The sequence below is a fragment of the Bombina bombina genome, chromosome 1 (assembly GCF_027579735.1).
Source record: "Bombina bombina isolate aBomBom1 chromosome 1, aBomBom1.pri, whole genome shotgun sequence".
Taxonomy (NCBI): Eukaryota; Metazoa; Chordata; class Amphibia; order Anura; family Bombinatoridae; genus Bombina; species Bombina bombina.
This window is the reverse complement of record NC_069499.1, coordinates 1,432,074,886-1,432,219,064: the sequence shown is the minus strand read 5'-3', so window position 1 is coordinate 1,432,219,064 and position 144,179 is coordinate 1,432,074,886. Positions and strand designations below refer to the sequence as shown.

At 38.8% G+C, this 144,179-nt stretch overlaps 1 protein-coding gene across 1 annotated transcript; it reads left to right on the top strand.

Annotated features, from left to right (window-relative positions):
• Positions 1–29,530: 29,530 nt before the first annotated feature.
• LOC128652556 (cathepsin K) lies at positions 29,531–133,668 on the top strand. The gene is made up of 8 exons (XM_053705486.1): positions 29,531–29,783; positions 77,863–77,992; positions 81,560–81,682; positions 85,693–85,848; positions 97,600–97,818; positions 101,082–101,247; positions 127,856–127,961; positions 132,440–133,668. Exons 2-8 carry the CDS (start codon positions 77,867–77,869, stop codon positions 132,537–132,539), a joined length of 996 nt encoding a protein of 331 aa, XP_053561461.1. The 5' UTR covers positions 29,531–29,783; positions 77,863–77,866; the 3' UTR covers positions 132,540–133,668.
• The last annotated feature ends 10,511 nt before the right edge of the window (positions 133,669–144,179 follow it).

Sequence of the window (144,179 nt, the reverse complement as noted above, 5' to 3'; positions counted from 1 at the left end):
CAACTTTGCCGCCTGGCTTCCTCACTTTCTCTCTACAAATATACCAACCCTAATTCTTGGGGACTTCAACATTCCTATCTGCCCCTGCTGCCTCTAAACTTCTTTCACTCACATCCTCCTTTGGTCCCTCACAATCCACCCTATTCCCTACTCACCATGATGGACACTCCATCGACCTGGTATTTTCCTACCTCTGTTCTATATCTGACCTCACCTGTTGCCCTTTTCCCATTTCAGACCATACCCTGGTCACCTATAATATTAATGCAACAGCTAAACCCACTTCTCCATCCCGCCCCCGCACCTGTAGAAATCTACATGCTGTGGATCCGCTACAATTTTAAAAAATCATTCAAGATCTCCTCCCTCACACTTCCACTATAACCTGCCCTGATCTCACTACAGCCCACTATAACAAAACTCTCTCCTCCTCTCTTTAGACACACTTGCTCCTCCCCAGCTGCGCAAAACACCACGCCATCAGTTACAGCCCTAGTAAGCTCAGAAAACACGCTATTTGCAAAAATGCTCCCATACTGCATACTATCCAGAACAACATTCCAACACGAACCTGCAATATTCCATCAACAGGCCCAGTTACTCCCTCTGCATCTTACATCCAGCCACTAAGAATGAAGATTCTTCCTTATTATCTTCCTCACGCCTCACTACCTGCCCACTCAACTCTATCCCTTCCCATCTAATACCCTCTATATCTTCCACCCTCACTCCTCCTCTTACCCACATCTTCAACCTATCTCTCTCTACCGGCTCATTCCCATCTTCTTTCAAACACGCAAAAGTCACTCCCATACTCAAAAAACCCTCCCTCAACCCTAATTCTCCTGAAAGCTACCACCCCATATCACTGCTTCCACTAACATCAAAACTCCTTGAAAAACTAGTTTACAATTGCCTAACCCACTTCCTGTCCATCAACTCCTTGCTTGACCCCCTGCAATCCGGATTCTGCCCCAAACACTCAACTGAGACTGCCCTTACCAAGGTTACTAATGATCTTCTCTCTGCTAAAAATATTGGCCACTACTCTATACTCATCTTACATGACCTCTCAGCTGCCTTCGACACAGTTGACCGCCCCCTTCTCCTACAGACCCTTAGCTCTTTTGGCCTCTGTGACACTGCTCTTTCCTGGATTCCCTCCTATCTTTCTCACAGGTCCTTTTCTGTGACATTTGCGGACGACTCCTCCTCTCCAATGCCTCTGTCTGTTGAAGTACCTCAACTATCTGTTCTAGGTCCTCTACTCTTCTCCGTTTATACTTCTTCGCTGGGTAAACGTATCAACAGTTTTGGATTCAAATATCACCTCTATGCTGATGACACCCAGATCTACCTCTCCACCCCTGCTCTCTCTCCCTCTGTCCTTTCTTATGTCAGCAACTGCTTATCTGGTATTTCTTCCTGGATGGCCTCTCACCACCTAAAGTTTAACATGTCTACATTACACCACTACCACCAGCCTGAACCGTTGATACAAGGCAGGATGAATCCATGCTTTCATGTTTACAACAAATTCTGACCCTACCTTCTGAATGTTGCAACTGAAATCGAGACTCATCAGACCAGGCAACATTTTTCCAATCTTCTATTGTCCAATTTTGGTGAGCCTGTGCAAATTGTAGCCTCAATTTCCTGTTCTTAGCTGACAGAAGTGGCACTCGGTGTGGTCTTCTGCTGCTGTAGCCCATCTGCTTCAAGGTATGACGTGTTGTACGTTCAGAGATGGTATTCTGCATACCTTGGTTGTAACAAGTGGTTATTTGAGTTGGTTGCCTTTCTATCATGTCGAACCAGTTTTCCCATTCTCCTCTGAACTCTGACATCAAGAAGGCATTATCGTCCCCACAACTGCCACTTACTGGATATTTTCTCTTTTTTGGACCATTCTCTGTAAACCCTGGAGAAGGTTGTGCGTGAAAATCCTAGTAGAGTTTTTGAAATACTCAGACCAGCCCGTCTGGCACCAACAACCATGCCACATTCAAAGTCACTTAAATCCCCTTTCTTCCCCTTTCTTCCCCATTCTGATGCTCGGTTTGAACTTCAGCAAGTCGTCTTCACCACATCTAGATGCCTAAATGCATTGAGTTGCGGCCATGTGATTGGCTGATGAGCAATTTCTGTTACCAAGCAATTGAACAGGTGCACCTAATAAAGTGGCCGGTGAGTGTGTGTATATATATATATATATATATATATATATGTATATGTGTATATATATATATATATATATATATATATATATATATATATATATACACCCAGTATATATGATTTGTTTGTAACATATATCTATGTGAAGAACATTGGAATGTGAAATAGTTACAGTACATACACAGTTCAACACTTTAATAAATATGAATATTGCATACATTTGATGTTTCTTGTTTTCAGCTACTTGACTGCAAAGGGCTCCAATGCACACACACACATACACACACACACATATATATATATATATATATATACATTTATAGATATAGATAGATAGATATACATATGTATTTAGGTGTTTATATATATATATATATATATATATATATATATATATATATATATATGTAAACACATATACACACATATATATTTATAAATACATATTATATAATAATATTCCGCACACCAAAAATGATCCTCAATAGTAAAGGTTTGATAGTATCATATGCCTAAACAAGATTACTGTGTAAGAGGTGCCAAAGTAAGCCTCATTCTAACATGCATACAACACACTCACAACACCAAAAAGCACACATATATAACTTTCCCTAGTCGTCCCTAAGGTAAAAAACAAAGAGTTTAGCAAATGGTAACACCATTCCTCAGATTACGATCAATTGTCCGCACTTGATTAAAGTTGCAACAAAGTATAGTCCCCAGCTGATTAATACGTCTGGCTGTACGCTCTGTATCAAATACATTCCTCTCCTCCTGAACCTTGTAGTGCAAAGACTTATATATGTTTAAATGGGAGATATCTACTCCATAGCCCCAGTTCTGGGATATTCAATGTGTCCATACATATATTGCCTGTATAACAATGAAAACTGTATGTTAAGGCTCATATAAGTTTAAATGAGTACTTGCGGTTATGTCAGTTGCAATATTACACCCTCTCCTAAGAGCCTGAACTTTCCATTATAAGTGCTGCGGCTCATATAAGTGTAGATGGGTGCTCATATAATACTTGCAGTTATGCTCGCTTGTCAGCTGCAATAGTGTACTCCTTGAGCCTTAGATTGTCACCATTGTGTACCGTGAATGCTTATCCGTTACTGTAATCCTACGTATCAGCAAACCGTCTCACTATATGGTTCAGCTGTCTGTATCAGCTGTCTGGATTTTTAAAAAACCCCGACAGCAGGCAAATCAGACATGAGATGATGGCATCGGTAACACACTCCGAAGCGCATTTCGGGACTCCACCCTAAAAAATTAAAAGGCAACCTATATGATTAAATGGGAAATGGAAATCCAAACAGACTTGCCCTTAACTATATGGATTTCCACGATAAGGCTTAGATGGTCCATTTAACTTCCCTTACCCAACACATTAACCAATACCTTAATTACCATACTCCTAAAAACCTTGTTCCCCTTTAATACATGAAATAAACACGCAACACCATGATTTGCCAATAAAAAATGGAAAGGTCACTTTTATTTAAGCTGATTTTGCATTGTAGCCAAAATCAGTCAAGAGAGCCATAAATCAATTAATACCATTTCACAACCACAAATCAACATAATGCCCAAGCATTTCAACAGAACATGGGTCCACGTTTCCGGGGGGGATGACCACAAAACACCCCCCCATGGCGAGGCACAAGGAATTGCCCAAGAGAACCCGCTGCACAGTCTGCCCAGTAGCTAGACCACCGGATCACGGCCCCAAGCCGAATGTGCAGCGGGATCCTCCCGCGTCCTTGATGCCCCGCCCACGTGCCAGACCCGTTTTCACCGCCACCAAAAAGGGCTCCCTTTTCCGCCACCCAACCAAGTGACCTTTCCTCACCTTTCCGCTACCATCATCCTTATGTCCCCCAGCAACTGATCGTTTCCAACCTCGTTCAGGTGTACGTTTCCAACCTCGTTCAGGTGTACTCCATCGGCCCGAAACCGCTCTTCTCTTTTTTCTGCAATCCACAGATGCTCTAGCACCCTGCCTCCTATCTCCCTTACTATCTTCGCCGCTACCTGATTCACTCGCCTGCGAGACCTATATCCTGCCCTTTGCGTATCTGTGTTGTGCCAGTGAATCCTGTAGATTATATTGGACCAAATAACTTGCACCTGTGGCCACGCAACCTTTAACCAGCTGATTACCTCTTTTATGCCATCCTCTAATTCCTTTAAAGGGAATGCGCCTATATCGTTGCCTCCTAAGTGTATTATCAGCGTGTCTGGGGGGCCCCACCTTCTTCTCGCCTGCTGTATAGTCGCAACTAACTCACCCCAGCGCATGCCCCTTTTTTCTTAACCATCTTATGCTTGCTATCCTGTGCGCAAAACCTAAGTGCTCTCCTAAACCTGACGCCATTGCCCTTGCCCAATGCACGTACGAGTGGCTAACCACCCATACCCGAAATGCTCTGCCTGAAATGAAAAACAAATATTCATTAACCTCCAAACAAATCAACACAAAAACTTTTAACACCACCATACCTGCACGTATATGGCATACCTCTTCCCCCCCTCTCCTTCCATCTACCCAAATTCTTTATCTTTTCTTCAGAATACCCCTTCAAGGCCGCACTAGTTGCAGCCCTGATTCGAAAGGAATGTGGCATGAATCGCATGTGTCCCCACCACAGCTTCTCTGTAACCATTTCCAACACCCTTTTAAATTGATACACCGTTAAATTAGACCCGTCCATGTGTCTTAAAAAACAACCTTCCTTCCTCGTGCCTTACATTTAACATCTTTCATCCTTGCCACTGGGCATGGGCTGCCCCCAGTCTCCTTCATTGACACCCATACCCCTTTACCCTGCCTGTCTGTTTTCGATTTTCTTAACTGCACCATTATGTTACCCTCATATGCTTTTACATCATTTACCCTTAACCCGTGCTTTCTGTCCTTCCTACTTTTTGCTATCAACTCCCCTATCCTGAACGCCCCCCCATAATGCCATGCCTAATGCTGGTTAAACAATATAGCTTCCTCTATGTTTTTGCAAACCTCACCCAATATCATCACCATTCTTTCCAACCTATCCTCCGTAATCGGTTCCCTGTCATCTGACTTCTTAACCTCCCCTATTTGCCATCCTTTTAAAACCTTTCTGACTATGAATGATTTTGTTATATCCTCCCTGCCTCTTAATTTTGCAAAGAAGGATACGCCTGCTATCGCTATTCCGACCCGACCTTTTTTCCTGCCCCTCATTTTTTAAGACCAAAGCCTTTCCATGAACCTACTTCGCTCTCCCCCTGTCATGCAACCCTTAAACCGTAACCACTGCTTCCAATATGTTTCATATGCACTCCAAGTTCTCGGTGCCAAAGACTTTTCCACTATTTTTCTTATCCCTTCTATGCGCTCCCAATCTGCCAAAGAAAGATGGGGCAGCTTTCACGTTCCTTTTTTGCTGCGGGCTCTGCTCTCCTAAATGCCTCCCAATTAAATCTAGACAGGCCATCAGCTAATATTTTTATACCCTGGGATGTGCTTCGCTTTAAAACAAATATTTTTCTGCAGGCATTTTAGCACCAGGTATCGCAAATATTTTATTACTGGCATAGAGGATGCCGAAAGGTTATTAACTGCATCTACTACTTCCTGATTATCTGACCAAAAATGTAATACTTGTATTCGCTAGCAAATTGCCCCACAGCTCTACCGCTACCACTATGGGAAATAACTCTAGCAATGCCATGTTTTTAACCCAACCGTTCTTTTCCCAGTCCGCTGGCCATTTGCCCGCGCACCATCTACCCTGCAGGTATGCACCAAAACCCGCACTTCCAGCCGCATCTGTATAAAGCTCTAATTCGCCTGCCGCTGCTGCCTTAGGGAATATCCTAATCCCATTGAAGTCTGTTAAGAATGTATCCCAGACTTTCATATCTTCCTTCATCCCTCCTGTCAGCCTGACCATATGCTCAGGTTTTCTTACCCTGCTGTTCCCAACTCCAACCTTCTCTTGAATATTCTCCCTACTGGTATTACCCTGCACGCTAAATTAAGTAGGCCCAGCAACTTCTGCATTTCTCTCAATGCCACTTTCTTTCTCCCTAGCATTTCCCTTATCAATATCCGCGCCTTCTCTATCTTCTCTTCCAGAAGCTCGCATTTCTTCCCTCACCGTATCTATTGTTATGCCTAGAAAAGACAATCGCTGACTGGACCCCTCCGATTTTCCTGCCGCTACCGGGACTCCTAATTCCTCTAGCATATTGACTAGCAAATCCCTCAACATCGCGCATGCGCCGCCCTTTGCTTCACCCACTACCCTGAAGTCGCCCAAATAATGTACTATTCTATCCGAACCTGTCCTTGCTACTAACAACCAATGCAGGAATTAACTGAATTTCTCAAATATAGAACAAGATACCGAGCAGCCCATCGGCAAACATTTATCCACGTAAAACTTTTATTAAATCTACATCCCATTAGCTTAAGAACTGCTCGGATTTAATGGTAACAGCCTGAATGCGGATTCTATGTCTATTTTGCCATTAACGCGCCTCTCCCTGCTTCTTTTACCATCCTTACTGCCAAATTAAATGACTGATACTGTACTGACCCATCTGCCCTGTCAATCGCATCATTTACCGACCTCCCTTTTCGGACATGACAGATATTGTATCATACGAAATTTGCCTTTTTCTTTTTAGGTACCACTCCTAAAGGTGATATTACTAAACCTTGTAACGGTATTTCATCAAATGGTCCCGCCATCCTCCCTAATTTTATCTTTTTGTCCAATTTTTACTGCAGTAATTTACACCCATTACCCATATCGCACCGTTTCTCATTGTAAGCCCAGCATTCCTTCCGTTCTCCCTGGCTTCGCTGCTGTTAATGCTAATGGCCTCTGACCCACACTATCCGCTGGTTTTATTAGGGGCGTCCACATATCCAATATTTTTATGCCAAACTCTTTTCTTCCTTTCTCCCCTAACTGCAGGTTCCCTCTTCCAAACTCCCCATCATAATCCTTCCATCCAAACCCCCCGTAAGTTGTATAACACTCCGCTATCAGATGTATATACCTCAACATCCCTTTTACCTTTCCCGGATTTTCAGATAAAAAACGCTCGGCATATATCACCATCCCTTTAACCCATTCTGGAAATGATTGCTTCAGTTTCTTACCCTTCCCTTCGTGATTTCTAGATTTTAACGCCACCGCTTCCCTTGTAATCTCAAACACATCCACATACCTTCCTTTCTGCGCCTTCACTATGACTTTTGCTTTTAAATGCGTCATTAATGGCATTAGTTTTGTCCCTGTAAACTCATCATCCATGTCAAACTCTCCCTCACTACCACCCCCACCTACTGTGGATTCACTTTCAACCTCTTTTCCCTTGCTTTGCATAAATTTTCTTTACAAATTTTAAAAATCCTCCTGTTACCCTCCCCTTGCACCTTATTATCTTCTGAGTCCCATTCAGATGAACTGTCTGACCCCTTATCTATACAATACATGATTTTCTTACCTTGCTTCTGATGAGCCTTCTGCTCGCATTCCTTTTCCCTTCCACTTTTTCCGTTCCCTTCTCCTCCATTGCTTGCTCTCATATATTCACTATTCTTTCCGCCTTCGCCCTTTGCACAGTTTTTTGTGTTCCGCTCCAAATCCCTCTGAAAATCATTCAAATCATTATTAGTATATGCATTTGTGTTTGGCCCATCTCTTTTTGATCCTGCGCCCGCCCCCCTACCCCCATTTTGTACCTCTCATTCCCCCTTCCCTTTTCTACCCCTCCCCCCACCTCTACCCCTTGCTCCTCCTCCACCATAACATACGTATTGCCCTCCACGTCCCTTATTGTCCTAGGCCTGTTTCTTCCTGACTCCTCTACTCTGTATCTCTTCTGCAGCCTCCTGTCACCTTGCCCCCTGTTATACACATCCAACCGCCTCCCTTCCCCTTCATCCTCGCTCTCTGACCTCTCACTGTACCTCATATCTCCCTCCCAATCACTACCTTTCACTTCCCCTGGCTCCTTCCGATCTGACCTAACACTCTCCTCTTCTGTTCTCCTGCCTTCCCTTATGCCTGGCCCGCCGGGGCTCCGACACCTGCTCTCCTCATTCCACCCCTCCTCCCCCCTTTCCATCTCTAATCCCCTGCTGCGGCTTACTCTTTTTCCCTTTTCGTGATCCCCGCTATCTCTGCAGCTTATCTCTTGCTGCCATGGCTCCCCCCATGCCTGATTCCTAACTCCCTCCCTCCTAAGCGTGTCTCCGCTTACACCCCTGTCTCCCATCTGATAACTAATGTGGCCTCCCTGCTGCTCTGGCCGTAATCATTACTCACTCGGGCCCACCCTTTCCATTGCCCGCTGCGCACGCTCGCCGCCCGGATTACCAGGGCTTACTGTGACATGTTTCCTGCGCTCGCAGGCCCCCCCCCATTAGCCTCACCAGTGATCCAAGATGGCCGCCCAACTCTCATGGGAATTCCCGCGCGACCACGCCTTACCACTGCCTGATTACCCTCGGCCCCCTCACTACTGGCCCCATACTGCCGCTATCGGAACTTTTTGCTTTTGCCAACTGACCGCTACCACTAATTGCCTTGGCCGAGAGGATGCAAGGGGAAAACAAAATCGCGCCATGTTTAATAACTTTAACCTCAGCTGCTGCCGCTAGATACCTTGGGGGGGGGGGGCTTACTTGCACCATGTTTAACTTTAACCCCTTGGTCGCTGCCGCAGGATACCGGGGGGAATTTACTCGCGCCATTTTTATCTTTAACCCCTTGGCCGCTGCCACTAGATACCTGGGCCAGGGGAACGGGTGGGGTTGATAAGCTCCCTTGCCTCCTAAAGACTGCTTGCACATCTGAGCTAGCGTCTGATTCGCTGAACAGTGCAGGGTCACTACCGCTATCTAATTGCTCTCTGCTTACCTCCTCTGGAACCATGTCTGCCTCCCTGTTCCCAGCCCCCGCACCTACCTTGTCCATTCCGACCTTCCTAGCTGTCATCACCTGCTCCACCAGCCCCTCCACTTGCGAAAGGCCTGCTCTCCTCTCTTGCTCTGATCATCTCCATCCTTTCTTTTTCCAGCTTCTTCAATCTTCTGTGAGCCTGGAGCGCCCTTGTCTTCCACAGCGTGTCATCTCCGTTCAAGAATTTCTTTGGTATCCTGCGATCCCTTGTCGACATTGTTCCGGTCTGCAACTTAAACGTCCTCCTGCTGAAACAAGAAAAAGGTTAGTGTGGCTTACTTCCTGTTCCTACTCCTTTTAACACCTACCTCCTCTAGTGCCTCCTCTTTTTCCTAATCTAGCTTTTCCTTTGTCTCTATCCCTCCCTCCCCCTATTCCCCTACCTAACCTGTTTCCTGCTTCCCCCTCCTAACCCCCCCTATTAACCCTCTCATTTCCGTTGCAGGAGCCCCTAGCCTTAGGTGCGCTCCTGTCGCATTGCTGCTCCTTCCGCTCTTTATAAGAAGGGGCTCATTTTTTTAGTACAAATCTTCAGGAAAATTACTTAAAGATAGCATTCAAATGGTACCTTCACCCTACTAAATGACATACTACTGAACAAAACAAAGATAGTCTTTTTTTTTGTGGTTTTGGGGAACAGGGAACTTACATTCATATGTGGTGGACTTGTAATTATGTTCAACAGGAATGGCGGGAAGCATTTAAACTATTGAGCACCATTTTGTAAAAAGAAGCATACATGATCCTGAATTTCTCCATAATCTAAAATAAAATTGTGTTCTATTATGATTTTTGCTTTGGTTCAGTTGTGCTAGACAGAAGAGAAGAATATTTTGAGGTTTGGAAACCATGGATTATATATAAAGATTCAGAAAGCTGATGGGAGGGATGAATAATCGTTGCTTTACATTTTTTTTTTGGGGGGGAAAGACTTTGTTTAGGAACATCCTAAGTGCACCTCACATACGGCTAGATTACAAGTGTTGCGTTACAGCTTTAAAGGTTAAAAAAATGGCCATTCCAGCATAATGGCCAAGAACGCATATTACGAGTAGTGTTGGTATAGCTATACCGCAAGCGTTTTAGCCTGTAACGCAATGTCCATTCCGCACTCAAAAAAATAATGTTTTTGTGTGGGATTTTCATAGCGCCGGAATTACAGGTTGTGCGGTTCGGCTAAAAAGCTTGTGTTACAGCCTATACCGACACTAGCCATACCGTCATCTGAGAGCAGTAGTTATGGATTTTATGAAACAAAAAATGTTTCAAAAAACTCATAACTAAAGTGTTACAAAGTACACTAACACCCATAAACTACTTATTAACCCCTAATCCGCCCCTCCCCGACATCACTGACACTATAATAAAGCTATTAACCCCTAATCCGTCGCTCCCCAACATCGACAACACTATAATAAAGCTATTAACCCCTAATCCGCCGCTCCGCGACATCACTAACACTATAATAACATTATTAACCCCTAAACCTCCGGCCTCCCACATCGCCTCAACTAAATAAACCTATTAACCCCTTAACTGCCGGCCCCTCACATCGCCACTACTAAATAAATCTATTAACCCTTAAACCACCAGCCCCCCCACATCACAAAACACTAAATTAAACTATTAACCGCTAAACCTAACACCCCCCTAATTTAAAATTAAAATTACAATATAACTATCTTAAAATAAATAAAAACTTACCAGTGAAATAAAAATAAACCTAACATTAAACTATAAATTAACCTAACATTACTATTCTAATAAAATGCAAAAATACTACCAATGAAAAAATCTAAATTACAAATTTTAAAAAACGTAACACTATGAATTTTTTTTAAAAAAATCTAAGGAGCCCCCCAAAATAAAAACACCCCCTAGCCTACAATAAACTACCAATAGCCCTTAAAAGTGCCTTTTGTAGGGCATTGCCCTAAGTTAAGCAGCTCTTTTACCTATAAAAAAAAATACAAAGTCCCCCCAACAGTAAAACCCACCACCCAATCAACCCCCCAAAATAAAAAAACCTAAGTCTAAAAAAACCTAAGTTACCCATTGCCCCTAAAGGGGCATTTGTATGGGCATTGCCCTTAAAAGGGCATTCAGCTCTTTTTCACTGCTCTTAAAAGGGCATTCAGCTCTTTCACAAAAGCCCACGGTTCCTGAAGTCCAGACATCCATCTTCATCCAGGCAGCAAGAAGTCTTCATCCAGGCGGCGATCTCCATCTCGTGGACGTCTTCTATCTCCATCCCGGCGGCGTTTTGAACAGCCAATAGGATTTCAGAAGTGCTCATCCTATTGGCTTATTTGAATTTGAAGAATCAAATCAGCCAATAGGAATTCAAGGTACGCCATTTTGAAATGACTAACTTCCATTCAACTTCAGTATATGGCGGTGACCGTACGAAGAGGATGCTCCGCTCAGAATGGAATCAGCTTCCAGGATGGCTCCACGCCGCCGGGATGAAGATAGGAGACGTCCCCAAGATGGATGAAGGTGTCGCTGCCTGGATGAAGACTTCTCGCCACCTGGATGAAGATGGATGTCCGGACTTCAGGAACCGTGAGTAAATGTTATGGGGTTAGTGTTAGTTTTTTCTTCTTCATTTTTTTGGGTCAGTTTTATTTTTTAGATTAGGGCTTTGGGCTTTTGTAAAAGAGGTGAATGCCCTTTTAAGGGCAGTAAAAAAGAGCTGAATGCCCATACAAATACCCCTTATGGGGCAATGGGTAGCTTAGGGTGTTTTTTAGAGTTAGGTTTTTTATTTTGGGGGATTGGTTGAGTGGTGGTTTTTACTGTTGGGAGGACTTTGTTTTTTTTCAGGTAAAAGAGCTGTAAAAGAGCAATGCCCTACAAAAGGCCCCTTTTAAGGGCTATTGGTAGGTTTATTGTAGGCTAGGGGATGTTTTTATTTTGGGGGGGCTTTTTATTTTTATAGGGCTATTAGATTAGTTGTAATTGTTTTTATTTTTGATAATTTAGTTTATTATTTTTTGTAAGCTTAGTGTTTTTTTATTTTTCATAATTTAGTGTTTATTATTTTTTGTAATTTTAGATTTTTTTTATTTTTTTCGTAGTGTTAGGTTTTTTAAAATTTGTAATTTAGATTTTTTAATAGGTAGTATTTTTTTATTTTATTTTTAGTTTTGTTAGGTTAATTTATATTTTAATGTTAGGTTTATTTGTATTTCACAGGTAAGTTGTTATTTATTTAAATATAATTATACTGTAATTTTAATTTAAAGTTAGGGAGGGTGTTACGATTAGGGGTTAATAGTTTAATTTAGTGTTTTGCAATGTGGGGAGCCGGCAGTTTAGGGGTTAATAGTTTAATTTAGTGTTTTGCAATGTGGGGGCCGGCGGTTTAGGGGTTAATAGGTTTATTTAGTGGCGGCGATGTGGGAGGCCGGAGGTTTAGGGGTTAATAGGTTTATTTAGTGGTGGCAATGTCGGAGGCCTGAGGTTTAGGGGTTAATAGGTTTATTTAGTGGCAGCGATATGGGAGGCTGGAGGTTTAGGGGTTAAAAACTTTATTACAGTGGTGGCGATGTCGGGAAGCAGCGAATTAGGGTTAATAGCTTATATTAGTGTCGGCGATGTGGGGGAGCAGCGGAATAGGGGTTAATAACTTTATTATAGTGTCAGCGATGTCGGGGAGCGGTGGAATAAGGGTTAATAACTTTATTATAGTGTCAGTGATGTAGGGGAGCGGTGGAATAAGGGTTAATAACTTTATTATAGTGTCACAATGTCGAGGTGCGGCGGAATAGGGTTTAATAAGTTTTATTAGTGTTGGTGATGTCGTGAACGGCAGATTAGGGGTTAATAACTTTATTTAGGTGTTGGAGATGTTGGGGCGGCAGATTTAGTTTAGGCTAGGGGTTTATGATAGGGTGTTAGGTTTAAACGTAACTTTCTTTTCCCCATAGACATCAATAGGGTGGCGTTGCAGAGATTTTTAATTCCGCACTTCAGGTGTTCAGGGAAAGCGTGCACAAGCATGTGAAAGCAGCCCTTGGATTTTGTGCGGTATGGAGCTTAACGCCACCATATTGCATGCACAAGGAGGCTTTTCAGTAGCTCGTAATGGCAGCGCTATGGAGATTGAAATAAAGCAACTTTTTTGGCGTTAGTTTCGCACCCACTTTAGTGCAAAACTCATAATCTAGGTCAGGGCTTCTTAAACGTTTTCCAATCGTAACACCTTTTCGTGCGAGAAATTTTTACGAGACCCCGGGTATATAAAATAGGTATACAAATCAAACATTTACTTATAATAAATCATACTCATACTCCCCCCCTTCCATGCTCCCAGTACTTTCTCACCCTTACCTCCCTAGTCCTTTCTATTCCGGTACTCGCTGTTCCTTGGTATTCTCTGCTGCTTGCCACCCGCACTCTCTCTCAGTAAATACTCACATCTATACATTTATCTGCACCTGCAATGCCATGCAGCCCACTCTGGCAGCCAAAGGGTTAATGTTATGACACTGTCACCTTGTAGTGATGCCACCCTGTGCTGCAGCAGCCAATATAAACTGGTTTATAAGGTTCTGGGGCAGATTGTGTAACATGCTAGTGTGTACAGCTGAGCACAGGGAGTCATGGGCACACCCACCCGCATTATTTGCTGTACATGTCTATATACAGGGAGTGCAGAATTATTAGGCAAGTTGTATTTTTGAGGATTAATTTTATTATTGAACAACAACCATGTTCTCAATGAACCCAAAAAACTCATTAATATCAAAGCTGAATAGTTTTGGAAGTAGTTTTTAGTTTGTTTTTAGTTATAGCTATTTTAGGGGGATATCTGTGTGTGCAGGTGACTATTACTGTGCATAATTATTAGGCAACTTAACAAAAAACAAATATATACCCATTTCAATTATTTATTTTTACCAGTGAAACCAATATAACATCTCAACATTCACAAATATACATTTCTGACATCCAAAAACAAAACAAAAACAAATCAGTGACCAATATAGCCACCTTTCTTTGCAAGGACACTCAAAAGCCTGCCATCCATGGATTCTGTCAGTGTTTTGATCTGTTCACCATCAACATTGCGTGCAGCAGCAACCACAGCCTCCCAGACACTGTTCAGAGAGGTGTACTGTTTTCCCTCCTTGTAAATCTCACATTTGATGATGGACCACAGGTTCTCAATGGGGTTCAGATCAGGTGAACAAGGAGGCCATGTCATTAGATTTTCTTCTTTTATACCCTTTCTTGCCAGCCAAGCTGTGGAGTACTTGGACGCGTGTGATGGAGCATTGTCCTGCATGAAAATCATGTTTTTCTTGAAGGATGCAGACTTCTTCCTGTACCACTGCTTGAAGAAGGTGTCTTCCAGAAACTGGCAGTAGGACTGGGAGCTGAGCTTGACTCCATCCTCAACCCGAAAAGGCCCCACAAGCTCATCTTTGATGATACCAGCCCAAACCAGTACTCCACCTCCACCTTGCTGGCGTCTGATTCGGACTGGAGCTCTCTGCCCTTTACCAATCCAGCCACGGGCCCATCCATCTGGCCCATCAAGACTCACTCTCATTTCATCAGTCCATAAAACCTTAGAAAAATCAGTCTTGAGATATTTCTTGGCCCAGTCTTGACGTTTCAGCTTGTGTGTCTTGTTCAGTGGGGGTCGTCTTTCAGCCTTTCTTACCTTGGCCATGTCTCTGAGTATTGCACACCTTGTGCATTTGGGCACTCCAGTGGTGTTGCAGCTCTGAAATATGGCCAAACTGGTGGCAAGTGGCATCTTGGCAGCTGCACGCTTGACTTTTCTCAGTTCATGGGCAGTTATTTTGCGCCTTAGTTTTTCCACACGCTTCTTGCGACCCTGTTGACTATTTTGAATGAAACGCTTGATTGTTCGATGATCACGCTTCAGAAGCTTTGCAATTTTAAGAGTGCTGCATCCCTCTGCAAGATATCTCACTATTTTTGACTTTTCTGAGCCTGTCAAGTCCTTCTTTTGACCCATTTTGCCAAAGGAAAGGAAGTTGCCTAATAATTATGCACACCTGATATAGGGTGTTGATGTCATTAGACCACACCCCTTCTCATAACAGAGATGCACATCACCTAATATGCTTAATTGGTAGTAGGCTTTCGAGCCTATACAGCTTGGAGTAAGACAACATGCATAAAGAGGATGATGTGGTCAAAATACTCATTTGTCTAATAATTCTGCACTCCCTGTATAACACTGTGTAACAGGTATTATTGCAGCAGTAATAAGTGCAATCACCCGTGAGCTCCTCATGCCGGGCACAAATATGGAAAAGTTACCTTCCCGCCTATTACCTCACGAGCACGGCTTCTCCCGGAGGACAGACAAGCAGCAGCAGGCCTCACACCGTGCGATCTGCCTTCTGCTAGGCTCCATATTCCCCCCAGCACTCCTGGCACTGCCATGTCTGGCAGCTTGAAAACCCAAAAAGCTCCCAGATGGTAACCCGGGTAATGTCAATAGCAACATACTCATGCTTCCAACTGTGTGATGGAATAACTATAAATCCTGCTCTCGCTACACGCTGAAAATAACACTCACTGTGCTGCACATATGATCACTTCCTCCCAGAGGGAGTGCTGGGAGGAAACAGGCAGCCGGCCAGCGCTTGGAGTGTGTATCCTGTGCAATTCCCTTTAAGTTTTGATGTTTTTGCAATAACGTTTTGTATTATTATGTCAACTTTGTTATTATTTCTTATATGATTATTAAAACCTAATAAAGTTTCTTTAAAAAATATATATATATATTGGGCATCAGTTGCTATAGACGTTATAATGGAATTACCTCAATCTTCTGGCTACAATACCATTCTTAATGTCATTGACTAACTATCCAAGATGGGTCACTTTGTGCCTCTTCCACACCATCCATCAGCTGCAGAGACAGCCTCTGTATTCATCAAGGCCTGGTTTTCTAAAACAAACCTTGTCCTTCTAAGAAACTAGGAGCTTGATTTGTGGGACTTTCCTCCATCTTAACGCAGATAACCCGTTACATATTTATTTTAATTGCCTGCCTCCTACAAGATTTATCCAGTGTTCCATACATCTCTGCTTTAACCATTTGTGCCCAACTCTTACTCTCCCTACTCCTGGGCATTTCCTAATACTCCTAGGATTTCCTGATACTTCATTGAATTGATTTTGCCTTCCACACACTACAGGTTTCCAATGCCAGAGGATGCAAAGCAGCCCCAGAGTATCACCGAGCCGCCACCATGCTTAACTATAGGCAGAGTGTTCTTTTCAGCATATGCTTCATTCTTCTTCCTCCAGACATACTGCTGATCCATTGGGCTGAAAAGTTCTAGTTTTGTTTCATTGCTCCACAGAACAGAATCCCAAAGCTTCTATAGCTTATTTATATGATTTTGAGCATATTGGAGCTGACTTTTCTTGTGCTTTTGGGTCAGTAGTGGTGTATGTCTTGGAGTTCTGGTATGGAAACCTTTTGCATTTAGTACGCGCCTTACTGTGCAAACTGAAACCTCAGTGCCTGTTACCACCAAGTCTTGCTGCAGGTCTTTTGCAATAACTTGAGGGTTTTTCTCAATCTGCTCTCTCAGAAATCTGGTTGCAGACGTTTATAGCTTCCTTTTCCTGCCCTGTCCAGGTAGTGTAACCACTGTTCCTTTAATATTGAACCTGCGAACTATGCTTCCAGCAGTGTCTCTAGGAACATTCCATGTCTTCGCTATATTTTTGTATCATGTTCCTTGTTTGTAAAGGGCGATGATCTCTTCTCTTAACTTTTTGGACCATTCTTTTGACTTAGCCATATTTCTAACATGCAGTCAAACGTGACAACAAACCCCTAGCCAGTTCAGGTATTTCATGTGTTCTAGCTCAAGCACACCTGGTGCAACTAATGACGCTCTTGATTAATTGTATCAGGAATGCTTGAGACAACAGCTGTTTTGCATATTTGTGCTGTTGTGAGGGATTCTATTCAGGGGGTTGAATAATTTGCATTTTCAGTTGAATTTGGGGAAACTACTTGAAAGATTTGGTGTGCTGAGCTATATGAATTGCTTTCATTAGATTTGTTCATTGCAAACAGCTGAAAGTCTGTAAATTTTGACAAAAAAATTGATTACAACTGTATATACACACATATACAGTAAACATATATACACACATATACAGTAAACATATATACACACATATACAGTAAACATATATACAGATATATACAGTAAACATATACACACACATGTACAGTAAACATATATACAGATATATACAGTAAACATATACACACACATGTACAGTAAACATATATACACACATATACAGTAAACATATATACACACATATACAGTAAACACATATATACACACATATACAGTAAACATATATACACACATATACAGTAAACATATATACACACACATATACAGTAAACATATATACAGATATATACAGTAAACATATACACACACATGTACAGTAAACATATATACACACATATACAGTAAACATATATACACACATATACAGTAAACATATATACAGATATATACAGTAAACATATACACACACATGTACAGTAAACATATATACAGATATATACAGTAAACATATACACACACATGTACAGTAAACATATATACACACACATGTACAGTAAACATATATACACACATATACAGTAAACATATACACACACATATACAGTAAACATATACACACACATGTACAGTAAACATATATACACACATATACAGTAAACATATACACACACATATACAGTAAACATATATACACACATGTACAGTAAACATATATACACACATGTACAGTAAACATATATACAGACATGTACAGTAAACATATATACACACATATACAGTAAACATATATACACATATACAGTAAACATATATACACACATGTACAGTAAACATATATACACACATGTACAGTAAACACATATATACACATATACAGTAAACATATACACACACATATACAGTAAACATATATACACATATACAGTAAACATATATACACACATATACAGTAAACATATATACACACATGTACAGTAAACACATATATACACACGTACAGTAAACATATATACACACATGTACAGTAAACATATATATATACACACATGTACAGTAAACATATATACACACATGTACAGTAAACATATATACACACATGTACAGTAAACACATATATACACATATACAGTAAACATATACACACACATATACAGTAAACATATATACACATATACAGTAAACATATATACACACATGTACAGTAAACACATATATACACATATACAGTAAACATATACACACACATATACAGTAAACATATATACACATATACAGTAAACATATATACACACATATACATTAAACATATATACACACATGTACAGTAAACACATATATACACACATGTACAGTAAACATATATACACACATGTACAGTAAACATATATATAAACACATGTACAGTAAACATATATACACACATGTACAGTAAACATATATACACACATGTACAGTAAACATATATACACACATGTACAGTAAACATATATACACACATGTACAGTAAACATATATACACACATGTACAGTAAACATATATACACACATGTACAAACAACACATGCACAGATACATACACATATTTACAAACACAGAAATAGATCACAAACACACAGCTCTGCGGAATCTGTTGGCGCTCTACAAATAAATGATAATAATAATAATAATACACATGCAAACAAAAACATATATTCATAGCAAAATAGTATGATCATAAAGTAAGAAAAATGTATTATTACAAATCATTTGAGGCATCTCCATGGATTACAAATTGCAAAACTGCAGATATAGATTCTTAGGGCTAGATTTATTAAAGCCCTACGGCTGCAAGTTCTCACAAGAACTTGCTCGCCGTCATTTATCAAGCAGCGGTCACCTCTTCGCCACCTCTAAGGTGGCGAAATTCAATCTCCTCGGTCTAGTCAGACCAAGGAGATTGACAGCTCCTGCCCGCGCGTGATTGGCTGTGCGCGGGCGGGATTGCACGCGAGCGCAGAATTGCGCCCATGTGCAATGGCGAATACCTGCGGGTAATTTCGCCCCACCACAGGCGAGCTGAGGCGTACAGGGGCACGTATAAGCGCCCCTGTCCGCCTCAGCTTTAATAAATCTAGCCCTAAATGCTTGGGTTTAGAGATAAGAGCACACAGGAAAGCCCTGACCCTTGACCTGCTCTTTCCATCCTTTGAAAGAAGTATACAGTTCAGCTCATTGCAGCTATTTAGGACATCAGGAGCAGAGGTGACACTGACAGCTCCTAAAGCTGACATCACTGCCCTGCTCCACCCACCTACTCCTTCCCCTATCTCTAACAAAGCCTGTGGGGTGCTGATTTATAGCAGGAACAGGGGCATACAGGTTCATTTAAAAAATAAATAAATACAACTAATAAAAGTAATATTGCAAAAAAAATTTTTTGAAAATTCCTGCAGCTATTTGTAACTTATGCCCCAGATTTTCTATTCTGGTTGCCAGGTGAGGAAGCTGTGCATACTGATAATCAGGTCCGCCATCAGGGGGTGACAGGGGTGACTCCTGTCAGGGGCCGAATGAGCCAGGGGGGTCCCATGAGGCAAGAACTACAGCAGAGTGCTAATTGAGCATGGGAATGTTATTACAAGGAGTAAAGTATTAGCATTTGAGAGGATTTCTGAGTGTGCACTAAACCACTATGTACAGTGTAAGACAGACTTGGCACTTTGTTTGTACAGTGTGTGCCTGAGTCAGACGGCAGATCACTTTCATTTGAAGAGGAGGTAGGACTTACTTAGCAAATGTTTTTTATTTCTTTGTGCAATTTCGGATTGTAACTTCAGTGTGGTAGTAGTTGTATGGTGGGGCCAGGGGTCCATAAAAACAATTTTTTTTAGCAGCAGTGTATTTATGATTATATGACAATGCTGTAGAAATTCTATATTTAAAACCATGCAGAAATGTTTTCTCCTCAATACACAAATGGTAGGTGCCCTTTTGGCAAATATGCATATATATATATATATATATATATATATATATATATATATTACATTCCAGTTTAAGGCCCCTTTATGCAAGGACTTTCCAGATGCAAGGAGGCATTTTATCTAAGTATTTTACAGCTGCATAAAATGTTATACTCTAGTCTCAGACTAACAAGTCCACAAAGAGGCAGCACCTTAAAGCATATAAAAGTCTTTATTTCCACATACTGGAGTTAAAACAGTGACGTTTAGGGTACACAACCCTTAATCATACAAGGCTCAAACAAACTATTTAAATAGGCCCACCTACACTCAGGTGTTCAATCAACATCTGAAAGCAACCCTACCTAGTGGTCATTCTTATTGTTACAACAAATAACAACATTGTTTCATTTGTGTTGCACATAGTACAGGATGGGAATTAAAAACAATACAAAAAAATATATACATAGCAATTGTTTATACAGATATATATATACATAGGCCGCCAGTTACCTTTAATGTTATTTCACCATAATGTTTCCAAAACCCAAGTAAGATAGCTCATGAGAATTTATAGTTAGGGAAATGGCTACAAGAATAGAGTATAGTCTAATTCTTTATTTAAACCAAAGGGTTGCATAGCATTAAGTTTATAAATCCAAAATGCTTCTTTCCTTTTGAGGATTGACTCTCTATCTCCCCCCGTCTGAGACATGGCACTGCATCAATAATTTGGAAACGAACCTGACTGATATTATGACCACACTGAATGAAATGACCAGACACTGGTGCTTCTAAATTTTTGCATCTAATGTTGCTTTTGTGTTGTATGATTCTATCACGGACCCTACGGGTCGTCTCTCCAATATAAATCTTTCCACATGGACATTTTATGAGATAGATGGCAAAAATAGTATTACATGTAAAAAAACCTTTTATCTGAAATTTCCTACAAAGTGAGAGGATGGAGAAAATTTGGACCCTTTATCATCGAATTGCAGTCTAGTCTCAGACTAAGATTGCTCAGTGTTTGAAATGAGACAGGTTAACTTAAAACTGTTCAGTTTACACTACAGCTGACCTAATTTTGAAATACATACCAACAAACCTAAATCCTGAATTTAGTAAGATCTAATGGTATGAGTACCACAGCTTATGGTTTCCACCAAGACCATATAGAGTACAGCATTTTCAAAATCCATAAGTACAGCTGACAGATGGGAACATTTGGTTGGGGAAAATGGGGAAAAAACAAACAAACATATGTCAAACTTTTAAAAGTACTTTTCTTAATCTATCCATCTACCCAGATCATTAATGTACAATTTTGAATTCACAGAATTATTTTTGCTTGCACATTTACAAATATGATTCTTTAAAAAGTGATCTCTTAATTTCTGCATTTTTTTATCATGCATGTCACACAACGTTGATTTAGGGGATGCAAAGTGCATAAATATTTCCTCCTGTGAGTGTTTCTGTGAGTGTCTGTGATTATGTCTTTGTTCTTTAGTTTGTGTCTCTATTTGTGTGTATGTATTTTTTTTTTGTGTGGGTCTCTCTGTGAGGGTGGGTGTGTATGTCTGTGTATTTTCTGTGGATGTCTGTGAGGGTGTGTGCATATGTCTTTTTAGCTTTTTCTATGGGTGTCTCTGTGAGGGTGTGTGTATGTTTGTCTTTGTGTGTTTTCTGTGGATGTCTCTGTGAGGGTGTGTGTGTATATGTATGTATGTCTGTGTTGTCTGTGGATGTCTCTGTGAGGGTGTGTTTTCTGTGGGTGTCTCTGTGAGGGTGTGTGTGTATGTCTTTGTGTGTTTTCTGTGAATGTCTCAGTGAGGGTGTGTGTATGTATGTCTTTCTGTGTTTTATGTGGTTGTCTCTCTGTGTGTGTATCTCTGTGCGTATCTCTGTGTGTGTGTGTGTGTGTGTATGTCTTTGTGTGTTTTCTGAGGCTGTCTCTGTCAGTGTTTCCTTGGGTGTATGTGCAAGTTTGAGTTTGTGTGTGTGTGTGTCCATTGTCTGTTCCTTTTTAGGACATTTTGACCTTACTACTGATTATTCACATCTTTCTACAGACTTTGAGACTAATGAGACCTTTCCGGAAGTCCCCTAATCCACCATTTAACCTTTAAATTATTGTTTAGGCAGTTCAGGGCCTTTCCTTTCAGCCACTGCATGCTGCTGTTGTCATTTAGTTGGCATCTTCCTTTACAAAAAGATAATCAGAACTCCATATTTTGTTTTCTAAATCTCCTTTTTTTACAAAACTGTAGTCTACCTTATTACTTGTGAGGTCAATGTAAACAAGTGATGAGTGTCTGTTTGGGTGTCTGTGTCTGAGTGTGTTTCTTTGCATGTCTGCTAGAGTGTCTATATGTGAATCCTTAAGTGTGAGTGTGTGTGTGTGTTTCAGTGTATGAGTGTGTCTGTGTGTTTGTATGTTACTACCTTTACAACATTTCCAAGTTTAAATAGACACTTAAGAATAAAGTGCATATATGTTTTGGTCACTTGGTCAAAAATTGCACATGTCAAGAGGGGGGGGGGCCCTGATCAATGGTTAAGTCAGGGGCCCCAAAATTTCTAGAGGCAGCCCTGCTGGTAATTAAGAGGGAACAGTGGCCGTGGGCCCCCTAAAAAGAAGGGCCCAGTTGCAGTGGCCACCCTGTGACCCTGTAGTTATATCCGTGGAAGAAAGTTCAATTAAACCTGTTTAAACAGCTACTGCCATAAAGGCCAGGTGTGTGTGTAACTAACACTCGGCTAGATTACGAGTTTTGCGGTAAGGTGAAAAAGCAGCGTTATCAGGTCCAAACGCTGCTTTTTAATGTCTTGCAGGTTTAGGGGCACCGCACACTTTTTTGGCCTTACCGCAAACCAACTTACGTAAATTTCGTAAAGGCTTTTTTCAATGGGACTTGCATAGCGCCGGTATTACGAGTTTGTCCTGGGAGGCCAAAAAATGAGCGGTACACCCTCTACCGCCAAGATTCCTAACGCATTTTATAGTCAGTAGTTATGACTATTACACTACAAAGCTGTAGCATAAAACTCATAACTAAAGTGCTAAAAAGTACACTAACACCCATAAACTACCTATTAACCCCTAAACCGAGGCCCTCCCGCATAGAAAACACTAAAATAAAATAATTAACCCCTAATCTGCCACTCCTGACATCACCGCCACTATAATAAACATATTAACCCCTAAACCGCCGCACTCCCGCCTCGCAAACACTAGTTCAATATTATTAACCCCTAATCTGCCACCTCTAACATTGCCGCCACCTACATTATACTTATTAACCCCTAATCTGCCGCTCCGGACATCGCCACCACCTACATTATACCTATTAACCCCTAATCTGCTGCCCCCAACATCGCCGCCACCTACATTTTACCTATTAGCCCCTAATCTGCTGCCCCCAACATCGCCGCCACCTACCTACATTTATTAATCCCTAATCTGCTGTCCCCAACGTCACCACCACTATTCTAAATTTATTAACCCTTTAAACCTAAGTCTAACCCGAACCCTAACACCCCCTAACTTAAATATAATTTAAATAATTCTAAATAAAATTTCTACCATTACCTAAATTATTCCTAATTAAAACTAAATACTTACCTATAAAATAAACCCTAAGCTAGCTACAATATAACTAATAGTTACATTGTAGCTAGCTTAGGGTTTATTTTTATTTTACAGGCAAGTTGGGTGTGTTTTATTTTTAGGTTAGGGCTTTGGGTAGCAATAGAGCTAAATGCCCTTTTAAGGGCAATGCCCATCCAAATGCCCTTTTCAGGGCAATGGGGAGCTTAGGTTTTTTTAGTTAGGGTTTTATTTGGGGGGTTGGTTTTGTGGGTGGTGGGTTTTACTGTTGGGGGGTGTTTGTATTTCTTTTTCAGGTAAAAGAGCTGATTTCTTTGGGGCAATGCCCCGCAAAGGCCCTTTTAAGGGCTATTGATAGTTTAGTTTAGGCTAGGGTTTTTTTTTATTTTGGGGGGGGGCTTTTTTTATTTTGATAGGGCTCTTAGATTAGGTGTAATTAATTTAAAGATCTTGTAAATTGTTTTTTATTTTCTGTAATTTAATGGGGTTTTTTTGTAATTTAGCTCATTGTATTTAATTTATTTAATTGTATTTAATTTAGGTAAGTTATTTAATTGTAGTGTAGTGTTAGGTGTTAGTGTAACTTATGTTAGGTTTTATTTTACAGGTAAATTTGTATTTATTTTAGCTAGGTAGTTATTAAATAGTTAATAACTATTTAGTAACTATTCTACCTAGTTAAAATAAATACAAACTTGCCTGTAAAATAAAAATAAACCCTAAGCTAGCTACAATGTAACCATTATATTATTAGTTATATTGTAGCTAGCTTAGGGTTTATTTTATAGGTAAGTATTTAGTTTTAAATAGGAATAATTTAGGTAATGATAGGAATTTTATTTAGATTTATTTTAATTATATTTTAGTTAGGGAGTGTTAGGGTTAGGGTTAGACTTAGGTTTAGGGGTTAATAAATTTAGAATAGTGGCAGCGACATTGGGGACGGCAGATTAGGGGTTAATAAATGTAGGTAGGTAGCAGCGATGTTAGGGGCAGCAGATTAGGGGTTAATAAATATAATGTAGGTGTCTGCGATGTTGGGGCAGCAGATTAGGGGTTAATAAGTATAATGTACGTGGTGGCGATGTCCGGAGCGGCAGATTAGGGGTTAATAAGTATAATTTAGGTGTCTGCGATGTCGGGGGTGGCAGATTAGGGCTTAATAAGTGTAAGATTAGGGGTGTTTAGACTCAGGGTTCATGTTAGGGTGTTAGGTGTAAACATAAAATGTGTTTCCCCATAGGAATCAATGGGGCTGCGTTACTGAGTTTTACGCTGCTTTTTGGAAGATGTTAGACTTTTTCTCAGCCGGCTCTCCCCAATGATGTCTATGGGGAAATCGTGCACGAGCACGTATAACCAGCTCACCGCTCACTTAAGCAGCACTGGTATTGGAGTGCAGCGTGGAGCTCAATTTTGCTCTCCGCTCACTTCTTGCCTGTTAACGCCGGGTTGATAAAAACCCATAATACCAGCGCTGCAGGTAAGTGAGCAGTGAGAATAAACTGCAAGTTAGCACCGCACCCCTGTTACCGCAAAACTCGTAATTTAGCCGACTGTTAAGATAGCCAGGTGTGTACAAAACTGATACTAAAGTATTGTTTACTGGCAGCTAAGGACAGCTTCTGCAGATGTATTGGTGCAACTCAAAAATTACTTTACTGCCCTTTAACCCCTTAATGACCACAGCACTTTTCCATTTTCTGTCCGTTTGGGACCAAGGCTATTTTTACATTTCTGCTGTGTTTGTGTTTAGCTGTAATTTTCCTCATACTCATTTACTGTACCCACACATATTATATACAGTTTTTCTCGCCATTAAATGGGCTTTCTAAAGATACCATTATTTTCATCATATCTTATCATTTACTGTAAAAAAAATTATAAAATATGAGGAAAAAATGGAAAAAAACGCAGTTTTTCTAACTTTGACCCCCAAAATCTGTTACACATCTACAACCACTAAAAAACACCCATGCTAAATAGTTTCTAAATTTTGTCCTGAGTTTAGAAATACCCAATGTTTACATGTTCTTTGCTTTTTTTGCAAGTTATAGGGCAATAAATACAAGTAGCACTTTGCTATTTCCAAACCACTTTTTTTCAAAATTAGCGCTAGTTACATTGGGACACTGATATCTGTCTGGAATCCCTGAATATCCCTTGACATGTATATATATTTTTTTAGAAGACATCCTAAAGTATTGATCTAGGCCCATTTTGGTATATTTCATGCCACCATTTCACTACAAAATGCGATCAAATAAAAAAAAATGTTCACTTTTTCACAAATGTTTTCACAAACTTTAGGTTTCTCATTGAAATTATTTACAAACAACTTGTGCAATTATGGCATACATGGTTGTAAATGTTTCTCTGGGATCCCCTTTGTTCAAAAATAGCAGACATATATGGTTTTGGCATCGCCTTTTGGTATTTAGAAGGCTGCTAAATGACGCTGCGCACCACACGTGTATTATGCCCAGCAGTGAAGGGGTTAATTAGGGAGCATGTAGGGAGCTTGTAGTTTTAATTTTAGCTTTAGTGTAGTGAGGTAGACAACCCAAAGTATTGATCTAGGCCCATTTTGGTATATTTCATGCTACCATTTCACCGCCAAATGCGAACAAATAAAAATAAAACGTAAAATTTTCCCAATTTTAGGTTTCTCACTAAAATTATTTACAAACAGCTTGTGCAATTATGGCATAAATGGTTGTAAAAGCTTCTCTGGGATCCCCTTTGTTCAGAAATAGCAGACATATATGGCTTTGGCTTTGCTTTTTGGTAATTAGAAGGCAGCTAAATGCCGCTGCGCACCATACGTTTATAATGCCCAGCAGTGAAGGGGTTAATTAGGGAGCTTTTAGGGAGCTTGCAGGGTTAATTTTAGCTTTAGTGTAGGTATCAACCTCCCACATGACACATCACACCCCCAGATCCCTCCCAAACAGCTCTCTTCCCTCCCCCACCCCACAATTGTCCCCGCCATCTTAAGTACTGGCAGTAAGTCTGCCAGTACTAAAATAAGAGTTTTTTGGGGTTTTCTTTTTTTTTAAAATAATAATTCTGTTCTGTAGTATCCTCCCTTAGCCCCCAACCTCCCTGATCCCCCCCCCAAACAGCTCTCTAACCCCCCCCTCTCTGCCTTATTGCACCATATTGGGTACTGGCAGCTGTCTGCCAGTGCCCAGTTTGAAATGAAATATGTTTTTTTTTTTTTTTTTTTTTTTTAAAATACTATTTTCTGTAGTGTAGCTGCCCTCCCTCAACCCCCAACCCCCCAACCCCTACCAGATCGCTAAACATTTGAGCTGCTAAAGTTTTGAGCTGCCCACCCTCACTCCCACCGAGTACCATCATTGTTTCATAGTGTAGGGTTCCCACCCGCCCGCCCGCGTGCCCCGCTCCCGTGCACGCGCGCGCACCCGCGCGTGCACCCGCAATCCATCCCGCCCCCCTTCCCACCGATGGCCGCCCACCAGTGCCCATTTTGAAATGAAATATGCTTTTTTTTATTTTTTTTTAAAAAAATACTATTTTCTGTAGTGTAGCTGCCCTCCCTCAACCCCCAACCCCCCAACCCCTACCAGATCGCTAAACATTTGAGCTGCTAAAGTTTTGAGCTGCCCACCCTCACTCCCACCGAGTACCATCATTGTTTCATAGTGTAGGGTTCCCACCCGCCCGCGCGCGCGCCCCCGCTCCCGTGCACGCGCCCGCTCCCGTGCACGTGCGCGCACCCGCGCGTGCACCCGCAATCGATCCCGCCCCCCTTCCCACCGATGGCCGCCCACCCGCCTCCCTTGGTGAGCTCCCACCCACCAACGAACATGGCCATCAATGGCCGATGCAGAGAGGGCCACAGGGTGGCTCTCTCTGCATCGGACGGCTAAAAAATGTTATAGCAGGATGCCTCAATATCGAGGCATCACTGCTATAACATGAAAGCAGTTGGAAGTGATCAGGATCGCTTCCACTGCTTTCAAAGACCAACGACGTACAGGGTACGTCCTTGGTCGTTAACTGCATTTTTTTGCAGGACGTACCCCATACGTCGTTGGTCGTTAAGGGGTTAAACAGATTTTAAACACTGTACAGTTGTTACATTATCAGCTCATTTATAACAGTTTCTAACTGGCCTCAATAGAGGAAATATAAAAAAAAATCAGGCTTTTAAACCTTGAGTAAATTAAAGGGACATTAAACCCAATTTTTTTTCTTTCATGATTTAGAAAGAGCATGCCATTTTAAACAACTTTCTAATTTACTTCTATTGTCTAATTTGCTTCATTCTCTTGAAATACTTTGCTGAAAAGAATATCTAGATAGGCTCAGTAGCTGCTGATTGGTTGCTGCAGATAGATGCCTCGTCTGATTGGCTCACCCATGTGCATTGCTATTTCTTCAACAAAGGATATCTAAAGAATGAAGCAAATTAGAAAATAGAAGTAAATTGGAATGTTGTTTAAAATTGTATTATCTATCTGAATTATGAAAGAACATGTTTAGGTTTAGTATCCCTTTAAGGGGACAGTAAATACCCTAAGATTTAATATAAAGGGGTCAATTTAACAAGGTGGGGACAGACATGATCCGCTATAGCGAATCATGTCTGCCGCTCATTGATAAATGCCAAAAGCGCACTCTGTTGGCATTTATCATTGCAACAGCAGTTACCGCCCCCTGCAGATACGGAGCTTGATAAATAGGCCCCAAAATGTTCAGTTATGTGCAGTAGAACAACTTAATCGACCCTGTACCTCTATGTTTCTAACCCCTGCAAATGCGTTAAACACATAGGGGCTGATTTATCATGCCACGTATGCTGCAGTTTCCGTGCGATCGCCGGAATCAAGAGTTAAGAAGTAGCGGTCCTTAAGACCGCCGCTCCTTAACTCGTCCACCACCTCTGAGGTGGCGGATAGCAATCATCCCGATCAGATACGATCGGAATGATTGACACCCCCTGCTAGCGGCCGATTGGCCGCAAATAAGCAGGGGGCAATATTGCACAAGCATTTCACGAGAAATGCTTGTGCAATGATAAATGCAGACAGCGAATGCTGTCTGCATTTATCATTGTGCGGAGGACATGTTAAATTGGCCCCAAAGTAGAAGTACAACTCGGGACCCGATTAGTGCATGTCATTTTTTTAACTATATTGGTCATTTAAGTCCACAAACTTTGCTACATTTAAGAATTTTTTCTACAGGACGACAATGTCTTAAAAGAGAAACAGCACCAAGCAATACAATAAAAACAGTGTAACTGTCCGTGATATCTGTCCTCTTGAGATTTTGGAATGTGTTTTTTCTGAACACTCAGCACTTAAATCCCACAATGCAGTAGGCCTCCAAAACAGACTCTCCCCCCTCCTATAGGAAATGCCTATATGATAGATACTCTTATTACAGAAGTGAAAGTGGATTCAAATTCTACAGAAAAAAAATATTTATTAAGTAAGCCGGGCACTTACATTAAATGCATGCAGTACAAAACGCACCTAAATTATTTAACCATAAAACATATTTTTAAATACACAGCACACATTGAAAGAGTGACAATACCTCTTTAAAAATACGTATTCTGGAATTTTTGTTTTATCCATTAACAGGGAGAGGGAGGGGGGTTTTACTGAAGCAGAAATGTTTTATTTTTTTTGGCAGCAATCTGATGTCACGTGTAACATAAAAAGTGCAACTAGTGTATTTTGTTTTATTGTTATGAAGAATGACTTTGCATATCTGTTTTTTACCTCCCAGATGTTTATAAGTTTCCTATAAGAGACCAGCCCAGAAAATCTAGTTGTTGCTGTTAACTGTGAGTACTTGTAGGCTGAGCTAACGGGCCACTCACAGTACAGATCGTTCAGCCTCTGTAACTATTCATTCCTGCCGGATAAGGGGCCTCAGGATATCAAGCAAGCTGTCTGCTGTTTCTCTCTTGGCACAGGCGTACAGGAACTGTAACTTCTTAGTAAGTAACTGTGTATACAGAATGTTTGTGTATATGTTGCTTTAAAGGGACATTATACACTAGATGTTTCTTTGCATAAATGCTTTGTAGATGATCCATTTATATAGCCCACCTGGGTGTGTTTTTGTAAAAATGTATAGTTTTGCTTATTTTTAAATAACATTGTGCTGATTTTCAGGCTCCTACCAAAGCCCCAAAAGTTTAGAGGTATACTGATGTCTACAGATTTCAGACTGCTTCTGTTTGTATAATGGGTCTTTTCATATGCAGGGGAGGGGGGAGGCTCTGCTATCAGCCCCTTTCAGTGAGTGTCAAAGGCTTATTTCATTAACAGTGTTAAATTAGGAGCTTCTAAGTAAGTTTTTAAAAGGTTTTACACTGGATTTTTATATCAGTATTCTTTATAGTACTGTCTATTACATGCAGTTAAATGAAAATTTGTGAATACTGCCCCTTTAAGTGTGTATTGTATTTGTTTATGTTTATATAGATGTGTGTATATACAATGACGTCTGTGACTTCGTGCTGATGGGTATTTTTTCTTAGATTTCTACTCAGCCACAGTTACATAACATTACAAACATACACAACTGATCTCATTCTTTTCCACATTTATTGAGGTTATGCGTATTGTGTGAAAACAATAGGTGTAGCTTTGTGTTTGTATATGATTTTTTTATTTTTGTGTCAGATTCATATGTATACAAAGGGCTAGATTACAAGTGGTGCGGTAATTTTTTTCTGTAATCACGAAAACACAGCTAGCTAGCTTTTTCCACTAGTCGGATTGCGCTGGTATTACAAATTCCAAAAAAAAACTAAAAACTTAACTCGCGTGTGCATGCATTTATTCCCCCCATAAAAATCAACGGAGAAAAAAAAGTGAAAAATACCTATCACCCTACTCCCGCACTAACCCGAATAACCATAAGCCCCTACTGTAATAAACCCTAAATCGCCACATAGCCCACTGCAAAGTTCCTACTACATTATTAACTCCTAAATCGCCACCCCCCCACATCACAAACTATCTAAATAAACTACTAACCCCTAAACCGCTATCTTCCCACATCGCAAACTATCTAAATAAACTATTAACCCCTAAACCTCCACCCCCACAACACAAAGTAATAAACTAACATCTAAACCCCCTAACATAACAACCCCTAACTTAACTCAAATTAAAATACCCCTAAATTACAAAGTGCCCTGAAAAAGGCATTTGCATGGACATTGCCCTTAAAAAGTTAGTGTAGGGCCCAGCATGGGCCTGGAGCGTGCTAAGAGTTAAGGCTGTAGGATAGTGGGATAGGAGAAGAGGGTTGGTTCAGTGTCCGCAACAATGTTGCAGAAGTATGGAGGGCTCCTCCTTTCCTTAAAAGCTGGGGACAAACAAGCTACTTCCTCTTCTCCATCCAGTCCCAAAGGTGTAAAGTCTCCCACCCTCCCTTCCCTCTTCAGATGGCGGCAACTCCACCAGTGCTAATGGCAGGGTTATGACTAGTCACTCTAAGCCTGAGTAAGACCATAGCGGTAATGTATGATTCTCCTCCTTCTGTTTATTAGGTTCAAGCAGCTTGGTTGCAGAGGACCCTTACATTACAGGGGGAGAATTCTTGCACTCTGTGACGGTCAAAATGTTCCCAAACAAGAAGTCATCCGTGTGTTATTTGTTTGTGTAAAGTTATGGTTATATATATGCATACATATTTATATATATATTCAAGGTTAAGGTTAAATAGTATTAAAGTGTTTAAATCACATTTGGGATAGAGAATGGTCCGATAAGCCTTTAATCCCTTAGGACATTCAGCTCTTTCGCTGCCCAAAAAAATAATAACCCTAAACTATTAAAAAAAAACACCCAGAAAAAAACATAACACTAACCCCAAAGTTGGTACTCACTGATGATGATGGTGGCGATGCTCCATCTTCATCCCAGCAGTCCATCTTCTAACTTTATCCCGGCGGTCCATCTTCTAACATCGTCCCAGCAGTAACGGCAGCGACGGCAGTCCTCCTCTTCAGAACTTCAACATGGAGCTCTTCTTGGTGCGGTCTCCAGGACACACTGAATAGTAAATGCTAGGTACCTCTTTTATATGAGGGTACCCTTGCATTCCTATGGGCTGATTTAAATCTTCAAATTCAAATCAGCCAATAGAATGAAAGGAAAAAGCTTTTATTCTATTGTTTATTTGAATTTGAAGATTCAAATCAGCCAATAGGAATACAAGGGTACCCCTGCATTCAATATTCATTGTGCGGCTAGAGACTACATGAAGAGGAGCTCCATGTTGAAGTTCTGAAGAGGAGGACTGACCTTGACGTCACCGCCGGGATGAAGTTAGAAGATGGACTGCCAGGATGACGTTAGAAAATGGACTACCTAGATGAAGATGGATGAAGATGGGTATTTTTTAATTATAGACAAGGGTTTTATTTTTTTGGGCAGCAAATGAGCTGAATCTCCTTTTAAGGGCAATGCCCATCCAAATGCCCTTTTCAGGTAATTTTGTAATTTTTTTTTTTTAGATAGTTTTTTTTATTTTGCGGGGTGTAATGTTAGAGGGGTTAGTGGGGTTTTCACTAAAGAGCTGATCGCTTTAGGGCAATGCTCTACAAAAGGCCCTTTTAACGGCTATTGGTAGTTTATTTTTAGAATAGGGCTTTTTTTTTTAGGGGTATTAAAATAGGATTAATAATTTTATGGGTAATTATTTTGGGGGTAATTACTATTTTTATTTTCTGTAATGTAGTTTTTTGTTTTTTTTGTAATCTTAGTTTTTTTTTTTTTTTGTAATGTTAAGGATTTTTTAACGGTAAGAATAGGTTTTATTTATTTTTGCAGGTAACTTTTTTATTTTTTTATGTCAATTAGGATTTATTTTGTAAATTGTAGGTATTATATTTTGGGTTAAGTTAGGGGGTGTTAGGTTAGGGGGTTTAGATTATAGTTTATGACTTTGCAATGTGGGGGGGGTGGCGTTTTAGGGGTTAATAGTTTATTTAGATAGTTCGCGATGTGGGGGGATGTCGGTTTAGGGGTTAATAGTTCTATTTAGTGTTTATGAAGTGGGGGGTGGCGTTTTAGGGATTTATAGTTTATTTAGATAGTTAGCGATCCAAAGTGATGTCAGTTTAGGGGTTAATAGTTCTATTTAGTGTTTGCAATGTGGGGGGGGGGGCGGTTTAGGGGTTAATAATTTATTTATGAGTGTAACTGTACTTTGTAATGTAAAATCCACAATTCCAGCAGCATCACCAAAGTAATTTTTACTTTACTTAATCATATGATATGATTAAGGGCATTTGAGCACGAAACGTCATGTTCTTTTGCTTTCTGGTACTAATAAAGTAAAGTGAACATAACCTTGGTTGTGCTGCTGGGTTTGTGGATTGTTCATCGTTTGGAGTTAAAGGGACAGTATATACTCATTTTCATATAACTGCATGAAATAGACACTACTATAAAGAATAAGATGCACAGATACGGATATAAAAATTCAGTATAAAACTGTTTAAAAACTTACTTAGAAGCTCTCAGTTTAGCTCTGTTGAAAAGGTAGCTGGAAAGCCCACTGCAAGTGGCAAATAAGACACTCCCCCCTCCCCCTTCTTTTGCATATGAAAAACCCTTTACACAAACAGGAGCAAGCTGGAGAAGGTAGCTGACGGTATTCTCCTAAAACTTTGGGGCTTGGTTAGGAGTCTGAAAATCAGAGCAATGTTATTTAAAAATAAGCAAAACTATACATTTATTTAAAAAAAAAAACACTTTATGGGCTATATAAATAGATCATCTACAAAACATTTATGCAAAGAAAAAATGAGTGTATAATGTCCCTTTAAGAGCAGTGGCTCCTTCAGCTTGCACACCGTTAGCCACTGGTGTTGGTGAGTCAGTTTGATTTGTTTACTTTGTAATGTATTTTTGATGTGTTTTGTGCAAATTTTTAGTTTTGGAAAACATTTTACAGCTCTGAGATTGCGGTAAGGATTGAAGCATAAAAGGCGACTGTGCTAGTGCAATAACGATTTCACTCAACTTGTAATATCAGCGCATTGAAAATGGCTTGCGAAAAAATGATTGCACTAGCGCAAAACCGTTTGCTCCTCACTTGTAATCTAGCCCAAAGTTTGCAATAATGCTACATATCAGGCTCTGAGGTTGGTACTGGTGAGACTTATCACAACAATTATCACATATGATGTCTAGCACCACCCGACACCCCTAAACTTCCACTGTCAGGCCCATTTTATATTAATTTTCAGGCCACATCTTGTCAGTCCGATCATATAAGTGGGGCCAATTTTAGACATAGTGAACAGATCAGAAGTCCTATTAGTCACCACTAAAATAAATGAACATGTATGTCACCAGGTATCTAACACACACATACAAGGAACAAAACAAATCAACTTTGAATCAACACAGAACTTTGGAATAAAACAGTAGAGATAGGTGTGTTACAAATGCTGAGAGGCCAATGGTGTAGTGAGGGCCAGGTAAGAAGCTGATTAGAACTGTAATGTGGCCCCAGGGCTGTATGTTGGACATGTCAGTGTTCTCTGTCGTTATCTAGTGCTTCCTCTCAGGTAGGTTGTCTCAGCTCTTCTCACGAAGCTAAGCCAGTCTATATCAGTTCACTCATTAATTACTGTCTCTTAACCCCTTAATGACATCTGACGTACCAGGTACGTCATGCATTAACAACCAGTTAATGACAATAGACGTACCTGGTACGTCAGATGTCTAAGAGAGTGCTGGAAGCGATCGCAATCGCTTCCAGTAGCTCTCAGGGTATTGCAGTGATGCCTCCATATGGAGGCATCCTGCAATACCTTTTTAGAAGACTCCGATGCAGAGAGAGCCACTCTGTGGCCCTCTCTGCACCGGTAGCGATGGTGCCGGTTCGTTGGTGGGTGGGAGCATAACAGGGAGGCGGGTGGGCGGCCCATCGCTACCCGGCATCCGGTTCCTGTAAGTGCAATGTGCACGCCGGGTGCCGGGAGCGTGCGGGGGCGCGCGCGCGTGCGCGCTCGGGGGCGCGTGTGCGATTAGCTGGCCACTGACACCAATGAGGAGGGAAGAGGGGGGAAAAAAGATTTAAAAAAAATAAATATATAAGGATCTGGGAGGGGGTTGGGGTATTGTGGGGGGCTGCTACACTACAGAAAACATTAATAATTGCAAAAAGATAAAAAAACACTTTTGTTTTTGGGGCAAATTGGGTACTGGCAGACAGCTGCCAGTACCCAAGATGGCGGCAATTAGGTAGGGGAGAGGGTTAGAGAGCTGGGGGGGGGGATCATGGAGGTTGGGGCTAAGGCAGGGGTCCATCACAGCTAAAACATTTTATTTTTTTTTATTAAAAAAAAGAAAAACTCCTTTTATTTAGTACTGGCAGACTTTCTGCCAGTACTTAAGATGGCGGGGACAATTGTGGGGTGGGGGAGGGAAGAGAACTGTTTGGGAGGTGTCAGGTGGGAGGCTGATCTCTACCCTAAAGCTAAAATTAACCCTGCAAGCTCCCTACAACCTACCTAATTAACCCCTTCACTGCTGGGCATAATTTACGTGTGGTGCGCAGCAGCATTTAGCGGCCTTCTAATTACCAAAAAGCAATGCCAAAGCCATATATGTCTGCTATTTCTGAACAAAGGGGATCCCAAATAAGCTTTTACAACAATTTGTGCCATAATAGCACAAGCTGTTTGTAAATACTTTCAGTGAGAAACCTAAAATTGTGAAAAATGAATTTTTTTTGTTTGCTCGCATTTGGCGGTGAAATAGTGGCATAAAATATATCAAAATGGGCCTAGATCAATACTTGGGGTTGTCTACTACACTACCCTAAAGCTAAAATTAACCATGCAAGCTCCCTACAACCTACCTAATTAACCCCTTAACTGCCTGGGCATAATTTACGTGTGGTGCGCAGCAGCATTTAGCGGCCTTCTACTTACCAAAAAGCAACCCCAAAGCCATATAAGTCTGCTATTTCTGAACAAAGGGGATCCCAAAGAAGCATTTACAACCATTTGTGCCTTAATTGCAGAAGCTGTTTGTAAATAATTTCAGTGGGAAACCTAAAGTTTGTGACAAAATTTGTGAAAAAGTGAACTTTTTTTTTTTATTTGATGACATTTGGCGGTGAAATAGTGGCATGAAATATACCAAAATGGGCCTAGATCAATACTTTGGGTTGTCTTCTAAAAAAAAATATATACATGTCAAGGGATATTCAGGTATTCCTGACAGATATCAGGGTTCCAATGTAACTAGCGCTAATTTTGAAAAAAAGTTGTTTGGAAATAGCAAAGTGCTACTTGTATTTATGGCCCTATAACTTGCAAAAAAAGTAAAGAACATGTAAACATTGGATATTTCTAAACTCAGGACAAAATTTAGAAAGTATTTAGCATAGGTGTTTTTTGGTGATTGTAGATGTGTAACAGATTTTGGGGGTCAAAGTTAGAAAAAGTGTGTTTTTTTCAATTTTTTCCTCATATTTTATATTTTTTTTATAGGAAATTATAAGATATGATGAAAATAATGGTATCCTTAGAAAGTCCATTTAATGGCGAGAAAAACGGTATATAATATGTGTGGGTACAGTAAATGAGTAAGAGGGAAATTACAGCTAAACACAAACACTGCAGAAATGTAAAAATAGCCATTGTCATTAAGGGTAAGAAAATTGAAAAATGGTCCGGTCATTAAGGGGTTAAAGGGACACTGTACCCAAAAATTTTCTTTCGTGATTCAGATTGAGCATGAAATTTTAAGCAACTTTCTAATTTACTCTTATTATCAAATTTTCTTCATTCTCTTGGTATCTTTATTTGAAATGCAAGAATGTAAGTTTAGATGCCGGCCCATTTTTGGTGAACAACCTGGGTTGTCCTTGCTGATTGGTGGATACATTCATCCACCAATAAAAAAGTGCTGTCCAGAGTACTGAAACCAAAAAAAAAGCTTAGATGCCTTCTTTTTCAAATAATGATAGCAAGAGAACGAAGAAAAATTGATAATAGGAGTAAATTAGAAAGTTGCTTAAAAATGCTCTTTCTGAATTACAAAAGAAAAAATTTGGGTACAGTGTCCCTTTAATTATGTTTTGTTTCCTCTACTAAAACTCATACTGTATCCTTAAGTTTTAATTGCTTTTTCTTACACTAACTCTAAGTATCACAAATAAAAGCATTTTATCTGGGCTTCTATATCCCTAGACAAAGTACACAATAACCTTCCCTTATTACATCATGCTGGGAAATTCCGCTTTTTGTTTCCTTGTTAGTGAATCTGTCTATAGGCCAAAAATGTTTCCCTTTATTAGCATTTCTTACTTCTCCTTTTTATTTAATCTTTACTATAATTTCAAAGAGTAATTAATTACGTTCTTTACACAGCTGGAAGAGTTTCTTTTAACCAGCACTACTAATTTATACATTTTAAAAAGTAGAATGTTGGTTCTTTTGTCTTTGTTTTACATACAAATGTAATGCATATTGCATTTCTGTTACTAATGTAAACCGTTAGTAAACCATATGGCTATTCAGATGTGAAGATTTTGCTCGCTGAGGCTAGAAAGCTGAGTAATAAATCACAGTCAAACACTAAGGGTCAGATTACAAGTGTAATCTGAGAAGTAAACTTTAACCCACACACAATTTATAACTTGAAAGTAAAATATTTCCGTGTGAGCAAAAGCTGACACGCTTTAGCTTGAGGACTTCTGATATTGCGACCGTGTTAGCTTCTTCTTACCATAGACTTTAACGGAGCGCACAAACTGGAAGAAAAAAAAAAATCTACACAGCAAAAGCAGTTATGAATATTTTACACTCCAATGTCCTTCACATAGAAGAAAATGTTCTATTTATTTTTAAATATATATTTTTATATATATCTGATGTATTTTTTGTAAAATATATATCTATACCTATATATCTATATTAATATATATAGGTATATACAGATATATGTATATATATATATATATAATATTATTATTATTTATTTATAAAGCGCAACAGATTCCGCAGCGCTGTCCACATGTACAAAGATAAAAGTACAACAGTGATACAATACAATATAAGACACTGGACAAAATTAGACAAACGAACACGAAGATTACAAATGTTGCGCTAAACCGGGTGCGTAAATAACGCACAAAAATTATCGTTATTGCGTTTTTCATAGCGCTGCCATTACAAGTTACACAAAAGTTACACAAGTTACACAAAAACTATTAACCCCTAAACCGCCGTCCCCCACATCACTTATACTATAATAAAACTATTAACCCCTAAACCGCCTTCCCCACATCACTTATACTATAATAAAACTATTAACCCCTAAACTGCCGGTCCACCACATAACAACTAATAAACTAAACCTATTGACCCCTAATCCCCCGTCCCTAAACATCACAAAACACTAAATTAAACTATTAACCCCTAAACATAACATTTACAAAATAACTATTTTTAATTAAATAAATACTTACCTGTGAAATAAAAAAAAACTAAGTTTAAACTTTAAAGTAACCTATAATTACTATTTTAAAACAATAAAATTAACGAAAAGTAAATAAACCTAAATTGCAAATTTAAAAAAATCCAACACTATGAAAAAAAAAAAAAAATACATTACAAAAAAACAAAACAATTAAACCTAATCTAATACCCCTATAAAAGTAACCCCTCCTAAAATAAAAACACCCCCTAAGCTAATAATAAACTACCAATAGCCCTTAAAAGGGCCTTTTGTAGGGCATTGTCCTAAGTTAAACAGCTCTTTAACCTAAAAAAATACTAAGTCCCCCCTAACAGTAAACCCCCACCCAACCAAATCCCGAAAATAAAAAACCTAAGTCTAAAAAAACCTAAGCTACCCATTGCCCCTAAAGGGGCATTTGTATGGACATTGGCATTCAGCTCTTTTACTGGCCAATCCTAATCTTAAAAAAAAAAAACACCCCAAAAAATACAAAAAACTAACATTAACCCCAGGAAATCTACTCACAGTTCCTAAAGTCCGGACATCCATCTTCACCCAGGCGGCGAGAAGTCTTCATCCAGGCGGCGACATCTTCATCCATTGCGGGGGTATCTTCTATCTTGATCTCAGTGGCGCAGAGGAGTGTCATTGCAGGTAGCACGGACATCGATCGTGGAGGATCCTCTTCATACGATCACTGCTGTACACTGAAGCTTGAATGCAAGGTATACATTTAAAAATTGGGTAACTCATTAATAGGATGAGAGCCACTGAAATCCTATTGGCTGATTTGAACAGCCAATAGAATTTAAGTAGCTCTCATCCTTTTAGCTGATTTGAAAAAGTCAATAGGAATGCAAGGTACCCCATATTTAAAAGGGTACCTTGCTTTCAAGCTTCAGTGTACAGCGGTGATCGTATGAAGATGATTCTCCACGATGGATGTCCGCGACAACGACAATGCTCCACGCCTCCACAGCTACGCGCCACTGGGATGAAGATAGATGATGCCCCCATGATGGATGAAGATGTTGCCGCCTGGTTGAAGATAGATGTCCGGACTCCAGGAACTGTGAGTAGATTTCCTGGGGTTAGTGTTATTTTTTGGGTTTTTTTTTTTTTTTTTTAAGATTAGGGATGGGCAGTAAAAGAGCTGAATGACCTTTTAAGGGCAATGCCCATACAAATGCCCCTTTAGGGGCAATGGGTAGCTTAGGATTTTTTATTTTGGGGGGTTGGTTGGGTGTGGGGGGGTTCTGTTAGGGGAGCTTTGTAATTCTTAGGTAAAAGAGCTGTTAAACTTAGGCCAATGCCCTATAAAGGGCCCTTTTAAGGGCTATCGGTAGTTTATTGTTAGGTTAGGGGGTCTTTTTTATTTTGAGGGGCTGTCACAAAAACCTTAGGATTTAGCTAAGAAGGGGTTAATTCTGTGTAGCTTGAACTCAAAACAGTTATTTGTTTTTCAAGAAGAATTGTGACTTGTGTTTTCTTTGAAGTGCCAGGAGCCTCCTAAATAGCTCCACCAAATGGTATTGTGTATGCATTGAGTCATAAAGCCACTCAAGCTCTTAGTCCCAGAGATACACAGGATAGAGTTTATGTCTTAGGTTGTCAATAGAATGCATGATGCAAAACAGGGCCTCAATCACATCCTGATGAGGTCAATAAAGGGACATGGGTATTATGTATACATGTGTTTAAAACTGTTATAACCTTAAATGAAGGTAAATATGACAACCTATGGCATATTTGATATCAAACCGATTCTCCCACTGAAACTAAGAGGTTCCCGATATGTAAATATAGAAATGGAGTTTCCTAGCAGAAATTATAATGGATTGTATAATTTCAGGCAAGAACTTTCTATTGAAGGTCATAAAGACAGGGGGGTTTCTTAGCCCGCCCAGGAGGGTGTGGTCAGGCAACCTGATCTCTGGAAAACAGTATAAGAATCTTATTTCTTAACAATAAGATTGTCATTCTTACAAGGGGAGCTGTTCTGCAGAGTAAGGAGCCATCATTTTCATGCCAGCCCCTGGCACAGATCTTGAAAACTAGGAAAGTATTCAATTCTGTTTTTCTCCTTTTTATTTTAAAACACTGTTTGCCTGTGTAATTTTTATTTGTAACAACTTTTTATTAATAATGCATTGTGCATAATATTTTTGGCATAATAAATAATTCCTTTATTAAGTTTGGGCTTTGTCTAATAATTGAACCACGTTACTGAAAGAGACTGGAATATTAGAACTGTATAATTTAGGTTATTTTCTGCTAAATTGTAGTTAGAGAGTTAATGTGTAAAGTCTGGGTTTTTTCTTAGGATTTTCCCTTTAATAAATTTTAAGTGTGGCAGTATTGGAGCTATAGGATTGTTGGTTTAGTGTGGGTGGCATTAAAAGGGAGTTTTGGGCATTTCTCTTACGTCTAGTACAGACTAGGGAGTGTGGTTAACCCTTGCACCCACTAAACTGAATCACAAGCTTGCCTGGTGTGGCTAAATTGTGACCTATTGGTGACAGAAAAAGGGGCTGATAACCCTTTCTGTGCCAAATAAGTGACTGGCGCAGGGTTGGATAACCTTGGTTCGTCACAAATTGGTGGGCAGCGGTGTAGATCATTTTATTAGATTTTAGTGCTTGTAGATTTACTAGTGTGAAAATCCCGGTACTAAAAGAAATTGTTTCTTACAATTTCCAAAGGCTAAAACTCAGTGCATTATATAGTCACACATTGCAAACAGTCCCCATCCCTATTCTCTGTTTTTCTTTTTTATTTTATTTTTGCTATGGAGGCATACGAGCAACAGAGTAAAGAAATGTTGGCACTCTTATGCCAGGAGCGTGATATTCCAACACGTGGAAAGAACAAAGATTTACTAATACAAGCTCTTGTGGAATATGATAACAGCCAAATCACACCAGTTGAGGTCTCAGGAGAGATGTCTGCAGCTGGGGGCAGCGATTCATCAGGATCTGGGGATCCATTGGACTGTTATTTGCAAACTGTTCTTAAACATATGGGCTCAGTGGATGCAAGTTTGCGCATGGAACTGATTACAAAGTTTTATGAAAGACAGGCTGCTGAACGACAGGCGTCTCTGGCAGCTGAGAGACAGGCTGCTGAACGACAGGCTGCTGTGGCTGAGAGACAGGCGTCTCTGGCAGCTGAGAGAGAGGCTCTGGCAGCTGAAAGACAGGCTGCTGAATGACAGGCGGAGAGAGAGTATCAGCTACAGCTTGCACGGTTGGAGAGAGGGATGGTCTCCCCTGTTGTTAGTGAACCTAGAGACCCACCTGCTCTCAGAGTGCGTGCAGAGAATTTTCCCACCCTGGAGAAAGATGGAGATGTGGATGTATTCCTGCATAGCTTTGAGAAAGTTATCAGACAGTTCCAGTTGCCAAGGGAGCAGTGGGCCAAGTACCTTACCCCTGGCCTGAAAGGTCCTGCACTGGAGGCGTTTGCTGACCTACCCCCAGAGTTTGATCAGGACTATGATTCCATTAAAGCTGCACTACAGAGGAGGTATAATCTTACTCCTGAGGTGTACAGGAAGAAATTCCGTTCTCTGCAGAAAGGTTCGTCAGAGAGCTTTACTACAGCGGTTGGGAACTTGACGACAGCCTTTAAACAGTGGGTCAGAGGATTAAAAGTTGCCACTATGGAGGAGCTGGAAGATTTGATTGTGAAGGAGTAATTTATGCAGCTGTGCCCAGCCGAAGTTCAAGAATGGGTTTTGGACCGTAAACCCATAACAGCATTGGAAGCTGGTGAGCTGGCTGATTTTTACACAGCCAACAGGTCACCAGAGAATGGGAGAAAATCCTTTTCTAAGGGGGGATCCACCTGGAAAGGAGCTGCTGCACGACCCCCCTTCACAAAACCCGCTGTGCCTTTATCTAGTGTGTCTATTCCCTCTGGGTGTTAGGATTTGATTGGTTTAAATGATTAATACTACAGTAACAGCTTTCTGCCAATGTAGGACCACTCAGTCTCACACCTTACCTCGGATTCCCACAGATTGAACTTAAGGGAACCCTGATATGCTCATTGATCTGAGGGTCACTACAGCAGGGTAGCTGAGTGAAAACGGAACCTTCACGCAACAGAATCTGCTAGCAGCAGAGATGGCAACTCACATGTGGTGAGAGAGTTAATTACTGCAGGAGCCTAGATTCAGACACTCAAGCAGACAAACTTAAAATATATACAAAGAGCTTATCAAACACACCAACAGTCACACAGCAGGTTTGTTATGAATAGAAAGCTGAGAATATAATATAATCCTTAGAGAATGTATACTTTTACATCCAAACTTGTCCAATATAACTATGAGCAGAAAGTAAAGTTGCTGTGTTGTTTTTATAAAGCAGGTGTAATTGATATAATACAGACAGTCATTTGTAAGCAGGCTTGAAAGTGAATTTGAAAACTTATTAGTGAATGTTAAGGAAGTCCGTTATGAACAAAATTGTAGCAATATATCTCCTTGTCAGAGATAGTAGTATTTGAAATAGTTATCTGGGAAAAGTAGTTTAAGTCACTAGTAAACCAATGCAACAAGAAAGCAATTATAATTCCCCAGCATGTGTGAGCGTTATTCACAGAGTTTGTATGGCAAGCTTGCAATTAGCAATGAAGTTGTGGCAGTACATGCAGTTCATATTATGCAAAATATACAGACCAGTGTTATGAGAGATGGTTTTGAGCAGAGTAATACTGTTACCAGACAGCAAACAGTCCCATCGGTGAGAGAGAGAGAGAGAGAGAGAGAGAGAGAGAGAGAACCAGAGACACAGCTGCGGCGGGAGAATGTCGGGCGTGACGTCACACGCTGCAGAGAGCAAACTTCAGTACAGCTGACACAGAAAGATTTCTGACTGATGTAAACGCTGAAAGGTTCTTAACCACGACAAAGCTTGAGCAGGTAGATCCAAACGAATAGAATCTCAAGATGAATTTAAAGAGTAATGCAAGTAAATACAATGTTTGCATAAACGGCTAGGTCTCTTCAGAAGCAGCTTATCACTGAGCAACAAATTACCAAGCAATGAGTTCTGTTGGGAGGTGCCTTAAATAGGGCTAGTGAGTACACTTTCTTAAAGGTACAGTATGACACAAGATGAAACCCTTACACTGGGAAAGGAGGGGCGAGTGCTGCATCTGGGTAGGGGGATACCCTGCAGATGTTTTGCTTGCAACAAAGTGGGCCACATCAGCTCCACTTGCCCAGAGAGGATTAACTTGGAGCAATCAGCTGGAGGGGGTAATCCCTCGGAAGTACCAGCATCTGTTTTGTTTGTTACCTGTCCAGAGGTAAACAACCATGAGAACTTGCAACCTGTGACTGTTGGAGACAAGGTAACCTTGGGGCTTAGAGACACAGGGGCAGAAGTGACTATTGTGCGTCCAAAGCTAGTGAACTCTGAGAACATTATCCCTGGAAAGACTCTAGCAGTTAAAGGGATTGGGGGAATGAAACTTGCAGTGCCTATGGCACGTGTATATCTTGATTGGGGAGCAGGGAGAGGTTTAAGAAATGTGGGGGTATCTGAAAATATTCCTAATGATGTTTTACTGGGTACTGATTTGGGTAGATTGTTATCTCTTTATGTGCCTGACAATGCTACATGTGACCTAGTGACATTAGTTGCAGACCCTTATGTGGAAAGGGCTGTGTGTAAAAATGCTCAGAGACATTATGACCAGGAGGGAGGACAGAGTGCATGTGTGCGATGTGCTGTGCCTGAACTGGGGTGTCTGTGATGAAAGGTGAACCTGTAAGAAGAGAGACTGACTGGGGAGAATGATAGACAGACGGTGTGTGTCTTCCTGTACTTAAACCAGCAGTATTACAATTAGCTGTACAGGGTGAGACTGATGGGGGAGAAAGGCAGATAGACTGTGTGGGTCTGTCTGTACCTGAACAAAGTTTAACTGTAACAGGGAGAAACTGTTTGTGATAGGAGGCAGATGAGTGGGGAGTGTCTGTCTGTGATTGAATCAGTGGATTCTATGGAAGGAGGTGAGATTGACGGGGGAGAGAATGACTGGGTGACTAGGCCGCTGGATGATGGGTGCCAGTCTGTGCCAGGGACAATTCCGTTTCCTGCAAAAAGACACAATATTTGGGATAAATGGCAGAAGGAAGAGGTGTGCTTGTCTGCACCAGTGTCAGAAGGATCCCAGATTCTGTGTGAGGACGCAAAGTGGCAGACTGACTGGTAGAGAGAGCAGGAGGGCAAGCTAGCCCACTCTATGACAGAAGCAGCAGAGCCACATATTTCAGAGTGTGTGGGGGAGGAGGGTACAGGATACTCTTTGAGTGACCCCCAGAGTGAGTGTGAAAGATTGTGGGTGACAGAGACCTCAGTAACCCCAGCTGTGACCTATAAACAGACTGCACAGACTAGGGGACAGAGACTGACACAGACTGCAGGCACGGGGGGGGGGAGTACAGAGAAGTGTATTTACACAGCCCCACAGTTCCAGTCAGCAAATACAGTGATAGGCGTGCAGCATCAGAATCCCCAGCAGGCTCAGCAGCTGGGACCCACAGTGAAGAGTAGGGGGGCAGTTATTCAACCCCCTACCAACCATAACAGAGTGCAGGAGTACAGGAATTCTACTCCAGTGGGAGGGCAAGAGCCCATGGTAGTTAAGCAGCAACTGACAGTACACAATATGTTCAGAGAGCACACCATAGGTAGCAAGACCCTAGGTTTCACAGGCACCTCTGTAATAGGGAATGATGTGTTATTCAGGGATAAGATGCAAGCCTTATTGGGGGAGGTACCTGCAAAACCCAGAGATGCCATATTCCCACAAAAACAGTTGCAGGATTTTACTGCCAGAGAGGGAGTATATGAGATGGGGCAAAATGTTCTGGTACTAACACCCATGAGGCAGAACCAGCTACAGGCTGCATGGGAGGGGCCCTGCAATATATTCAATCAGTTAGGTAGAGCAACTAGTGTGTCACTTTTAAAAGGAGGGCATCCTGCTGGCCAAACTGCTATGTGCAATTTGTCTGGCAATGGTGTTATCACCGCAAGGGGAAGCTCCCTTTGATACACATCGGGAGTGGCTCGTAGCCACCCCCTTTTGCGTCTCTTATTGGGGGAGGTGTCATGAAAACCTCAGGATTTAGCTAAGAAGGGGTTAATTCTGTGTAGCTTGAACTCAAAACAGTTATTTGTTTTTCAAGAAGAATTGTGACTTGTGTTTTCTTTGAAGTGCCAGGAGCCTCCTAAATAGCTCCACCAAATGTTATTGTGTATGCATTGAGTCATAAAGCCACTCAAGCTCTTAGTCCCAGAGATTCACAGGATAGAGTTTATGTCTTAGGTTGTCAATAGAATGCATGATGCAAAACAGGGCCTCAATCACATCCTGATGAGGTCAATAAAGGGACATGGGTATTATGTATAAATGTGTTTAAAACTGTTATAATCTTAAATGAAGGTAAATATGACAAACTATGGCATATTTGATATCAAACCGATTCTCCCAATGAAACTAAGAGGTTCCCGATATGTAAATATAGAAATGGAGTTACCTAGCAGAAATTATAATGGATTGTATAATTTCAGGCAAGAACTTAGTCTATTGAAGGTCATAAAGACAGGGGGGTTTCTTAGCCCGCCCAGGAGGGTTTGGTCAGGCAACCTGATCTCTGGAAAATAGTATAAGAATCTTATTTCTTAACAATAAGATTGTCATTCTTACAAGGGGAGCTGTTCTGCAGAGTAAGGAGCCATCATTTTCATGCCAGCCCCTGGCACAGATCTTGAAAACTATGAAAGTATTCAATTCTGTTTTACTCCTTTTTATTTTAAAACACTGTTTGCGTGTGTAATTTTTATTTGTAACAACTTTTTATTAATAATGCATTGTGCATAATATTTTTGGCATAATAAATAATTCCTTTATTAAGTTTGGGCTTTGTCTAATAATTGAACCATGTTACTGAAAGAGACTGGAATATTAGAACTGTATAATTTAGGTTATTTTCTGCTAAATTGTAGTTAGAGAGTTAATGTGTAAAGTCTGGGTTTTTTCTTAGGATTTTCCCTTTAATAAATTTTAAGTTGTGGCAGTATTGGAGCTATAGGATTGTTGTTTTAGTGTGGGTGGCATTAAAAGGGAGTTTTGGGCATTTCTCTTACATCTAGTACTAGACTAGGGAGTGTGGTTAACCCTTGCACCCACTAAACTGAATCACAAGCTTGCCTGGTGTGGCTAGATTGTGACCTATTGGTGACAGAAAAAGGAGGCTGATAACCCTTTCTGTGCCAAATAAGTGACTGGCGCAGGGTTGGATAACCTTGGTTCGTCACAGGGGCTTTTTGTTTTTATAGGGCTATTAGATTAGTTGTAATTTTTATTATTTTGGTTAATTTAATTTATTATTTTTTGTAATCTTTGATTTTTTTATTTTTCGTAATGTTAGTGTTTATAATTTTTTGTAATGTTAGGTTGTTTTTTTTATTCGTAGTGTTAGGATTTTATAATATTGTAATCTTAGGTTTTTTAATTTTTAATCATAGTGTTAGGATTTTATAATTTTGTAATGTTAGGTTTTTTTTATTTTTCGTTTCTTTTATTTATTTAAAATAGTAATATTAGTTTAATTTATAGTTCAAACTAAGTTTTTTTTTTATTTCACAGGTACGTTTTTATTTATTTAAAGATAGTTATATTGTAAGTTTAATTTAAAGTTAGGGGGTGTTAGGTTTAGTGCTTAATAGTTTTTGTGTTGCAATGTGGGGGCCAGCGGTTTAGGGGTTAATAGGTTTAGTTTATTAGTAGTGATGTGGGGGATCGGCGGTTTAGGGGTTAATAGTTTTATTATAGTGTTGGCGATGTGGGGGGGCAAGCGGTTAAGGGGTTACTAGATTTATTTAGTGTTGGCGATGTGGGTGGGCGGCAGTTTAGGGGTTGATAAGTTTAATATAGTATTTGTGATGCGGGAGGGTGGCGGTTTAGGGGTTAATAGGTAGTTTATGGGTGTTAGTTTACTTTGTAACATTTTAGTTATGAGTTTTGTGAAACATTTTTGTTGCAAAATCCATAACTACTGGTCTCAGATCATGGAATGGATCACGGCGGTATAGACCATAACGCTAGCGTTATAGCCTGCCCGAACAACTTGTAATACAGCAGTATGAAAATCCCACATTTAAACGTCATTTTTTGAGTGCGGAATGGATTGTTGCATTAGAGGCTAAAACGCTTGCGTTATAGCTATACCGCCGCAACTTATAATACGGGAGACCTGCCATTCCACGCGCAGTGGACAATTTTTCAGCGGTATAGCCGTACTGCACTATACTGCAAAACTTGTAATCTTGGTGAAATACAGGTGGAATTGAGGGCCCTGTTCCCATGGGAACTTACAATCTAGATGGGTAGGAGGGGGGACTATAAAGGTGATAATGATGTTAGTGATGAGTTAGAAGAGGGCAACTATTAGGTCTTTCGGGAGCGTTTAAAGGAGGAGAGGTTACAGGAAAGTCTGACAGCTCGAAGTACGTTCCAGAGGGTTGGTGCCACACGAGAGAAGTCTTGTAGTCTAGCATGGGAGCAGTTGATAGTAGAAGATGCAAAAAGCAGGTCATTGTTGGATCTTAAGGGCAGGCTGGAGTATATTTGTTGATCAGTGAGGACAGGAAGGGGGGGTCCTGCGTTGGTAAGTCAGCGTGAGAATTTTGAGTTTAATTTTGCTCTGAATGGGGAGCCAGTGAAGGAACTCGCAGAGAGGTGCAGCAGATACAGAGCGTTGGGAGAGGTGGATTAGTCTAGCAGAGGCATTTAGGATGGATTGAAGGGGGGAGAGGCGGGAGAGAGGAAGGCCAGTTAGTAGGTCATTACAGTAGTCAAGTCAGGAAATTACTAGGGAGTGGATTAGCTGTTTAGTAGTTTCAGCACTCAGAAACGTTCACATTTGCAGATATTGCGTAGGTGGTTGTGACAGAATGAAGAGAGCAATTGGATGTGGGGTATGAAAGACAGATTGGAGTCAAGTGTAATTCCTAGGCAGTGATAGAAAAAGTTAGAAACTGGAGTAGAATTAGAGGAGGGATTAGAAGGTACTCAGTCTTGAAAATGTTGATTTTTAGGTGGTGAGAGGCCATACAGGAAGAAATGCCAGATAAGCAGTCGCTGATGTGAGAAAGGACAGAAGGAGAGAGGGGTGGATAGGTAGATCTGAGTATCATCAGCATAGAGGTGATAGTTGAAGCTATAGCTACTGATAAGTTTACCCAATGAGGAAGTATAAATAGAGAAGAGTAGAGGAAACAGAATAGAGCCTTGAGGTACTCCAACAGACAGAGGCAGTGAAGAGGAGGAGTCGCCAGATAAGATTGAATCCAAGAGAGGGCAGTGTCAAAGAGCCCAAGGGAGCTGAGAGTCCGTAGGAGAAGGGGATGGTCATCGGTGTCAAAGACAACATATAAATATGTATATATATATATATTTAAATAAATATATATATATATATATATATATATATATTATAGCCCTTTCCATTTAAATGCCTTGTCATATACCATATACCTTTTAACCCCTTAATGATCAGCGATGTACATGGTACATCGCGGTCGTTAAGGTGTTAAAAGGTATATGGCATATGCACATACATTCACACAGCATACATATATACACATACACACCCATACACATGTGCACACATACACGCGCACACATGCATATACATACCCACACCAATACCCACATCCACACGCGCACACACATAGATGCGCACACACACATACACATACATTCACACACACATACAAATATACAGACATAGTTACACACAGACACACAAACTCATACACACACACACGCGCGGCGCGCACACATACACCTGCACACATACACACACGTACACACACCGGGGAAACTGAAGGTGGTGGTGCCATGAAGGAGCTTATCATCTCTTGGCCAAGAGCTGTACTTAAATCCTCCTATTTATGCTTTCTATCTATACATGTAGGATTTGCTACCCAGTCTGCACTGTGTCAGGGCATATGGTTGTAATTATTTGCCTTTATTATACAACTGTGTTAGAAATAAAAAAAAACTAGTGTAAAGTAGATCCTAACGCGCTTCCTGCCCCAATGGGCAATTCTTCAAGGGATGTGTTTCCAGTTAATTCTAAAACTGCAGCCTGAGTTTTAACCCTAGCGATGCTGTAATGCTATCTCTTTAAACCCCACAAAGGGGGAAACTGCTGCTGATGTGTGACTAGCGCTGCTGATTGGATCACCTTCAGTTTCTGCTTAGAACCATGGACTTGTTATACCAGCACAAAGATGCACATCTGCAGAAATGTTAGCACTCTATATAGCCTGCATTTCTGTGCCCCACTTGTAATCAGGCTGTATATGTTTAACATTGTAAGAAACATTCACCTAGATTATGAGCTTTGCGCTAAACAGGGTGTGAAAATAAGGCAAAAAAAATTGCTTTATTGCACTCTCTATAGCGCTGCCATTACGAGTTACTGAAAAACCTCCTTTTGCTATGCATTATGGTGCGTTAAGCTCCATACCGCACAAAAGCCAAGGGCTGAGTTCACGTGCTCGTGCACGCTTTCCCCCATAGACATCAATGGTGAGAAAGTGTTAGAAACTAGAATTAGAACTAACTAACACCTGAGATCGTGGAATGGAGATCGCCATAACGCAACCCCATTGATGTCTATGGGGAAAAGAAAATTACGTTTAAACCTAACACCCTAACATAAACCCCAAGTCTAAACACCCCTAATCCGCCGCTCCCGACATCACCAACACTAATAAAAGTTATTAACCCCTATTCCGCCACTCCCCGACATGGCCGACACTAATAAAAGTTATTAGCCCCTATTCTGCCGCTCCCCGACATCGCAGACACTTATAAAAGTTATTAACCCCTATTCCGCCACTCCCCAACACTAATAAAAGTTATTAACCCCTAATCCACCGCTCCCCAACATTGCCGACATTAATAAAAGTTATTAATCCCTGTTCTGCCGCCAGCCGACATCACCAACACCAAAATAAACCTATTAACCCCTAAACCGCCGGCTCCCCACATCGCCAATACTATGATAAAGTATTAACCCCTAAACCTCCAGCCTCCCACATCATAACTACTAAACTAAACCTATTAACCCCTAAACCGCCAGACCCCCACATCCCAAAGCACTGAATTAAACTATTAACTCCTAAACCTAACACCCCCCCCTAATTTTAAATTAAAATTACAATATAACTATCTTAAAATAAATAAAAACTTACCTGTGAAATAAAAAAAAAGTATAAACTATAAATTAACCTAACATAACTATTCTAATAAAATAAAAAAAACTACCAATTTAAAAAACCTATATTAAAAATTAAAAAAAAACTAACACTACGAAAAAAAAAAAAAATCTAACATTACAAAAAAGATTACATAATATAATAAATGAAATTATCAAAAATAAAAACAATTACACCTAATCTAATAGCTCTATAAAAATAAAAAGCCCCCCAACATAAAAACACCCCCTAACCTACAATAAACTACCAATAGCCCTTAAAATGGCCTTTTGTAGGGCATTGCCCTAAGTTAAACAGCTCTTTTACCTTAAAAAATTACTAAGTCCCCCCTAAAAGTAAACCCCCTACCCAACCAACCCCCCAAAATATAAAAACTAACTCTACGTTTTATGTTATGGATTCATCTTCATTCATTTTCTGAGCCAGGACTTTTGGATTATTTTTTCAACATGTTTTATGGAGTAATGGGAATCCATTCCATTTACATAGTCCTTGGTGAATGGTGAGAGGGCCGATTATGCTGCTTTCAGTCTACCAGGAGTAGAAGCCCAGGTGTTTATGCTGGTGAGAACGTCACCAACGTGGAGAAGCTTCAACGAGGGGTCTGGTTGGATACTAGGCTACTGTTTCAGTTGGACAGAAAGACTGCACCAGGATCACGGCAAAATCATTTAATTACAGACTGTAATCTGTTCTGGTCAGGAGCCGGGTACCGCTAATTGCGGATCCCCCGTGACAAAGGAAAGCTGATAAGGTCTGAGTCCTATGATAACGGTACTTTACTGCTACTGTACTTGCTTACCTGACTTGGTGTGTGAAAAATGTGAGACTTTTTAGCCCCTGTCCTCACTTTTGAATGCGGTTCGTGCATTTGATTATTTAGACACACACTGCATGTTGCACTTGGTATCAGCTCCTATCCTTGGTGAATATATTACACTGGACTTTGAGTTTCTCTGTTTTATTAGATTTAATGGGGTTAGTTTAAGTTTTTAAAACAATTTTGGGGTGTTTTTTTTTAGATTAGAGATTGGCACTTGTAAAAGAGCTGAATGGGTAGCTTAGGATTCTTTAGAGTTAGGTTTTTTTTATTTTGGGGAATTGGTTGGGTGGGGGGGTTTACTTTTAGGGTGGATTTTTTAAGGTAAAAGAGCTGTTTAACTTAGGGCAATGCCCTACAAAAGGTCCTTTTAAGGGCTACTGAACGTTTATTGTAGGTTAGAGGGTGTTTTTATTTCTTCTGTTATGTGTGATCAGTCCACGGGTCATCATTACTTCTGGGATATAACTCCTCCCCAACAGGAAATGCAAGAGGATTCACCCAGCAGAGCTGCATATAGCTCCTCCCCTCTACGTCAGTCCCAGTCATTCTCTTGCACCCAACGACTAGATAGGATGTGTGAGAGGACTATGGTGATTATACTTAGTTTTTATGACTTCAATCAAAAGTTTGTTATTTTACAATAGCACCGGAGCGTGTTATTACTTCTCTGGCAGAGTTTGAGGAAGAATCTACCAGAGTTTTTTACTATGATTTTAACCGGAGTAGTTAAGATCATATTGCTGTTCTCGGCCATCTGAGGGAGGTAAAAGCTTCAGATCAGGGGACAGCGGGCAGATGAATCTGCATTGAGGTATGTAGCAGTTTTTATTTCTGAATGGAATTGATGAGAAAATCCTGCCATACCGTTATAATGACATGTACGTATACACTTCAGTATTCTGGGGATGGTATTTCACCGGAACTACTCTGTTAAAAGTCACTAATCCTTTTAATAAGTATTTATCATGTTAAACGTTTTTGCTGGAATGTAGAATCGTTTACATTTCTGAGGTACTGAGTGAATAAATATTTGGGCATTATTTTCCACTTGGCAGTTGTTTGGTTTTAATTGTGACAGTTTCGTTTCTCTTCACTGCTGTGTGTGAGGGGGAGGGGCCGTTTTTGGCGCTCTTTGCTACGCATCAAAAATTTCCAGTCAGTTACTCTTATATTCCTGCATGATCCGGTTCATCTCTGACAGATCTCAGGGGTCTTCAAACTTCTTTGGAGGGAGGTAGATTCTCTCAGCAGAGCTGTGAGAATTTTATATTGACTGTGAATAAAAACGTTGCTCTGTAATTTTTATGTCAAATTTAATTATTGTTATTTTACTAATGGGAACAAACCTTTGCTAAAAGTTGTGTTGTTTTAAAGTTTGATGCTATAACTGTTTTTCAGTTCATTATTTCAACTGTCATTTAATCGTTTAGTACCTCTTTGAGGCACAGTACGTTTTTGCTAAAAAAGATTATAACCAAGTTGCAAGTTTATTGCTAGTGTGTTAAACATGTCTGACTCAGAGGAAGATATCTGTGTCATTTGTTCCAATGCCAAGGTGGAGCCCAATAGAAATTTATGTACTAACTGTATTGATGCTACTTTAAATAAAAGTCAATCTGTACAATTTGAACAAATTTCACCAAACAGCGAGGGGAGAGTTATGCCGACTAACTCGCCTCACGCGGCAGTACCTGCATCTCCCGCCCGGGAGGTGCGTGATATTATGGCGCCTAGTACATCTGGGCGGCCATTACAGATAACATTACAAGATATGGCTACTGTTATGACTGAAGTTTTGTCTAAATTACCAGAACTAAGAGGCAAGCGTGATCACTCTGGGGTGAGAACAGAGTGCGCTGACAATACTAGGGCCATGTCTGATACTGCGTCACAGCTTGCAGAGCATGAGGACGGAGAGCTTCATTCTGTGGGTGACGGTTCTGATCCAAACAGATTGGATTCAGATATTTCAAATTTTAAATTTAAATTGGAGAACCTCCGTGTATTACTAGGGGAGGTTTTAGCAGCTCTCAATGATTGTAACACCGTTGCAATACCAGAGAAACTGTGTAGGTTGGATAAATACTTTGCGGTACCGGCGAGTACTGACGTTTTTCCTATACCTAAGAGACTAACTGAAATTGTTACTAAGGAGTGGGATAGACCCGGTGTGCCGTTCTCACCCCCTCCAATATTTAGAAAGATGTTTCCAATAGACGCCACCACTCGGGACTTATGGCAAACGGTCCCTAAGGTGGAGGGAGCAGTTTCTACTTTAGCTAAGCGTACCACTATCCCGGTGGAGGATAGCTGTGCTTTTTCAGATCCAATGGATAAAAAATTAGAGGGTTACCTTAAGAAAATGTTTGTTCAACAAGGTTTTATATTGCAACCCCTTGCATGTATCGCGCCGATTACGGCTGCGGCAGCATTTTGGATTGAGTCTCTGGAAGAGAACCTTAGTTCATCTACGCTAGACGACATTACGGACAGGCTTAGAGTCCTTAAACTAGCTAATTCATTCATTTCGGAGGCCGTAGTACATTTAACCAAGCTTACGGCTAAGAACTCAGGATTCGCCATCCAGGCACGTAGGGCGCTGTGGCTAAAATCCTGGTCAGCTGATGTTACTTCTAAGTCCAAATTACTTAATATACCTTTCAAGGGGCAGTCTTTATTTGGGCCCGGTTTGAAAGAAATTATCGCTGACATTACAGGAGGTAAGGGCCACGCCCTACCTCAAGACAAAGCCAAAGCTAAGGCTAGACAGTCTAATTTTCGTCCCTTTCGGAATTTCAAAGCAGGAGCAGCATCAACCTCCACTGCACCAAAACAGGAGGGAGCTGTTGCTCGTTACAGGCAAGGCTGGAAGCCTAACCAGTCCTGGAACAAGGGCAAGCAGGCCAGGAAACCTGCTGCTGCCCCAAAGACAGCATGAACCGAGAGCCCCCGATCCGGGACCGGATCTAGTGGGGGGCAGACTTTCTCTCTTCGCCCAGGCCTGGGCAAGAGATGTTCAGGATCCCTGGGCGCTAGAGATCATATCTCAGGGATACCTTCTAGACTTCAAATTATCTCCCCCAAGAGGGAGATTTCATCTGTCAAGGTTGTCAACAAACCAGATAAAGAAAGAAGCGTTTCTACGCTGTGTACAAGATCTGTTATTAATGGGAGTGATCCATCCGGTTCCGCGGTCGGAACAAGGACAAGGGTTCTACTCAAACCTGTTTGTGGTTCCCAAAAAAGAGGGAACTTTCAGGCCAATCTTAGATTTAAAGATTCTAAACAAATTCCTAAGAGTTCCATCGTTCAAAATGGAAACTATTCGGACAATCTTACCCATGATCCAAAAGGGTCAGTACATGACCACAGTGGATTTAAAAGATGCTTACCTTCACATACCGATTCACAAAGATCATCACCGGTATCTAAGGTTTGCCTTCTTAGACAGGCACTACCAGTTTGTAGCTCTTCCATTCGGATTGGCTACGGCTCCAAGAATCTTCACAAAGGTTCTGGGTGCCCTTCTGGCGGTACTAAGACCGCGAGGGATTTCGGTAGCTCCGTACCTAGACGACATTCTAATACAAGCTTCAAGCTTTCAAACTGCCAAGTCTCATACAGAGTTAGTTCTGGCATTTCTAAGGTCGCATGGATGGAAAGTGAACGAAAAGAAGAGTTCTCTTTTTCCTCTCACAAGAGTTCCATTCTTGGGGACTCTTATAGATTCTGTAGAAATGAAGATTTACCTGACAGAAGACAGGTTAACAAAGCTTCAAGATGCATGCCGTGTCCTTCATTCCATTCAACACCCGTCAGTAGCTCAATGCATGGAGGTGATCGGCTTAATGGTAGCCGCAATGGACATAGTACCTTTTGCACGCCTACACCTCAGACCGCTGCAATTGTGCATGCTAAGTCAGTGGAATGGGGATTACTCAGATTTGTCCCCTACTCTGAATCTGAATCAAGAGACCAGAAATTCTCTTCTATGGTGGCTTTATCGGCCACACCTGTCCAGGGGGATGCCATTCAGCAGGCCAGACTGGACAATTGTAACAACAGACGCCAGCCTACTAGGTTGGGGCGCTGTCTGGAATTCTCTGAAGGCTCAGGGACTATGGAATCAGGAGGAGAGTCTCCTTCCAATAAACATTCTGGAATTGAGAGCAGTTCTCAATGCCCTTCTGGCTTGGCCCCAATTAACAACTCGGGGGTTCATCAGGTTTCAGTCGGACAACATCACGACTGTAGCTTACATCAACCATCAGGGAGGGACAAGAAGCTCCCTAGCAATGATGGAAGTATCAAAGATAATTCGCTGGGCAGAGTCTCACTCTTGCCACCTGTCAGCAATCCACATCCCGGGAGTGGAGAACTGGGAGGCGGATTTCTTGAGTCGCCAGACTTTTCATCCGGGGGAGTGGGAACTTCATCCGGAGGTCTTTGCCCAAATACTTCGACGTTGGGGCAAACCAGAGATAGATCTCATGGCGTCTCGCCAGAACGCCAAACTTCCTCACTACGGGTCCAGATCCAGGGATCCGGGAGCGGTTCTGATAGATGCTTTGACAGCACCTTGGAACTTCGGGATGGCTTATGTGTTTCCACCCTTCCCGCTGCTTCCTCGATTGATTGCCAAAATCAAACAGGAGAGAGCATCAGTGATTCTAATAGCGCCTGCATGGCCACGCAGGACTTGGTATGCAGATCTAGTGGACATGTCATCCTGTCCGCCTTGGTCTCTACCTCTAAGACAGGACCTTCTGATACAGGGTCCATTCAAACATCAAAATCTAACTTCTCTGAAGCTGACTGCTTGGAAATTGAACGCTTGATTTTATCAAAACGTGGTTTTTCTGAGTCGGTTATTGATACCCTGATACAGGCTAGGAAGCCTGTTACCAGAAGGATTTACCATAAAATATGGCGTAAATACCTATACTGGTGCGAATCCAAAGGTTACTCCTGGAGTAAGGTTAGGATCGCTAGGATATTGTCCTTTCTACAAGAAGGTTTAGAAAAGGGTTTATCAGCTAGTTCATTAAAGGGACAGATTTCAGCTCTGTCCATCTTGTTACACAGGCGTCTGTCAGAAAATCCAGACGTCCAGGCCTTTTGTCAGGCTTTAGCTAGGATCAAGCCTGTGTTTAAAGCTGTTGCTCCGCCATGGAGTTTAAACTTAGTTCTTAACGTTTTACAGGGTGTTCCGTTTGAACCCCTTCATTCCATTGATATAAAATTGTTATCTTGGAAAGTTCTGTTTTTAATGGCTATTTCCTCGGCTCGAAGAGTCTCTGAGTTATCAGCCTTACATTGTGATTCTCCTTATCTGATTTTTCACTCAGACAAGGTAGTTCTGCGTACTAAACCTGGGTTCTTACCTAAGGTAGTCACTAACAGGAATATCAATCAAGAGATTGTTGTTCCATCCTTGTGTCCAAATCCTTCTTCAAAGAAGGAACGTCTTCTACACAATCTGGATGTAGTTCGTGCCCTCAAGTTCTACTTGCAGGCAACTAAAGATTTTCGCCAAACTTCTTCCCTGTTTGTCGTTTATTCTGGACAGAGGAGAGGTCAAAAAGCTTCTGCTACCTCTCTCTCTTTTTGGCTTCGTAGCATAATACGTTTAGCCTATGAGACTGCTGGACAGCAGCCTCCTGAAAGAATTACAGCTCACTCCACTAGAGCTGTGGCTTCCACTTGGGCCTTTAAGAATGAGGCCTCTGTTGAACAGATTTGCAAGGCTGCAACTTGGTCTTCGCTTCATACTTTTTCCAAATTTTACAAATTTGACACTTTTGCTTCTTCGGAGGCTATTTTTGGGAGAAAGGTTCTTCAGGCAGTGGTTCCTTCTGTATAATGAGACTGCCTATCCCTCCCGTCATCCGTGTACTTTTGCTTTGGTATTGGTATCCCAGAAGTAATGATGACCCGTGGACTGATCACACATAACAGAAGAAAACATAATTTATGCTTACCTGATAAATTCCTTTCTTCTGTTGTGTGATCAGTCCACGGCCCGCCCTGTTTTAAGGCAGGTAAATATCTTTTAAATTATACTCTAGTCACCACTTCACCCTTGGTTACTCCTTTCTCGTTGATTCTTGGTCGAATGACTGGGACTGACGTAGAGGGGAGGAGCTATATGCAGCTCTGCTGGGTGAATCCTCTTGCATTTCCTGTTGGGGAGGAGTTATATCCCAGAAGTAATGATGACCCGTGGACTGATCACACAACAGAAGAAAGGAATTTATCAGGTAAGCATAAATTATGTTTTTGGGGGCTTTTTTATTTTTGTAGGGTTATTAGATTAGGTGTAATTGTTTTTATTTTTGATATTTTGTTTATTTTCTGTAATCGTAATTTAGTGTTTATTATTTTTTGCAATGTTAGATGTTTTAATTTTTTTTCATAGTTTTAGTTTTTTTTTAATTTTTAATTTAGGTTTTTAATTGGTAGTTTTTTTTTAATTGTATTAGAATAGTTATGTTAGGTTAATTTATAGTTTAAACTTAAGTTTGTTTTATTTCACAGGTAAGTTTTTATTTTTTAAAGATAGTTAAATTGTTATTTTTAATATAAAGTTAGGGTGGTGTTAGGTTTAGGGGTTAATAGTTTAATTTAGTGTTTTGCGATGTGGGGGTGGGTGGCGGTTTAGGGGTTAATAGGTTTTATTTAGTAGTTACGATGTGGGGGGCTGGAGGTTTAGAGGTTAATACTTTATTATAGTGTTGGCGATGTGGGGGGCCGGCGGTTTAGGGGTTAATAGGTTTATTTAGGTGTTGACGGATTAGGGGTTAATAACTTTTATTAGTGTCAGCGATGTCGGGGAGTGGCGGATTAGGGGTTCATTATTTTAATTAGTTTTGGCGATGTCGGGGAGCAGCATATTAGGGGTTTATAAGTTTAATATAGTATTTGTTATGCGGGAGGGTGGCAGTTTAGGGGTTAATAGGTAGTTTATCTGTGTTAGTGTACTTTGTAACATTTTAGTTATGAGTTTTGTGAAACATTTTGTTTTGCAAAATCCATAACTACTGGTCTCTTTAGGCTATAACGCAAGCATTTTAGCTGGACTGCATAACCTGTAATAGGCGCTATGAAAATCCCGCACTCAAATGTCATTTTTTAAGTGTGGAATGGACGTTGCATTACAGGCTAAAATGCTTGTGGTACAGCTATACTGCCACGACTCGTAATATGCTTTCCCGGTAGGGTTGCCACCTTTTGCCCAGAAAATTCCTGGACACTTTTTAAGTGGGCGTGGAGGGTGTGTGTCTTAGGGCGTGGTTTGGGGTGTGGTTTGGGGGTGTGGCTTCTCACGGCATCAAATTTATTATGAAATCAATTTTTATATTATATATATATATACCAAGTTGAAACCCCAATACCAAGTAAAATAGTGCTGTATAGCCAGATTAACAACATAACTGTTATGCCGTTAGGTTTAATCACAAACTAACATTTGGGCGACAACTTTACAAAATTATTGGAGCAGTGTTTGGAGATGAGACCGCGCATTACCTTGCTTCTGGGCATCGTGAACAGTGTGTGACCGGACGGGGTAACTTGTGGTGGTGGGGCAGACTCGTGCAATGTCCTGCCTCTCTCTCTGCTGCAGGATGTGACGACTCCCCTCCGACCCTCTTCCCCCCTCCCACTGTGTCACACATCATCATACTCCGTCTCTCCTGCAGACTACCCGTTTTTTTTTCTATATATTATTTTTTTTTTATTGATTTCAAAAGGCATATAACAGAATCAAGCAAAGGAATAATACAATACATTGAAAGCTACTAATGGCTATCATACTATACAGAGCAAATATTATATCACCTGGAGAATACAGTGCTGCTTAAACCAAGGCATTAGATATAGTTAATCCTTTGCTGAAGTAGCCTATTACAAGTTATATAGACATCACTATCCGGAGAAAACAATACACAAATAACAACAAACAACAATAACAACAATTTTAGCTTAATTAAAAATAACCATGTGTACTCAAAGTTAGAATGTGTGTTTCCTTAGGACCATTGAGGGAGAAGGGATTATGCTAGATAGGTATGTCTGGTATTATGAGATGACTTGGGCACCCAGTTCATAGTAACCCTATAGAGCTTATCTCTTATTGACCATCACTAAACCTGTAAGATTCCCACAAAAACAGCATATCCTCAAAGAAGTCCAAATCTCCAACTTTAAGATAATGAAATCTCTCTAGCATTAAATCAGAGTCTACTAATCTTCTCCACTCATTGATGGATGGAATCTTTTTAGATTTCCAAAACCTGGGTATCATTTGTTTTGCCACATTTAACATAATTTGGAATAATTGCCTCCTAATCTTGCATGGGATCTGGGGTGATTTTTGAAGTAAAATGACCTCTGGGTTCGGTGTCAGTTGAGCATGTAAAACTAAATTGGTTTCCATGAAAATCCTCTCCCAAAAATCTTTAATAGGTGTACAGTCCCACCAAATATGTCTCATATATCCTACCTGGTCCTGGCACCTCCAAAAAGTGCTGGAACTTTTTTTATATATGTACTTAATTTTAGATGGGGTCAGGTACCACCTCATGCATATTTTAATGTTTGTTTCTTTTGCACCTGAAGAGTACGCAGATTTCATTAATTTTTTAATCCTGTTATTCGACTCCCTAGGCGTTGTATTTGTATTCATCTCCCGGTCCCAACTCCTTGTGAAAGAGGGGAGATCTGGAACTTTGCTATCTAGGACTAGGGTTGAGATTGACTTCTGAGATTTTGTGCTTTGTAAGCATGCTTGCTCAAACTGGGTAAGTGGTCGTAAAAAGTCTAATTTACGCCTATGCAAAATAATGAAATGTCTAACTTGATGGTATCTAAACCAGGAAGAGAAGAAAGGAATTGCTAGGGCATCTATTAGCTGCTTTGTTTTAAGACTGCACTTCTCTAGGTCAGTGGAAATAGGGATCGGAGATGCGAAAGAGGCTTAAGCTTGCAGCTCTTCACTAAGGCCGGGAGGAAACTCATGGTTCAGTTATATATTTGTGAGTGGGGAGTATTTTGTTGATATTTTTTTGAATGATTTTTGAATGAGCAACCAATCCTTCCAAGTCCCATTAGTTATTTGAGCCCGGGAGATGGTCGGTTTTTTAAGGGCTAAGCTATTCCAGCACCAACTACCTAGGTTCTTAGCACCTGCTATGTAACTTTCTATCTGGACCCAGCCCTTGGAGTTATCTCCTTTAAATTCACACCAGTCTATGATCCTTTGCAGTGAGATAGCTAGTCTATACGAGTTAAGATGGGGAACCCCTAGGCCTCCCTTGGCTGGGATTTTATAAAGCGTATTCCTATTGATACGCGGTGGCCTCCGGTGCCAGATGTAATCGTTTATGATCTTTTGAAGTATATCAATTTCTTTGGATATGCTTTGGATGGGCACAGTCTGCAGAATATATAGAGCTTTAGGTAATAAAACCATTTTAGCAGCTTGAATGCGTCCTAACCAAGTAATATTCTTAAGTAACCAGGAGGAGGTTAAGGAATGGAATTCGTTTATTAATTCCCCATAATTAAGTTTACGTGTGTTTTGCGCATTGGGGGTTAAATGAATACACAAGTATTTTAAGTGCTTTAATTGGACTCTAAGGGGGCACTGATTCTTAATATCATCTAAAGTCTGCTTTGGGACATTAACAGGGAGAAATTCAGATTTTAACATATTGACCGAGAAATTAGATACCTCCCCGAATTTGGTTATCTCTTGCATGGTGTGTGTTATGGATTTCAGTGGATCAGTTATCGTCAATAATAGGTCGTCTGCGAATATGGCTAGCTTGTGAGATCTATTCCCTATGTCTATTCCTTGAATTTGAGAGTTTGCCCTGATTCTGATCGCAAGGGGTTCTAGGGATAGGATAAAAAGTAGTGGGGAAAGTGGGCACCCCTGTCTGGATCCGTTTCTAATCTCAAAGGAATCTGATAATGACCCATTTACCTTTACCTGAGCTGTTGGGTTGGAGTAGAGGGCTAGAACCTTTTGTATGAATGAGATAGGAAATTTAAACCGTCGAAGCGTCAAGTCAAGATAAGTCCAGTCCAGTCTGTCGAAAGCTTTTTCTGCATCAGTTGAGAGAAAAATGGCAGGAATGTCTGTTTTAGTGATGTAGTCGATTAAGTTGAGAACTTTAACCGTATTGTCCTTGGCCTCCCTACCGGGTACAAATCCCGTCTGGTCTTGGTGTATTAAGGAAGGTAGTATTTTATTTATACGGGAGGCCAAGATTTTGGCATATAATTTCAGATCAGTGTTTAGTAATGAAATCGGTCTAAAGTTGGCTGGAGTGTCAGGGACTTTTCCCGGTTTTTCTAGTACCGTAATATGGTGTCAGGGAAAGGAATCTCATCTGGAATAGAATTAAAAAGAGTAGTCAAGTAGGGAGCAAGGTATTTTGAAAAAATTGGGTAGTATAGACCCGTGAAACCATCAGGGCCCGGGGACTTGTTTAATTTTAAGTGTTTGATAGCATCAAGGACCTCCCTGGTTGATATCGGTTGCTCAAGTGCTTCCATGAGGTCTGGGGTTAGTTGTGGCATTTGCACCTGATTTAGGTACTGTTGGCATTTAATAGCATGTGTCTGGGAATTTCTTTTCGGGAACAAGTTATATAACTTGTGATAAAAGGCCTTAAATTCCTCAGCTATTGTAAGTGTATCTTCAATAAGCTTGCCTGCTTTGTTTTTGACCGAGTGAATGTAGGTGTTCTGTTGTCGTTTTTTAAGGGATCTAGCCAACCATCTTCCAGATTTGTTGCCTTCTCTGTAGAATGTCTGGTTAAAAGATAATAATTGTTTTTGAGTGGCAATTTGGAGGACTCTATTTAGTTTATTTTGGGGGGGCATTTTTTATTTTAATAGGGCTATTAGATTAGGTGTAATTAGTTTAAATTTCTGTAATTTGTTTATTATTTTCTGTAATTTAGTGGGGGGGTTTTGTACTTTAGCTAATTTAATTTAATTTAGTTAATTTATTTAATTATAGTGTACTGTTAGGTGTTAGTGTAACTTATGTTAGGTTTTATTTTACAAGTAAATTTGTATTTATTTTAGCTAGGTAGTAACTATTTAATAACTATTCTACCTACAAACTTGTCTTTAAAATAAAAATAAATCCTAAGCTAGCTACAATGTAACTATTAGTTATATTGTAGCTAGCTTAGGGTTTATTTTATAGGTAAGTATTTAGTTTTAGATAGGAATAATTTAGTTAATGATAGGAATATTTATTTAGATTTATTTAAATTATATTTAAGTTAGTGGGTGTTAGGTTTATGGTTAGACTTAGGTTTAGGAGTTAATAACTTTAATATAGTGGCGGCGACGTTGGGGGCGGCAGATTAGGGGTTAATAAATGTAGGTAGGTGGCGGCGGCGATGTTAGGGATGGCAGATTAGGGGTTAATAATATTTAACTAATGTTTGCGAGGCAGGAGTGCGGAGGTTTAGGGGTTAATATGTTTATTATAGTGGTGGCAACGTTGGGGGCGGCAGATTAGGGGTTAATAAGTGTAGGTAGGTGGCGGCGACATTGGGGGTGGCAGATTAGGGGTTAATAAATATAATGTAGGTGTCGGCAATGTTGGGGCAGCAGATTAGGGGTTCATAAGTATAATGTAGGTGGCGGCGGTGTCCGGAGCGGCAGATTAGGGGTTAAAATTTTTCTTTTAGTATTTGCGATGCAGGAGGGCCTCGGTTTAGGAGTTAATAGGTAGTTTTTGGGTGTTAGTGTACTTTTTAGCACTTTCGTTATGAGTTTTATGTTACGGCGTTGTACCATAAAACTCTTAACTACTGACTTTTAAATGCGTTAGGACTCTTGACAGGAGAGGGTGTACCACTCAGTTTTTGGCCTCCGAGGACAGACTCGTAATACCGGGGCAATGGAAGTCCCATAAAAGTTTACGTAAGTCATTTTGCGGTAATGCCAAAGAAGTGTGCGGGGCCCCTAAACCTGCAAGACTCATAATAGCAGTGGGCGTAAAAAAGCAGCGTTAGGACCTCTTAACGCTTCTTTTTTACCCTAACGCACAACTCGTAATCTAGCCCAGTGTTTGGCTAGCGCTGTAAATTAAGCCCCACCCTTCCTGGTGATCAGCCGTCTACTCCTTCTATAACTACAATAATTGTAAATATTGTATTAAATATAGAGTCTGCCTTAGTTTGCTTATAAAACAAAGTGATCTTTCCTGCAAGTTAAAGGGACAAAAAACAAGTTGGGATCGAGACAAAATATAATAATATGTACTTTAATTACTTTACCTCCAAAATTATACTGCAGTGACTCGCCATTAACCCTTTCCTTTTAGTTTCTGAATTGTAAAGCTCTAATTCCCCCCACACATTTCCTTCTATGGCTATATCTATATCTATTGTTGCATAGTGCATAGGGATTATCTGCTGGAGCATGCCTAGAAGCTGTGAACTCAGTTGAAATACAATGCCTGTGTCTAAACCCTGATAATGAGGGTGGAGTAGACTGCTCCAGACAGCATGGCTTTGTAACTAATTTTGCTTATTTTTGAAAATTATTTTAAAATACTTGCTAGCAATTTTAAAACATTTAGCCCTTTAAGGATATGCACAGATCTCAAAAGGTTTTACGCTACTTTAAATATCACATCTGTATACAGAGGTGTGCGTGCATGTGTGTGATGGTGTTACAGAACATTTAGTGTGATATCACAGCAGATGATTCAGTTTGAGTGACTTTATTATGAATGCTTGCTGATGGGCCATACTTTGGAAACAATAATTGAGTTAGATCTATCTTGTTGTTAAATAAAAGTATATACCGTATATACTGTTAAAGAAAGCAAGGAATTTGTGATCATAGCGCACAAAACCTTTTTTATATTACCCGTATTTACCCAGTAACGCTATAAAATAATTAAAATTAAAAATTAAAATAAAATTAACATCACTGCCTGTTATATCAAATATTAATATGATAAACAATTACCTATAAAGTAAAAGAAGGTAAAACAATTTAAGAAATAAAAACTATAAACACATGTGAAAAAAACATATAGCAACCGACACAAAGCAATATTTGGATAAAAAATCCTAATACATTCACAGCATGTATGTGAAAAATAGCAAAATATATGAAAATTATGAAAAATAATCAAAATTTATAATAATTAATTAATTAATAATAAATAACTAATAATTATAATTTCCATATAAAAAAATAATAATGATATCTGCCTGATAGCAAAAGAATGTGTATGATATCAGTCTATATGGAAATAAGTAAATCCAAGAAAGGTCATTCAAAAAGGCTATCCAAGAGATCTGCAGCAGAGTTCCAATGAAATTAACTTGATGTTTATATCCAGTTCAACAGGTATGCAGATTTTTCTTTTCAGTGATATTTATGCAGATGGGTACTCACCAGATTTCACCTCAATCATATGAGGTAAGGGAGTAGTAAGAGGAGGAAACCATCCGTTTCTTAGAGATCTTGAACAGAACTACAGCGTATTTTTCTCTCCTTTTTCTCCACCCAAAGGACAGGGTACTCCCCAAAGAAATGAATCTCCTGATCCGTTTGCCCAATAGCCCTGGGGACACTCTCACCGATCTCAAGGAAAGACACTCTCTCCAGTGTCGGATATGTAAAAAATTAAAATAAACTCCACTTGTAATTTATTAAAAACGACAAACACAAATTTTTTCAACCCGTAGTGGTTATGCTTACAAGAAACAACCTCAACGAATGAGGAATGACACAAGTTCAGTACAATATATTGTACACGATCAGTAAAACAGCTTCACAGAATTGGCAAAGTACTACCAGGACCGGGTAGCCCACTCCTAGATGCCTTACGCGTTTCGAAGTTTATCTCAATAAAAGTACTTCTTCGTCAGAGGCCTCTGACGAAGAAGTACTTTTATTGAGATAAACTTCGAACATACTTTGAAACATTCAGTATTAGGATTTTTTATCCAAATATTGCTTTGTGTCAGTTGCTATATGTGTTTTTCACATGTGTTTATAGTTTTTATTTCTTAAATTGTTTTACCTTCTTTTACTTTAAAGATAATTGTTTATCATATTAATATTTGATATAACAGGCAGTGATGTTAATTTTATTTTAATTTTTAATTTTAATAGCGTTACTGGGTAAATACGGGTAATATAAAAAAACGTTTGTGCACTATGATCACAAATTCCTTGCTTTCTTTAACTTGTCTTTTGGAAGTGTAATAGGGATATTACTTCCTTTTTGTGATTAAGTTGCACAGACATTTTTTGCTATATTAATTATCTGGATGTTAAACACAGCCAATATTTTGTGCCCCAGAGTATCTAATTTTGAAAGTCCAGCTTTTATACTGTCTCTGGGTTTTCTATAGTGCAGTCCCTGAGTCTATGGTTTTTGACCATTTTCTCTAGTTCACTTGTTTGTTTATACAGTATATACTGTATACAAAATAATCAAAAAGGCAAAGCAAGTGTTCAGTATGAGGATTCCACGAGGGGGTTATGAGTAGTGTAAGTATAACACCCTCTTGTTTCCAAGGAATCAGTCCCAATGAAATCCGTATTTGTCAGGGACTACAGTCAGTGTGCAGTAAATGCAAAAATCCCAGCGTTGGTTCCTGGTGTTTAAGCTCCGTATTTGGGTGATAGTGTAGATGTCACTCCAACCTAGATGTCACGGGTGTCTAAGTGCAGAGATAATAGACAGTCATTGTAAGCTTATCCGGAAGATCTCTTACCCTCCACAAGACTTGGTGGGGTGCCTGGGCGCACTGCTGTACTTCTCCTCGGACTGGTGTGGAAGCCCTTCCGTGGGGGTGCAGCGTGTGGGTCCTTCTTGGCGTGCTTGGAGATCCGGCTCTGGTAACGTGGTGTACTCTTGCGCTCCCCGTGACGTCGCTAGGTGGATTGTGGGTATTGTAGTTCCGGGCACTCCCGGAAATCAACGCTGGTTGGGCTACTGGTACAACAGAACAGTGTGCGGTATATCCTCCGCTATAGAACAAAGATCAAGAAGGGAATAAAAGTCTGTTGACTCAATGATGTTTTGCTGGAAAAACTTGTTTTATTACGGGAATCCAAAACAAGTCAAAGTAAGCAAAAGTGAACAAAGTAAAATACAAACGGGTCACAGTGAGGGACGCCTGACGCGTTTCGCGCATGCGTAGATGCGCTTCTTCAGAGGCTAATTAGTTAGTGGCCAGTACAGCTATTTAAACGATACAGCCAACCAATCCTAGGGTAGCTGTAAGGGATGGCCAATGGGTGCAACATATCCAAGCAGCAGTGTGTTAACATATAATATGCAATCAAGGTATTTTCAAATGGTTGCTGTTTGGAAGGGGCACATCTAAATACAAAGTTCACTGTTAACAACTCTTCAATCAAATATAGAACATGTAAATCAACAATATTCCCTATGGAGCTAAACATACATATGAATAAAATTATAAAATAAAGTAAAATATATGTACTAGGAATCAAAATTAAAAGTAGTAAATGGGAAATAAATAAAACTGTATCATATGGTTTGCTATAAGTCCTGAAATAACATAGATGTGAATCTGGTGTACGTAATCCCAAGAATGTCTCAAAAAGGCATAATTTAAGCAGAATAGGGAGTAAACCAGAACGGGGTCTGAAAGACAGGGCTGAAAACTAATAAAATTGATATTAAAAACAACATCAAATTATACGGTCGCTTTATAGATGACCTGATTATTATATGGGACACAACACACAAAGAACATACTATTGATGACTTCATGACACATATTAGTAACAATAATTATAATTTAACATTCACTTACAAAAGTGATAACTTTATGATTGAATATCTGGACTTAAAACTCCAAATAGACACAACTAATATGAGTATCAGCACATCCACCTATAGAAAACCAACATCAAAAAATACCATCTTGAGAGCAGATTCATGCCATGTACCACACCTAAAGAAAGGTATCCCCAAAGGTCAGTATCTAAGATTGCGTAGAAACTGTTCTAATATAGAAACTTACAAATTAGAAGCTGAGGAACTAACAAACAGACTGATCAAAAGAGGGTATAACAAATTTAAACTTCAAAATATAAACAAAGAAGTTCAAAAATTAAACAGAAATACACTATTTAATAAGAAAACCACCGAGATTGATAATGATAACATAGTCTTCTCTACACAGTACAGCACACAGTATTACAAAGTGTGCAATATTATTAAGAAAAACCTTGTAATACTAAACAATGACAATACATTGAAACAAATTATTTCTAAAGGGATTAAATTTGTAGCGAAAAAGGCCCCCTCATTAAACAATCTTATGAATAAAAAATTCTCAGAAAAAACACAAACCCAGACAAACTGGCTAAGTTTGACCCCAGGCTCTTTTAAGTGCGGTCATACACCATGTAAGAGCTGTGACTACACAGAAAAAAATTATACTTTTACCTCAACCAACACTAAAGAAACATACACTATCAGACAAAGAATAGATTGCACATCGCAATACGTTATCTATCTGATTACATGCCAACATTGTTTCCAACAATATACAGGAATTACCACACGTCCTTTAAAAGACCGAATAAGAGAGCACTTACTGTCCCTAACTGAAAAAGATCCTAAAACACCAGTGGCGAAACATTTCCGCCAACATGGCATAGGGACCACATTCTTCTCCTTTATGGGGATTGAGAGAATTGTACAAAATGCCAGAGGAGGAGATAGAACAGCTAGGCTACTAAAAAGAGAAGTATATTGGATCCTAAAATTGAACACAAGATACCCCCATGGCATCAATAAAAGATTAGATGTTGACCTATATGTATAGGCACTACTACCCTTCCCTTACTTTGTTCACTTTTGCTTACTTTGACTTGTTTTGGATTCCCGTAATAAAACAAGTTTTTCCAGCAAAACATCATTGAGTCAACAGACTTTTATTCCCTTCTTGATCTTTGTTCTATAGCGGAGGATATACCGCACACTGTTCTGTTGTACCAGTAGCCCAACCAGCGTTGATTTCCGGGAGTGCCCGGAACTACAATACCCACAATCCACCTAGCGACGTCACGGGGAGCGCAAGAGTACACCACGTTACCAGAGCCGGATCTCCAAGCACGCCAAGAAGGACCCACACGCTGCACCCCCACGGAAGGGCTTCCACACCAGTCCGAGGAGAAGTACAGCAGTGCGCCCAGGCACCCCACCAAGTCTTGTGGAGGGTAAGAGATCTTCCGGATAAGCTTACAATGACTGTCTATTATCTCTGCACTTAGACACCCGTGACATCTAGGTTGGAGTGACATCTACACTATCACCCAAATACGGAGCTTAAACACCAGGAACCAACGCTGGGATTTTTGCATTTACTGCACACTGACTGTAGTCCCTGACAAATACGGATTTCATTGGGACTGATTCCTTGGAAACAAGAGGGTGTTATACTTACACTACTCATAACCCCCTCGTGGAATCCTCATACTGAACACTTGCTTTGCCTTTTTGATTATTTTGTTTATTATTATCCTAAGTGCTCAGTTATTGGCTACAATAATATACCATTGCTGGACTGAATAATTACGATATTGCATATCTAATTTAGTTATCATATTGCATTACTATTCACAGTGTCATATTTGCTGCTGTCTAAACATATAGTTTTCTAAAATGGCTACTACACTAGCTCCCACAGGGGTATTAGATGAACAACAAAAAAGAAAACGCATTATGGCATCAGCTCTTAAGGGTCACAGTGATGCCCTAGACTCCATTAGGGAAGACAATCTAGACACAGTATTTTCTAGTCTAGAAAAACTGAAATTTAAGGAAACAAATTTGTGGTGGGATATTGAGTTTTTGGATTTGTATATAGCTGAGAATAAAGTCCCCAGAGGACTACGTATGAAAAAATATCCCTCCTTTGCCCTAGATAATCCCATCTTTATGGAAGAATGGAATACAAACTTAACCAACCGCTCTATTATATGTATGAAGCAGTTACTTAAACATAAAAGGGAAGAAAGGGAGATGATATTAGCTGAAATCAACAAAATTACTGATATACTAAAAACTTTTGAGTCAACACAAAAATATATAGATTATAAATCACAGTTAGATAATACTATCGATCAACTAGATGCTACACTCTCAGACAGAAAGGTACAGAAATATAATAGAGATAAGAAAGACTATGATCTTGACATAGTGTATTCATGGCAAAAAACCAGACCACAAGGCAGAAGGGGCTCTCAAAAAAAGACCCAATTCAATAGCACTAAAAACAAGACACAACAGATTAAAAATCAAACACCTAGAAAAGTAACTTTCTCCAGCATTGATACAGATAATCTGGAGGGGGAAACTGTAGAAACAACAACAGAAGACACAGACACATTGCCAACCACCTCCAGCAATATATCTGGAACTAGACAAAATCTGAAAAGTTTAGTTAAATCACCTCAACAAGCTAGTACCCCTAAGAAAAGTGACCAAACATATAGATACCCCAGCAGGGTCAGGAAAAACAAGAAGAAATAGCTGTAGTGAACCTCTCTGACTTTACTCTATCATATTTTCACATCAATTTATTAAATAAAGGTTTAAGTTTTGCACCAGCAACTAATTTTGATTTTTTTAGCACCCTTCTGGACACTAACAAACTGGTAAGGAAAATAGTTTTAAAGAAACACTTTTTTAACACTGATACACCACGAGAAGATCACATGATTGAAGCAACACGGGAGAACACAATAGGCCTCCGATTCTCAGACCTAACTGATCTCACGACACTCACATCCCTTCAACAAGACACCACACGAGCTGAAGGACACACACACACCAACCCCCCCGCTTACTCACTAAAGGATAAATCCTATTTTTATCCAGTTCATGCACGTGATCACCTAATAGATCTCTTTCAGAGATCAGTAGAAAAAGAATTAACAGATTTAAATGCACATCTACATCTCAGCACCAACACAAAAGTCAGAGATAACTTGACCTACAAAGAAAGAAAGGCACTTAAAGAACTACAAAAGAACCCTAATATAGTCATAACTAAGGCTGATAAGGGTGGCGCTATTGTTCTCCTTAACACTGCTGATTACCTTGAGGAAATAAATAGACAACTAACTGATGACGAACAATATAAGAAATTAACTTTCAATCCCACCCTCTCCTTCACTAACCATTTAAAAAATCACTTGGACACAGCCAAAGAACATGGCTTTATGACTGATGAACTCACTAAAACTTTACTTAATGAAGCTCCCACTATACCTAGCTTCAGAATAGTACCCAAAATCCACAAGAGTCTCACAAGACCGCCGGGCAGACCCATTGTGGCCAGCCAGGGCTCCCTATGTGAAAAATTGGGAGGCTGGCTGGATCACATACTTCAACCAATAGTCCAAACTCTACCAGGATATATAAGGGACAGTGGCCACCTCATCCAGCAACTAGACAATGTCCAGTGGGACAGCGGCTACGTCTGGCTCACTATAGACGTGGCCGCTCTCTACTCAAACATTCCCCATACCACAGGCCTTGAAGCACTTAGTAAAATGTTGCTCAGACACACCAATTTTGATATTAACTTTATAACCTTTGTTGTAGAAACAACAGAATTTCTACTTAAACATAATTACTTTGTACATGAGGGCAACTACTATTTACAAAAACGAGGCACTGCCATGGGCGCTAAATTCGCCCCGGCATACGCCAACATATACATGGGTATGATGGAACTCACCCATATATTCGCAACAGATTTTCCCTTTAAAAACAACATCAAATTATACGGTCGCTTTATAGATGACCTGATTATTATATGGGACACAACACACAAAGAACATACTATTGATGACTTCATGACACATATTAGTAACAATAATTATAATTTAACATTCACTTACAAAAGTGATAACTTTATGATTGAATATCTGGACTTAAAACTCCAAATAGACACAACTAATATGAGTATCAGCACATCCACCTATAGAAAACCAACATCAAAAAATACCATCTTGAGAGCAGATTCATGCCATGTACCACACCTAAAGAAAGGTATCCCCAAAGGTCAGTATCTAAGATTGCGTAGAAACTGTTCTAATATAGAAACTTACAAATTAGAAGCTGAGGAACTAACAAACAGACTGATCAAAAGAGGGTATAACAAATTTAAACTTCAAAATATAAACAAAGAAGTTCAAAAATTAAACAGAAATACACTATTTAATAAGAAAACCACCGAGATTGATAATGATAACATAGTCTTCTCTACACAGTACAGCACACAGTATTACAAAGTGTGCAATATTATTAAGAAAAACCTTGTAATACTAAACAATGACAATACATTGAAACAAATTATTTCTAAAGGGATTAAATTTGTAGCGAAAAAGGCCCCCTCATTAAACAATCTTATGAATAAAAAATTCTCAGAAAAAACACAAACCCAGACAAACTGGCTAAGTTTGACCCCAGGCTCTTTTAAGTGCGGTCATACACCATGTAAGAGCTGTGACTACACAGAAAAAAATTATACTTTTACCTCAACCAACACTAAAGAAACATACACTATCAGACAAAGAATAGATTGCACATCGCAATACGTTATCTATCTGATTACATGCCAACATTGTTTCCAACAATATACAGGAATTACCACACGTCCTTTAAAAGACCGAATAAGAGAGCACTTACTGTCCCTAACTGAAAAAGATCCTAAAACACCAGTGGCGAAACATTTCCGCCAACATGGCATAGGGACCACATTCTTCTCCTTTATGGGGATTGAGAGAATTGTACAAAATGCCAGAGGAGGAGATAGAACAGCTAGGCTACTAAAAAGAGAAGTATATTGGATCCTAAAATTGAACACAAGATACCCCCATGGCATCAATAAAAGATTAGATGTTGACCTATATGTATAGGCACTACTACCCTTCCCAATCCCAGTATTAAACCAGTGGGAACCAGTAGAATCTTCACTAATCTTACCGTAGCGAGCTAACACCCATAGGTCTGAGGAACACTAGCTATCTAAACAATTGATCCACATCATATACATAGATATAACACAAGTAACATAACTACCTATATAAGTGTAGACTCTACAAACACTAATTCCAATATCCACTTAAATAGGAGATGGATAGATATACATCCTCCTTTGGTATCCTTACTTTGATTTCAGTTTAGAAAACCTTGTAGACAATTTTGTTATAGATTTTACATACCTTCCCTATCCCTGTATCTATTTCTATATAGATACCTCTCTAGTTTTATTAGTTTTTGCCTTATTTAATATCAATTTTATTAGTTTTCAGCCCTGTCTTTCAGACCCCGTTCTGGTTTACTCCCTATTCTGCTTAAATTATGCCTTTTTGAGACATTCTTGGGATTACGTACACCAGATTCACATCTATGTTATTTCAGGACTTATAGCAAACCATATGATACAGTTTTATTTATTTCCCATTTACTACTTTTAATTTTGATTCCTAGTACATATATTTTACTTTATTTTATAATTTTATTCATATGTATGTTTAGCTCCATAGGGAATATTGTTGATTTACATGTTCTATATTTGATTGAAGAGTTGTTAACAGTGAACTTTGTATTTAGATGTGCCCCTTCCAAACAGCAACCATTTGAAAATACCTTGATTGCATATTATATGTTAACACACTGCTGCTTGGATATGTTGCACCCATTGGCCATCCCTTACAGCTACCCTAGGATTGGTTGGCTGTATCGTTTAAATAGCTGTACTGGCCACTAACTAATTAGCCTCTGAAGAAGCGCATCTACGCATGCGCGAAACGCGTCAGGCGTCCCTCACTGTGACCCGTTTGTATTTTACTTTGTTCACTTTTGCTTACTTTGACTTGTTTTGGATTCCCGTAATAAAACAAGTTTTTCCAGCAAAACATCATTGAGTCAACAGACTTTTATTCCCTTCTTGATCTTTATACTGTATACATACCAGGTGGCCCTCGTTTTACAACGGTTCAATTTACACCGTTTCAGAATAACAACCTTTTTTTCCAGTCATGTGACTGCTATTGAAAAGCATTGAGAAGCAGTGCATTTATTAAAATAGCCAATAGGTGGAGCTGTCCGCTTGTGTTGCAGCAAAGCCAAGCAAGCTGATATTAATCAGTTTAACCAGACCTGAGCTATCGAGCAGATGTCAAAGGAACAAGATCTTCCTCTCTATAAATCAGTCCAGATTGGAATGCATAGAAAGAACTGTTTGCAGAAAAATGCAAGTGAAGTCTGTGTTGTGATTATTTTATTAGGTTTATAATGCTGTTTAGCAAATGTTTTTGTTCATTTAACTTAGTTTAATTATATATTCTGTGTTGTGTGATTATTTTATTAGGTTTATAATGCTGTTTAGCACTTAAAGTCTTCATTTCAAAGCTTTAAAAATAATGTATTAGGTGTTACTTATGACAATTTTGAGAGGGGCCTGGAACCTATCTCCCTCACTTGCCATTGACTTACATTATAAACTGGGTTTCAATTTACAACGGTTTCGATTTACAACCATTCCTTCTGGAACCTAACCCCGGCGTAAACTGAGGGCTACCTGTATTGTATATTTTGTTTTTTACCTCTAACAAACTATTCTTCTGGGACTTATAGGGAAATGGAACCTATCAATTCTCTTGTGTGATTCAGACAGAGCACACATTTTTTTCTCCAATTTACCTCTATTATCAAATTTGCTTAGTTCCCATGGTATTCTTAATTGAAGAGATACTTGAGTAGGTGTTTTGAGAACTACATGCCAGGAAATAGCGTTGCCATCAAGTACTCTTGCAAGTGGATAACATTCTTGCGCTCCAGACATGTATATTCTCCTAAGCTTACGTCCATGCTTTTCAACAAATGATACCAAGCGAACAAAGAAAATGTCATAATAGAAGTAAATTAGAAAGCTGTTTAAAAGTGCATGCTCTATCTGAATCGTGAAAGAAAAATGTTGGATTTTATATCCCCTTTAATCACATATTACTTGCGGAGAACCTAACCTGTTTTTTATTACAAAGTTATTTATGTATATGGACATAACTTGAGCAGCATATAAGATCCCAGGGACCTCATGTCTTTGATCCTGAATATAAGTTCTGCTGAGAGCTGTAACTATAACCATCTGTGTAAGCCACAAAAATGTGTCTTGTGACAACCTGATTCATATATGAACATATTCATTTCCCACCCACTGCACAGTCTGCGTGATTCAGGTCAACCCAGGAGACACACAATCTGCTTTATTCCTTCTGTAGGGAAAAAAAGGGGAAATGGATGAGAGAAAGAAGAAGCAGAAATAAGTTTATGCACTAAATTGTAGTGTCATGAGATAATATGAATGAGATGCTACAGCTTAAAGTGAATGTAAATTTTGATGCTAAAGTGCCCGGTTTTTAAAAATCTTACCTTTTAATCTTGACAGCAGCTCTAGCTTTCTCCACCCGTCGCAAAGCCTCTTCCTGGGTCTAAAATGAGGAATCTAGCTTCCTCCAATCACGGCATTGAATCAGACACTGATTCCCCTGGGGGGGAAGACGTGATTGGAGGATGACCTATCCATCATTTCTGACATCAGAAATGGCTTGCGACGACTGGAGGAAGCTGAAGCTGCTGTCAACTTTAAAAGGTAAGGGTTTTTTTACAACACGAGTGAAACGTAAATTTTGATGAATTAAAGTGCCCCTGTTTTTAATCAAATTTTTAAAAAACGGGCAATTTAGCATCAAAATTTACATTCACTTTAAAGGGACAGTGCTGTAAATGTATCCCCCACTGACACATTTTTCCTGCTGGAGTGAATTCAATTACTGTATTTACAAATATCTCCCTTACTTTATTTTGTCATTTAAAATAGCTCTTTTTTCATGTTGGAATCACAACCTATACTGAAAATGTCAATATTGTAGTATTGGCTAGTGAAAAGCTATGTAATCAAAAGGCAAGGGCGGAAATCCACCTACCAGTGGGAGGGAGGGAAAGAGAAAATGCAGCTAATTTCCAAGGATATTCCTACAGCTGCTTTGTTACACTATTTTGCTATTACACTTTTGTCCTTTATGCTGCTTTTTATTGGCTCACGAGGCATGTTAGCAATAACGTGTTGCCATCAAGTGCTCTTGAGTTTTAAGTGTTTGCAAAGCGGCAACAAATTCATGCAACCAGCAGATAACAGTCCATTGTATTCATATCAGCTGCAGGAGCACACTTTTAATGGCTAGATTACGAACGGTGCACTATTATTTGCTAAAGTAGCTATACAATGTAATACATTCCAGCATGGATCAATGGGAACATATTAAAGGGATAGTTTAGTCAAAATTAAACTTTCATGATTCAGATAGAGCATGCAATTTTAAGCAACTTTATCATTTACTCCTATTATAATTTTTTTCCGTTCTCTTGGTATCTTTATTAGAAAAAGCAAGAATATAAGCTTAAGAGTTGGACCGTTTTTGGTTCCACACCTGGGTTGCACTTGCTGATTGGTGGCTACATTTAGACACCAATCAGCAAGAGCTACCCAGGTGATGAACCAAAAATGAGCCGGCTTTTAAGCTTACATTCTTGATTTTTTTCAAATAAAGATACCAAGAGAACAAAAAAATGATCAAAGGAATAAGTAAGAAAGTTGTTTAGAATTGCATGCTCTATCTGAATCATGAAAGTTTAATTTTGACTAGACTGTCCTTTTAAAGGGCAAACATTTTTGTAGTACAATGTTCTTTTAACTCCTTAGTGGGGGTTAGAGAGTTATCTAGAAGCATTTGTGTAGTTATAAAATGCTCTACAACTTAAAAACAAATACACAAGACACCTCCCAGTTTTAAAGATGTGTATTTGAGAATCTTAAAGCAAGGCCTTACTATACATATGCACATACTACACTTTTTCACTTTCCAATATGGTGCTGATTAAAGAGTGCATTCTTCATAAAGCATAACATATGTTATAACTTATATGAATCTCTGTAGAGAGACATTAAAATGGAAATGCAAATCCCCTTAAAGGCCTAGATTACAAGTAGGGTTGCCAGGTGTCCTTCAAGAAAATACTGGACAGTCAGCAGATGTCCGGGGGGGGGGGGGGGGGGGGTTGGTGCTGGAATGAAGTGTGGTAGGTGGTTTTGTGGCAGAAAAAAGGCATATATATGCGCGCGTGTGTGTATATATATACACACACACACACATATACATATATATATATATTTAGATACCTATTAGATAGATGCAAATATATATATATTATATACACACACAAACACACTACTATACAAATGTATGTGTGTGTATATATATTCACATATACAGTATATCACACAATAATATATCACATTTTGGGCTAGTAATTTTTATTTATAATTTACATACAGCTGCATAGTGTGTGTGTATCACTGTCCTTAATGATTAGCTTCTTGTGCTAGCGGGGGTGTAGGAGGGAAGGTAAGAGGCGGGTGGGTAGCACAGAGGCGGAGGGGGAATGGAGGCGGAGAGGCCCTACGTTACAGAAAAAAAATATATATGAATAAAATAAATAGAAAAAAAAAAACAAATAAACTGTGTACTAGCAGACAGCTGCCAGTGCCTAAGATGGTCGTCACTAGTAGAAGGGGGGGGGGGGGGTTAAAAAGCTTTTTTTGGGGGGGGGGCGATCAGTGAGGTGGGAGGGTTCACTAAACTTTGAGAAAAAAAGAATAAACAAAAAAAGTTAAAAAAATTCCAAAACTTCATACTGGCAGACCTTCTGCCAGTACCTAAGATGGTGGTGACCATTGGGGTGAGGGAGGGAAGAGAGAATTTTCGGGAGGGATCAGGTAGAGATCAGGGAGCAGGAGGTTTCAAGAGGGAGGATAATCTCTACTATGCATCAAAATTAACCTTACAAGCTAATTGATTAGCGCCTTCACTTTCAAGTAAGGGTGCACAGCTACAATTAGCGGCATTCTAATTATAATAATATAATATACCAAAATGGCCCTAGATCAATATCTTGGGTTGTCTACTTTAAAAAATATATAGTTTTCATAGGTAAATCAAAAGCACTTCATTTATTTTTATCAGAGTGATTGAAAAAATGCTTAAAATTCTCCGGTATTTTTGGCAAGTTTTTCTCTAAAATTCCCGGTAGCGAAAAGTTTAAGGATCAAAATGATAACATGTTTATTTAACAAAATTATTGGAATTATCATAGGCACTGGCACATGAGAAGTTTTAATGTCACTAGCGTGTGACTGCAACTGTCTTTTTATAAACCTGTTTACCAAGATGAGCTGTTAAATGGTTTAATTTCCTTGTTGGATGTAAACACCACTCAACTTTGAAGCCACTTAACAAATATTTTTTTTCTCTCCACAGGAAAATGCTTTGTCTCTGCCTTTTGCTTTTTGCTCTTCCGTGGACACAGACAAGTCTTTATGAAAATGGCACACTGGATCACGAGTGGGAGTTGTGGAAAAAGACATATCTTAAGCAATATAATAGTGAGGTAATTACCTGCAGATCTGCTGAGAACCTGATTTTTCATATCTTAGTATGGATATGGTTTAATGGCTTTATTGTAAAAATCTGTATGAGTCTGACCTGTTTGCACGTGTAGCGGCATCTTCTTCACATACCTGCGGTATAAACTAGGTTACAAAATGGCAGCACCCATAATTAGAGGGGGGTGCATGGAATGCATTTAGTCTTTAGTGTCCCTTTAAGGCATATGACTTCAAAACAAGCCAATTTGCACTATCAACATTAAAACTGAATGTTTTAATGCATTTATTTTGTCTGCTGATCCGCCTACATTACTGTGCTTGATTACTAATCTATACTGTGCCTTTCCATCTGCTTTGGACAGGGTTTTCATGCAAAGTTTAAAAAAACAAAATCCTGACTCAGGAAATCATCAGAGTTGGCATTCCTACACACAGGTTTGCAAGTAGTGAAACTGTCCACCTGCAATCGTCACTTGCGTTAATGCATCACACAGCAAAATTTAACATTGCACAAGAGTTTTCTCATGCAATGCTGCCCAATGCTCCTGCTCAATCAATTGCATTAGAGCAGGGCATGTCAACCACCTTGCACGAGCGAGCGATGGGGTGATTGATTGTGTCACCTCTGAGGTGGCAAAGAGGAAAAAGAAGCCGTTTCTGCTTCTTAAAGGGACATGAAACCCAAATTTTTTCTTTCATGATTTAGAAAGAGCATGCAGTTTCAAATAACTTTCCAATTTACTGCTATTATCTAATTGACTTCATTGTTTAGGCATCATATGTTGAAGAAATAGCAAATCACATGTGTGAGCCAATCACACGAGGCATCTATGTGCAGCCACCAATCAGCAGCTGCACATAGATATGCTTTTCAACAAAGGATTTCAAGAAAATTAAGCAAATTAGATAATAGAAGTCAATTGGAAAGTTATTTGAAGATGCATGCTCTTTCTAAATCATAACAAAAAAAAATTGGGTTTCATGTCCTTTTAAATATGTGGCAGCTGGCTCGCTCATGCAAACATGCGCCATGTAGCCCAAAACGCTGTGAATGTAGCTTCATTAATCTATCCCTTTTATCAGACTACCTTGTTAGAAAATATCGACAGTCTAATGATTTTAAATCTGTTTTAAATGTGTTTCAATATCCAGCAACGTCATAGTAAATAAACCAGGAAGGAAGTTAAACTTTAAAAGGATGAAAGGCAAAAAAGGGCAAATTTAATACGCACAGTATTGTATTTAAAAGTTGAATAAAAGCATTTTTGCAACATATGTTAGCAAAAAAAAAAAAAGTGAATGTGATAAGTTGTTTGCACGCATGGTCCTTTTAATGCATAGACCAAGCAACATCACAATGCATGTCACAAACAGCACTTAGAACATGCTGAAGATGCAGGCATATACTGTAGATAAGCAGATTTCAAAGATCTAATTTACAATGATTCCTAGGGCTGTGGTTCTCAAATGTTTTCTGGCTATGGCATATTTGAAAATGAAAATGTATTTTGCCTCACAACTGTGTTCTTAATGCTGGACCCTTACGTAATTAAAGGGGCAGTATACACCAATTTTCATTTAACTGCATGTAATAGACACTACTATAAAGTAAAATATGTACAGATACTGATATAAAATCAAGTGTGAAACCTTTTAAAAACTTAATTAGAAGCTCCCAATTAAACACTGTTAATGAGATAAGCCTGGGACACCCACTGAAAGGGGTTGATAGCAGAACCTAACCCCCTTCCCCTGCATTATACAAACAGAAGCCATCTGAAGTCTGTATACATCAGTATACATCTGATACTTTGGGGCTTGGTTAGGAGTCTGAAAATCAGCACAATGTTATTTAAAAATAAGCAAAACTATATATTGTTACAAAAACACACCAGATGGGCTATATAAATAGATCATCTACAAAACATTTATGCAAAGAAAAATCTAGTGTATAATGTCCCTTGACCATAAATTATAGTATTTTACCGTTTTTTACTATAGTAACTATATTCAAATTGTATTATAACATACACACAAAAATGTAAAATTTAACATTGATGAATATTTAGTTTCAATTTTTTTTTTTACTTATTTGGTATCATTGTAACATGCAAGGCACTGCGCCTCATAAACGCACACCATTTATATTAATCAATCAGGCTCACCTGCTACACACCTGCTACACACCAGAACCAGACTTGTTAAAGGAATATGAAACACCAAAACAGATATGTTGTGATACAGAAAGCGCATACAGTTTTAAAAAAGGTTTTCAATTTATTTCTATGATCAAATTTGCTTTTTTTTCCATGATATTCTTTCTTGAAGAGATATCTAGGTAGGTATCTGGAGCACTATATGACAGGAAATAGTGCCGCTATATAGAGCTCTTGCAAAAATGCTGCTATATAGTGTTTCAAACACGTGCATGCTCCCTGCTTTTGAACAAAAGATACCAAAAGAACAAAGACAATTTGATAATAGAAGTAAATTAGAAGTTAGTTTAAAAGTGCATGCTCTATCTAAATCATGAAAGAAACATTTTGGGTTTCATATCCCTGTGACCCAAACAGCCCACAGTACTTAAAATGTAATCATTGTCAGTGTATTGCTGTGGTTAATTGGTGGTACTTTAGTTTCTTATTTGCAGCAAAATAAACCAATGTTATATAAATATTTGTCCGGTGAAGGTTTTTATACAAATATAATTGTAGACAAAAATACACTATCATTTTGATGAAACTATTTTTACTATGGTTCTCTGAGAAGTACTGGCCTAGGGGTACAGACTATAGCATTAGGACAATGTCAACATAACATGCAACTTTCTCTGCTCTACTGAACCTTATTGTACAGATAGAATGTTATTGTGTCTTTTTTGTACCCTAAATTATATATTCAAGATACCATGACAAAATTCTATTAAAAATTAAATTAAATATATAAAACTTAAAGGGACATAAAAAATAATATTTTTCTTTCATGATTCAGATATAGCATACAATTTTAAACGAATTTCCAGTTTACTTCTATTATCTATTTTGCTTTGTACTTTTGGTTTCTTTTGTTAAAAAGCATACATAAGTAGCCTCAGGAACAGCAGTGTGTTACTGGAAGCTAGTTACTGATTGGTGGCTGACATACTGTATATGCCTCTTGACATTGGATCACATGATGTGATCTGCTAGCTCTCAGTAGTGCATTGCTGCTCCTTCAACAAAGGGTATTAAAAGAATGATGCAAATTTGATAATAGATGTAAATTGGAAAGTTGTTCACAAATGCGCCCTCTATTTCAGTGATGGCGAACCTTGGCACTCCAGATGTTTCAGAGCTGTATTTCCCATGATGCTTAGGAAGTATGAAATCCAGTCGAGCATCATGGGAAATGTAGTTTTGAAACATCTGGAGTGCCAAGGTTCACCTTCACTTCTCTATCTGTATCATGAAAGAAACATTTTTGGTTTCATTTCCCTTCAAACAGCTATAAGGATAAAAATACTTTAATTATCCAGGAATGTGCTCAGACAGAAATCTATTGATATTTTACTAACTTGTATTTATTTCTAGATTGATGAGATCTTGAGGCGTCTGATCTGGGAGAAAAATCTGAAGTTAATCACATTGCACAATCAGGAGTACTCCCAGGGTCTGCACACTTATGAATTGGCAATGAACCACCTGGGAGACTTGGTAGGTTCTTCGAATAATACAAACTGTAATAAGTAATTCCAGGACATTATTCACTGGCTAGTAGATAGTAACATTGGACGTTCTGTGCTTTTTTCCCACAGTTCACAGCAACAAATACATTTACATTAACATTCTAGTTTAATAAAGAAATCTTCTATTTCATTAAACAAATTCCTTTTTTCATTCTATGGGCCAGATTCTCTAAAGCTATGTGCTGAGATTGAGATCCTTCAATAGATTCTCCAAAGGCACATTTTACATATTCTAAGGAGCATAACCTACATGTCTTTATGTGAAGGAGGAGAACATATATTACAGTAAAGTGCTCAATAATATAAGCAGTTTAAAAATTAAATTGAAAACTGCAAAGCAAAAATCATAAGCATTAAAAATCTAAAATATTAATAGTAGCCTTGGCAAAAATCCTATTCAACTATTTATTTTACACAGTAAAACTTGAATGTGATGATAAAAATAGCAATTTACAATTAAAAAGTAAGCAATTTAAAGCTTACTTTATTTTTCTATTTGTATTCAGTTTTTCTATTGTAAAATGAGTCTCACAGCCATCTGAACAGCATTGGTGCCCAGTATTTTTGTGAAGATTTTACTGGTCAGCCTGCTAAAATACTGGACTGTCCAGTTGAATACTGGACACCTGGCAACTCTGGTTATACATAATCAGCGTTCAAATATTAGACAGTGATTCAGAGGGGAAATGTCATTGTTTTAACTAGATTTAAATGCCTTTTTTTTTTTAAAGGGACTTTTTATTTTATTTAAATTTACTTGTTGGAAAGTTTACCTAGGTATGCTCAGGAGCAATGCACTACTGGGAGCTAGCTGACTGGTGGCTACACACATATGCCTCTTGTCACTGGATCATCAGATGTGCTCAGCTAGCTCCCAGTAGTGCATTGCTGCTCTAGAGATCACTTTACCTTTGTAGGAGTTAAACAAACAGTTTAAATGTCATTGTTTTATCTTGCACAACATCTGCACATGTGTTTACTATAGATCCAGATACACACATGCACACAATCTGCAAATTAAAGGGACATTAAACGCAAACAAATTCTTTCATTTTTCAGATAGAGAATACAATTTTTAAAAAGTTTCCAATTTACTTCTATTTTCAAATTTGCTTCATTTTCATGTTATTCTTAGTTGAAGGGATACCTAGGTAGGTAGCGTGCACGTGCTGCCATCTAGTGCTTCTGCTAATGTATAACATTGTTGCAAAACTGCTGCCATATAGTGCTGTAGACACGTGCACACTCCTGAGCGTACATCCCAGCTTTTCAACAAGGATAACAAGAGAATTAAAAAAAATGATAGAAGAAAATTGGAAAGTTGTTTAAAATAAAAAATGTTCTATCTAAATCTGAAAAAAAAAATTTGGGTTTTGTGTCCCTTTAATTGTTTCCTACATCTCCATCAGTAAATATTTGCTGCTTGAAAACATGTATTACAAACATAATATCTAAGAAATGAAAACTCTGTTTGTGGTTTTCCAATTCTGAGAACTGATAGTGCACAACACAGACTCCACAGCACTAAACATGCTACATATTTGTCCTTAAAGGGACACTGAACCCATTTTTTTTCTTTTGTAATTCAGATAGAGCAGCAATTTTAAGCAACTTTCTAATTTACTCCTATTATCAATTTTTCTTCGTTCTCTTGCTATCATTATTTGAAAAAGAAGGCATCTAAGCTTTTTTTTGGTTTCAGTACTCTGGACAGCACTTTTTATTGGTGGATGAATGTATCCACCAATCAGCAAGGACAACCCAGGTTGTTCACCAAAAATGGGCCGGCATCTAAACTTACATTCTTGCATTTCAAATAAAGATACCAAGAGAATGAAGAAAATTTGATAATAGGAGTAAATTAGAAAGTTGCTTAAAATTTCATGCTCAATCTGAATCACGAAAGAAAATTTTTGGGTACAGTGTCCCTTTAACTAGCCTCAGCAAGGGGTATATTAGATAAGGTACTGAAAAACATTGCATTGTTACTGACAAAATCACTTCAGTAAATAAACATAAGGCAAGTGGTGAGTGGAAACTGGCCATTGAAAAACTATTGATGAAAAAAAAGTGTTAATCTGTCCTGAAAATGTTCACATTCTGTTACCATGTTACTATATTGCAAGGCAACAGAAAAGGATTGTAATTGCAAGATGTTTGATGTTTCTTTAAAGGGACATGAAACCCAAAATATTTCTTTCATGGTTCAGATAGAGAATACAAATTTTTTTCCTAATTTACTTCGTTCTCATGTTATTTTTTGTTGAAGAGATATCTAGATCGGAAGTGTGCACATGTCTGGAACACTACTACTAGCGCTGCCATCTAGTGCTCTTGTTATGTATAACAATATTGCAAAACTGCTGCCATATAGTACTGCAGACATGTGCACACTCCTAAGCTGACATCCCTGCTTTTCAGCAAAGGATAACAAGAACACCAAGACAATTTGTTCATAGAAGTGAATTGGAAAGTTGTTTAAAATTGTATGCTCAGTCTAAATCATTAAATAATGTTTTGGGGTTTTATGTCCCTTTAAAGATGCTATAGTAAGACGTATTAGTTTGTTCTTTCATTTTCAAGCTTTGTACACTTTCAGTGCCTTTCAGCATGGACATACATAGTAGTAAATATGATTGGCAGAGAAAAGTTCCTTCTGTAAGAAAATGTCATACATAAATTAATATAGAGGGGTCAACCGTATTTTTTATTTACTCTTACTGCATATGACACATGAAGAACAAACAGACTTTGTAGGGAGCAGCAGATGTATTCTTAGAAAAAAAAGTTTAGGAACTGCTGAGTGCACTATGCAGTGCACTATGTTTTGCTCCCAATGCAGTGCACTATGTTTTGCTCCCAATGCAGTGCACTATGTTTTGCTCCCAATGCAGTGCACTATGTTTTGCTCCCAACTTTTCATACGTTACTAACAAAATAGCAAATAAAAATTAAAGGACATAAAACTCAAAACTGAAATGCACATGATGCCACTTATCATAATCACACATGCAATATATAACACTATGAGCATGCTCAGTGCTTGAATGAGGGGGCAACGGGGATATTTACAAATGCTTCATGTACAGAAAATCTCATTTTGAAGCAATGAAAACTAATAAATATGTATTGCAAAATGCTCCAAATAAAAACCAAAATGCAAATTTACTTTTGGACACTGAGATTATTATTATGGCTTCAAATGTTGAAATAAGGAATCAGAAGCAAATTAAATACCTTTTTTATATGAAAAGTGGTCAGTTTTGTCAAACTTCAAAATATGTATTTTCTTCCAAGAAAGGTGGCAACCCTACTTACAACTTGTTCATCGATGTCCATTAAATACCTACATACTGCTGAGCCTTAGAAGTGATCTTGGGTATGCATACAGTAGAGCAGCCCTCGGTTTGAGACCTCCACTGCAGACACTGGAAGATGCTGCCATGGTTACAACTGAGCTGGATGGTTCAGTTTCTGGTTGGCAGTTGACCCGCGTACTCATACACAGCTTATGCTTTACTAAACCGTGTACATTAAACTACAGAAGCGCTGTAGCTCATGGAAGTTCTGCGCATGCTGTAAACGAATCGTGTGCAAGCAGGGCTGTCAGTCACACAAATGATTGACAAATGTCAGTTTAGAGTTGGTGTAGCAGATTAAGAAGCAGCTTATGAATGCCTGCAGTCGAAGGCACTCCAAAACTGCATTCACAGCTAATTAGAGGGAGCCTTATTCATAAACAAAAACAATTCTTTGGGCAGTGCAATTAATATTTAAAAAATATGTAACTTCAAAATAAGTAGTTGATGTTGGCTGAATATTTTCAGCTTCATCTTTCTACAGGTTATTGTTTCTTAAATCACTAGAATGTCCCTTTAAGTGATTGGCCTGTTTTGTATCAGGCCTGCCTAGAAAAAGCTTGCTTTTTGGCCATGTTTGGTAATGCAACATTTAAATGTACAATTGTTCCTGTTACAGACTAGAGAGGAAGTAGTCAAGATGTATACAGGTCTGAAAGTCCCCACAAACCGAAGGCCCAACAACTTCACATTTGATGAGAATAAGGAACCTACAGCTTTGCCAGATTCTATCGACTACAGGAAAAAAGGTTATGTCACTCCAGTGAGAAACCAGGTAAATGTCAATTTAATACCTAACTGTGTCTTGTTAAAAAAGCTACCAATTTAACCCATACATGCGAGGTGCAATTTCCGATGTAAACACTTGCTATAAAAATGAAATCACATGATCGTTGATGCAATCACGTTATTTCAAGGCCGGGATTGGATGATGGGGGACTGCCTACGCTGCTAGGCACGTCCACCAGTCCGATTCTTGCTTATGTCAATGGGGGAGGCTGCAGGACGCCATATAAGGTAGGACATTCCATGCCGTCCTTCGGAATTAAAGCCCGGCGCTGTTAGGACAGCATGGAACGTCCTAATGCTGTGAAGGGGTTAACAAATAGTCTTTATATCAAACATACTTGCAAAATATTGTATCATCATTAGTTTTTCTTTATTGTAAACATCTCTAACCACAAATTAACCCCTCAAATAGCTATTAAATCCATTTATATCATTTAAAAACAAAGATGGACAAGCTTTCAATCAATAAATCAAATTCTGAAATATAGATTTGCTGTTAATGTAAGTTTTTATTAAAGGGATATGAAACCTACATTTTTTTCTTTTGTGAGCACACAACTTTAGCGTTATGAGGGGTGCCGTACTAACTTGCACGTTATTGTCACCGCTCACTTACCTACAGCGCTGGTATTACAGGTTTTTCTAAACCCGGCATTAAAAGACAAGAAGTGAGCGTAGAGCAAAATTGAGCTCCATACCGCACTGCAATACCAGCGCTGCTTAAGTCAGCACGATTTCCACATAGACATCAATGGGGAGAGCCGGGTGGAAAAAAAACCTAACACCTGCAAAAAAGCAGCGTAAAGCTCCGTAATGCAGCCCCATTGATTCCTATGTTTACACCTAACACCATAACATGAACCCAGAGTCTAAACACCCCTAATCTTACACTTATTAACCCCTAATCTGCCGCTCCGGACATCGTCGCCACTTACATTATACTTACTAACCCCTAATCTGCTACCCCCAACATCGCCGACACCTACATTATATTTATTAACCCCTAATCTCCCTCCCCCAATGTCGCCGCAACCTACCTACATTTATTAACCCCTAATCTGCCGCCCCCAACGTCGCAGCCACTGTAATAAACATATTAACCCCTAAACCGCCACACTCCCGCATCGCAAACATTAGTTAAATATTATTAACCCCTAATCTGCCGCCCCTAACATCGCTGCCATCTACCTACAATTATTAACCCCTAAATTGCCACCCCCAATGTCACCGCCACTATATTATATTTATTAACCCCTAACCCTAACACCCCCTAACTTAAATATAATTAAAATAAATCTAATTAAAACCTACAATTAATAACTAAATAATTCCTATTTAAAACTAAATACTTACCTGTAAAATAAACCCTGATTGGAACAGCCAATAGAATATGAGTTTAATCTTATTGGCTGATTGCATCAGCCAATAGGATTTTTTCAACCTTAATTCCGATTGTCTGATAGAATTCTATCAGACAATCGGAATCTAAGGGACACCATCTTGGATGACGCCACTTAAAGGAACCTTCATTCGTTGGGTAGTCATCGGAAGAAGAGGATACTCCGCACCGGATGTCTTGAAGATTGACCCGCTCCGCGCTGGATGGATGAAGATAGAAGATGCCATCTGGATGAAGACATCTGCCCGTCTGAAGGACCACTTCTACCGGTTTGGATGAAGACTTCTCCCGGCTTCGTTGAGGAATTCTTGCCGCTTCGATGAGGATTTCTCCCGGCTTCGTTGAGGATGGATGTCGGATCTTCAAAACTGTAAGTGAATCTTCAGGGGGTTAGTGTTAGTTTTTTTAAGGGTTTATTGGGTGGGTTTTAGAGCTAAATGCCCTTTTAAGGGCAATGCCCATCCAAATGCCCTTTTTTAGTTTTTTTTAGTTAGGGTTTTATTTGGGGGGTTGGCTGTATGGGTGGTGGGTTTTACTGTTGGGGGGGTTGTTTGTATTTTTTTTTCCAGGTAAAAGAGCTGATTTCTTTGGGGCAATGCCCCACAAAAGGACCTTTTCAGGGCTATTTTTTTTTTTGTTGTTGTTTTTTTTTTATTTTGATAGGGCTATTAGATTAGGTGTAATTAGTTTAAATATCTTGTAATTTGTTTTTTATTTTGTGTAATTTAGTGGGGTTTTTTTGTAATTTAGGTAATTGTATTTAATTTATTTAATTGTATTTAATTTAGACAAACAATACCAGGCTGCTACAGGCAGGGAGTTCCGGCACAATCCATATGCAGAGGCGGATCCAGGCAGCTAACAGGTAACAGGGGTGCTAAGCTGTGTAAAAGCGGCCGGTGTAGCCGAAAATATAGATTCAAAAAGCATATACAGCAGCACTGAGGCAAAGGAGTAGCAGGGCAATCCAATAGTTAAAAAATATAACTTTTATTTAAACATATGTTAAAAGAATACACAGCTCCAAACTCCCTGACTAGTTTCGTGCCCTATAGGCACTTAATCATAGGGTAAGTTTGTCAGGTGATAGTACCTCTATTTAAAGGGACCAATACACCTGTATACAATTAAATGAAACAACACATACATAAAATACAAATATATGCATATCTCATAAAAAACAACAACAAATAATTCCATTTGCATGCACCAATTCTGAGTAAGAAAAAGCAGCTCACACAAGCTAGTTTGAATATGTTTACATTGTTCATCATATGTTATATATGTTATTTATGTTACTATATGTCTGATACTGCAAAAAATACACATAAAAGAAGACACCAATACTACATGGTCTAAAAGACACATTCCAAATGGTGCTTAACTATTCTATACATAAATCCAGAATTGCTATAAAACTGGATCATTAATTATGCAGTTTGATGGATCATCAAAAAAAGACCAAAAAAGAACAAAAAAGAAATTTATTTATGATGATTTGCAAAAAGAATTTCTTTTCAACAATTTGAAACTGCAAACCATGATTGGTATTTATGAAAGCCCATCAAAGAACACATATGTAAAAAACCAATTATTATGGAAAAGTTTTATATAAGGTTAAGGGATAAAAATTCACTTGAAAAAACAAACAAACAAATCCCCAGAGGACCAATTTGTAAAAAATACGCATGATTTCATAATTAACATGTAATCGGATTCACCAATTATTGTTAACTTCTATTCAAAAATAATTTTTTCAAAAACAACACACATACTGTGTATTTTATGTTGAATATGAAATAATTGTTATATGAAAATATCCCTGAACCATTACATTTATTATATAGAAATATGTACAGATATACACTCATTCACAGAAATGTATGGATCTTAAAGTGACTACTCCACAAAATAGCTCATGTCCCATTCACGATTCAAACCCAGGGGGGTGATGGTTCTCAATTTGTAAATCCAATATAATTCTTGTTTTGACAACAATTTACACCTATCACCCCCTCTGGGTGGGAACATGATACGATCAATGACTTGAACTTTCATACTGAATATGTTGGTCATATGTATAAGATTAAAGTGCATGGCTACCGCAGACTCTTTTACATATTCCCTGGTATCCCTTATGTGCTCCCTAATTCTGGACCTCAGTTCCCTAGTCGTTTGACCTGTATACTGTAGGTGACAGTATTTGCATTCCAGAAGGTAAACCGCAAAAGTAGTTCTGCAGTTGGCATAGAATTTATGTGTAAATTCTTCTCCCGTTTGCATGCTCTTAAAGCCATTACCTATGCTAATGTGACTACAAGTGACACAGGGGCCATGTCCACACCTATAGGTGCCTTTCTTTTTAATCCAATCACTTTTGTCAGTTTTATCAGAACAAACCAAACTAGGGGATAACTTGGAAGACAAAGTTGGTGGTCTTTTCGACACGAATTTGCATTTGCCAATCTGTGGCCTTAAGGTCTCATCCTCCTCAAGTAGGCGAAGATTTTTCTTCAAAATTGAACAGACCTGATTAAATTGGCTCGAGTATTCGGTCGAAAAGACCACAGTTTCTTGTGTCACAAGACTTGGTCTAGTAGATCCCTATACTAACTCATGTTGCGATTTTGATCTCACCTCATTGTAACTTTGTAACTTTGGTTCAACAATGATTCGTCATAACCTCTCCACTTGAGTCCCTCAATCAAAGCATTAGCTTGTTCATCAAATAAGACATCAGAATTGGTGTTCCTGAGTAATCGCAGGAACTGTCCTCTTGGGATTGAACGCACCAAGTGGGGAGGATGACAAGATTTCGCGTGGAGAATGGTATTCCCTGCTGTTGCCTTGCGGAATGTGTCACTTATAACCATTTCTAGGTCAGGATCACCCTTTAAAGTAAGGTCAAGAAAATTAGCACTAATTCCAAAAGTGTCTCCCACAAAACCAAGATTAAATTCATTGTCGCTTAGATATGCAAGGAAACCCTTGTAATCAAAAGGCTCTTTGACGACAAAGATCAAGTCGTCAATGAAACACATATAAAAGACGACATGATCTTTAAATGGGTTACTGCTTGAATAAAGGTACTTATCCTCTCAATATCCCACATACAGATTTGCGAACGAGGGAGCAAATTTTGCCCCATGGCTGTCCCGCAAATCTGTATGTGGAATTCTTTGTCAAACATAAAAAAAATGATGTTTAAGCAAGAATTCTATGATTTCACATAATAACTGCAGAACTACTTTTGCAGTTTACCTTCTGGAATGCAAATACTGTCACCTACAGTATACAGGTCAAACGACTAGAGAATTGAGGTCCAGAATTAGGGAGCACATAAGGGATACCAGGGAATATGTAAAAGTGTCTGCGGTAGCCAGGCACTTTAATCTTATACATATGACCAACATATTCAGTATGAAAGTTCAAGTCATTGATCGTATCATGTTCCCACCCAGAGGGGAAGATAGGTGTAAATTGTTGTCAAAACAAGAATTATATTGGATTTACAAATTGAGAACCATCACCCCCCTGGGTTTGAATCGTGAATGGGACATGAGCTATTTTGTGGAGTAGTCACTTTAAGATCCATACATTTCTGTGAATGAGTGTATATCTGTACATATTTCTATATAATAAATTTAATGGTTCAGGGATATTTTAATATAACAATTATTTCATATTCAACATAAAATACACAGTATGTGTGTTGTTTTTGAAAAAATTATTTTTGAATAGAAGTTAACAATAATTGGTGAATCCGATTACATGTTAATTATGAAATCATGTGTATTTTTTACAAATTGGTCCTCTGGGGATTTGTTTGTTTGTTTTTTCAAGTGAATTTTTATCCCTTAACCTTATATAAAACTTTTCCATAATAATTGTTTTTTTACATATGTGTTCTTTGATGGGCTTTCATAAATACCAATCATGGTTTGCAGTTTCAAATTGTTGAAAAGAAATTCATTTTGCAAATCATCATAAATAAATTTATTTTTGGTTCTTTTTTGATGATCCATCAAACTGCATAATTAATGATCCAGTTTTATAGCAATTCTGGATTTATGTATAGAATAGTTAAGCACCATTTGGAATGTGTCTTTTAGACCATGTAGTATTGGTGTCTTCTTTTATGTGTATTTTTTGCAGTATCAGACATATAGTAACATAAATAACATATATAACATATGATGAACAATGTAAACATATTCAAACTAGCTTGTGTGAGCTGCTTTTTCTTACTTAGAATTGGTGCATGCAAATGGAATTATTTGTTGTTGTTTTTTTATGAGATATGCATATATTTGTATTTTATGTATGTGTTGTTTCATTTAATTGTATACAGGTGTATTGGTCCCTTTAAATAGAGGTACTATCACCTGACAAACTTACCCTATGATTAAGTGCCTATAGGGCACGAAACTAGTCAGGGAGTTTGGAGCTGTGTATTCTTTTAACATATGTTTAAATAAAAGTTATATTTTTTAACTATTGGATTGCCCTGCTACTCCTTTGCCTCAGTGCTGCTGTATATGCTTTTTGAATCTGTATTTAATTTAGGTAATGTATTTAATTGTAGTGTAGTGTGAGGTGTTAGTGTAATTTAGGTTAGATTTTATTTTACAGGTAAATTTGTATTTATTTTAGCTAGGTAGTTAGTAAATAGTTAATAACTATTTAGTAACTATTCTACCTAGTTAAAATAAATACAAACTTGCCTGTAAAATAAAAATAAACTCTAAGCTAGCTACAATGTAACTATTAGTTATATTGTAGCTATCTTAGGGTTTACTTTACAGGTATTTAGTTTTAAATAGGAATTATTTAGGTAATGATAGTAGGTTTTATTTAGATTTATTTTAATTATATTTAAGTTAGGGGGTGTTAGGGTTAGGGTTAGACTTAGGTTTAGGGGTTAATACATTTAGTATGGGGGCGGCAGATTAGGGGTTAATAAATGTAGGTAGGTGGCGGCGAGGCTAGGGACAGCAGATTAGAGGTTAATAATATTTAACTAGTGTTTGTGAGGCGGGAGTGCGGCAGTTTAGGGGTTAATATGTTTATTCTAGGGGTGGCGATGTCCGGAGCAGCAGATTAGGGGTTAATAATTTTATTTTAATGTTTGCGATGTGGTAGGGCCTAGGTTTAGGGGTTAATAGGTAGTTTATGGGTGTTAGTGTACTTTTTAGCACTTTAGTTATGAGTTTTATGCTACAGATTTGTAGTGTAAAACTCATAACTACTGACTTTAGAATGCGCTACAAATCTTGCGGGATAGGCTGTACCGCTAACTTTTTGGCCTTAAAAAAAAAGCTTTTAATATCGGCGCAATGGAAGTCCCATTGAAAAAAGACTATACGCAAATTGCGTAAGTTGATTTGCTGTAAGGCAAATAAAGTGTGCGGGACAGCTGTACCTACAAGACTCGTAATAGCAGCGGTAGTAAAAAAGCAGCGTTATGAGCCTTAACGCTGCTTTTTTACTCATAACGCAAAACTTGTAATCTAGCCGTTTGATAGTCTAGCAAATGCATAACATTCTTGTTAAATTGCAGCCATATAGTACTTAATGCACGTGCATGCTCCTTTGCTTACCTTCATGCCTTTCAACAAAGGATATCAAAAGAACAAAGAAAATTCGACAATAGAAGTAAATTGGAAAGTTCTATCTGAATCGTGAAAGAAAAAAACATTGGTTTCATGTCCCTTTAAATAAGAACCAAATGAATATGCACATTTGGTAAGGCGATATATATAAAATGCCCCAAATATAATAACATCAGTAGCAGAACGTGCACCAGTAGTTGCAGATGGGTTACACATCATTTTAACAATGGGGTCAATTCATCTCAAGTGATCCAATAATTTTTTTTTATGTGATTACCTCTATGTATTGGTATTGCAAATCCACCAGTTTTTTTGTTTAATTTTACATGGTTTAACCAAGACGGCCATCTTTGTGTTATGGTTTACGACAAATTTTGGTTATATAGATGTTTATGGAAACCTTAGTATCTCAGCTCAGGATGGTCCTAGCTCCAAACTGATCTCTAGAGGACTTTACAAGATATATGTACATTTATAAACATTTTGCACATTGTTGTACATTAGACTTAGAACTTAAAGGGACATGAAACCCAAAATTTTTATTTCATGATTCAGATAGAAGATACAATTTTAAACAACGTTCCAATTTACTTCTATTATTTAATTTGATTCCTTCTCTTGTTATCCTTTGCTGAAAGGTTTATCTAGGTAGAGCAGCAGAGAACCTAGGTTCTAGCTGTTGACTGGTGGCTGCACATATATATTGATTGTGATTGGCTCACCCACGTGTTCAGTTATAAACCATTAGTGCATTGCTGCTCCTTCAACAAATGATACCAAGAGAATGAAACAGATAGTAGAAGTAAATTAGAAAGATTTTTAAAATTGTATTCTCTATCTGAATCATGAAAGAAAATTGTTGGGTTTCATGACCCTTTAAAGGGACAGTCAAGTCCAAAAAAAACTTTCATGATTTAAATAGGGCATGCCATTTTAAACAACTTCCCAATTTACTTTTATCACCAATTTTGCTTTGTTCTCTTGCTATTCTTAGTTGAAAGCTAAAACTAGGAGGTTCATATGCTAATTTCTTAGACCTTGAAGACTGCCTCTAATCTGAATGCATTTTCACCACTAGAGGGCATTAGTTCACATGTTTCATATAGATAACATTGAGCTCATGCACGTAAAGTGACCTAGGACTGAGCACTGATTGGCTAAACTGCATGTCTGTCAAAAGAACTGAAATAAGGGGGCAGTCAGCAGAAGCTTAGATACAAGATAATTACAGAGGTAAAAAGTATATTAATATAACTGTGTTGGTTGTGCAAAACTGGGGAACGGGTAATAAAGGGATTATGTTTCTTTTTAAACAACAAAAATTCTGGTGTTGACTGTCCCTTTAAATACTAATAATGATCAAGATCACTAAAAGTTCCACTTTTACGGTCAATCTATAATGGGAAGGGTTTGGGCCTCAGTCCTAAAAATTTTTTGGGTGGGACCTAGGTAAGTATAGTGTGCATGCACTATCAGACCACAGGACATGGTTCCAGTAATCCATGTCCTTAGTCTGCTTGTCTTTAGCAAACTGTTTGCAGGCTTTCTTGTGCATCATCTTTAGAAGAGGCTTCCTTCTGGGACAACAGCCATGCAGACCAATTTGATGCAGTGTGCAGCATATGGACTGAGCACTGACAGGCTGACCCCCCACCCCTTCAACCTCTGCAGTAATGCTGGCAGCACTCATACGTCTATTTCCCAAAGACAACTTCTGGATATGACGCTGAGCATGTGCACTCAACCATGGTCGACCATGACAAGGCCTGTGTTCTGAGTGGAACCTGTCCTGTGAAACCACTGTATGGTCAGTTTCAGGGTCTTGGCAATCTTCTTATAGCCTAGGCCATCTTTATGTAGAACAAAAATTCTTTTTTTTCAGATCCTCAGAGAGTTCTTTGCCATGAGGTGCCATGTTGAACTTCCAGTGACCAGTATGAGAGAGTGTGAGAGCGATAACACCAAATTTAACTCACCTGCTTCCCATTCACACTTAAAACCTTGTAACACTAACAAGTCACATGACACCGGGGAGGGAAAATGGCTAATTGGGCCCAATTTGGACATTTCCACTTGGGGTTATATTCACTTTTCTTACCACCGATTTATACATTAATGGCTGTGTGTTATGTTATTTTGAGGGGACAGCAAATTTACACTGTTATACAGGCTGTACACTCACTACTTTACATTGTAGCAAAGTGTCATTTCTTCAGTGTTGTCACATGAAAAGATATAATAAAATATTTACAAAAATGTGAGGGGTGTACTCACTTTTGTGAGATACTGTGTATATATACAGTACTGTATATATATATATATATATATATATATATATATATATATAATGTCATAATTTTTACATGGGGCTATATTCATGAGAGATGTAATCTGCTTCCAAGTACTGTGCCAAACTGTAAAATAAAAAAGGGCTATAAGAATGTTAATTTGGTTTTATTGAAAATTATAACATGGAGCTGATTTGTTCTGATGCCTGAGACCTTAAACATGATCCGAGGGGCTCTTCCACTAATTGGCTGATAAAGGCAACTCACATCTATCTTACACTGTAAACAGAAAATCTTTTAGTTGTATGTCCCTTAAAGCTGCTGAATGATTGTACTCATCTACATGAGCAGCTACATAAGTGAAAAAAGTAAAATGCCCCAAATACAATAAAATCAGTGGCAGAACGTGCACCATTAGTTGCTTGTTGTACAGATGGGTTGCACATCATTTTAACAATGGGGTCAATCCATCTCAAGTGGTCCAATAATTGTCAAGTTGGTTGCTTGACCATTTTTTACTTTCCTAATTTTTTTTATGTGATTACCTCTATGTATTGGTATTGCAAATCCACCAGTTTTTTAGTTTAATTTTACATGGTTTAACCAAGGCGGCCATCTTTGTGTTATGGTTCACGACAAATTTTGGTTATATGGAGGTTTATGGAAACCTCAGTATCTCAGCTCAGGATGGTCCTAGCTCCAAACTGATCTCTAGAGGACTTTACAAGGTATATGTACATATATAAACATTTTGCACATTGTTGTACCTTAGACTTAGAACTTAAAGGGACATGAAACCAATTTTTTTCTTTCATGATTCAGATAGAAGATACAATTATAAACAACTTTCCAATTTACTTCTATTATTTAATTTGCTTCCTTCTCTTGTTATCCTTTGCTTAAAGGTTTATCTAGGTAAGCTCAGGAGCAGCAGAGAACATAGGTTCTAGCTGTTGACTGGTGGCTGCATATATATATATATATATATATATATATATATATATCGATTGTGATTGGCTCACCCATGTTTTCAGTTAGAAACCATAAGTGAATTGCTACTCCTTTAACAAATGTTACCAAGAGAATGAAACAGATAAGAAAATAGAAGTGAATTAGAAAGATGTTTTTAATTGTATTCTCTATCTGAATCATGAAAGAATATTTTTGGGTTTCATGTCCCTTTAAATACTAATGTAATGATCAAGATCAATCTATAATGGGAAGGGTTTGGGTCTCAGTCCTAATTTTTTTTATTGGGGAAGTAGGTAAGTATAGTGTGCATGCAGAACATTTCAGGTTTCCAACGTCTTTTATTTTATTATGGGCCGAGAAAGTGTAATTTTTTTAAACATTTCCCCTAGGGTAACATACTGCTGAGTTTGAGATTCTACTGGTTACAGAGTTACAGCTAGTAGAGATCTGGAGAAAAGCCTACTTTATTCATGTGTTTTAGGAAATAAACAGGTGTAATAAAAGCATAACAAATAATAAAATTATGATTAACAAACCACAAGTTCAATCTACATTTTTTATTAGAAGCTTAGAGATTGCCTCACTCTCTCTCATAAATATGTTGGCAGCATCTAGTGGCAGTAGTCAACTTGGCAGGTGTTAGTTTTCTGAGAACATTGTTCATGGGAAACTACACCTTGTCCTCTTCAGATATCTTGAATGATGTTCTTTGTCCAGGTGGGTGGAAGAATTTTATTAAAACATCACAGTATTCCTGAGTGATGTCCTCAATCAAGCCTAACCACCTAATCCATTTTAAATAAAGTGAATGTTTTTTTTTTTAATAGAAATACTTTAAATACCTTTGTTCCTTTTTATTTTTTAACATAAATATATATATATCCATATAGAAATATAGCTATAGATACATAAATATATAGATATAAGTATTTAAAAATAAAAAATAACATTTTCTTCTAAGTGAAGAACAAAGGAATTTAAAACATTTTTTTTAACGCACCTCCAGATTTAGCCCACTTGGTCTAGTATATCTTCAGGTTAGTGTGTGAGCGAAAGCCACAAGAGGCTTTTATAGCAAGCCCCATAGAAGTATATGGGAAAAGGAAGTTAGAACGGTCAAGTTATGTTACCTCCAGATGTTAGCTGGTCGGAGTATTTATTTCGACAGCTTTTTTTTTACTTTCAACTTTCAATAGGGGCCCTATTGATTTAACTTGTGCGCTGTTAGCGCTCAATAAGGATAACATTTTTGCTGTCCACTTGTAATCTAGTCCATTTAAGGGGTTTTGTGCGTTTACTATAGGCCTTTTGAACAAATGTCTCAGGATATGTGTTTATGTATCTTGCATATCTCACCTCTCACTTAAGTTTCTGTCCTGCAGATTCTGTAATATTCTGTTTTTATAGCATCTTGGTTATCTTACAAACATGAATTCATTTAGCGATTGTATGTCTTCCCCTCATAGGGATCATGTGGGTCCTGTTGGGCTTTTAGCTCTGTTGGTGCCTTGGAGGGACAGTTGAAGAAAACAACAGGAAAACTGGTGGTGCTCAGTCCTCAAAACCTTGTAGATTGTGTTAAGGAGAATGATGGCTGTGGAGGAGGTTATATGACCATTGCATTCGAGTATGTGAAAGAAAATGGTGGTATTGACTCAGAGAAAGCATATCCGTATATCGGAGAGGTGAGATTGTATAGAATAATAGGAAATGTGTTCATGAATTGCCACAACAATGAAATCTGTATGCTAAAAATATTATGTAGAAATATATTATGGTTACTATTATTATCATAGAGCCTCAGACAACTCCTTGGTCATTACTTGATATCTGATATTAAGTCTGGTGGCTATGGTGGAATTTCCGAATCACCTCTCTGAGTAAATCGTTGTTATACATCTTGGAATGTTCTAATTCCAAAACTGAAACAAATATGTACCAACGTAATCCTATCTCCAGATATAGATTGCTAGCAGTCCTTATAAAAGCATATGAAATGTGCACCCTTCTCTTTTTAAATTGGCTTAAGAATGTTCACTGTCTCTAGTGTCTGGGGTGGCAGAGAGGGTAGGATGCAGAGTCCATATGACCACTTGGAGGATCACATTAAAGAGCATGCATACCAAGCTCCAACTGCAACATAATAAATGGAGACCTGTGCGTAGTCTTATTATAATTGTACCTTTTGTACTTAATATGTCATTGTACAAAACTTGTTTTATCTAACACCGTTATATAATAATATAGAGACATACAGAGGTTGCCGCTGCCACTTTTATTTTATTTAGCACTCATTGGGAAAGCTAAACAGTGCCTCATTCCTCTCACCATGCTAGTAAGGGGCTCTATAAAAAAATAGCAATACAAAAATCAGAGAACACCCCTCATATCATTATGTGAGAACCTCCCAAGACAAACAGGATTACTTTAGAGACCACCCTGGAGTCATTGGATGATCGTTAAACTACTTTAGAAGTCATTTGCACATCAACAGACATCATCAGGATTGTAAAGTCATCAGCTAAGGTAAAAAAAATTCTGACTTCAGAATGATTAGCAGATTACCATACCGATGACTTCACAAGCATGAACAGGCAGGGAATGACTTTAGAGCACTGGTTTTCAAACCTGTCCTAATGCCTTCCTAACAGGCCACATTTTCAGGATTACCTTGGGTGAGAGCAGGTAAAATAACCATGTTTACTAATCAGCTGATTAGTTCACCTGTGCTCTAGTTCAGATATCCACAAAACCTGGCCTGTTAGGGAGGCCTGAGGGCAGGTTTGAAAACCAGTGCTCTAGAGTCATCTCATTTAAATATTTTGGCCTGTGGGCATACTTCAGGATGGATTCTGTTGACTAGTCTGGAGTCATCAATTACTTCAGAATGACTCCAGGAAGATTATCCTTTTTGACTAGGGTTGCTTTAGATTTACCTCTTCTTGGGATTGACAGGTAAACAGAATTACATTCAACATCTCCAGATAATTATATGACAGTTCAAAGTGACTCTTGAGATATCAACAATGACTTGCAGTAGCGGCTTTTACTTTGCTATATGTTGTTCCTTAACTTATAAACTTTGTGTGGCATTTGACTAAATGAACGTAGTATGCATTAGTCAAATATTACTTGTAAAACACAAAAGCACACACACTTATATGTATTTTAATTTAAATAGGCTAAACTCTGCAAATTAAGATGCACTTTAAATGTTCAAGAAGCCAATAATATGCCAAGCTCTATGTATTAGATTTTTAGCTTCCAGGTGTTCAATTCGTAATCTCGAACTAATAAGCAAAATGGAAGATGATCAATTTCAGTCACTGGGGCCATTTTATGTAGCTGCAAATGCAGCTGTTTCCGCACGGAAACATAAAGACTTAACTCGTCCGCCACCTCTGAGGCGGCGGACAGCAATCATCCCGATTGGAAACTATCGGGATAATTGACACCTCCTGCTAGCGGACGCGAATCAGCAGGGGGCTGCATTGCACAAGCATTTAACACGGATCATGTCTGCCCGCATCTTCATAAATTGGCCCCCTTGTATTAACAGTGACAGTTAACCAAGGTGTGGAAATTATTGAACGTAGAATAAATGTGAGAGAATTCTCCTAATTAAAGCAAAGTAAAGTACAACCATTAAAGGAGCTATTTTTAAACACATATATCAGTAAAGCATTCAAGTTTTAAACAAATAACACTTTTTCACTATGGGCCAGATTACAAGTGGAGCGCTAAATATCACTTTAAAAAAAGCAATATTTGTACTCCACTGTGTAATACCAGCACAGGCTAATGTGTGCTGGTATTACAAGTTAACAGCAATGCGAACGCGAGCTCTTGTTCGCATTGCTGGGAAGCATTGTGCTCACAAGAACACGCTTCCATAGGCTCCTATGGGAGCACCTGAGCCCAGCAAAGAGGGTAAGTAGCACAGCGATTGCAGCATTTGTAAATATATATGTATATGCTGATATACATATATATTTATGTGTTAATATGTGTATATACACATATTAACACATAAATATATATGTATTTAAAGGGGCAGTAGACCTACAAAATATTGTTATATAATTCTACACATTGTGCAGAATTATATAACATTATCTTAGCGCTAGCTTTATACAACATAATATTGCGCAAATATTTTGTTATAAAGTAGAATTTCTCAGACTGCCGCTCCTTGCTCTACTGATCAGGTCTGTTTTTTTTCCTAAGCGCATCTGGGCAGCTGTATAGTCCCAGCCCAGCCCAATTGCGCCAATACACTCAATGTAGCTTGCTCCCGCTCTCGTCTGGTAGTGGGAGCGAGCTAAATTGAGTGTAATGGCGCGAGCGGGCTGGGCTGTGACTAGACAGCTGCCCAGATGCGCTTAGGAAAAAAAACAGACCTGATCAGTAGAGCAAGGAGCGGCGGTCTGAGAAATTCTACTTTATAATAAAATATTTGCGCAATATTATATTATATATAGTTAGCACTAAGATAATGTTATATAATTCTGCACAATGTGTAGAATTATATAACATTATTTAGTAGGTTTACTGCCCCTTTAAGCATATACATATATATTTACTGGGAACACACAGTTTCCATAGACTGCAATGTAAAGGCACTTTTCAGTGCTGTGTTTTTTTCTAACACCCCACTCCCACCAATAAATTAGCGCTCTACTTCTAATCTAGCCCTAAGTGTTTTAACTCCTTCAAAGGTGATAAAACTAGATTAAGCTGTGCACCTGACTCACACTGGTAATGTTCTAAGCTTTAATTGGTGGAATTAGCTCTTTATTGGCTTACACATCATGCCATTATTAGGAGCACCAATGCATTGCACCTCAAAAAAGAGTATTTTATTTTTATACTAGAAGGAGATAATAGCTCAGTTACAACTGCTAATCAGATTATGGTGGTTATATCGATGTGCTTTTGATTTCCACAGGATGAAGAATGCAAGTATGACCCGGCTGGCAAGGCTGCCAAGTGCAAATCGTACAAGAATGTGACAGAAGGAAGTGAGAAGGCTTTGAAAAAAGCAGTGGCCACTGTTGGACCTGTCTCTGTTGGTATAGATGCCAGTCAAAGCACCTTTCAGTTTTACAGCAAAGGTAAGTCTGACTGCTCTTTATTACTGTTATTTCAAAGTGGTTGTTAAATGTGATTGAAAAGAATGTCATCTTAGAAACAAATGTGATTTTATAGTGAAAGTATTAAACATAAATGATGGTCACTATCCCAATATTGCTGTTTTGGTAAAAACATAAACTTCACCAAGTCACTAAATTTAGTGTGTGAGAGACCAAGCGCAAAGGACACAGCAATATGTCAGAGTAAATGAAATGTTTAGCTTGAGGTTTATTTAGCTACGTTGAAGAAACGCATCTATCTTTAGACTTCATGTCATTTATTATTGGGACATAAAGGGTCAATCTAAAATCTACAGCAGTGCACACAAGATGTTGCTACTATGGTAGCAAACGGAATCCTTGTGTTTTTTAAACAGACGCATACATAGCACTGCCAATATTCGAGTATAGGTTCTGTGTGTACAGCATATTACCATATTATTAGTGGTGGGTCGTGTGAATGTTCACAGTCAGTAAATAAGCAGGGATAAAAACATAATGTATGTAAGAATTTACCTGATAAATTCCTTTCTTTCATATTAGCAAGAGTCCATGAGCTAGTGACGGATGGGATATACATTCCTACCAGGAGGGGCAAAGTTTCCCAAACCTCAAAATACCTACAAATACACCCCTCACCACACCCACAATACAGTTTAATGAATAGCCAAGCAGTGGGGTGATAAAGAAAGGAGTAAAAAAGCATCAACAAAGGAATTGGAATAATTGTGCTTTATACAAAAAAATCATAACCACCATAAAAGGGTGGGCCTCATGGACTCTTGCCAATACGAAAGAAATTAATTTATCAGGTAAATTCTTACATAAATTATGTTTTCTTTCATGTAATTGGCAAGAGTCCATGAGCTAGTGACGTATGGGATAGCAAATACCCAAGATGTGGAACTCCACTCAAGAATCACTAGAGAGGGAGGGATAAAAATAAAGACAGCCAATTCCGCTGAAAAAAATTAATCCACAACCCAAATCATAAGTTTAAATCTTATAAAGAAAAAGAAAAAAAATGAAATTATAAGCAGAAGAATCAAACTGAAACAGCTGCCTGAAGAACTTTTCTACCAAAAACTGCTTCTGAAGAAGAAAAAACATCAAAATGGTAGAATTTAGTAAATGTATGCAAAGAAGACCGAGTTGCTGCTTTGCAAATCTGATCAACTGAAGCTTCATTCTTAAAAGCCCAGGAAGTGGAAACAGACCTAGTAGAATGAGCCGTAATCCTCTGAGGCGGGGATTTACCCGACTCTAAATAAGCGTGATGAATCAAAAGCTTTAACCACGAAGCCAAGGAAACAGCAGAAGCCTTCTGACCTTTCGTAGAACCAGAAAAGATAAATAGACTAGAAATCTTTAGTAGCTTCAACATAATATTTCAAAGCTCTCACTACATCCAAAGAATGTAAGGATCTTTCCAAAGAATTCTTAGGATTAGGACATAAGGAAGGGACAACAATTTCTCTACTAATATTGTTGGAATTCACAACTTTAGGTAGGAATTTAAATGAAGTCCGCAAAACCGCCTTATCCTGATGAAAAATCAGAAAAGGAGACTCACAAGAAAGAGCAGATAATTCAGAAACTCTTCTAGCAGAAGAGATGGCCAAAAGAAACAACACTTTCCAAGAAAGCAATTTAATGTCCAAATAATGCATAGGCTCAAACGGAGGAGCCTGTAAAGCCTTTAAAACCAAATTAAGACTCCAGGGAGGAGAGATTGATTTAATGACAGGCTTGATACAAACCAACACCTGTACAAAACAATGAATATCAGGAAGTTTAGCAATTTTTCTGTGGAATAAGACAGAAAGAGCAGAAATTTGTCCTTTCAAAGAACTTGGAGACAAACCCTTATCCAAACCATCCTGAAGAAACTGTAAAATTCTAGGAATTCTAAAAGAATGCCAAGCGAATTTATGAGAACACCATGAAATGTAGGTCTTCCAAACTCGATAATAAATCTTTCTAGAAACAGATCTACGAGTCTGCAACATAGTTTTAATTACTGAGTCAGAGAAACCTCTATGACTAAGCACTAAGCGTTCAATTTCCATACCTTCAAATTTAATGATTTGAGATCCTGATGGAAAAACAGACCTTGAGATAGAAGGTCTGGTCTTAACGGAAGTGGCCACGGTTAGCAACTGGACATCCGAACAAGATCAGCATACCAAAACCTGTGTGGTCATGCTGGAGCCACCAGCAGCACAAACGATTGCTCCATGATGATTTTGGAAATCACTCTTGGAAGAAGAACTAGAGGCAGAAAAATACAGGGAGTACAGAATTATTAGGCAAGTTGTATTTTTGAGGATTAATTTTATTATTGAACAACAACCATGTTCTCAATGAACCCAAAAAACTCATTAATATCAAAGCTGAATAGTTTTGGAAGTAGTTTTTAGTTTGTTTTTAGTTATAGCTATTTTAGGGGGATATCTGTGTGTGCAGGTGACTATTACTGTGCATAATTATTAGGCAACTTAACAAAAAACAAATATATACCCATTTCAATTATTTATTTTTACCAGTGAAACCAATATAACATCTCAACATTCACAAATATACATTTCTGACATTCAAAAACAAAACAAAAACAAATCAGTGGATTCCAGAACAACAAAGTGATGAGCTGCACCAGGGTACTTGCTAAAAAACTTTTATTGTAGGTCACAATATCTTCCTTCCAGAAGCATTATTTCACAACAACAAAGGACATTGTGGTGTGTGTAGAAATCACCCAAAGAGCTTATTGCTGACGCGTTTCAGCCTAACTGGCCGTAATCGTAGCATAATGCTCATAGTCCCAATCCACCTTTAAATATATTGTGCTAAATTGTGATTGGATAAAAGAATTATCCTGGGCGGTTTCTAAGAACACACCTATTATACAGATACACCAATATAAAGTATTATTCATATATGTTTTATAAACAATAATAAGTAATATAAACATTATGCAATTGCTTTTGCTCAGATGAACTCCCGGTTGGGACTAACAGTAGACTTATAGCCTGAATATTATAGAATAGACTGGGCGGTTTTAATAGGTGCTCACACAACCAATGACTTTTGTATATCAAACAGTGTGTTTCCTGTTAATTGTGGTTGAGCACTAAATAACGTTTCTGGCGTGCAAGCGGCACATATCACAAGTTTCACAATATGGAACAAGAAATGAGGGACATTGAAGTAATTCAATTTTATTCATTGCGGAGGTCAGATGAACGTGTGGAGAACACGTTAGAGATTGAGAATGTATTTTCCTCTGATTTTTCCACCTATACACTTAGCAAACTGTTTGAGCATATGGAGTCTCTCCTAGAGAAAGAAATAAGACTCAAATGGGACATTTGGACACTGCAAAAGTATCTGAATCAGGGTATGATACCCAGGGGCCTGAGGGTCAACAAGTTTCCCACCTTTGTGGTGGAAGACGAAGAGTTCATAAGGGTCTGGAATGGGGTGCTTTCAGATTGTTCACTTAAACTGATGGGAATGTTAATAGAATTTAAATCCAAGCTGTTAGTTACTGTTTCGAAAGAAATTGATGTTTTGCAAATTGAATTAAATGTGCGTAGCAAAGAGTTACAATTTAAGAAATTTGATTCAATACTGCAGGTTACATTGGCAGAATCAAAGGCATTAATTATGGAGATTAAGCACGATAAATATCTAAGGGATTTAAGTGATTACGAAAACAATAAAATCTATATTTGGAATAGAAAACTAAGAACAAGCTATAGAAGGGAAAACGATCAAAAAAGGTTCCCCAAAGGTAAAAAATCAGGCAAGAAACAAAATAAACAAGCTTTTAAATCAAAGAAGGTAACCTTTAATGAAAGTGAGGCTGAGTCCTCTGGGGATTGTTCCACTTCAGGAGAAGAGGAGGACACAGCTAGTAATAAGGTTATAACTTGTAACTTAGATCACACATTAGCCCCCATAACTAGGACCAACACAGAAATGAGCACTTCAAGGTATCAGCAAAATTATGTAAATGAAGTAAGTTCTGGGACCCATAAGGAAGAAGAGAGATCAGATGTAGCGCAGGTTTTTTCAAAGGTCCCAGAAGGATTCGAAGGGGGGGGAAACGTTACAAAAGGGAAAGGGATTCTAAAAGGGAACCCATTACAACAACGACAACCCCCCAGGAGAGGCAGATCAAAAACCAAGTATCAGTAAATTCTGTGATTAATCTGTCTTCGCGTCCATTAAGTGCCATTGAAACTAAGGTTTTAAATTATGGCCTAAGCTTTGTGCCAGCTGACACATTTAATTTATTCCAAACCTTAGTGGACGTGAACAGACTGATCAGGAATCTTACAGTAAAGAAATATTTTGCTAGAGGTGGTACAGAGATGAGTCATGATAAAACTGAAAATAAATCCCTTTCAAACACAACATTTACATTTCAAGAGGCATGTGATTTGGAGGCACTGGAAAATTTGTACTTTGAAAGTGGCAACAATGAGACATATACAGATACAAACAAAGTATCGAGTGGCCCTCTGTTTTCAAGTGCCTCTAAATTTTATCCCTTACATATAAGGGGAAATATTCTTGAACAATTTCAAAGAAGAGTGGAGAGGGATCTAACGAATTTAGCCTATGTTGCCAAACAATATGTGCATCCAAATTTAAATAAAGAAGAGCTTTTAGCACTAAACAGTCTCAAAGGAAATAAAAGTTTGGTAATTAGATCAGCAGACAAGTCTGTGGTTGTCATGGACAAATGTTTCTTTGTTCAAGAAGCACTACGACAACTTTCAGACCCACTCCAGTATACACTTCTGTCGCATGATCCCACAGCAAGATTCAAGCGTGAAATATTGCACTTAATCGACGATGGAAAGGAAGCAGGCTTTATAGATGAGAAAACAAGTAAATTTTTGACAGTAGATTCTCCGATAAAGCCTGTTTTCAATTTCCTTCCCAAAGTACATAAGTCCTTAACAGACGTTAAGGGCCGTCCCATTATTAGCGGCATAGGCTCTATATTAGAGCCTATGTCACAATGGTTAGATTCCATCCTGCAGTCAATGGTATCTAAGTTGTCTAGTCATTTGAGAGATACTAAGCAACTTTTGATTGAACTTGAATCTGTCTTTTGGCAAAGCCACTTCAGTTGGCTGTCTATAGATGTAACTTCCTTGTACTCATCTATACCTCATGACAAGGGTCTAGAAGCATTATCGTTTTTCCTGAAAAGGATGACTGAGTATAGTCCCCAGCTTTGTAGTTACATCCTAAATGTTACAGAGTTCTTGTTAACTCATAATTTTTTCATGTTTGAGGGAGACCACTACCTCCAGAGATGTGGGACAGCGATGGGGGCCAAATTTGCCCCCTCCTATGCCAACCTGTTCATGGGTTGGTGGGAGCTGTCCCACATCTATGGAGATAGTGGACCCTGGAAAGCTAAGATCAATTACTACAGGAGATACATAGATGATCTTCTGATCATCTGGGAAGGAAGTGAATCAGAAGCTGAGGACTTCCTAAGGCACCTCAATAATAATACAGCGGGGATTAAACTAACACATGAGTTTAATGTCACACAGCTCAACTATCTAGATGTAACACTAATGAGTAAAGAAAACAAAGTGTTTACAAAGGTGTTTAGAAAACCTATCTCAGGAAACACACTGCTCCACGCGAAAAGCAACCACCCTAAAGGGTTTTTCGATCTGTTACAAAAGGGCAGTTTATACGTTTGAAACGTAACTGTACAACTCAGGAGGAATTTGATATACAGGCTTCAGAACTAGAGGACCGCTTATGTCAAAGAGGTTACAAAAGAAAGGAAGTGTCTATTTCTAGATTAGATATAGCCAAAAGAAACAGGTCTCAATTTCTCAAGCCAGAGAAGCCTGGGAAAAAAGATGCTTTCGAAGGTGTTTCCTTTATCACTAGATATAGTAACCAATATCATCAGATCTGCAATATCATACGGAAGCATTTCCGTATGTTATCGGCTGATGATGATCTCAGTGATATTGTATCAAAGGGGTGCAGGTATGCGTTCAAAAAAGGGAAAACATTAGCTAATATTCTAGCTCCCACACAAATAAGCACCACAAAACTTGACCAATCATCATGGTTAAGATTTAAAGGAGTCTTTAAATGTAGCTATACATCATGTATAGCTTGCGGATTCTTACAGTGTGGTGAAGGTTTCTCAAGTACAGTAACAGGGGAACAATTCAGGCACTACTCATGCCTGAATTGTCGAGCCACTTATGTGGTTTATTTGCTGACCTGTGTACAATGTGGAGTCCAATACACAGGACTCACATCCAGAGAAACATGGGACAGAATACGTGAACATATAAATAATATCAAAGCAGGGAAATTAACAACACCATTAGTGCAGCATTTTAAATTGACACACAATAAGAATGTAGACACATTGAGGTGGACAATCATTGAACAAGTAACCTGTAAGGCAAGGGGTGGAGACAGAGATAAACTCCTAGCCAAAAGGGAGGCCTTTAGGATACACAGACTCAGGACTAGAATCCCTACAGGTCTGAATTCAGAATTCGATATAATCAATTTTTGGGAATAAAGATTCTTGGGTCTGTGTGTCCAAGGGCATCCCCTGAGTATGGCTTGAAATTGAATTTGAATTCGGAAACTGAAAATTAAAATTGAGATTTGGAATTTAAATGAAGTATATTTGGAGCACATGTATAAGTTTATTTATTTATTTATTAATTTAATTGGATAATGTTTGGCAACATTAGTCTCCAGCAAAGGGACAAGGAAAGTATTTTATGCAAAAAAAGTTTTTTGTAAGTCTTTGCATATTTGTGCAGATTTTTCAGTTTTTTTATTGACTCAATTTTCTAATAGTTTAAAAAGGGACTTAAAAGCCTAGATAGAATAGCTTAGGGCAATAAAAAATGATAAGGATATTTTGGCAGACTTTGAAATTGAGATAAAAAAGTTAACAAAAGTGTAAAGTCTAGAACTATAATATTCAGGCTATAAGTCTACTGTTAGTCCCAACCGGGAGTTCATCTGAGCAAAAGCAATTGCATAATGTTTATATTACTTATTATTGTTTATAAAACATATATGAATAATACTTTATATTGGTGTATCTGTATAATAGGTGTGTTCTTAGAAACCGCCCAGGATAATTCTTTTATCCAATCACAATTTAGCACAATATATTTAAAGGTGGATTGGGATTATGAGCATTATGCTACGATTACGGCCAGTTAGGCTGAAACGCGTCAGCAATAAGCTCTTTGGGTGATTTCTACACACACCACAATGTCCTTTGTTGTTGTGAAATAATGCTTCTGGAAGGAAGATATTGTGACCTACAATAAAAGTTTTTTAACAAGTACCCTGGTGCAGCTCATCACTTTGTTGTTCTGGAATCCACTGAAACGGAGCGTGCACAGAGGTAGCTTGTAACCGCTATCGACCCAGCCAGCACCCATCGGACAGTTCTGACAGCTGATCGAACAGCTGAGGAGGAGGAAGCCGAGAGTGGAGATTCCGGTGACGTCAGACGCCAAGTTACCGCGAGTGGAGAGGGACCCAGGAGGAGAGCGGAATACAAGCCGGAGGCAGAAAGAGAGGGGCTCTGATCTGTACCATCCCACTGCCCCGGAGGAACGAGTAAGCTCTCTGAGGACGGGCCAGACTCTGCGAGTAGCGGAAAGCGGCAAGAACCCGGGAACATTCTCCAAGCAGGGGTGAGTCTATTTACAAGACATCTCTATCTTGGTGCATTACAAGTTTGGGATCATCTATCATATCAAGTGAATAGACTGGGCGGTTATAATAGGTGCTCACACAACCAATGACTTTTGAAAAACAAATCAGTGACCAATATAGCCACCTTTCTTTGCAAGGACACTCAAAGGCCTGCCATCCATGGATTATGTCAGTGTTTTGATCTGTTCACCATCAACATTGCGTGCAGCAGCAACCACAGCCTCCCAGACACTGTTCAGAGAGGTGTACTGTTTTCCCTCCTTGTAAATCTCACATTTGATGATGGACCACAGGTTCTCAATGGGGTTCAGATCAGGTGAACAAGGAGGCCATGTCATTAGATTTTCTTCTTTTATACCCTTTCTTGCCAGCCACGCTGTGGAGTACTTGGACGCGTGTGATGGAGCATTGTCCTGCATGAAAATCATGTTTTTCTTGAAGGATGCAGACTTCTTCCTGTACCACTGCTTGAAGACGGTGTCTTCCAGAAACTGGCAGTAGGACTGGGAGTTTAGCTTGACTCCATCCTCAACCCGAAAAGGCCCCACAAGCTCATCTTTGATGATACCAGCCCAAACCAGTACTCCACCTCCACCTTGCTGGCGTCTGAGTCGTACTGGAGCTCTCTGCCCTTTACCAATCCAGCCACGGGCCCATCCATCTGGCCCATCAAGACTCACTCTCATTTCATCAGTCCATAAAACCTTAGAAAAATCAGTCTTGAGATATTTCTTGGCCCAGTCTTGACGTTTCAGCTTGTGTGTCTTGTTCAGTGGTGGTCGTCTTTCAGCCTTTCTTACCTTGGCCATGTCTCTGAGTATTGCACACCTTGTGCTTTTGGGCACTCCAGTGATGTTGCAGCTCTGAAATATGGCCAAACTGGTGGCAAGTGGCATCTTGGCAGCTGCACGCTTGACTTTTCTCAGTTCATGGGCAGTTATTTTGCACCTTGGTTTTTCCACACGCTTCTTGCGACCCTGTTGACTATTTTGAATGAAACGCTTGATTGTTCGATGATCACGCTTCAGAAGCTTTGCAATTTTAAGAGTGCTGCATCCCTCTGCAAGATATCTCACTATTTTTTACTTTTCTGAGCCTGTCAAGTCCTTCTTTTGACCCATTTTGCCAAAGGAAAGGAAGTTGCCTAATAATTATGCACACCTGATATAGGGTGTTGATGTCATTAGACCACACCCCTTCTCATTACAGAGATGCACATCACCTAATATGCTTAATTGGTAGTAGGCTTTCGAGCCTATACAGCTTGGAGTAAGACAACATGCATAAAGAGGATGATGTGGTCAAAATACTCATTTGCCTAATAATTCTGCACTCCCTGTATAGGCAGGTTGATAACTCCAAGGAAGTGTCAATGCATCCTCTGCCTCCGCCTGAGGATCCCTGGACCTGGACAGATACCTATGAAGTTTCTTGTTTAGATGAGATGCCATCAGATCTATTTCTGGAAGTCCCCAGATCTGAACAATTTGAAAAAACACATCTGTGTGAAGAGACCCCTCTCCCGGATGTAAAGTCTGACGACTGAGATAATCCGCTTCCTAATTGCCTATACCTGGGATATGGACCACAGAAATTAAACAGGAGCTAAATTCTGCCCAGGCAAGTATCCAAGATACTTCTTTCATAGCTTGGGGACTGTGAGTCCCACCCTGATGATTGACATATGCCACAGTTGTGATATTGTCTGTCTGAAAACAAATGAACGGTTCTCTCTTCAAGAGAGGCAAAATCTGAAGAGCCCTGAAAATCGCACGGAGTTCCAAAATATTGATTGGTAATCTCGCCTCTTGAGATTTCCAAACCCCTTGTGCTGTCAGAGATCCCCAGACAGCTCCCCAACCTGAAAGACTCGCATTTGTTGTGATCACGGTCCAAGTTGGACGAACAAAAGAGGCCCCTTGAACTATACGATGGTGATCTAACCACCAAGTCAGAGATAGTCGAACATTGGGATTTAAGGATATTAATTGTGATATCCTTGTATAATCCCTGCACCATTGGTTCAGCATACAAAGCTGAAGAGGTCCCATGTGAAAACGAGCAAAGGGGATCGCTTCCGATGCTGCAGTCATGAGACCTAAAACCTCCATGCACATAGCTACTGAAGGGAATGACTGAGACTGAAGGTTCCGACAGGCTGCAATCAACTTCAAAAATATCTTGTCTGTTAGAGACAAAGTCATGGACACTGAATCTATCTGGAAACCTAAAAAGGTTACCCTTGTCTGAGGAATCTTTGAAGAAACAACACTAGTTGATTCGTGTGAGATTCTGCAGAACGTAAAGACTGAGCAAGTACCAAGATATCGTCCATATAAGGAAACACTGCAATACCCCGCTCTCTGATTACAAAGAGAAGGGCACTGAGAACCTTTGAAAAGATCCTTAAAGCTGTTGCTAGGCCAAAAGGAAGAGCAACAAATTGGTAATGCTTGTCTAGAAAAGAGAATCTCAGGAACTGATAGTGATCTGGATGAATCAGAATATGAAGATATGCATCCTGTAAGTCTATTGTGGACATATAATGCCCTTGCTGAACAAAAGGCAGAATAGTCCTTATAGTCACCATTTTGAATGTTGGTATTCTTACATAACGATTCAAGATTTTTAGATCCAGAACTGGTCTGAATGATTTTTCTTTCTTTGGGACAATGAACAGATTTGAATAAAACCCCAGATCCTGTTCCTGAAAAGGAACCGGCTCGATTACCCCAGAAGACTCCAGGTCTGAAACACACTTCAGGAAAGCCTGTGCTTTCTCGGGGTTCACTGGAATGCATGAGAGAAAGAAACTTCTCACAGGCGGTCTTACTCTGAAACCTATTCTGTACCCCTGAGAGACAATGTTCTGAATCCAGTGATTTTGGACTGTATTTATCCAAACATCCTTAAAAAAATTTAGTCTGCCCCCTACCAGCTGAGCTGGAATGAGGGCCGCACCTTCATGCGGACTTGGGGGCTGGTTTAGATCTCTTAAATGGCTTGGATTTATTCCAGACTGAGGAAGGCTTCCAATTGGAAACAGATTCCTTAGGGGAAGGATTAGGTTTCTGTTCCTTATTCTGTCGAAAGGAACCAAAACGGTTAGAAGCTTTAAATTTACCCTTAGATTTTTTATCCTGAGGTAAAAAAGCTCCCTTCCCCCCAGTAACAGTTGAAAATATAGAATCCAACTGAGAACCAAATAATTTATTACCTTGGAAAGAAAGAGATAGTAACGTCGACTTAGAAGTCATATCAGCATTCCAAGATTTAAGCCATAAAGCTCTTCTAGCTAAAATAGCTAAAGACATATATCTAATATCAATTCTGATGATATCAAAAATGGCATCACAAACAAAATTATTAGCATGTTGAAATAACTTAACTATACATATTATGGTCTGATACTTGTTGCGCTAAAGTTTCCAACCAAAAAGTTGAAGCAGCTGCAACATCAGCCAAAGAAATAGCAGGCCTAAGAAGATGACCTGAACATAAATAAACAAAGAGAGAAAGGGCGCCTCCTAGTGTAGCCAATACACAATTAAATAATACCACATGTAGAAAAAACGGTACTCACAATTTTCAAAGGCAAAGATAATGCCTAGGTGTGTGGTCTGGAAACTCTGCAGTGTTCCAGTTGACTGTACACGAATGTCAGGGCAGCTCCTCCTAGATGTAGCAAAGTACTCTAGTCTTTGTAGTATCCAAGATCGCTGTGAAGCTGGAATCAGAACCAGAGATCAGAGACTTTCATTACGTTATTTCACTTCAACCCAGGATCGAAGCTGGAACACAAATATATTCAAATCAAACGAAGAAGAAGAACCAAGCAAAAGGTTTTCACTTCGATCCTGGGTTGAAGTGAAATAACGTAATGAAAGTCATCTGATCTCTGGTTCTGATTCCAGCTTCACAGCGATCTTGGATACTACCCTTTGTGCATCTTATTGGCTCTTCTGGGATAATTTACACTACTGCCATTTATCCCTATTGTTTTTAATATTTTTAACATATTTTGGTTTTGTTTTTGTCCTTTGTTTTTATACATACGTCTGATCAGCGTATTTCATGTATTTTAATAAATTGTAGTATTTTGATACATTTTATATCTGTGAGTTAGCCGTATTTTTTTTTTTTTTTTTTTTTTTATTGAAGTCATATACAAATACAATAACCAAGGGGTATGCCCCTACACATTCACAGATAATTGTATACACAACACCATTAGAAGAGAAATATATTCAAATAACCCTAGTGTTACTATAAATTGTGGGCAAACTTATAGATAGACTTCAGTTTTTATTATACAATATCATAAGAATAATCTAAGCAAAAATGGTCCTCTCCTAACTAAGTAAAAAGTAAATTTAGGTATCTGTTCCGTTAAAATTTGGGCTAGGGAGGAGTTAGTTGTATAGTTTCATGGGGCACAGGGATGCAGCGGGCGAGAGCCGCTCATAATGGAATAAAGGGGGGGGAGGGGAGGGCGGAGCCAGGTAGTATGCGTAAGGAAGCAAATGTAGACATAGCTACATGACAGCCATTGATGGGTGGGAGTGTAGATGGGTTGCTAGTCAACCATGAGAAGTTGGGCTTAATCCCACTGAGCTAGCATATATAATGTACACTAGGTTAGGTCCTAATTCTGCACCTCTGCTGAAATATGAGAGCAGCTTGCAACTAAAGCCAATGTCCGAATAATGAGAGTATGTATGTGGCTCTCCTTTCATAGTACATAAAGGATATTATCTACTTACCCCATACATCTAGATAAGCTGTAAAAACTAGAAGTGGAGTACAGGCATTTCAAAAAATAATAGCTAGTGAATCTCTAAGTCAGTATACACTATAGGAGCATGCCTTGAAGGACATTCATATATAACCACATTGTGGAGTAAACTCTATTTATACGTTAGTCATAGAGATAAGTATGGTAATATGTCTAAGCTGTAGGGCTGTCATTTATGTGTACACACTAGGCAGGCACAATATAGGATATCTAATTAAATATAGCCAGACGCTGACAATTAAAACTTTCTAAGTCACATAACCTCCCCTCTAGCCCAGTGGTATAGCTATGATACAGACAGGGATCTATATATAGCAGTAGGGGTTTTAGATAACAGAGACAAAGCAGCCATGCACATAGTCATTTCAATGCTCAAATAACTTTCAAACAATAATATTGAGGCTCAATTTTAGTAATAAAACATCTAAATATGCTTTCCTCCTTGACAATATATATTATTGATGTGTAATAGATATACATGGTTACGCAGACGCACACAATATGAATATTAACCATACTACGTCAGTTTGCACTATCAAGCTAGGGTTGTGTAATAAGTACTATCTCCTACAATCTGCTTTGCAGGAGGATAGATACCTTAGTGAAACTGAGTGCTACCTGACTCATTAAATTCACTCATACAGAAGATAAATAAACTTTAGGTACCAAGATATGCATGAGCTTATATATATGTGTATCCAGATAAGTCATATCCAAAAAAGCTCTAATGGCGTGAAGCAATAATATTGGAGCATAATAAGAGCAAGTATAATATAATGTGGTATAGAACTAGCAAATAACTGTATTACATTACTGCAAATATATTTACTATGAGTGACAGAGCTGGCACATAGAGAAACAACATTTTTAAGGTATCATATAAGCTTAGGAGGGGAGTATGGAAAAGACTTAAATTTAGAATAAGCTTTGTATGTCTTAGCAGACATATGAGCACATGGACATTTGGGGTCAGGGATGTGTAAACGATCAGGCTATGGGAATGATCTAACCCCTGCACTTACTTTCAAGAGGTCAGATTATGGGGACATAATATATACTAATAACACTATTAAGATGAAGTATTAACCACAAACTTCAATTATAAGAAACAATCTCTGTCATGGATGAGCACTTAAGTTCCTGAGAGCTAGAGGAAAGGTCTTTGAGGGTGTATAAATATCCTCTCTATCCCACTCCAGCCTTATTCTCCTTTTCAGAGTCATTGAGCAAAGTTCGGGGTAAATGTGTAATGAGAAATAAGAAAACTAAAATAAGATAAAGGCGACTCCTCAGCAGGTAGAAGGACTGAACGGTCCCAAGATCAATGAGTCTCAAACATAGCGGCACAGAGCCCAAGTTCACATTCTGAGGATAGAGATTCCCTTATCCTGACATTAGAGTTCAGCTCGTGTGGAGATCCGCTCTGGTATACCGGGGATCTGCAATAGTCAGAACGTGCGAGATATATCCAGCAGGGTCAGCAGGCTGTAATCCTAACAACCTAAATGCCGATAATGTTAGAGTGACTCAGTGGAATCTCGTCGATCAAGCAAGAGGGCAGAGTGAATAACCTCCTGGATCAAAAGGGCCCCTCAGAGGGTCGCGGCAATATATGCTAGCCGCTCCGGGAGACATCAGAGGCAGTGTGCTTCGAGTATGTGGAGCTGACTTGGAGAAATGTGACCCAAATTTTCCCATAAGTAGAGGTAGATGACCAGGCGCTCCATGATCTCTCCAGATAAGCGTTTCAGTGGAGCCGTTATAGCGCTCAGCCGAAACTGCCTTCACGGGGATAGGTATCTGATCACTGATTACAGCGCCGTGGGTTGATGACAAGAGCTCCCTCTGGCCCCGTGGCTCAAACAATGTGTCTAACTGTCCAGATTCTAAGTGGGGCTCTGATTGTACTATCCAGTATCTAGTAGCCTGTCTCACTGGGTCTATCATATCTCCCAGAGCAGGGCGGAGGTAGAATTGCGTAGGTCCCACCGGGAGTTTGGGTATGTCAAAGTGAGGGTCTATCGTAGTTTCCACTGGCTGTTCTACTCGTATGAGGGATTGTTCTATGAGGATCGGTGGGTTTGTAATGCTTAGCGTGGTGTGGATCGGTATCTCCCGACGCTCCATGATAGTCTTTAAGCTGACTGACATATCTTTAAAAACGGCTGAGACTTGTAAGTTGAGCTCCCGTAGGGCCTCATGGATGGCTGAAAAATCTTCCTCCATACTTGTTGCTATAAGTTCAGTAGGCCGCAAAGACCGAGGCGCTGCCTAACTGGCCCTTTCAGCCAAAGGAAGATACCGGCATAAAAATAAAGTGATAAGATAGTCCTGCAGGTTCTGAGACAGTTTTGGGGCCGATTTGTAAAAGATTGAACCCGGTTTGCCACTATTTTAGGTAAATTTCTGGAGGAGCATTCTGAAACACATCTACCCTGCTCGGCTGCTGGCTCCGCCCCCCGAGTTAGCCGTATTTGATTTGCAACATATTGTCATTATTTGATATTATTTTACTTTTTGGAATCCTGGGGCCCGATCCGATATGCAGCGTCGCCCGCAAATGCCGGCGACGCTGAATTTTGAGCTGGTTTGGTATCCTATATACGGTGTAACCTAGAAGTTATGCCCGTATATTTCTGCCGTCGCCCGTAGTTTTTTGGGCCATAGGCAGGTATACCAAACCAGCGCAGTTTGGTATCCAATATACAGCGTAAGGACTTACGTGGCGAAAATGGAGAAATCATACTCCATTTTCACCTTGCCACAAAAAGCAGCCGTAGTAAGCCTTACGCTGTCTATTGGAGCCCCGTAACTCCCTAAACTAGCTACAAAATAAACCTAACACCTAACGCATGCGCAATGTCTATCTAGCTGTCACCCGCGACCTGCTAAATAAAACCTAACACCTAATGCATGCGCAATGTCTATCTACCTGTCAACCGCGATCCCCCGCCGCAATCCCTAATAAAGTTATTAACCCCTAAACCGCCGCTCCCGGACCCCGCAGCCACCTACAATAAAAGTATAATCCCCTAATGTGAGCTCCTACCCCGCCGCCAACTACATTAAACTACCCCCTAAAGTGAGCCTCTTACACCGCCGCCATCTATTTTAAAATTATTAACCCCTAATTTAATCCCCCTACACCGCCGCCAGCTATATTAAATTAATTAACCCCTAATTTAATCCCCCTACACCGCCGCCAGCTATATTAAATTATTTAACCCCTAAATTACTAAACTATCCCTACCGCTAAACCTAAGTATAACCCTACAAATAGCCCTGAAAAGAGCTTTTTGCGTGGCATTACCCCAAAGTAAACTGCTCTATTGCCAGCCCTTAAAAGGGCTTTTTGCGGGGCATGCCCCAAAGAATTCAGCTCTTTTACTAGCCCTTAAAAGGGCTTTTTGCGGGGCATTGTCACAAAGTAAATAGCTCTTTTGCATCTAATCTAAATCCCCCTACACCGCCGCCACCTATAATAAATGTATTAACCCCTAATCCCCCCTACACCGCCGCCACCTATATTAAACACATTAACCCCTAATCTAATCCCCCTACACCGCCGCCAGCTATATTAACTATATTAACCCTAATTATATTAGGGTTAATATAGTTAATATAGTTATTATATTATATATATTAACTATATTAACCCTAATTATATTAGGGTTAATATAGTTAATATCGTTATTATATTATATATATATTAAGTATAATAACCCTATCTAACTCTAACATCCCTAACTAAACTCTTATTAAAATAAATCTAATATTAATATTATTATTTAAAATATTCCTATTTAAATCTAAATACTTACCTATAAAATAAACCCTAAGATAGCTACAATATAATTAATAATTACATTGTAGCTATTTTAGGGTTTATATTTATTTTACAGGTATTTATTTTAACTAGGTACAATAGCTATTAAATAGTTATTAACTATTTAATAGCTACCTAGTTAAAATAATTACCAATTTACCTGTAAAATAAATCCTAACCTAAGTTACAAATACACCTACACTATCAATAAATTAAATAAACTACAAATATCTAACTAAAATACAATTAAATAAACTAAACTAAATTACAAAAACAAACACTAAATTACAAAAAATAAAAAAAAAGATTACAAGATTTTTAAGCTAATTACACCTATTCTAAGCCCCCTAATAAAATAATAAAGCCCCCCAAAATAAAAAAAATTCCCTGCCCTATTCTAAATTAAAAAAGTTAGCTCTTTTACCTTACCAGCCCTTAAAAGGGCCTTTGCGGGGCATGCCCCAAAGAAAACTGCTCTTTTGCCTGAAAAAAAAACACAATACCACCCCCCAACATTACAACCCACCACCCACATACCCCTAATCTAACCCAAACCCCCCTTAAATAAACCTAACACTACCCCCCTGAAGATCTCCCTACCTTGTATTCACCCCGCCGGGCACAGAACTCTTCATCCAATCTGGGCGATGTCTTCAAGCAAGCTGCAGTGAAGTCTTCTTCCATCCGGCGATGTCTTCAAGCAAGCGGCAGAGAGTCTTCTTCCATCCGGTGATGTCTTCAAGCAAAGGTAGAAAGAAAAATCTGATTGGCTGATTGAATCAGCCAATCAGATTCAAGTTCAATCCGATCAGCCAATAGAATGCGAGCTCAATCTGATTGGCTGATTTTTCTACCTTAATTCCGATTGGCTGATAGAATCCTATCAGCCAATCGGAATTTGACGGACGCCATCTTGGATGACGTCATTTAACGGAACCTCATTCGTTGGGAAGTCGTCGTGCCGGATGGATGCTCCGCGGCAGAGGAGCGAAGAAAGAAGATTGAAGATGCCGCTTTGCTTGAAGACATCACCGGAAGGAAGAAGACTCTCTGCCGCTTGCTTGAAGACATCATCGGATGGAAGAAGACTTCACTGCAGCTTGCTTGAAGACATCGCCCGGATCGGATGAAGAGCTCTGCCCGGCGGGGTGAATACAAGGTAGGGAGATCTTCAGGGGGGTAGTGTTAGGTTTATTTAAGGGGGGTTTGGGTTAGATTAGGAGTATGTGGGTGGTAGGTTGTAATGTTGGGGGGTGGTATTGTGGGAGTTTTTTTAGGCAAAAGAGCAGTTTTCTTTGGGGCATGCCCCGCAAAAGGCCCTTTTAAGGGCTGGTAAGGTATAAGAGCTAACTTTTTTAATTTAGAATAGGGCAGGGAATTTTTTTTATTTTGGGGGGCTTTATTATTTTATTAGGGGGCTTAGAATAGGTGTAATTAGCTTAAAAATCTTGTAATCTTTTTTTTATTTTTTGTAATTTAGTGTTTGTTTTTTTGTGTAATTTAGTTTAGATTATTTAATTGTATTTTAGTTTAGATATTTGTAGTTTATTTAATTTATTGATAGTGTAGGTGTATTTGTAACTTAGGTTAGGATTGGGTAACTATTTTAACTAGGTAGCTATTAAAAAGTTATTAACTATTTAATAGCTATTGTACCTAGTTAAAATAAATACCAAGTTACCTGTAAAATAAATATAAACCCTAAAATAGCTACAATGTAATTATTAATTATATTGTAGCTATTTTAGGGTTTATTTTATAGGTAAGTATTTAGATTTAAATAGGAATATTTTAAATAATATTATTAATATTAGATTTATTTTAATAAGAGTTTAGTTAGGGATGTTAGAGTTAGATAGGGTTATTATACTTAATATATATATATATAATATAATAACGATATTAACTATATTAACCCTAATATAATTAGGGTTAATATAGTTAATATATATAATAACTATATTAACCCTAATATAATTAGGGTTAATATAGTCAATATAGCTAGCGGCGGTGTAGGGGGATTAGATTAGGGGTTAAATAATTTAATATAGGTGGCGGCGGGGTAGGGGGATTAGATTAGGGGTTAAATAATTTAATATAGGTGTCGGCGGGGTAGGGGGATTAAATTAGGGGTTAATAATTTTAAAATAGATGGCGGCGGGGTAGGGGCTCACTTTAGGGGGTAGGTAAGGTAGATGGCGGCGGGGTAGGGGCTCACATTAGGGGATTATAGATTTAATATAGCTGGCGGCGGGGTCCGGGAGCGGCGGTTTAGGGGTTAATAACTTTATTAGGTGGCGGCGGGGTCTGGGAGCGGTGGTTTAGGGGTTAATACATTTTTTATTGTTAGGATAGTGAGGGGGGATAGCGGATAGAGGGTTAGACGTGTCGGGCTATGTTTGGGAGGCGTGTTAGACAGTGCGGGTGATTTTATAACTTAGTCAGGTTTTTTAGGCGCCGGCAGTTTCTAAAGTGCCGTAAGTCACTGGCGACTCCAGAAATTTGTGCTTACGCAGATTTATGGACATCGCTGGTTTATCCGACTTACGGCACTTTAGCCTCTGACGGCACCGTATATAGGATAGCTCGAGTTGCAAGCTGAAACTGCAGGCGGCAGGGGTTCCCTCGCTTGCGCCGCAAACTACGATCTATATCGAATCGCGCCCCCTATTTAGGCTGTTAGCGCTGTGGGTTGAGTAATCTACTACTAGCTAGTAGTTTTCTCATTTAGCATTGTCAAAGTTAAGGTATGTTGCAAAGATGCATGTAATTTAATAAGATATCAGCAACTAATTGTACTGTTGTAGAGGAGCCCAACAAAATGCATAAACCAAGACAAAAAAAGGGAAATGAAACCCAAACGTTTTCTTATATGATACAGGCAGAGAATACAATTTGAAAGAAGTTTCCAATTTATTTCTATTATCAAATTTGCTTTGTTCTCATTCTATTTTTTGTTTGATATCTAGATAGGAAGTGTGCACGTCTGGAGCACTGCATGACAGGAAATAGTGCTGCCTTCTAGTGCTCTTGTTAATGTATCTAATTGTAGCAAAACTGCTTCCATATTGTGCTGCAGACGTGCACTCTCCTGAACTTACCTTCCTGCTGTTCAACAAAGAATAACAAGAAAATGAAGAAAATTTGATAAAAGAAGTGAATTGGGACGTTGTTTAAAATTGTATTTTCTATCTGAATCATAAAAGAAAAATTGTGGGTTTTATGTCCCTTTAAAGGGGGCAGTAAAGTCAAAATTAATCTTTTTGAGATTTAGATAGAACATGCAATTTTCAACAACTGTCCTAGGTAGGCTCAGGAGCAGCAATGTACTATTGGGAGCTAGCTGCTGATTAGTGGCTGCACATATATGCCTCTTGTCATTGGCTCACCCAAAGTGTTTAGCTAGTTCCCATTTGTGCTTTGCTGCTTTTTTAACAAAGGATACTAACAGCTAGATTTAGAGTTGGGCGGTAGCCGTCAAAACCAGCGTTAGAGGCTCCTAACGCTGGTTTTTACCGCCCTCTGGTATTTGGAGTCAGTCAGGAAAGGGTCTAACGCTCACTTTACAGCCGCGACTTTTCCATACCGCAGATCCCCCTACGCCATTTGCGTATCCTATCTTTTCAATGGGATCTTTCTAACGCCGGTATTTAGAGTCTTGGCTGAAGTGAGCGTTAGAAATCCAACGACAAAACTCCAGCCGCAGAAAAAACCCAGGAGTTAAGAGCTTTCTGGGCTAACGCCGGTTTATAAAGCTCTTAACTACTGTGCTCTAAAATACACTAACACCCATAAACTACTTATGTACCCCTAAACCGAGTTCCCCCCACATCGCCGCCACTCTATTAAATTTTTTAACCCCTAATCTGCCGCTCCGTACACCGCCGCCAGCTAAATTATCCCTATGTACCCCTAATCTGCTGCCCCTAATACCGCCGACCCCTATATTATATTTATTAACCCCTAATCTGCCCCCCCCAACGTCGCCGCCACCTACCTACACTTATTAACCCCTAATCTTCCGAGCGGACCGCACCGCTACTATAATAAAGTTATTAACCCCTAATCCGCCTCACTCCCGCTTCAATAACCCTATAATAAATAGTATAAGCCCTAATCGGCCCTCCCTAACATCGCCGACACCTAACTTCAAACATTAACCCCTAATCTGCCGACCGGAGCTCACTGCTATTCTAATAAATTTTTTAACCCCTAAAGCTAAGTCTAACCCTAACACTAACACCCCCCTAAGTTAAATATAATTTAAATCTAACGAAATAAATTAACTCTTATTATATAAATTATTCCTATTTAAAGCTAAATACTTACCTGTAAAATAAACCCTAATATAGCTACAATATAAATTATAATTATATTGTAGCTATTTTAGGATTAATATTTATTTTACAGGCAACTTTGTAATTATTTTAACCAGGTACAATAGCTATTAAATAGTTAATAACTATTTAATAGTTACCTAGTTAAAATAATTACAAAATTACCTGTAAAATAAATCCTAACCTAAGTTACAATTAAACCTAACACTACACTATCAATAAATAAATTAAATAAACTACCTACAATTACCTACAATTAAACCTAACACTACACTATCAATAAATAAATTAAATAAACTACCTACAATTACCTACAATTAAACCTAACACTACACTATCAATAAATTAATTAAACAAAATACCTACAAATAACTACAATTAAATAAACTAACTAAAGTACAAAAAATAAAAAAGAACTAAGTTACAAAAAATAAAAAAATATTTACAAACATTAGAAAAATATTACAACAATTTTAAACTAATTACACCTACTCTAAGCCCCCTAATAAAATAACAAAGACCCCCAAAATAAAAAAATGCCCTACCCTATTCTAAATTAAAAAAGTTCAAAGCTCTTTTACCTTACCAGCCCTGAAAAGGGCCATTTGCGGGGCATGCCCCAAAGTATTCAGCTCTTTTGCCTGTAAAAAAAACCATACAATACCCCCCCCCCCCAACATTACAACCCACCACCCACATACCCCTAATCTAACCCAAACCCCCCTTAAATAAACCTAACACTAAGCCCCTGAAGATCTTCCTACCTTATCTTCACCATGCCAGGTTCACCGATCCGTCCTCGGAAGTCTTGATCCAAGCCTCGGAAGTGTTGATCCAAGCCCAAGCGGGGGCTGAAGTGTGACGTCCATCCTCCGGCTGAAGTCTTGATCCAAGCGGGCAGAAGAGGACATACGGACCGGCAAACATCTTCTTCCAAGCCGCATCTTCTATGTTCTTCAATCCGATGACGACCGGCTGATCTTCAAGACCTCCAGCGCGGATCCATCCATCTTCACCGATGACTTCCCGACGAATGACGGTTCCTTTAAGGGACGTCATCCAAGATGGCGTCCCTCGAATTCCGATTGGCTGATAGGATTCTATCAGCCAATCGGAATTAAGGTAGGAAAATTCTGATTGGCTGATGGAATCAGCCAATCAGAATCAAGTTCAATCCGATTGGCTGATCCAATCAGCCAATCAGATTGAGCTCGCATTCTATATGCTGATCAGAACAGCCAATAGAATGCGAGCTCAATCTGATTGGCTGATTGGATCAGCCAATCGGATTGAACTTGATTCTGATTGGCTGATTCCATCAGCCAATCAGAATTTTCCTACCTTAATTCCGATTGGCTGATAGAATCCTATCAGCCAATCGGAATTCGAGGGACGCCATCTTGGAATGACGTCCCTTAAAGGAACCGTCATTCATCGGGAAGTCATCGGTGAAGATGGATGGATCCGCGCTGGAGGTCTTGAAGGTCAGCCGGTCGTCATTGGATTGAAGAACATAGAAGATGCGGCTTGGAAGAAGATGTTTGCCGGTCCGGATGTCCTCTTCTGCCCGCTTGGATCAAGACTTCAGCCGGAGGATGGAAGTCACTCTTCAGCCCCCGCTTGGGCTTGGATCAACACTTCCGAGGCTTGGATCAAGACTTCCGAGGACGGATCGGTGAACCTGGCATGGTGAAGATAAGGTAGGAAGATCTTCAGGGGCTTAGTGTTAGGTTTATTTAAGGGGGATTTGGGTTAGATTAGGGGTATGTGGGTGGTGGGTTGTAATGTTGGGGGGGTATTGTATGGTTTTTTTTTACAGGCAAAAGAGCTGAATTCTTTGGGGCATGCCCCGCAAATGGCCCTTTTCAGGGCTGGTAAGGTAAAAGAGCTTTGAACTTTTTTAATTTAGAATAGGGTAGGGCATTTTTTTATTTTGGGGGTCTTTGTTATTTTATTAGGGGGCTTAGAGTAGGTGTAATTAGTTTAAAATTGTTGTAATATTTTTCTAATGTTTGTAAATATTTTTTTATTTTTTGTAACTTAGCTTTTTTTATTTTTTGCACTTTAGTTAGTTTATTTAATTGTATTTATTTGTAGGTATTGTATTTAATTAATTTATTGATAGTGTAGTGTTAGGTTTAATTGTAGATAATTGTAGGTAGTTTATTTAATTTATTTATTGATAGTGTAGTGTTAGGTTTAATTGTAACTTAGGTTAGGATTTGTTTTACAGGTAATTTTGTAATTATTTTAACTAGGTATCTATTAAATAGTTATTAACTATTTAATAGCTATTGTATCTGGTTAAAATAAATACAAAGTTGCCTGTAAAATAAATATTAATCCTAAAATAGCTACAATATAATTATAATTTATATTGTAGCTATATTATGGTTTATTTTACAGGTAAGTATTTAGCTTTAAATAGGAATAATTTATTTAATAAGAGTTAATTTATTTCGTTAGATAAAAATTATATTTAACTTAGGGGGGTGTTAGTGTTAGGGTTAGACTTAGCTTTAGGGGTTAATACATTTATTATACTAGCGGTGAGCTCCGATCGGCAGATTAGGGGTTAATTATTGTAGGTAGCTGGCGGCGACGTTGTGGGGCAGATTAGGGATTAATAAATATAATATAGGGGTCGGCGGTGTTAGGGGCAGCAGATTAGGGGTACATAACTATAATGTATGTTGCGGCGGGATACGGAGCGGCAGATTAGGGGTTAAAAAATATATGCAGGTGTCAGCGATAGCGGGGGTGGCAGATTAGGGGTTAATAAGTGTAAAGTTAGGGGTGTTTAGACTCGGGGTACATGTTAGAGTGTTAGGTGCAGACTTAGGAAGTGTTTCCCCATAGGAAACAATGGGGCTGCGTTAGGAGCTGAACGCTGCTTTTTTGCAGGTGTTAGGTTTTTTATCAGCTCAAACTGCCCCATTGTTTTCTATGGGGGAATCGTGCACGAGCACGTTTTTGAAGCTGGCCTCGTCCGTAAGCACCGCTGGTATCGAGAGTTGCAGTGGCGTTAAATTATGCTCTACGCTCCCTTTTTGGAGCCTAACGCACTGAAAACGCAGCCATTCTGTGAACTCTAAATACTAGCGGTATTTAAAAGGTGCGGGGGAAAAAAAGCATGCGTAGCTAACGCACCCCTTTGGCCGCAGAACTCATTCTCTAGCCGTAAGAGAATGAGCATTTTTTATAATAGAAGTAAATTGGAGAATTGTTTAAAAAATATATATCCTCTATCTGAATCATGAAAGAAAAATGTTGGGGTTAAGCTAAATGTAGAAAGTAGATTTTCTTATAGTAATTTTGTATTCATTTTATAGAAATTCTGTTCCCAAAGGGACTTTCAGGAAGCATTGTTTTGTGCTTTAGAACAGCTTGCTAATAATGATGAAAAAAACTGTTGCAAGAAAAAAAAGGTTTAAAGGCACAGTCTACTCCAGAACTTGTATTGTTTACAACGATAGATAATCCCTTTATTACCCATTCCCAAGTTTTGCATAACCAACACAGTTATATTAATATACTTTTTACCTCCCCCCTTATTTCAGTTCTTTTGACAGACTTTAAGGCCAATCAGTGCCTCTCACAAGTAACTGCACAGGCGTGAGCACAATGTTATCTATATGGCACACATTAACTAACACCCTCTAGCTGATTTCTTTAGCTGTATGTGATATCACATGTCTGTCTATTAAATACATACACTGTTTATACGTAAATATCTGTCCCGACCACTACTGAGGGACTATACAATAGTACTGAATATAAGTTTAATGAACGTACATCATATATTCATATATACATCTAAAGTTACATATGTGGCCATTTCAGAGTGTATTGCACATGCACAAAATAATACAATTATTCCTAATTATCTTGAAATACTGTCAAACATGTAGAAAAGTCCAGTTTTGTACTTTATCACCACCCTTTATGTATTGAATTTGATGTGTTCATTTAATTGCCAAAACAAGGGGCAAAACCCGTGGTCAGGAGGATTGTTGTAAGCTATTGCTGTCGGTGCATCGCATGGGTGACTTTTTCATTACCTGCTCAGATGTAATCCAAACCTTTTCTGTTACGGAAATGGTTATATTGTTTGTATTGTGATCTCTCAGAACTTGATAAACATGAATCAATAGCCAAAAAACTTTGGATAAATGCGATCTCAAAGACTGGAATTGGTCCATGTGTGCTTAAAGGGACAGTCTACAATAGAATTTTTATTGTTTTAAAAGATAGATAATCCCTTTATTACCTATTCCCCAGTTTTGTATAACCAACACAGTTATATTAATATACGTTTTACCTCTGTGATTACCTTGTATCTAAGCATCTTCTGACAGACCCCTGATTACATAACTTTTTATTTATTATTTATTGAGTTGCATTTAGTACTGTGTTGTGCTAACTCTTTAATAACTCCTCGTGTGTGAACACAGTGTTATCTATATGGCCCACATGAACAAGCAATCTCCTGTTGTGAAAAGCAAATACAAAAGCATGTGATAAAGAGGCTGTCAATAGAGCCTTTGAAACAGCCAGAAATTTAGAGGTTTAACATTTTCTGAAGTATATTAATATAACTGTGTTGGTTATGCAAAGCTGAGGAATGGGTAGTAAAAGCTTTATCTATCTTTTTAAACAATAACATTTTTTGAGTAGACTGTCCCTTTAACGCCTGCAAAATCAGCACCAGAACAGCGATGCAATACTGTCTGCTATCCAGCTGAACTCATCTGGTGAGTCAGTGACAAGAGCTAGGTCCCAGTAGTACATTGCTGCTCCTTAGGATACCTAAGTATTCTTTTCCAAAATGATACCAGGAGAACAAAGTAAATTTGATAAGAGAAGTAAAATGGAACAATTTTTTTAGACGAATGGTCTCTTTAAAAAGAAACATTTTGGATTTCTTGTTCCGTTAACTACTCTTGCTTCATAACTATTAGTAACAGGGCTATTACCGGCTTTTCATTTGAGTTCTTTTTGAAGGATTTCTACAGAGAGATATAACATAGCAGATAATACTGAAAGACGATAAGAACCCATTATAATAATAATAATAATAATAATAATAATTTAAAAAAAAACTAACAATTGAATGAACAGTAAAATCATTTTTATTGCTGGAGATAAAGGCCCGAGTCTCATAAACTTGCCGGCATGAAGAAAAATCACCAGTTTATTTTACTGAGCCCTATATTGTAAAGTGAGTGTCTCCTTATCACATACAAACATATTGATGAACTTAATGAGATACACAGGTTCCAAGGTAACAATGTTCTTTAAAACTATCTCTGAGGGGCTTCTTATAGAATCTCACCAGACCTGAGAGCTTTAGAGAATTAGGCCCTAAGTGTCTTAAAATTACAAGCTGTGGGGACGATTTATGATAGTGCGAGCGGACATGATACGATGTAGCGTATCATGTCCGCCGCACATAGATAAATGCCGACAGCATATGCTGTCGGCATTTACCATTGCACCAGCAGTTCTTGTGAACTGCTTGTGCAATGCCGCCCCCTGCAGATTTGCGAACATTCGGAACTTGATAATTCGGCCCCTGTGTCTGAATCATATTTTTACTTTGACTTTCTGGACCTGGCTGCACAGTTTATGCAGAAATTCAGCAACCATTTGTAAGTCTAGTGTTTTATACACAAACACATAATGATTTCATACAAGTATTTTATGTGTTTTATATACTGTACAGGCATAACTTGGACATGGAAAAAATATCACTTAGGTGGTTAAAAATGTTCACAATTCTCAGACAGCTTTTCATTCCCTAATGAACTGTAACCAGTCTGCGTTTCCTTGGTCTTTTTATAAAGAGCTTGTTTTTTATCTGATTTATTTGCTTTGCAGGTGTGTACTATGACAAGAACTGCGATGCTGAAGCTATTAATCATGCTGTGCTGGCTGTGGGCTATGGAATACAAAAGAAATCAAAATACTGGCTTGTTAAAAACAGGTACTGAGTTTCATTATTGGTATAGCTAGCACATTGCTATTCTAACGATTTTATGTATATTTTAGGCATGGTTAGGTCACACATGAACACAAAAACGGTACTAGTCTTCATTTTAAGGGACAATATGTATTGTTTAAAAATAATCGGCTAGATTTAGAGTTCTGCGGCCAAAGGGGTGCGTTAGCTACGCTTGCTTTTTTTCCTCCGCACCTTTTAAATACCGCTGGTATTTAGAGTTCACAGAATGGCTGCGTTAGGCTCCAAAAAGGGAGCGTAGAGCATAATTTACCGACACTGCAACTCTCAATACCAGCGGTGCTTACGGACGCTGCCAGCTTCAAAAACGTGCTCGTGCACGATTCCCCCATAGGAAACAATGGGGCAGTTTGAGCTGAAAAAAAACCTAACACCTGCAAAAAAGCAGCGTTCAGCTCCTAACGCAGCCCCATTGTTTCCTATGGGGAAACACTTCCTATGTCTGCACCTAACACCCTAACATGTACCCCGAGTCTAAACACCCCTAACCTTACACTTATTAACCCCTAATCTGCCGCCCCCGCAATCGCTGACCCCTGCATATTATTATTAACCCCTAATCTGCCGCTCCGTACACCGCCGCAACCTACATTATCCCTATGTACCCCTAATCTGCTGCCCCTAACACCGCCGACCCCTATATTATATTTATTAACCCCTAATCTGCCCCCCCCCAATGTCGCTGCTACCTACCTACAATTATTAACCCCTAATCTGCCGACCGGACCTCACTGCTACTGTAATAAAGTTATTAACCCCTAATCCGCCTCACTCCCGCCTCAATAACCCTATAATAAATAGTATTAACCCCTAATCTGCCCTCCCTAACATCACCGACACCTAACTTCAAGTATTAACCCCTAATCTGCCGACCGGACCTCGCCGCTACTCTAATAAATGTATTAACCCCTAAAGCTAAGTCTAACCCTAACACTAACACCCCACCTAAGTTAAATATAATTTTTATCTAACGAAATAAATTAACTCTTATTAAATAAATTAATCCTATTTAAAGCTAAATACTTACCTGTAAAATAAACCCTAATATAGATACAATATAACTAATAATTATATTGTAGCTATTTTAGGATTAATATTTATTTTACAGGCAACTTTGTATTTATTTTAACCAGGTACAATAGCTATTAAATAGTTAATAACTATTTAATAGCTACCTAGTTAAAATAATTACAAAATTACCTGTAAAATAAATCCTAACCTAAGTTACAATTAAACCTAACACTACACTATCAATAAATAAATTACATAAAAATATCTACAATTAAATAAAGTAACTAAAGTACAAAAAATAAAAAAAGAACTAAGTTACAAAAAATAAAAAAATAATTTACAAACATTAGGAAAATATTACAACAATTTTAAGCTAATTACACCTACTCTAAGCCCCCTAATAAAAAAAAATGCCCTACCCTATTCTAAAATTAAAATAGAAAAGCTCTTTTACCTTACCAGCCCTTAAAAGGGCCTTTTGCGGGGCATGCCCCAAAGAAAACAGCTCTTTTGCCTGTAAAAAAAAAACATACAATACCACCCCCCCAACATTACAACCCACCACCCATATACCCCTAATCTAACCCAAACCCCCTTAAATAAACCTAACACTAAGCCCCTGAAGATCTCCCTACCTTATCTTCACCATGCCGGGTATCACTGATCCGTCCAGGCTCCGAAGTCTTCATCCAAGCCCAAGCGGGGGCTGAAGATGTCCATGATCCGGCTGAAGTCTTGGCCCAAGCAGGGTCTGAAGATGTCCATGATCCGGCTGAAGTCTTGGCTCAAGCGGGGGCTGAAGATGTCCATGATCCAGCTGAAGTCTTGATCCAAGCGGGAGCTAAAGAGGTCCATGATCCGGCTGAAGTCTTCTATCAAACGGCATCTTCAATCTTCTTTCTTCCGGATCCATCTGATTGGATCAGCAAATCGGATTGAACTTGAGTCAGAATTTTCCTACCTTAATTCCGATTGGCTGATAGAATCCTATCAGCCAATCAGAATTCGAGGGACGACATCTTGGATGACGTCCCTTAAAGGAACCGTCATTCGTCGGGAAGTCTTCGGCCAGGATGGATGTTCTGCGTCGGCGGGATGAAGATGGATCCGGAAGAAAGAAGATTGAAGATGCCGTTTGATAGAAGACTTCAGCCGGATCATGGACCTCTTCAGCTCCCGCTTGGATCAAGACTTCAGCCGGATCATGGACATCTTCAGCCCCCGCTTGGGCCAAGACTTCATCCGGATCATGGACATCGTCAGCCCCCGCTTGGGCCAAGACTTCAGCCGGATCATGGACATCTTCAGCCCCCGCTTGGGCTTGGATGAAGACTTCGGAGCCTGGACGGATCGGTGATACCCGGCGTGGTGAAGATAAGGTAGGGAGATCTTCAGGGGCTTAGTGTTAGGTTTATTTAAGGGGGGTTTGGGTTAGATTAGGGGTATGTGGGTGGTGGGTTGTAATGTTGGGGGGGTATTGTATGTTTTTTTTTACAGGCAAAAGAGCTGTTTTCTTTGGGGCATGCCCCGCAAAAGGCCCTTTTAAGGGCTGGTAAGGTAAAAGAGCTTTTCTATTTTAATTTTAGAATAGGGTAGGGCATTTTTTTATTTTGGGGGGCTTTGTTATTTTATTAGGGGGCTTAGAGTAGGTGTAATTAGCTTAAAATTGTTGTAATATTTTTCTAATGTTTGTAAATAATTTTTTTATTTTTTGTAACTTAGTTCTTTTTTTATTTTTTGTACTTTAGTTAGTTTATTTAATTGTATTTATTTGTAGGTATTTGTATGTAATTTATTTATTGATAGTGTAGTGTTAGGTTTAATTGTAACTTAGGTTAGGATTTATTTTACAGGTAATTTTGTAATTATTTTAACTAGGTAGCTATTAAATAGTTATTAACTATTTAATAGCTATTGTACCTGGTTAAAATAAATACAAAGTTGCCTGTAAAATAAATATTAATCCTAAAATAGCTACAATATAATTATTATTTATATTGTAGCTATATTAGGGTTTATTTTACAGGTAAGTATTTAGCTTTAAATAGGAATAATTTATTTAATAAGATTTAATTTATTTCGTTAGATTTAAATTATATTTAACTTAGGGGGGTGTTAGGGTTAGGGTTAGCTTTAGGGGTTAATACATTTATTAGAGTAGCGGCGAGGTCCGGTCGGCAGATTAGGGGTTAATAATTGAAGTTAGGTGTCGGAAATGTTAGGGAGGGCAGATTAGGGGTTAATACTATGTATTATAGGGTTTTTGAGGCGGGAGTGAGGTGGATTAGGGGTTAATACATTTATTATAGTAGCGGTGAGGTCCGGTCTGCAGATTAGGGGTTAATTATTGTAGGTAAGTGGCGGCGACGTTGTGGGGGGCAGATTAGGGGTTAATAAATATAACATAGGGGTCGGTGGTGTTAGGGGCAGCAGATTAGGGGTACATAGGGATAACGTAGGTGGCGGCGATTTGCGGTCGGAAGATTAGGGGTTAAAAAAATTTAATAGAGTGGCGGCAATGTGGGGGGACCTCGGTTTAGGGGTGTTAGTGTACTTTAGAGCACAGTAGTTAAGAGCTTTATGAACCGGCATTAGCCCAGAAAGCTCTTAACTCCTGGCTTTTTTCTGCGGCTGGAGTTTTGTTGTTAGATTTCTAACGCTCACTTCAGCCAAGACTCCAAAAACTGGCGTTAGAAAGATCCCATTGAAAAGATAGGATACGCAAATGGCGTAGGGGGATCTGCGGTATGGAAAAGTTGCGGCTGGAAAGTGAGCGTTAGACCCTTACCTACACGACTCTAAATACCAGGGGTAGCCCAAAACTAGCTTTAGGGCCCCCTAACGCTGGTTTTGGCGGCTAACGGAGAACTCTAAATCTAGCTGATAGATTCCCCAGTGTTGCATAACTGACACTGTTATATTATTACATACTTTTTACCTCTGTGATTACCTTGTATCTAATCCTCTGTAGACATTCCCCTTATCTCAGTGCTTTTTACAAACTTGCATTTTAGTCATCTAGTGCTGGTTCCTGCAGAACTCCACGGGAGTGAGCACAATTTTATTTATATGGAACACATGAACTAGCACTGCCTGGCTGTGAAAAGCTATTAAAATGCACTAAGATAAGAGGAAGCCTGCAGGGGCTTAGAAACAGGCAGATGTTTAGAGGTTGTAAAGTATATTAATATAACATCATATAATGTTAGTTTACTGTCCCCTTAATGGTTATTTAAGAATACTGACGTCTTTTTTATAATTTAGAAAAAGGGGCACTTATTAAAAAACAAACTTGTAGAAAGCTCTTAGCGTAGGTGTTTTCCTCACTTCACTGAAAGATTTACAAAGTTGCAGTTTAAGATAATGGGGGCATGTGATTGTTCTATCTACAGTTACATTAAATATGTTTCTCTATAATTTTGTCGTTACAGCTGGGGTACAGAATGGGGCAACAAAGGTTACATCCTAATGGCCAGAGACAAGAACAATGCTTGTGGCATTGCTAACCTAGCCAGTTACCCTCTCATGTGATTTAAGAGTGCTGCAGAATGAGGAAGAATTATTCCATCATGTCCAAAGTCTATGTGACTGTATAGAAACCATATCTGGTTTTGTTTAAATCTTCATTCATGATTTTATATGCAGATACGTACATTCATTAATGGTGTTTTTTTTAAGAATTGTGGGGCCCACAGCAGTGCTTGTCCAGGGGCCAGTGAAGTCTTCTTGCCTGTATTGAGGATTAATAAGTAACTTCAATGTATTTCACTTTTTAGATTAGTTGTCAGACAGATAAGTCTAATGAGTCTTTAATAGCATATTGTTTTTCTTTATTCATTGGAATCTCCCTTTTTTCCCATGATGCTGCCAGGGAAGTTGCACTGTTTCCTAAAATCCAGCATATACCTACTGGTAGCACCAGGGGAATATATACTTTTTTATAGTTACAATTGCAACCTTTATAATACAATTAGACAAATCTCTCAATTTGATCTGATGAATATAGATATAAATGTGTTAGCTACAGAAAGGGCATTAAATTAAATATACTGGTCTATTTGGCCTGAGCCCGGTGTACAGTTTATATTCCTGAATGTGCTAAATCCTAATGAGATCTTTACCTTTCGAACACACCTAGTGCTGATCTCAGAGCACACATAGGGGTCAATTTAACAAGCAGCGGATGCTACATCCACGCCCCATCGTTTCTTGTCCACCAGAAACTAAAATTAAGAAGCAGCGGTCAGGATGATTGACGGCCCCTGCTAGCGGGTGAGCAGGGGGCGGCATTGCACAAGCATTTCACTAGAATCATGTCCGCTCGACCCATGGTAAATCTACACCATAGGGTATGACTGCTGTGCACACACCACGCATGCACTTGAGTGACAATATGCATGCAGGTTCAGTTAGCACCCTACGTATATTTAGTTTTATTTTATGTCCCCTTAAAACAAATCAATGTTCTGTTGTGAATTGTTACTTTTTTTTTTTATAAATTAAAATCAGAGTCTGGCACTCTGGTGTTAGAAATATTTACATTTTGGTAACTAAATTCTGAAATACGTAATGACATTTGTATACTGTATGTACTTATGTTTTCATACCCATTGTTTGGATTTTTTCTAAGAATTTCAATTAAATAAAGCTATAAAATAAGTGTCATGTCTTGGTGTGTTGACTGATATGTTTCCTAATGCATTGTCATCATACTACTAATTTAGTCACTGATTCATTTTTTTTAAATGGCCTTAAAGCGGAGAGAGAGATCCTCTGTAGTGTTAGTAAGAGCAGCGCCGACAATAAGGTTACTAGTTTTTTTCCAGGAGGGAACAGGAAGTATAAAGGAGGCCGTATAAAATATATATTAAAAAAACATTGTTTAGAAAATATTGTGAAGATCAAAGGTTGTTTTTTGAAATGTGCTCTGCCTGAGAGCACTTTACACATGCTCAGTCTGCTCCTGTAAGACATTTCTAACTTCTCACATTCAGTGTCCATTAGGACTCCTAAGCACAAACGTCTAAAAAAAAAGGCTCTGAATCTCCCATTCAGTGACATGGGAGGACAGGCTTACAAATTCAGCATAGCTGTCATGTGAAACCAACATGGTCTGCCCTACACACAGCCCTCCCTTCTTCCCTTGCTTTTATTTTCCCTTTTTGCCCTCCTGGTTAGCTTGTCAACTCACTTGCTTTAACTTGCATAGCCCAGTCCCCCTCCTGGTGCAAGTGATCAGAAAGAAATCTGGAGCGGTTTGTCACAGAAGATCAAGAAGGAGACAGCTGTAAAAAACAAATAAGCTCAGGCATAAGGCAAAAGACAGGAGGCAAAACTTACCCTCACAAGGTAAAGAGGCAGGGGGGGGGGAGGTTGTTGATGTTGCCAGATCTGCCAAGCCACTGTTTGTATGGAGGTTCACACATTGCAAGCCCTATTTATTTGAATCATAGCTATAAACTCATTGCTTTAATATGCTTCACCCCCTCTGTAGAATTTATCGCGGCCAACTAATTTATTTAATTAGAGATTTGCCTCCCTCCGTACCTCCCCCTACGGTCCGCCGTCTCCTCGCATATACACAAGAGCACAATCACCCCCCCCCCCTCCGGTCCGCCGTCATGCTTGTCACACTCAGCCAATCCGCTTCAACATTTCTGACGTCGCACCGCAATTAAAGTCCCTGTGCTGAAGGCGGGCGGATCGTCTAGAGCAGGTCCTCCCGGCCATCTCTATAATAATCTCAAGTGGCTACCAGATAGGATAGCGGCTTAAAGGGAAATAAAAAAAACTTTTTTTTTCTTTCATGATTCGGATAGAGCATGCAATTTATGGAAACTTTCTAATTTACTCCTATTATCAATTCCCTTTCTTCTCTTGGTATCTTTATTTGAAAAAGTAGTAATATAAGCTAAGGAGCCAGCCTATTTTTGGTTTCAGCACCATGGCTAAGCGCTTGTGATTGGTGACTACATTTAGCAAACCAATAAGCAAGTGCAACCATGGTTCTGAACCAAAAAAGGGACGAAAATTGATAATAGGAGTAAATTAGAAAGTTGCTTAAAATTGCATGCTATATCTGAATCACGAAAGAAAAAAATTGGGGTTAGTATCCCTTAAAGTAACCACCAAACACTACAGAAAATCAATAAGAAAAATGTGGGTTTTGGACGGAAGTGTGTCTTAAATACAAGAAGTGTGTATTAAATGCAATTAATGTCAATTAAAAAAAAATATATAAATTTGAAGAATCATTCTGGTTTACAAGTTTTGTACAGATTTTTTATTTTTTTTAAATATATAGATTTTGATCATTTAAAAAAGCACCAATTATTTCTCTAGTGCACATTCTCTCAGAAATAAAATACTGATGTGATGTTTTCTAGACTACAAAAGTCTATGGGGCCCATTTATCAAGCTCCGAACGGAACTTGTGGGCCCGTGTTTCTGGTCTAAAGACCGCTGCTCCATAACCCTGTCCGCCTGCTCTGAGCTGGCAGACAGGAATTGCCGGAATTCAATCCGATCAAATCCGATCGGGTTGATTGACACCCCCTGCTGGCGGCCCATTGGCCGCGAGTCTGCAGGGGGCGGCGTTGCACCAGCAGCTCTTGTGAGCTGCTGGTGCAGTGCTGAATAGGGAGAGCGTATTGCTCTCCGCTTTCAGCAAGGTCTTGCGGACCTGATCCGCACTGTCGGATCAGGTCCGCAAGACCTTTGATTAATTGGCCCCGATATCTGTGTCGGTTCTCACGTATGACATTTGTTGATATGTTGTTATATGAGTAAAGAATAAGGAGTTAGATTTGCTTCTACTTCATAGATGATTAAAGTACCTTGAATACATGTATTGTTTATAGAGCATTGAGAAAGATTTAGATACTAATATGAGATTACTAGCCAGGTGAGCTGCTGTAGTAACAGATACTAATATGCAATTACTTGCTAGGTGAGCTGCTGTAGTATTAGATACTAATATGCGATTACTAGCCAGGTGAGCTTTTTTAGTATTAGATACTAATATGTGATTACTAGCCAGGTGAGCTACTGTAGTATTAGATACTAATATGTAATTACTAGCCAGGTGAACTGCTGTAGTAACAGATACTAATATGCGATTACTTGCTAGGTGAGCTGCTGTAGTATTAGATACTAATATGCGATTACTTGCTAGGTGAGCTGCTGTAGTATTAGATACTAATATGCGATTACTAGCCAGGTGAGCTTTTTTAGTATTAGATACTAATATGTGATTACTAGCCAGGTGAGCTACTGTAGTATTAGATACTAACATGTAATTACTAGCCAGGTGAGCTGCTGTAGTAACAGATACTAATATGCGATTACTTGCTAGGTGAGCTGCTGTAGTATTAGATACTAATATGCGATTACTTGCTAGGTGAGCTGCTGTAGTATTAGATACTAATATGCGATTACTAATCAGGTGAGCTGCTGTAGTATTAGATACTAATATGTAATTACTTGTCAGGTGAGCTGCTGTAGTATTAGATACTAATATGCGATTACTTGCTAGGTGAGCTGCTGTAGTATTAGATACTAATATGCGATTACTAATCAGGTGAGCTGCTGTAGTATTAGATACTAATATGCGATTACTTGCTAGGTGAGCTGCTGTAGTATTAGATACTAATATACGATTACTTGCTAGTTGAGCTGCTGTAGTATTAGATACTAATATGCGATTACTAATCAGGTGAGCTGCTGTAGTATTAGATACTAATATGCGATTACTAGCCAGGTGAGCTTTTTTAGTATTAGATACTAATATGTGATTACTAGCCAGGTGAGCTACTGTAGTATTAGATACTAATATGTAATTACTAGCCAGGTGAGCTGCTGTAGCTACAGATACTAATATGCGATTACTTGCCAGGTGAGCTGCTGTAGTATTAGATACTAATATGTAATTACTAGCCAGGTAAGCTGCTGTAGTTACAGACACTAATATGTGATTACTTGCCAGGTGAGCTGCTGTAGTATTAGATACTAATATGCGATTGCTAGCCAAGTGAGCTGCTGTAGTATTAGATACTAATATGTAATTACTTGTCAGGTGAGTTGCTGTATTATTAGATACTAATATGTGATTACTAATATGCGATTACTAGCCAGGTGAGCTACTGTAGTATTAGATACTAATATGTGATTACTAGTCAGGTGAGCTGCTGTAGCAGTAGATACTATTATGCGATTACTAGTCAGGTGAGCTACTGTAGTATTAGATACTTATATGTGATTACTAGCCAGGTGAGCTACTGAAGTATTAGATACTAATATGCGGTTACTAGTCAGGTGAGCTGCTGTATTATTAGATACTAATATGTGATTACTAGTCAGGTGAGTTGCTGTAGTATTAGATACTAATATGTGATTACTAGTCAGGTGAGCTGCTGTGGTATTAGATACTAATATGGGATTACTAGTTAGGTGAGCTACTGTATTATTAGATACTAATATGTGAATACTGGTCAGGTGAGCTGCTGTTTTATTAGATACTAATATGAGATTACTAGTCAGGTGAGCTGCTGTATTATTAGATACTAATATGTGATTACTAGTCAGGTGAGCTGCTGTAGTACTATATACTTATATGTGATTACTAGCCAGGTGAGCTACTGAAGTATTAGATACTAATATGCGGTTACTAGTCAGGTGAGCTGCTGTATTATTAGATACTAATATGTGATTACTAGTCAGGTGAGTTGCTGTAGTATTAGATACTAATATGTGATTACTAGTCAGGTGAGCTGCTGTGGTATTAGATACTAATATGTGATTACTAGTTAGGTGAGCTACTGTATTATTAGATACTAATATGTGATTACTGGTCAGGTGAGCTGCTGTTTTATTAGATACTAATATGAGATTACTAGTCAGGTGAGCTGCTGTATTATTAGATACTAATATGTGATTACCAGTCAGGTGAGCTGCTGTATTATTAGATAATAATATGCGATTACTAGCCAGGTGAGCTACTGTAGTATTAGATACTAATATGCGGTTACTAGTCAGGTGAGCTGCTGTATTATTAGATACTAATATGTTATTACTAGTCAGGTGAGCTGCTGTAGTATTAGATACTAATATGCGATTACTAATCAGGTGAGCTGGTGTAGTATTAGATACTAATATATGATTACTAGTCAGGTAAACTGCTGTATTATTAAATACTAATATTTTATTACTAGTCAGGTGAGCTGCTGTAGTATTAGATAATAATATGCGATTACTACCCAGGTGAGCTACTGTAGTATTAGATACTAATATGCGGTTACTAGTCAGGTGAGCTGCTGTATTATTAGATACTAATAAGCGATTACTAGTCAGGTAAGCTGTTGTATTATTAGATACTAATATGAGATTTCTAGTCAGGTGAGCTGCTGTAGTATTACATACTAATATGTGATTACTAGCCAGGTGAGCTGCTGTAGTATTGGATACTAATATGCGAACACTAGCCAAGTGAGCTGCTGTAGTATTAGATACTAATATGTGATTACTAGTCAAGTGAGCTGCTGTAGTATTAGATACTAATATGCGATTACTAGTCAGGTGAGCTGATGTAGTATTATATACTAATATGTGATTACTAGTCAGGTGAGCTGCTGTATTATTAGATAATAATATGCGATTACTACCCAGGTGAGCTACTGTAGTATTAGATACTAATATGTGATTACTAATCAGGTGAGCTGCTGTAGTATTAGATACTAATATGCGATTACTAGTCAGGTAAGCTGTTGTATTATTAGATACTAATATGAGATTTCTAGTCAGGTGAGCTGCTGTAGTATTACATACTAATATGTGATTACTAGCCAGGTGAGCTGCTGTAGTATTAGATACTAATATGTGATTACTAGTCAGGTGAGCTACTGTAGTATTGGATACTAATATGCGAACACTAGCCAGGTGAGCTACTATAGTATTAAATACTAATATGCGATTACTAGCCAGCTGAGCTGCTGTAGTATTAGATACTAATATGAGATTACTAGCCAGGTGAGCTGCTGTAGTATTATATACTAATATGTGATTACTAGCCAGGTGAGCTGCTGTAGTATTAGATACTAATATGCGATTACTAGCCAGGTGAGCTGCTGTAGTATTAAATACTAATATGTGATTACTAGTAAGGTGAGCTGCTATATTATTAGATACTTATATGCAATCACTAGCCAGGTGAACTGCTGTATTACTGGATACTAATATGCGATTACTAGCCAGCTGCTGCTGTATTAGATACTAATATGTGATTATTATTCAGCTGAGCTAGTGTAGTATTACATACTGATATGTGATTTCCAGTTAAGTGAGCTGCTGTATTATTAGACACTAATATGAGATTACTATTCAGGTGAGCTGCTGTAGTATTAGATACTAATATGCGATTACTAGCCAGGTGAGCTGCTGTAGTATTATATACTAATATGCAATCACTAGCCAGGATAGCTGCTGTAGTATTAGATACTAATATGTGATTACTAGTTAGGTGAGCTACTGTAGTATTGGATACTAATTTGCGAACACTAGCCAAGTGAGCTGCTGTAGTATTAGATACTAATATGCGATTACTAGCCAGGTAAGCTGCTGTAGTATTAGATACTAATATGCAATCACTAGCCAGGATAGCTGCTGTAGTATTAGATACTAATATGTGATTACTAGTCAGGTGAGCTGCTGTGGTATTAGATACTAATATGTGATTACTAGTTAGGTGAGCTACTGTATTATTAGATACTAATATGTGATTACTGGTCAGGTGAGCTGCTGTTTTATTAGATACTAATATGAGATTACTAGCCAGGTGAGCTACTGTAGTATTAGATACTAATATGCGGTTACTAGTCAGGTGAGCTGCTGTATTATTAGATACTAATATGTTATTACTAGTCAGGTGAGCTGCTGTAGTATTAGATACTAATATGCGATTACTAATCAGGTGAGCTGGTGTAGTATTAGATACTAATATGTGCTTACTAGTCAGGTAAACTGCTGTATTATTAAATACTAATATTTTATTACTAGTCAGGTGAGCTGCTGTAGTATTTGATACTAATATGCGATTACTAATCAGGTGAGCTGGTGTAGTATTAGATACTAATATGCGATTACTAGTCAGGTAAGCTGTTGTATTATTAGATACTAATATGAGATTTCTAGTCAGGTGAGCTGCTGTAGTATTACATAGTAATATGTGATTACTAGCCAGGTGAGCTGCTGTAGTATTAGATACTAATATGTGACTACTAGTCAGGTGAGCTACTGTAGTATTGGATACTAATATGCGAACACTAGCCAGGTGAGCTACTATAGTATTAAATACTAATATGCGATTACTAGCCAGGTGAGCTGCTGTAGTATTAGATACTAATATGAGATTACTAGCCAGGTGAGCTGCTGTAGTATTATATACTAATATGTGATTACTAGCCAGGTGAGCTGCTGTAGTATTAGATACTAATATGCGATTACTTGCCAGGTGAGCTGCTGTAGCATTAGATACTAATATGCAATCACTAGCCAGGATAGCTGCTGTAGTATTAGATACTAATATGTGATTACTAGTTAGGGGAGCTACTGTAGTATTGGATACTAATATGCGAACACTAGCCAAGTGAGCTGCTGTAGTATTAGATACTAATATGCGATTACTAGCCAGGTAAGCTGCTGTAGTATTAGATACTAATATGCAATCACTAGCCAGGATAGCTGCTGTAGTATTAGATACTAATATGTGATAACTAGTTAGGTGAGCTACTGTAGTATTGGATACTAATATGCGAACACTAGCTCAGTGAGCTGCTGTAGTATTAGATACTAATATGCGATTACTTGCCAGGTGAGCTGCTGTAGCATTAGATACTAATATGCAATCACTAGCCAGGATAGCTGCTGTAGTATTAGATACTAATATGTGATTACTAGTTAGGTGAGCTACTGTAGTATTGGATACTAATATGCGAACACTAGCCAAGTGAGCTGCTGTAGAATTAGATACTAATATGTGATTACTAGCCAGGTGTGCTGCTGTAGAATTAGATATTAATATGCAATCACTAGCCAGGATAGCTGCTGTAGTATTAGATACTAATATGTGATTACTAGTTAGGTGAGCTACTGTAGTATTGGATACTAATATGCGAACACTAGCCAAGTGAGCTGCTGTAGTATTAGATACTAATATGTGATTACTAGTCAAGTGAGCTGCTGTAGTATTAGATACTAATATGCAATTACTAGTCAGGTGAGCTGATGTAGTATTATATACTAATATGTGATTACTAGTCAGGTGAGCTGCTGTATTATTAGATAATAATATGCGATTACTACCCAGGTGAGCTACTGTAGTATTAGATACTAATATGCGGTTACTAGTCAGGTGAGCTGCTGTATTATTAGATCACTACTACACACGGAAAGTGCACTTTACCTACAAGTCCGATTGGAAGAGCTTGCAAGCTATACCACTCCCCCCCCAGTGACATCAGACGCCACAGAGAGAGCGGTCTGCTTTTTTGAAAATCTCCTGGGACACAGAGCTAATTTGTTTCACTGCTGCATGCTCTATCCTGGCAAGTGATTTAAAATCTTACTTTTGGGAACAGATCACAGTAAGAACTAATACGTTTACTTTACCTTTTGCATAAAGGACTGTATTTTCACTTTGCATTTTCCTGGACCGAGTGCAGGATCTAACTGTGTTTCCTCCTAGCTTCTGAGAGAGACTTTTCTCAGCGGTTTATTTTATTTTTTCCATTATGTTATGTTTTGACACACTGCTTTAGACATGTTATAACTACTATTAGGATATGTGCATTACTGTTCTATTTTAGGTCTATATACAATCTAGCAACCTGATTAATGTGTGTCTTAGATATTATTAGACTTAGCAGCATACGTATGCTTTATAGATATCCTGCAGGCATTGTTACCTTAGATGTAAGGTGTTGTATATATATGGTGTTTACCTTATTTTGTGTTGGTTTGAGTCAAATACAGAGTTTTTCACGAAATGTGACAAGGGATTATAATTAATAAATTTATTTTTAGTATGAAATAAATTCTCTGTGTGCCTTTATTTCCCTTACTTTATCAGACCATTAATATATGGTCTGATACTATATCTCCCTGTATAAATTTAATTTCATTACTGATTAAGGGTGGCACCAGAATCTAGATTATCAGCAATATTTCCCATTCTCTCATACACCCCCTTTTATATATTTGTCAAATTTTGAGGATATTAATAGAGGATTCTTTTTGTCCTTTTCTAGTTTGAGATAGAGTGGATTGCTGTAGGAGCGAGTTATTTGCCCCTATTTTCCCTTTTCCCCTCTGTACTTTGACTCTTTCCAATATAAATTATGGCATATGTCTTGTCTGATGATTTGTGGGAGGCCGAATTAAAAGATTCTCTTGCCAATGATAATGCAGTTGGAGAGGACAATGATGAGGAGAATATAACAATTTTCAGTGCATTTAGGAGATATAGATATCTCCTAAATCGACAATTGAAAATTAAAGCTGAGAATGCAAGCCTAACTAACTATAAAGAAAAAAAGATTATTCCAAGAGGTTTACGTTTATCATTAGATCCAGGTGCAAATACAAGGGAGGATGAGGAAGGTGATTCCTTTGTAGAGGATTGGAACGATAAATTATCCTCGACCTCCCTTGATTTGATGGAAATGATGATACAAAGAAATATTAGACGACTTGAAAAAGTCAAAAATGAGGCTGAAAAGGCTCTTTTGAAAGTTAACACCTTTGAAAGTGATCTCAATTTTGAGAAACTTAATGCTGAGACAAGTACTAATATTATTAAACTAAAATCGGACATTAAAATGAGGAAATGTAGAAAACTTAGAAGGGATCAGGAGGACTATAAAAATGGAAGGGTCTATGTATATAAGTCCCAAAAGGGGACCTATGACTCAGGGACAGATGCGTCTGACTCTGAGACAGGGCCCTCAAAAAACTCCCGGGTATAACTTCAAGAGAAGGAAGAGAAGGACTAGAAGAGGCAAAAGGAAAAGATCCATTTGGGAACCCCTCAAAGGAGAAGAGATATCAGACCAGACAAACCAGGGGGAGAGGGGATCATTATGTTCAGAACAGAGGGAGATACAGAGGGAGGGGAGCACGCAGGGGTTACTAGAAAGCCCACCTATGGATGAGTTACAAATTGTTAATCTCTCATCCTTCCCTCTGAATCTGGCACATGTTGATCTCCTTAAAAAGGGTCTCTCTTTCTGCCCTACAGCTAATATTGATAAATTTGAGGTACTGAAAGATTTACATCTATTTGCCAGGAAAATTGTTTTATCTGTGGTAATGAAAAATAGAAACTTTAACACTTTGGATGCTAATGATCAGTTAGCTTTGAGAGATTTGGAATCTCTTTTAGATGATAATGATCAGGAGGGTCCTACTAATGAATCCCAGGACAATCCTGCTATTTACCAAAAACCTATTTTTAGGTCCAAATCCTCATATATGCCCTCTCTTTCCTTAGTGCCATCTGTCAATCTCTTTGTGAAGAAAATGGAAAAGGAAATTGACATGATGATTCCTTTTAAGACAGATGACAATTTGAAACCCAGAGAGAGGAAAGCTTTGAGGGAACTGTCTGTGGCCAGGGGGTTGGTGATCAAACCGGCCGATAAGGGCGGAAATTTAGTCCTTCTGGATGAACAGCTTTATGTAAATGAAGCAAAACGCCAATTGAACGACAAGAACCAATATGTAAGGTTGGATCACAACCCCCTGGCACAGATACAGAATTCCCTTTTTAAACTTCTAAATGAAGCAAGATGTAGGGGAACCATAGATCAGAAAGAGTTTAAGTTTTTGGTCTCTGATTTCCCTGTAATGCCTGTTTTCTATATTCTCCCGAAATTACACAAGAACTTGAAGTGTCCCCCAGGAAGGCCTATCGTGTCAGGGATTGGCAGTGTCACTGAGAAAGCTGGGGAATATGTAGATAAATATCTACGTCCATTCCTTTTATCTTTAACATCATATGTTAAGGACACAGCGGATCTTTTGAGGAAACTTGATGGAGTGGTAGTAAATGATAATACACTGCTAGCTTCTCTAGATGTAGAGGGGCTATACTCTTCTATTCCTCATGATATTGGACTCCAG

What these genes read in the sequence shown, in the direction of transcription:
- LOC128652556 (XM_053705486.1), top strand. Translation starts at nt 77,867, where the DNA reads ATGCTTTGTCTCTGCCTTTTGCTTTTTGCTCTTCCGTGGACACAGACA. An exon ending in TCACTCCAGTGAGAAACCAG is followed by an intron (nt 85,849 to 97,599) that starts GTAAATGTCAAT and finishes TTCCCCTCATAG; the next exon opens with GGATCATGTGGGTCCTGTTG. An exon ending in CTTTCAGTTTTACAGCAAAG is followed by an intron (nt 101,248 to 127,855) that starts GTAAGTCTGACT and finishes TTTGCTTTGCAG; the next exon opens with GTGTGTACTATGACAAGAAC.